Raw genomic sequence first — 143,584 nt, 5'->3', positions numbered from 1 at the left:
CCCGCCCCGAGCGCTCGTTAGCAACCACCCCCTCCCAGGTGCTAGCAACCGTTACATCTGCCTGGGAAAGTATCCTTGAACAGAGTTGCAAACCCAAACATACGTTCCAAAGTAGCAAAATAAGGAGCAGAGCAATAATGGAAAATACCAGCGAATGTTCAAGCATGTAAGACACGGAAGAACGGTTTGACATGTGAAACGTTACGATGTGAACAACACATTGAAATGGTGAATATGACATGTGGTGACTTGACTTACAACCACAATGACTTATGATGGAAATTCCAGTCCCAATTGTGGTCATAAGTCGAGGACTACCTGTATCAGGTTGAAGGCCTTCTCGGTGGTGGTCCCCTGCCTGTGGAGTGCTCTTGCATAAGATCATCTAGCAGTGATAAACAAGTGTTCCACCACCCATTTAATCAAAATCAACTCTTTCTGTTTCTGTTGCATTTTGCATATACCTTAACACAGCAAGCATGCCTGCAGGCATTCATCCTTTCCCCATCCTGAATTTGCAAAGAGTAACTTCTTGAAAAAGCATGCTATGAAAAGTTGTAGTGTACGTAAAGGGCAGGCACAGTTCCATTTCAAAAAAGGAAAAGAGCTCCCGTTGGATAAATCTGCATTTTAAGGCCTCCATCAGAAAAATGTTTGCATCCAGGAATGAAAGCATGGTAGCTTCCATTACAATATTTCTTTTTTTGTAATGGAGTTTTTTTTTTTTTAATGAAGCTTGGAGCCTAGGAAGGGCACCTCTGGTGAACTGATAAAAGAGCAGGACGTTGGCAGCTCTGCAGTTTGGGGGGAATACCTGTTCTGTTGGAGAACTCCAGTCCTTGGCATCCCCCACCGGGTCGCAAAACTTTCAGCCTGAAATATTGGAGACCTGCTGTTCATCCCGCCCCGACCATATTTGGCTGAATGGACCAATGATCCATGAACTTATAGGACGAAGGAAAAGAAAACGCTCAGTTATAGCATCTTCCCGGGTTCCTCTAATTCCTAGTGCACCAGTTTCAGTTAAACAAAACGAGAAAGCAGAGACTGCTCAGATCCAGCAGGAGACATTGAAAATGGCCTTTCTCTCTGCAGTAAATGGCTAATAGCTATTTCTCCCAAGGACGGCGCCTTTTCTTTCCCTTCCTGCGTTGGCAACTTTCAAAATCGGGTGGCTGTTGTTTTGGTTGTATCGCTCTCCACAGACCCCGTTTAATAGTACGGTAATTAAAGATTGATTTTTGCTTGTGTGTCTGTAGTTGCTCGTTGTCCGTGTTGGTCTGACCCTCATGGAAACAGCGTTCCCACAGCCAACAGGACAGTGGTGAACAGGAAGAAAAATGGCAATGTAACACAACGGGGTAAGCGCCTGCAAAGCATAAATCAAAAATAAAATTGAAAACGGATGGCTTTTTCCCCCTCATTGTTCATATTCAATCATCTGGCAACTTCCTTAGACAGCTCAGATAAATTAAAATTTCCCGTTATTGTATTGAAACACGGGCTTTTTTTTTTTTTGGCATCTTTTCGACAGACTGGCAGCTTCTTGCTTTGCAATATCTTTTCTTTGATATTTTGTTTTACTTGTATTCTTTTCTTGCTTTTAAAGTGGAATAACTTCATGATTTACCCAGACATCTTAGGGTTTGGGAGGCAGACTGAAAAAAAATACAAATAATATTAATAGGAAAAATATCCAAGAAGATCAGACTCTGTATATCACTGTTTCCAGTTTAAGACAAGCCTCCTGTAGATTTTGAGCTCCAGGATCTCCAAACCATGGAGAAAGCATTTTCTCTTTATTTTTGGAAATAAAGAATGACTTTTCTTCAATCCTATCCAAATCAACTCCTATGAAGAAAAATGTATTTAGTTTAGCGTAGAGTAAGATGGATTCCAGCTGATGTTTGTAGATTGGTCTGTTCTGAAGGACATGAATTCTTTCCTGGTTCAGTTAAAATCCAAATCAAAGGAGAATGGTGGCAAGTGATGGTCTCTTTGTTTTGGGCTCCCAAGTTTTATATTTCTAAGCCAGGGTGTCAGCCTCACCAGGCAGACCAGACAGGCAACATGACCACTTAAGCCAATTCTACTGTATTGCAAAACTACATTGACAGCACCTTGCAATAGATAGAATAGATAGAAAATCTATCTGTGTGGTTGCTAAGAACTGACACTGGTTTGATGCTCCATATCAATCATTAAATTTGCATGCTGCCAAACCCTTTACTTTGAGCAGCTTAGAACAAATAAAATACAATGAAACATCCACAGGAAATAATAACCCTGATCCAAAAATACCAGTCCTAAACAAAAGCAGAACAACAGTTGTTACATATAGAAATACTAATCTCTTGTGTGAATCCATCCAATGACTCTCCTGTATATCTTATTCTCAGCCACTCAGATTTAGCAGTACACTGCCACTGGGCTTGGAGGTTCCATTTCACTTTTCTAAAGACAACGCTGGTTGTTCGAACCGAACCTCCTCCTACTCCAGCATCCTTTTTCCAACTGTGGCCTAGTGCAGTGTTTCTTACACTTGGCTGCTTTAAGACATGTGGACTTCAACTTGCAAGTCTGAAAGTACACTTCTCCTGCCATCTCCTTTACAGCCCGAGAAACGAGGGAGGGTCCCTTCTGAGCCTCGTCCCACCCACTGTCCACTTGCAGGCTATGCCGTCTCTTATCTGACCGTTCCCTTGGCAGCGTCTCTGGGCCCGTCTCCCAAGGCCTTTCCCACATACCCTCACACAGGGTTCATCCAGGTAATACCTCTGCTTCATGAGCTGCGCTGGGTGCCAATTGGCATCAAAGGGCAATTCAAGGTGCTGGTTGTCATCTATAAAGCCTTTCATGGAGCAGGGCCAGGTTATTGCAGGACCACCTCTTTCCAATTATTTCTGCATGTTCCGCAAGACCTAATAGGGTGAGCACGCTCTGGGTCCTTCCTATTTATTTATTTACTTATTATTCAAATTTTGTTACCACCCGTCTCCCCCAAAAGAGGGACTCTGGGCGGTTTACAATAAAATTAATACAATAGCAAAAACCTTAAAACCCTGTAAACATAAAAACAAGTTACAAATATAAATACAATATAAATAAATATAAAATCCAAGTGGCTCTAAGATTCCAGTCCGGTGGGAGGGGCTCTAAGGCGCGAGCCACCCCCAAGAATGGCTACCCATCTTCCCGCCCCAAGCGAGACGGCAGAACCAAGTCTTCGGGGCCTTCCGGAAGGTCAGGAGAGAAGGGGCCTGCCTCACCTCCGGGGGCAGGATATTCCTATTAAACTATGACATCCAAATGGGATCCAGGAATTGTGCCTCCTCTGTCGTGGTGACAGCCTACATCTGGGAGTAGGATGGTCCCAACCCTGGTGGCCTTCGGCAAGGACTTGAAAGGCTGGCTCTTCCCTGGGCACTGATGAATCCATTTTGTATTGGATGTTAATATGATAGCTTAATTTCTGTTGTTTTCATTCTTGTAGGTTATTTTGCTTGTTTGTCTTTCTATTTTAAGCCACCCAGAGTTGCTTTTTACAAGTTGGGCAGCCATATAAATCGAAGGCAGGCAGGCAGGCAGGCGTACAGGGGTTTGGTTATTGTTCACTACTATTTTCTACTTGTTTTATTCTTTTACATAAGCTATACATCACCTAGACTTGTTTGGACAAATGAGGCAGCTGATCCATTGGAACCAACCAACCAACCAACCAACCAACCAATAAATAAATAAAATTAAAAATGGAAACTTTTTGTCCCCCTTCAGTAATCTAATCTTTTCCTTTAGCCACCTGCCCTGGGTTCTTTTTCCTTTCCTTTAATTTTCCTATCAATGGGTTTTTCAATTTTCCTCTCCCAAGTTACAGGCCTCTCTGTTCACTTTGAATGCCAGCTTTCCCCCAGGGCCCCCAGATGGCAAACGGTCCGATCCCTCTGTTCTGCCAGCCCTGCGAACCATTACTGGCCTTCTGTGCCATCGCATCGGCTCACAAGGACGATAGAACGCAGGCCATACAATGAAACGGCTGACTGCGCAACCGCTCTTCAGCAAACCCCAACCTTGCTTGGGAATCTCTTTGAAACGTTGGTCCATTCGTTTCTTCTTCTCTTCCTTGCAGTGCTTTCAGCCAAATCTGCCTCTGGCCAAGCTGCCAAGGCTTTGGTGGTGATGGTGGTGCTGGGGGAGAGGCTGACAAGAACAACAGATGTTTAGATTGCGCCTGCAGGGACTGCAGATCCGAGGCAGCTGAAAGCCCACGAGGAGGAGGAGGAGGAGGTGAGGAAGAGGAAGAGGAAGAGGAGGAAGAAGAAGAAGAAGAAAGAAAGAAAATGGCCTGAAATTGTACCTTTGTTTGTTTGTTCGTTCATTCATTCATTCATTCGATTTCTATAGCCGCCCATCTCAGCAAGTGACTCTGGGCGGCTTTGCTGAGAATGCAGGGGTAACTCTTCCCCTGTGAGAGATTCGATCTTAAGATCTAAGCCCAGTAACTCACAGCACAAGCCACTAGGGATACGTGGAGTTGTTAGATCTGTATCTTACTCCGTTAAAGCCACGACTGGGTCCTACTTCCCCCTGCCTCCCTCTTTAAGCTTCCCGCCTTTTCCACGGCCGCCCCTTCCTCTCGGCGTTCTTGGTGGCCTCCCGCTGTGCCGACAGTTCGCTTGACGATGGTTTCCTGCATCTTCTGTTGCGGGTGGGACCGTTGCTGGTTGTTCCCTCCTCGCCCCTTGTTCCTTCACCGTCTCTCATCCTTCCCTCATTCTCAACGAAGTGCAAGGGTGGAGCTTTGCTGTTTATTCGTTCAGTCGCTTCCGACTCACCCAGTCGCAATTAGCCATTGCTTCTGGGTTTTCCATCCTTCCGTCCCCCGTGCTCCTTCAGTTGCTCAGAAATTTATAACCTCATTCTAAGGAGACAGGAAGCGGTTGAGCATCACCCCACTTTCAAATAGGGAATGCCGTCCTCGACCAGAAGAGATTACCCTACTTTACAGGGTCGTCGTGAGCACTAATACTAAAAGGCAGATTCGATAAACTCTAAAACCCTGCTTTAAAAATCTTACACGAGGTTTAGTCTGAAACATCACGATTCCTGAGTGGCTGGTCTTTTATTATGACTATATAGTTGGCCGTTGTGGGTCCAGTCCTTGAGACGGTGGTCTTTTTTCCGACCAGGTGTGACAGTTGTCTGACTCCAAGTGCTGAAGTGAAGAACGCGGGGTGGTGGGGGGGGGGGAGCCCAGATCCTGGCATTTCCACCCCAACGGCAAGGGAACTGAATGGCCTGCTGCAGGACAAGCCCACCTCTGTCTTAAGCCCAGTGTTACTCAGCCCCACTGCCCGGATATGGGAAATCAATTGACATCGCTAATTAACTCCGAGGAAGCACCAAGCTTTGTTCCTTGTACAGCAGCATCTTGGCACAGCAGCCAGTGCAATGGGTGCATTCAGAAGACATAAAGCGACCCAGTGTTCTTGTTGCCAGAGGAATAAATTGGCCCATCAACTCATGCCTATTCAAGGGGCCTTCGGAGCTCTCCTTTCCCTCTCCATAATGACCAGCTTGCGGGTGGGGGAAGATAAGGGAAACTGGGATGTGTCCATAGGAAGGGGAAGATGGGTGTGTGATTCTTAAAAATGGGAATCTTGGGGGAGTGCAGTATCTTGGAAACATTGAGTTCATTAAGGCAGAGTCTTTTTGAATGTTTTGAAATGCTTCTTCCCAGGTTTTTTGCCACCTGGCCCGAGTTGCTGTTTACGAGATAAATTACCAGCAGATAAATCTCCCATCTCTTGGTTGTTTATATCTAATCAGCCTTCCTTTCTCAGCCTCCTCACCATCTCTTACGTCTCTGTGGATCCACTAACAACAGAATATCCACATTTATTCCTAAGAGGATTTCTGGTGAAATTCTTCTTTTTATCCATTCAATCATGACTGATTCTTGGAGACTGCATGGATTAGTCCCTGCCGTTTTCTTGGCAGGGTTTTTCAGAAGCGGTTTGCCATTTCTTCCTTCCTAGGGCTGAGAGACAGTGACTGGCCCAAGGTCACCCAGCTGGCTTTGTGCCCAAGGCAAGACTAGAACTCACAGTCTCCTGGTTTCCAGCCTGGTGCCTTAAACACCACACCAAAACTGGCTCTGTGAAATTCTTTTTTACCCTGATGTAAAATCAGGGAATGTTAGAGTTGAAGATTATCTCATTCAACCCTGAGCTCACTGCAGAGGGCATCTTTGACAGGAAGCCCAAGCACTTGCTGCTTAAATATTACCAACTCATCTTAAATAAAGCAGGTTGGGATTTTGCACCAAGCGGATGGTGATAATTCATGCATATTAATTTTCATCCCAATCTGTCAAATATCCCATTTTGTATTTTTGTTTTAACTGGCTTGGGCGGTAAATGGGGCAGAGTGGAGAAAGAAATTGACCTGTCTTTTAAAACTCAAAAAACTGCACTGTACAGGTAGTCCTTGCCTAATGACCACACTTGGGACCAGAATTTTGGTCGCTAAGAGAAGTGGTCATTAAGCGAATTCAACCTGATTTTACAACCTTTTTTGCGGTGGTCATTAAGGGAATCGATGTGGGTGTTAAGCGAACCACATGGTTGTTAAGTGAACCATGTGGTTCTCCATTGATTTTGCTTGAGAAGGTCGAAAATGGCAATCATGTGACCACGGGACGTGCAATGGTCATAAATGCAAACCGGTTGCCAAACACCCAAATTGTGATCATGTGACCATGGGGATGCTGCGACGGTCATGTGAGGAACAGTTGTAAGTTGGTTTTTCCAGCACCGTCGTAAGTCCAAACCATCACTAAATGAATGGTTGTTAAGCGAGAACTACCTGTAGAAGCATATGCTGCCTTTCATTCTGAAGATCTTGGAAGCTTCTCAAAAGGATTCTGTTTTTTTTCCTGGTCTTTGCATTTGTTAAAACATTATCTCCCATTTATTTATTAATTTTAAAAAATTATTTATTTAATTTTTTATCCCACCTTTATTATTTTTAGAAATAACTCAAGGCAACGAACATATCTACAGTACTACTCCTTCTCCCTCCTCTTTTCCCCACAACAACAACCCTGTGAGGCGAGTTGGGCTGAGAGAGCGGGACTGGCTGAAGGTCACCCAGCCGGCTTTCATGCCAAAGGTGGGACTAGAACTCATAGCCTCCTGGTTTCTAGCCCGTAGCCTTAACCACTGGACCAAACTGGCTGTCTTATAAGATACCCTTCAGACCATGCGTACCCAGGATGGCTTGCAACCTACTAATTCCACAAAATAAAAATGCAGAATAAGAATTAAAATGTCCAATAAAACATGTAATTAATATAAACAATAAATCTTTCAGCCCTTTAAGGTAGTCCAGACAAGAAGCACACCCAGGAGGACTAGCTCTCTTTATTGTAAGGTTACAGTAACAGAGTCCTGCAAGTCTGAAAGTACATCTCTCCCTCCCTCGCCTTTGCAGTCCAAGAAAATAGGGAGGATCCCTTCTGAGACATTTGACATGCCCGCATCCCTTCTGCGGGCTCAGCTGCCTCCTATCTGATTATTGCCCAGTCTGCAGCTCTTCCTCCTTCTCCCAAGGTCATTCCCACATCCCATTTCATTGGCTGAGCTGCCAGTTTGTGGAAAACCAGGTTCAGGGAGGGGATAATTTACTTCATTAGTACCTTTTTCCTTCTCATTTATGGGCAAGGACACCCAGATCCTTTTCAACTAGACTAGGGTTTTTCAAACTGTGGTCAGTGGACCTCTAGGGTTCTGCAAGAAATTGATGGGGTTCTGTGAAAGACTAAGAAAAAAAGTTCACTCAAATGCAGCCAATTTTTTAGCACCAGAGTTTTGCCTCTTGATCAGGGGGTCTGGTAATTTTTAAAAAAACTAATAGGTTCTCTGGCTGTAAAGTTTGAGAACTTTGGAGAACTTGATCTAGAAGACTTCTACATACCACACTCTGGATCACTTTGGGCCTTTGCATTCATAAGCACATATTCATTGCAGTACATAGCCTGCCACTGTGTGTGTTGTGTAGGGAGATTTGTGTGGTTTGGCATCTTTCCCTCCAACTGGATGATCTAGGCTTTGTGGATTCGATCCTGGGCTGAATACCTGGCAGGCTTTGCTGAACTGAAATCTTTGACTATTAGACAGGCCAAAGGGTCTTTGGGAAATAACAATAAATGAATGATTTATTATTTTGGAAAATCTCTCTTTTTTTTAAGCATATGATCCAATCAGAGGAATTATGTAAATTATTTACAACAGTTGTCTCTTTTGTGCAAATGTGCTTTCATGGGGAAAGCACTGATTAAAATCCAATTAAATGATTCCCTTTTAAACCTGCAATTTAATTTAATTATCTTATTAAGCAATTAATAAATGCCTCTAGACCTACTTCTGTACAAAATTCCCTATCCTCCCTCTACTGTTCTTAATATTAATGATACACACTTATTAATACCAACTCATTGGAAGTCTTACCATGCAGTCTTTCAGTCTGTGAAGGATAGATTTATCCACCGCTCTTAAACTGTGACTTAAAAAGAACCTGGATAGTTAGGTGCAGTCTACCTCTAAATGCCACATGGCCAGGGGAAACAAACTACTGCATTCAAGAACTTCACCTAGGGCTGATGCTGGAGAAATAGCTGGAGAAAGCCAAATTTGGGGCTGAAGTGCCTTATAATTGTAGACCAGTGTTTCTCAGCCTCAACAACTTTAAGTTGTGTGAACTTCAACTCCCAGAATTCCGGAGACATGCTGGCTGGGGAATTCTGGAAATAGAAGTCCACATATCTTAAAGTGTAGATTTAAAGCTTGATCTTTTCTAGTACTACAGGTAGTCCCTGACTTACGACCATTCGTTTAACAATGGTCTGAAGTTATGATGGCCTCAGAATGGATGCTTCATGGCCTGTAAAGCACTTCTGAGTGTCACAAAACATTGCACCACCCCCCTGCAGTCACATGATTGCGTTTCAGGTGCTTGGCAACCGGCTCACATATATCACTGGTTGCAGCATCCCATGGCCACGTGATCATGTTTTGTGATGTTTTTTGCCATTTTCCGGCAAAAAACATCCATTGGAGAAGCTGACTCGCTTAATGGCCCATAATTTGCTTAACAACCACCATAAAAATGGTCATAAAATTGGGTCTGGTCATGTGGTGACTCGACTTACAACCACAACAACTTACGGCAGAAATTCCAGTCCCAACTGTGGTCATAAGTCAAGGACTACCTGTATGATTCTTCTTCCATTTAATTCTAATATTGGACAGTGCCCATTTTATTTCATCTTATTTTATTTATACCCTATCTTCTACACTGGCAAGCCATAAAAGTATCTAACAAAAAACAAACACCTGTTAAAATTTAATTTTAAATTAAAAATCAAATAAATACTAAAATCTTCTAACAATTAAGTCTGGTAAAATGAACTTGTCTTAAATGAAGCTGCCAGAGGGAGTAAGTTCGATGCAAGAAAAGACAGTCTCCTCTGATCCACAAAGATGGGCCTCTAACAGTGGAGTTACCTTCAAAAAATAAACACCTCCACTCTTAACAACTAACCAGGTTTGTAAGATGAGAGCAGTCCCGGTGATAGGCCCTGGAGGACCTTAACACTCCATATTTAGTCATTGTGGTAGACAAGGGTTTCTCTGCCCTCAGGGAGGTCATAAATGAAATGGATTATCTTAATCCTTTCCAAGCTAACCTGGACTTGGCCTAGAGATGGCTTGTTTGCCTTGGTACACGATCCATACTGTGAAAAAGACAGCAGGAATACAACCCTGTTGATTTCCCTGGATTTCTTGGCAGTTTACAGTACCACTGACCAAGGTTCCTGCTAAAGATCTTTTCTTGGAGAAGACGCTTGGCAGAGATTTCCTTTTTATCTCTCTAGGAACCACCAGGAAGTGGTATTGGAAGACTTCTGCCCATCCTTTTGAGAAGTGTCCTGGGGATCCTGCAAGCTTCTATCTTGCCTCCAGTGTTATTTTATCATGACAAAAACGGTGTCATGCTGCCATGCCATTGCACCTTCACACCACCAACTCCACCCCTTTGGGATGTGAATGCTACTCCATGATGCGTGCAGACAGGAGGCAGGGCTTGCTTCACAACAACACAATGCTGCTGTGGCCAGACTGTCCCATTTGATCCCACCCCTGCAGACGCCACAGCATAAAGCTGCAGGGAATGATTATTTGCAGGTCTGGAGCTGGTGACCACCAACATGTAGCTGAATGAATGAATACACACTATTCTTAGATATTCTATATCTAAGTCTTAGACAAACTTCTATAAGCACATCCATTAGTCTGATATATGTCCTCTTTCCCCTAATGTTACGGTGAATCCTAGATGCTGAAAAAGAGTATTTTGCAAGACTGCATGTGTCAACTTGGGGTTTTTGTTAGCTCCAAAATAATAAACATAGAAGTCAAGGGGCCTGGCATTTTCATTACAGGTAGTCCTCACTTAACGACCACAATTGGGACCAGAATTTTGGTTGCTAAGCAAGGCAGTCATTAAGTGAATCTGATTCAATTTTAGGACCTTTTTTGTGGTGGTTGTTAAATGAATCACTGTGGGCATTAAGCAAATCACATGGTTGTTAAGCGAATCACACAGTTCCCCATTGATTTTGCTTGCCAGAAGCTGTCTGGGAAGGTTGAAAATGGCGATCACGTGACCACGGGATGCTGTGATGGTCGTAAGTGTGAGGACAGGTCGCAAGTCACTTTTCCCAGGACCGTCGTAAGTCTGAACCGTAACAATACGAATGGTCGTTAAGTGAGGACCACCTGAACTGGGAACTGTCATCCTCAGCTGAGTATCAGCTTAGAACTTGCTTCATAGTTCATGGCAGAGACTGCCTGGTTAGAAGGTTGCTAAACCTACCCTTCAGGACTGCCAAGGGGTGATCATTAAAGTGGGCTTTGGAGAAGGCCCAACAGTATTTAAGGCAGGCAAGTGATTTTAAGGGCTTTTCTCCATGACAGCCTTAAGCTCTTTGATTCATGTACTGTACATAAACTGGCTGGAATGAAGACAGCGTAAGAAATCCATCTCTGGATTTCAACCCCCTTCTCGGTTTGCTGCTCAGTCTGGACTGTGCTTCCCGCAGACCCTGCTTGGTGGAATCCTCTGCTTTTGGTCCTTCCTGCCTGCTCTGGGTAAATGAGCACCAGTCACTTTCCTTTCCGTGGGCAGGGCTTTGAGGACATCTGATGGTCTTCACTGATGGACTTTTCGAATAAGCCTCTCTTTGCTAACACCCCTCATACCTGAGGCCCCTTCCTCTGGTGCCCCTACCTGGGCTAGAAGGGGAAACTGGCAGAACCCTGGTCAATTTCACTTGGTTAAAAATAGAAGGAAGGGAGGGAGGGAAGGCTTAGCCCAGCAAGCTAGTCCAGGCAAGAAGCACACCCAGGAATACCAGCTCTGTCTTCATTGTAAGGTTCCATTAACAGAATCTTGCAAAACTGAAAGTATTTCTCCCTTCCTTTCCTTTTACTCTCTGGAAAACTCAGGAGGGTCCCTTCTGAAATGCTTCCCACGTCCTCCCTCCTTCTGTGAGCTGGGATACCTTTTACACGCCAGTTGTCTAGTCTGCAGCTCTCCCTTCTGTCTCTCAAGGTCATTCCCACATACAAGTAGTCCTCAACTTAGGACTACAATTGGGACCAGAACTTCCATTGTTAAGCGAGGTCAGTAAGTGAGTCATGCCTGATTTTACAACCTTTTTTGCCACAGCCGTTAAGTGAATCAGGTGGCTGGTAAGTGAATCTGGCTTCTCCCACTGACTTTGCTTGTCAGAAGCTGGCTGGCAAATGGCAATCATGTGACCCCGCAACACTGCAACCGTCATAAATACATGCCAGTTGCCAAGCGCCTGAATTATGATCATGTGACTGGGGGGAATACTGCAACAGTCCTAAGTATAAGGACCAGTCACAAGTCACTTTTTTCAGCACTGTGATAACTTCAAACGGTTGCTAAATGAATGGTCGTAAATCAAGGACTACCTGTACCATTAAAGGAAGGAAGGAAAGAAAAAATGGAAGGAAAGAAGGAAGGAAGGAAGTTTTTACCATTTTTCTTGTAACTTTGCATATCAAAGGAAACCAGGTCCCTGCTGTCAACTTCACTTTAAAAAAAAAAAAGCTATGTAGATGAGTCCAAAGTAATTTGCAGAATAATATCATGGATGTTCTCTAACATCCCGGGGGTTTGGCTGCGTTTGCATTCTACATCCCCAATCTGTTGTTTGTTTATTTAGTTAGTCAATTTCTAGGGCTCCTCACTTGCCAACAACAAATTAGAATGGGTAAAAAAAACACTAACATTGTTTAATGACCTCCTTAGCTTTGTCTAAACTAGAACTTAGCAGGTATTCAGGAGACCGTCCATAAGTGTGCAGCTTATTTATAATATTTCCCCACCGTTGCAATTGATGCCTTCCAATGCTATTAGTGGGAGCAACCCTGTAGCTGCCAAATGGAGCCTTAGCCAAGCAAATCAGATTCCTTTGCAGACTTTGGCGTCCGTTCTGGGGAGACTGGCTTTTAATCTCAATGCCGCATATCAAAGTGTTGGAGAGAGGGCTCTTAAAGGCCTTTCTGTATTTTTCATAGGCAGCGAAGTTGGAAAAGGGACCGAATTGCACCCCATAAAGAGTTGAGCCACTGTTTGGGCAGCCAATAAATTAAGTGCAGCTGGAAAATGGCTCTCACCCCAATTCTGGGGCAATCTTTGAATTACTGTTGTGCTCCTTGGGGTGAGCTAAGGGAAAATACTGTGCCAATGATACTGAGGGCATGTCTCCTTTATCGCTAGCTAAAGGTTGGATGGTTCCAGACAGAATTATTATTGGTTTCTTGGGATGAGCTGAATTTGGGCAATATACTTGTTCTGGATGGCTGTATCCCCTCTTAAGGAGCAGGCTTATCATTGGGAGGCCTCCAGGATCCATCAGTGATGCTGGATGGGGAAGTAGCATTAGTAGCCAAGAGGAACTTTTAACAATATTGGCTACTAAAACAGAGGGAGACAGACCTGGTTTTGGTGACTCATGTGCTGGTAAGCTAACCTCTTGGCTGCACTACTGCAATGCATTCTTTGTGGAACAGCCCTCAAAGATAGCCTGGAAATTGCACCTGCTCCAAAACATGGCACCAGAGATGGTGAGTGAGACTTTCTTATGGTCCCATGTTGGAACATCTACACTAATGGCCACTTGCCTTCCAAGCCCAATTCAAAATGTCTCCTACGGCTTAATCCAACCTATTTACATGTCTGTTTACTCCGCTAGTCTTCCCACTCCCATGACTTCAATGGCTCATTTTTACGGACCCCGCCATGCAGGCATCTGACTTCGGCATATTTGGCTTTCTCCATATTGGGGCCCATATTATGAATGTGTGAAATTGTGGGGACGCCAAAAAAGGGAAAGTAGACATCAGCAGGCAAGAAATGGAAGAGGTGTCAGTAGCTTACCTCATGAACAGCCAATGAGCCCAGCGGGTAAGAAATCTGGGAAGACGCATTTCAAATTGTTTAAAGAGACTCTGCCTTACTGGACTTGCTATCGAGTAAATGGGGCTGGGAAATTGCTCTTCTGCCCTCCAAGGTTTTATATGTACATGAGGGAATGAAGCTGGTATTGCTGTCTGTGCTTGGGAAAAGCAACTGCAGCCAGGCAGAAACACTTCTCACCCCCCCCCCACCTACCCACCCACCCCCTTCCTTCCTTCCTTCCTTCCTTCCCAGCTTTTCTCCTTCCTTCCTTCCTTCCTTCCTTCCTTCCTTCCTTCCCAGCTTTTCTCCTTCCTTCCTTCCTTCCTTCCTTCCTTCCTTCCTTCCTTCCCAGCTTTTCTCCTTCCTTCCTTCCTTCCTTCCTTCCTTCCTTCCTTCCTTCCTTCCTTCCTTCCTTCCTTCCTTCCTTCCCTCCTTCCCTCCTTCCCTCCTTCCCTCCTTCCTTCTTTCCTTCCCTGACAAATTTACTCACGGGAATCCATGCTGGCCACACCCTGGCATTTTCAAGGACATGCCAACGTCCAGAGGCAGCCTCACCCCACCCCATCCAGGCCCTTAACTTACAAAAGTAAACGCTGAGACAGAGAGTGAGTAGGTGTGTAGGAGAAAATGGCAAGCAGACAGGGAAGCAGAGGCGACATCTGGAGATTGGCAGCTATTACAGGCAGGCAAGAGGACTATCAGTCACGTGCCAGGACCACAAGCTACAGGGAGCAGCATATCCTGGTGCGGGTCCTGCCTGGAGCTTGGCCTGGAGCTCGGCAGCAACTAGAAAAGGGCAACCACACTGAGGCAGCACCTCATCCCAACAAGTGTAAGAACTTTTGGAAGGAGGCAAAGGTTGCATGTCACTTTACAGACTTTGAGACTTTTGTTTGGACTAAGTATTAAAGGACTGAGTATTAAAGATATGAGAGCGAGCTTGGTGCAGTGGTTAAGGACCAGGCTAGAAACTGGGAGACTGAGACTTCTAGTCCTGCCTTGGGCCCAAAGCCGGCTGGGTGATCTTGGGCCAGTCACTCTCTCTCAGCCCTGGGAAGGAAGCAATGGCAAACCACTTCTGAAAAACCGTGCCAAGAAAACTGCAGGGACTCGTCCAGGCAGTCTCCGAGAATCGGACACGATTGAACGGACTAAAAAAAATTAAAGACATATTTACATGGCAACATCAATCTGCAAGTCCTAGAAGGCTGAAAAGCAATAGCCTGTTGTGGGGGAAGGTGTCTGCTGCAATAAAGCATTTTGTGCAGATCTGCTATGCTGTGGTGTGTCCAGTCTTTGGAATGCAAAGAACCCTCATAATGTATCCAACGAGCATTAAAGATCCCTTACCGAAATCTGGGTAGGTTTTGCTTCCTTCCTCTCGCTCAGTTGTTGCGGGGGGCTTGACAGTAGAATATTTAACCCCTGAAGTTGAAGCTAGATCCCTCTTTACTACAGTTCAGGAAAGGGATCATAGAATCATCATAGAATCATAGAATCATAGGGTTGGAAGGGACCTTGGAGGTCTTCTAGTCCAACCCCCTGCCCAAGGCAAGAATCCTCATACCATCTTGGACAAATGGTTGTCCGATCTTTTCTTAAAAACCTCCAGCGATGGAGCCCCCACCTTTCTGGGAGGCAAGCTGTTCCACTCCCAAAGCTATTGACTTTCACAGGCCTTTCATCCTACTATTTTCGTGTTTATGCTTGAGATCTGTTCTGTTTTCATGTTCTTTTGATTAAAGTTTTTACTTCTTTTGACAACTGTCCAGAACTGGGAAGGGAAGGGCACCGCTCTTTTTGAGGATGGCAAAGAGATTCTGCAGCACTTTTGATTCTCACCTGTGGTGGCTTTGATAGGGCAGCTGGCTGTGGGTGACTGTGAGGCTGGACAAAGGACAGCTGGTTCTCAGTCTGGACCCTACGCAGGATTTGCACACCAGAAGCCAGAATAATGTTTTCAGCTCCTGTTCAGATGGATCTTCAAGTAAAGTGGAAGACCTGGGGTTAGGGGCTGGAGGGACCAAAAAGTGGTGGCGGGGTGGGGGGATGAATTGGTTTTCCTTCCCCTCCCCATCACCATGGCAACTTGGGCTTTCTCTGGCAGAGGTTATTCTTGATCCAGCCAAGTCAGAGGCCTTTAGCTAAGGTTGGGCTCTACCCTTAAATCAGGATTAAGTGTTTCCTAATCTGGTGCTCTCTGGGATACCTTAGTGGTAACCTGTATTCAGTCAATGGCCAGCAAAATTTACAAAGTATACAACCCAAGAATCAAATCAAATGGGTAGGATACAATACCAACATAGCAGAGAGTCTCTATAATAAAAGTGTAACATAAGCTACCTTCAGCAAAGGATCGTTCCCTTGTCGTGGTGCTGGAGCTTGAGCACCTCAATGATGCCATGAGCTAAACCGTGAAGGGCCACCCAAGACGGGAAGGTCATGACAGAGAGGTCAGACTAAATGCGATCCCTGGGGAAGGTAATGGCAACCCACCTCAGTATTCTTGCCGTGAAAACTAAATGGATCAGTACAACCAGAGATATGTCGGTATACCATCGGAAGATGAGACCCCCAGGTCGGAAGATGGTCAAAATGCTACTGGGGAGGAACAGAGGATGAGCTCAACTAGCCCCAGACGTGATGACGCAGCTAGCTCAAAGCCGAAAGGACGGCTAGCGGCTGACGGTGCTGGTGGTGAACGGCGAATCCGATGTTCTAAGGATCAACACACCATTGGAACCTGGAATGTAAGATCTATGAGCCAGGGAAAATTGGATGTGGTTATTGGTGAGATGTCCAGATTAAAGATAGACATTTTGGGCATCAGTGAACTGAAATGGACTGGAATGGGCCACTTCACATCAAATGACCACCAGATCTACTACTGTGGACAAGAGGACCACAGAAGAAATGGAGTAGCCTTCATAATTAATAGTAAAGTGGCTAAAGCAGTGCTTGGATACAACCCAAAAAACGACAGAATGATCTCAATTCGAATTCAGGGCAAGCCATCTAACATCACAGTGATCCAAATATACGCCCCAACCACAAATGCTGAAGAAGCTGAAGTAGAGCAGTTCTATGAGGATATGCAGCACCTACTGGACAACACGACTAAAAGAGATGTTATTTTCATCACAGGAGACTGGAATGCTAAGGTGGGAAGTCAAATGACACCTCGAATTACAGGTAAGTATGGCCTGGGAGAACAAAATGAAGCAGGACATAGGCTGATAGAATTTTGCCAAGACAATTCACTCTGCATAACAAACACTCTCTTCCAACAACCTAAGAGACGGCTTTATACATGGACTTCACCAGATGGACAACACCGAAATCAGATTGATTACATCCTTTGCAGCCAAAGGTGGCGGACATCTGTACAGTCAGTAAAAACAAGACCTGGAGCTGACTGTAGTTCAGATCACGAACTTCTTCTTGCACAATTTAGGATCAGACTAAAGAGATTAGGGAAGACCCACAGATCAGCTAGATATGAGCTCCCTAATATTCCTAAGGAATATGCAGTGGAGGTGAAGAATAGATTTAAGGGACTGGACTTAGTAGATAGGGTCCCGGAAGAACTCTGGACAGAAGTCCGCAACATTGTTCAGGAGGCGGCAACAAAATACATCCCAAAGAAAGAGAAAACCAAGAAGGCAAAATGGCTGTCTGCGGAGACACTAGAAGTAGCCCAAGAAAGATGGAAAGCAAAAGGCAACAGTGATAGGGGGAGATATGCCCAATTAAATGCAAAATTCCAGAGGTTAGCCAGAAGAGATAAGGAATTATTTTTAAACAAGCAATGCGCGGAAGTGGAAGAAGACAATAGAATAGGAAGGACAAGAGACCTCTTCCAGAAAATTAGAAACATCGGAGGTAAATTCCAGGCCAAAATGGGTATGATCAAAAACAAAGATGGCAAGGACCTAACAGAAGCAGAAGAGATCAAGAAAAGGTGGCAAGAATATACAGAAGACCTGTATAGGAAAGATAACAATATCGGGGATAGCTTTGACAGTGTGGTCGGTGAGCTAGAGCCAGACATCCTGAAGAGTGAGGTTGAGTGGGCCTTAAGAAGCATTGCTAATAACAAGGCAACAGGAGACGACGGCATCCCAGCTGAACTGTTCAAAATCTTGCAAGATGATGCTGTCAAGGTAATGCATGCTATATGCCAGCAAATTTGGAAAACACAAGAATGGCCATCAGACTGGAAAAAATCAACTTATATCCCCATACCAAAAAAGGGAAACACTAAAGAATGTTCAAACTATCGAACAGTGGCACTCATTTCACATGCCAGTAAGGTAATGCTCAAGATCCTGCAAGGTAGACTTCAGCAGTTCATGGAGCGAGAATTGCCAGATGTACAAGCTGGGTTTAGAAAAGGCAGAGGAACTAGAGACCAAATTGCCAATATCCGCTGGATAATGGAAAAAGCCAGGGAGTTTCAGAAAAACATCTATTTCTGTTTTATTGACTATTCTAAAGCCTTTGACTGTGTGGACCATAACAAATTGTGGCAAGTTCTTAGTGGTATGGGGATACCAAGTCATCTTGTCTGCCTCCTAAAGAATCTGTATAACGACCAAGTAGCAACAGTAAGAACAGACCACGGAACAACAGACTGGTTTAAGATTGGGAAAGGAGTACGGCAGGGCTGTATACTCTCACCCTACCTATTCAACTTGTATGCAGAACACATCATGCGACAAGCTGGCCTTGAGGAATCCAAGGCTGGAGTTAAAATCGCTGGAAGAAACATTAACAATCTCAGATATGCAGATGATACCACTTTGATGGCTGAAAGTGAAGAGGAACTGAGGAGCCTTATGATGAAGGTGAAAGAAGAAAGTGCAAAAGCTGGTTTGCAGCTAAACCTCAAAAAAACCAAGATTATGGCAACCAGCTTGATTGATAACTGGCAAATAGAGGGAGAAAATGTAGAAGCAGTGAAAGACTTTGTATTCCTAGGTGCAAAGATTACTGCAGATGCTGACTGCAGTCAGGAAATCAGAAGACGCTTAATCCTTGGAAGAAGAGCAATGACAAATCTCGATAAAATAGTTAAGAGCAGAGACATCACACTGACAACAAAGGCCCGCATAGTTAAAGCAATGGTGTTCCCTGTAGTAACATATGGCTGCGAGAGCTGGACCATAAGGAAAGCTGAGCGAAGGAAGATCGATGCTTTTGAACTGTGGTGTTGGAGGAAAATTCTGAGAGTGCCTTGGACTGCAAGAAGATCAAACCAGTCCATCCTCCAGGAAATAAAGCCAGACTGCTCACTTGAGGGAATGATATTAAAGGCAAAACTGAAATACTTTGGCCACATCATGAGAAGACAGGACACCCTGGAGAAGATGCTGATGCTAGGGAGAGTGGAAGGCAAAAGGAAGAGGGGCCGACCAAGGGCAAGATGGATGGATGATATTCTAGAGGTGATGGACTCGTCCCTGGGGGAGCTGGGGGTGTTGACGACCGACAGGAAGCTCTGGCGTGGGCTGGTCCATGAAGTCACGAAGAGTCGGAAGCGACTAAACGAATAAACAACAACAACATAAGCTACAGTATTATGATAATGTATATTAATAAACTGTCCAAGAATAAGTCTAAAATACTACAGTCTGTGAAGCAAAAATGCACAGCACCTAAAACAGAGCAACAAACACAGTAGTAGCATTTGTATATTGAATCTGGAGAATAAGTCAGAAATGGTCATTCCTGGGATCAAGTACACCTTATTTTCATTGTAGTTACACAAGATTTGGCTACTGAGGAAATAATGAAGGGTTGCAAATCTTCTAGAAGGTAATTCATGTTGAAGTTGTTTGGCCTTCTAGATATCTTTGATCACAATTCTCATCACTGCCCAGCCACACCCTTTCTCAGCCTTTTGACCCTGGAGGAACCCTTGAAATATTTCTCAGGCCTCGGGGAACCCCTGCACATTCAGGCTCAAATATGGGCCAGAAGTTACAAAATTATTACATTCGTTTCATGGGTAGGCCTGTATATATATATGCATCAGCAGTGTTCTTGAACTAAAAATAAAGAATGAAACTTACCTCTTTAATGAGAAGTTACCCAAATTTGGAATAATATTTTTAAATAAATCATGATCTCCCAGGGAAACCCTAGTGACCTCTCGTGGAACCTGAGGGTGCCACCGGACCCTGGTTGAGAAACCCTGCCCAGCCAGCTTGGTTGTTTTTAGTGCTGGCTGAGACTGATGAAAATTATAATCCAACATTTACTGAAACGGCTGGATCAAGTTGGCCTGGCTGAAACTCCTATTCCATCATGAATAGTCTTGTAGGTGACCTCAATCAATCAATATCAATCAATCAATTATCTTGAGGTGGAATTGGAATTAGGGTCAAGGAAACAACAAAGAACTAAAGCCCTTTCATCAGGCAATTGTCTATTGCAAGTAAGCTATCTGTTGCAAGTGTGGTATGTGGGGAAGAGCCGAACGGGCAGATAAGAAACAAGAATGTATGTGTATTCTGTAGCAACTAGGTGAGAAAAGATAAGGAACGGGGAGGAAGCTCACCAGCTCCTCCAGGCTTGTTTCACACGGCTTGCTTTTGTAGTTATATCATATATCTCTAAGTTGACACTTAGTCTATGCTGTATAATCACCCAATGGGGAGGTATAAAAGAAGTAGGACCCTGTACCTTCGGGGTTCAGAATTTGAAGCATGAGCTTGTCTGAACCTATGCGCATATTAAACTCTTTTCCTGAATGAAGACCCGAGCGTCCTAGTCTTCATTTCTACAACAATCTGGCCACCCATATTGCAGACCCAGACTCTGGGTGGCTAACAACCCATTAAAACAATTAAGACCAAAGATTTAAAAAACCTTACAATAGTCACCAAATAAAACAGTTGACAGTTGACCTCTCAACAAGCCATCATAGCCACTGACCCTCCCTCAAACAAATCTATTTCCAAAGGTTGTTGTGAAGATCAGAAGCAGAACGATGCACTTTTGATCTTGGTGGAAAGATGGATTACGTGAGTAATGAGTTTGTTCATGAAGGAGAACGTATCACCTAAGCATCCTCCATTGTTCTCATTTTAAATTTCCAGATTTTGTACAGAATGCATGAAGCTTTTTCACAAGTTTCATTCCTTCTCATTATCTGTGTTTTTCCTTCTTCCCACTGTTGTATCAGTATGTATGTTGATAAATCACTGCCTAAAAGATAAAAATAACCCATAACAACTACAACTTGTCCCATCATGCAGTTGTAGAGTCACTTGTTTCTTCACCGGCACGGTGCGCACAAGTGTGTTTGCATTGCAGGAAAACATTTCAGAAGGATGTAGGTTGATGCAGTTGCATGGAGAATCAGTTCCATAATATTTTAGTGGTATTTATCTGCATGTGCATTTTATCTCTTCATTTGTTTACTTAGTCACATAATTTATACACCACCCCAAATCATAGACTCTGAGTGGCTTAAATGATCAAATAAAACTAAAAATAAAATAAATGCAGCCGCGCAGGCGATCTTGGGTTTCCCAAGATCAGCACACGTCACTCCTTTGCTCTGTGAGCTGCATTGGTTGCCAGTATGCTTCCGGGTCCAATTCAAGGCGTTGGTTATCAACTTTAAAGCCCTACATGCACGGGTCCAGGTTACCTAAGGGACCGTCTCCTCCCCATCACATCAGCCCGTCCCACCCGGTCGTGCAGAGAGGGCATGCTACGGACCCCATCTGCAAGAGAATTCCATCTGGCGGGGTCCAGGAGGCGGGCCTTCTCTGCAACAGCCCCTGCCCTTTGGATTATCCTTCCCCCGGAAGTGAGATTGGCTCCCTCCCTTCTGGACTTTAGGAAACAGCTAAAGACCTGGTTCTGTAATTATGCCTGGGGCGGGAGGGAGAGTAGTCATTCCTGGGGATGGTTAGTTCCTTAGAAGGACCCTGCTCTGCTTGCAAATCACGGAGAACTTCCAGCCATCGGAATTTTTATCATATTTATTTTATTGTGTATTATAGTGTTTTACAGTTTTATATTTTTATTTATGTTTTATTGTAAACCGCCCAGAGTCCCTTTTGGGAGATGGGCGGCGATAAATTTGATTAATAAATAAATAAATAACAACAATAAAAGCATAAAACTGAGCAAAGATGAAAAACAGCCATTCATTGGCGCCCAACTAAGTTCCATGTGTGTGGTGGAAAAGAATGTCATCTTCACCTCCCTTCTGAAGGATAACAAAGAGGGCACCGTTTGAGAGGTAAAGGCAAAGGTAAAGGTTTCCCTTGACATTAAGTCCAGTCGTGTCTGACTCTAGCGGGTGGTGCTCATCTCCATTTCAAAGCCGAAGAGCCGGCGTTTGTCCATAGACACTTCCGTGGTCATGTGGCCGGCATGACTAAACAGAACACCGTTACCTGCCCGCCGAAGCAGTACTGTCCTAACAGTCAGGAACCACGCTGAGATGAGGAATAGGTCTCTAGTGTTTTATTACTGCTACATTAGACAGAAAATCCTAACAAACTGAAGAAGTGTGGGAAAACCCAGACAGATAGACCCCAAAAGTCAAGGCGGGTCTGATCTGTGTCTCTTTGAATGGCTGCTTAATTCCTCAGTACTACGCATGCGTTTTCCCCCCTGGATAAGGGCCCCCTCCTGCTCACCATCAGTGCTCATGACAGGTGTCTATTAATTGACTCACATTTGCGTGTTTTCGAACTGCTAGGTTGGCAGGAGCTGGGACTAGCGACGGGAGCTCACCCCGTCACGCGGATTCGAACCGCCAACCTTCCGATCGGCAAGCTCAGCAGCTCAGCGGTTTAACCTGCAGCGCCACCGCGTCCCTTAGGGTTAGGGTGGTACCTCATGAGAGGTAGACTTCTATCATTTTGGTTGGCCATGGAGAAGGCTTCCTGCTATGAGTCTGACCCTCTCATCCTGCAGGGAGGTAGAATAAAAAGTATACCTTCTACAGCACAGGCTGTAGATTTTGCCCAATGGTGGTCTTGCAGATATCAAGGACCAGATCCAATGCAGCTTCCATAGAATGCGTACTATTCTAGTGAACCACCTGTGGCCCATCAACAAGTGGACTCCTGCCTTTTGAACCAACTGCAGTTTCCAAGTAGTCTTCAAAGGCAGCCCCATGAGATGATGAGGATATTGATGGAGTTTTTAAAGGTTAATAAAAGAACTCCAAGCAGCTAACAGCAATCTTGCAGAGTAGAAGTGTGAACCAAAAAGAGAACTTGCACATTAAGCTTAATTACGTTCAGAAATAAATTCAGTCTTCACACAGTGGTTAGATGAAGAAAAATAGAGATAGCTTACTTTTATTCAGTAGATCTGGATACGGGCAGGTTCATAGTTGTTGTTGTTGTTGTTTATTCGTTTAGTCGCTTCCGACTCTTCGTGACTTCATGGACCAGCCCACGCCAGAGCTTCCTGTCGGTCGTCAACACCCCCAGTTCCCCCAGGGACGAGTCCGTCACCTCTAGAATATCGTCCATCCATCTTGCCCTTGGTCGGCCCCTCTTCCTTTTGCCCTCCACTCTCCCTAGCATCAGCATCTTCTCCAGGGTGTCCTGTCTTCTCATTATGTGGCCAAAGTATTTCAGTTTGGCCCTTAATATCATTCCCTCAAGTGAGCAGTCTGGCTTTATTTCCTGGAGGATGGACTGGTTTGATCTTCTTGCAGTCCGAGGCACTCTCAGGATTTTCCTCCAACACCACAGTTCAAAAGCATCGATCTTCCTTCGCTCAGCCTTCCTTATGGTCCAGCTCTCGCAGCCATATGTTGCTACGGGGAACACCATTGCTTTAACTATGCGGGCCTTTGTTGTCAGTGTGATGTCTCTGCTCTTAACTATTTTATCGAGATTTGTCATTGCTCTTCTCCCAAGGATTAAGCGTCTTCTGATTTCCTGACTGCAGTCAGCATCGGCAGTAATCTTCGCACCTAGAAATACAAAGTCTTTCACTGCTTCTACATTTTCTCCCTCTATTTGCCAGTTATCAATCAAGCTGGTTGCCATAATCTTGGTTTTTTTGAGGTTTAGCTGCAAGCCAGCTTTTGCACTTCCTTCTTTCACCTTCATCATAAGGCTCCTCAGTTCCTCTTCACTTTCAGCCATCAAAGTGGTATCATCTGCATATCTGAGATTGTTAATGTTTCTTCCAGAGATTTTAACTCCAGCCTTGGATTCCTCAAGCCCAGCTTGTCGCATGATGTGTTCTGCGTACAAGTTGAATAGGTAGGGTGAGAGTATACAACCCTGCCGTACTCCTTTCCCAATCTTAAACCAGTCCGTTGTTCCGTGGTCTGTTCTTACTGTTGCTGCTTGGTCGTTATACAGATTCTTCAGGAGGCAGACAAGATGACTTGGTATCCCCATACCACTAAGAACTTGCCACAATTTGTTATGGTCCACACAGTCAAAGGCTTTAGAATAGTCAATAAAACAGAAATAGATGTTTTTCTGAAACTCCCTGGCTTTTTCCATTATCCAGCGGATATTGGCAATTTGGTCTCTAGTTCCTCTGCCTTTTCTAAACCCAGCTTGTACATCTGGCAATTCTCGCTCCATGAACTGCTGAAGTCTACCTTGCAGGATCTTGAGCATTACCTTACTGGCATGTGAAATGAGTGCCACTGTTCGATAGTTTGAACATTCTTTAGTGTTCCCCTTTTTTGGTATGGGGATATAAGTTGATTTTTTCCAATCTGATGGCCATTCTTGTGTTTTCCAAATTTGCTGGCATATAGCATGCATTACCTTGACAGCATCATCTTGCAAGATGCCGTCGTCTCCTGCTGCCATGTTATTAGCAATGCTTCTTAAGGCCCACTCAACCTCACTCTTTAGGATGTCTGGCTCTAGCTCACTGACCACACCATCAAATATTGTTATCCTTCCTATACAGGTCTTCTGTATATTCTTGCCACCTTTTCTTGATCTCTTCTTCTTCTGTTAGGTCCTTGCCATCTTTGTTTTTGATCATACCCATTTTTGCCTGGAATTTACCTCCGATGTTTCTAATTTTCTGGAAGAGGTCTCTTGTCCTTCCTATTCTATTGTCTTCTTCCACTTCCACGCATTGCTTGTTTAAAAATAATTCCTTATCTCTTCTGGCTAACCTCTGGAATTTTGCATTTAATTGGGCATATCTCCCCCTATCACTGTTGCCTTTTGCTTTCCTTCTTTCTTGGGCTACTTCTAGTGTCTCCGCAGACAGCCATTTTGCCTTCTTGGTTTTCTCTTTCTTTGGGATGTATTTTGTTGCCGCCTCCTGAACAATGTTGCGGACTTCTGTCCATAGTTCTTCCGGGACCCTACCTACTAAGTCCAATCCCTTAAACCTGTTCTTCACCTCCACTGCATATTCCTTAGGAATATTAGTGAGCTCATATCTAGCTGATCTGTGGCTCTTCCCTAATCTCTTTAGTCTGATCCTAAATTGTGCAAGAAGAAGTTCGTGATCGGAACTACAGTCAGCTCCAGGTCTTGTTTTTACCGACTGTATAGACGTCCGCCACCTTTGGCTGCAAAGAATGTAGTCAATCTGATTTCGGTGTTGTCCATCTGGTGAAGTCCATGTATAAAGCCGTCTCTTAGGTTGTTGGAAGAGAGTGTTTGTTATGCAGAGTGAATTGTCTTGGCAAAATTCTATCAGCCTATGTCCTGCTTCGTTTTGTTCTCCCAGGCCATACTTACCTGTAATTCCAGGTGTCATTTGACTGCCCACCTTAGCATTCCAGTCTCCTGTGATGAAAATAACATCTCTTTTAGGCATGTCGTCCAGTAGGTGCTGCAGATCCTCATAGAACTGCTGTACTTCAGCTTCTTCAGCATTTGTGGTTGGGGCGTATATTTGGATCACTGTGATGTTAGATGGCTTGCCCTGAATTCGAATTGAGATCATTCTGTCGTTTTTTGGATTGTATCCAAGCACTGCTTTCGCCACTTTACTATTAATTATGAAGGCTACTCCATTTCTTCTGTGGTCCTCTTGTCCACAGTAGTAGATCTGGTGGTCATTTGATGTGAAGTGGCCCATTCCAGTCCATTTCAGTTCACTGACGCCCAAAATGTCTATCTTTAATCTTGACATCTCACCAATAACCACATCCAATTTTCCCTGGCTCATAGATCTTACATTCCAGGTTCCAATGGTGTGTTGATCCTTAGAACATCGGATTCGCTGTTCACCACCAGCACCGTCGGCCGCTAGCCGTCCTTTCGGCTTTGAGCTAGCTGCGTCATCACGTCTGGGGCTAGTTGAACTCATCCTCTGTTCCTCCCCCGTAGCATTTTGACCATCTTCCGACCTGGGGGTCTCATCTTCCGATGGTATACCGACATATCTCTGGTTGTACTGATCCATTTAGTTTTCACGGCAAGAATACTGGGGTGGGTTGCCATTACCTTCCCCAGGGATCGCATTTAGTCTGACCTCTCTGTCATGACCTTCCCGTCTTGGGTGGCCCTTCACGGTTTAGCTCATGGCATCATTGAGGTGCTCAAGCTCCAGCACCACGACAAGGTAACGATCCTTTGCTGAAGAGGTTCATAGTAGAAAGCACTTAATCATCACTGGTTCTTGGTAGCAGAGGCTGGTTGTGGGAGGGCTGCATTCCTGCAGCACCTCCTGCTTGCATGTGTGCCAGAAGGGTAATGGAGATTGTTAATCCCCAGGCCCAAGAAGAAGGGGGAAGTGGAAATCAGGTGACCCATGTGACATCCCACAAGCACAATAGAGATTCGTTTCCTATAGAGACCCCCCTTATGCTTATGAGACAATGCTGAGTTGACCCCTGATAATTCCAACAGATATGTGTGACTGTGGCCAAAGGATCTCACTCCTGGAATGGTCACATCTGGCATACCAGCCCCAAGTGGCAAGGTTCTCTTGGTCATTAGCCTCTACCTGCTGCTCCAACAGGAGCTATGAGTCCAGGAGAACCCCAAGTGGCAGACCTGCTCCTTCCATGGAAACACAGTCCCACTGAGAGATAAAGTTGGAACCTGCTTGGCTCAAATGGCTTCTGAATAAACAGCCCTCCATCTTGCCCGGAATTAATTTGAGGCTATTTCTTCCCATCCGTTGTCCCACAGCCTCCATGCACCAGGTAAGAACTTCTACCACATCTCCTGCTCAGCTCAGGGTTGAGATACGTAGTTGGGTATCATCGGATGTTGGTGCTATTTCACCCCAAACTGATGGATGACCTCTCCTAGTAGTTTCTTGCAGGTGTTAAAGAGTAGTAATGTAGATTGCTTTTTATTTATATAGGTAATACAGATTACTTTTTTTTTTAAAATGTTTTCTCTGTGTGCAAGGATGCATCACTCATCTAAGGAGCAGGAAGGTGTCATTTTATAGAAAGGACTGAATCCTTTGCAGTATGTAATTCTGGAACTAATTGCTGAATTTTTCCTCCTGAAACGGGAATATGGGAGACTGGAATGCAGTGAAGATCAAAGCTGCAAAACAACAAAAGAAATGGACATGCAGTAGCCTTTTACAGTCTGCAGCCTGCAGAGAGTGTTTGGAGTACTACTCCCATCACCCTTATCTAAACCATACTGGGGAGTCCAATTTGGGAAAGGTGGAAAAGAGAGAACACAACTAAGTGGCTAGAGGAGATGTAGGTTTGGATTTGACCATAAATTTGACCATAATTTAATCCCTAAATTTGACCATTTGACCATGCGAGAGCCACTTTGGTGCAGTGGTTAAGGCACTGGGCTAGAAACTGGGAGATCATGAGTTCTAGTCCTGCCATGGGCAAGAAGCCAGCTGAGTGACCTTGGGACAGTCATTCTCTCTCAGCCCTGGGAAGGAAGCAATGGCAACCACCTCTGAAATCTTGCCAAGAAAATTGCAGGGACTTGTCCAGGCACTCTCCGAGAATCAGACATGATTGAACAGATTTCTTAAAAAATGACCCTAATTTAAACTATAATTTAATCCCTACTTTTAACCATAATTCAGTCCCTAATTGTAGCCATAAATTTAACCCATAATTTATGCCCTGTTCTAGCTTGACATTCTCCATTGCTTTTCTTTTGAACAGAGCTAGCTCTGTGAACATTATGGCACCAGAATTAAAGCAAATAGGTTTGCTGTTCTGTTTTTTTAATTCTTCTGGAAACCCACCATGCTATATTTCATTCCTTCTAATAGTAACCCCAGCTGGCACATGCTGACATGTCTGGGGTAATCAGAAGTCTGTCTGCTGAGAAACAAGAGGGAAGTATCGACATGCTTAAGGAAAGCCTAAGATTTGCCAACGTATTATAATAATAGCAATATAATAATAGTAGTAACAATAACAACCTTCTCCCAACAAGTGTAAGGGTAGAGCATACTCATTAGTGACAGAATGCTGAATGTCAGCCAGGAAAGAAAAAGAAAACAAAAAATAGAGGAGTGTCTGGCTGTTAGCTGGGAGCAGTGATACTGCTGAGGCTACAGTGCAGCATATTGGTGCAGGTCCCACTTGTGCCTCAATATTAATTTTGGAATTAGAGCAGATGCAATTTGTCACCATTTAAAATTCTCTCCATGCACTAGACTTTTCTTCCACCCAGATGAATAGGGCACATCAATGCAAAACTGAAGGGAAAAAAAAGAAAAACTTCACATAACCTCTTTGGGGGGAGATGGGCGGTAACAGAAATTTGAATAATAAATAAATAAATAAATAAATAAATAAATAAAATAATGCTGTTTTGGAAAAAACAGAGCAGTGTTTCTCAACCTTGGCATCTTGAAGATGGGTGGACTTCAACTCCCAGAATTCCCCAGCCAGCTATGCTGGGTTGTTGAAGTCCATCCATCTTCAAGTTGCCAAGGTTGAGAAACACTGGAATACAGGCTGCCTCTCCCTGTTGTGACCGGCTGCTCAGAGATACCTGATAGTTTTCCACTGTCACTGAAATAGGTGGACTTCCAGCAAAACTTTTGAGATGTTCTTAAATCACAGAGTGTGGTGCGTCCTTGTTCAGAGGCAGCCCAGTTCTGAATTCTGGCCACTCAGAATAATGGGAAACAGCGGCAGCCTTCACAATCTCCTGTTGGACTTTGTGACTGCAACTGTTTGGCCACAGATAGAGAGAGGAGGCTGACGTGGACGGTGTGATCTTGTATGGATCATCTGATGTTGTTCGAAACAGTAAGATTGAAAAGGTGAGATCTTCCACACCATTTGGGAGTACAAAGGTAGGAGGCTGGGGAACTCCTTCCAGATGGCTGAGAAGTGATGGTTGATTTGCAAAGGCCAAAGGGCACGCTGTTGCGACTGTTCTCATCTGTCAACTTCTATAATAGTACGTTCTTTTGCATCCAGAAGGGACAGTGAGCCTGGCTGATATGACAGCTCCAGATTCAGAAATTAGCTCCAGGAGAGAAAAGGTGAAGGGCTGAGGGAGAAGACAGTCCAATTAAAAGTCTTCACACTCTTCTGGAGGGTGGCTGGCAAAGCAGGAGTCAAAATTTGGAAGCAGTCAATAGAAAAAGGAGCTCTGTGTGCAACAGGGACTGTACATTTGCAGCTAATCACAGTTCATAATCTGGTGTGAATTTTTTTTTTTTTGCTATAGCTGAGAACAACATAGGCTTTAATGCTCTACTAAAAATCCCATAGACAAAAAGAGTCTTTCCCAAGGGAGTCTGCAGAAGAGGGTGTCAAAAAACTCAAGATGGCAGTTGCAACTCTGGGATTGAAGCCCCGCCCCTTTTTATGCATATGAAAAAGGGGGTGGGCCTTCAAACACATGGTCATGGCCACCATCTTGAATCTGTTGACCCCTCTCCTGTGTTCACCTTTATTCTCTTCTGCATTTCACCTACCAATCAACCATATTTCATTTTATGCCTCACCACTAAAAATTTATCCATTTTGTTGACTAATAAGGATAAAACTCCCTAAGGTTCCTCTTGCTATATGCCTTTTGGGACATGGGTTTTAAAGGTTCCTTTGGCAGGAGGCAGAACTTTGAGTGGCCATGAACAGCCAGCATTCGATGCTGGATTCAATATTGCCCATATTCTTTTCATAAATCACAGGCTATCAGAAACAATTATCATATGGCTCACTTGGACTCAAATGTTCGAAGCATGTTGGGCATAAACAGCCGTTTTGAAATTCTGTGCCAAATTTAGGGCAGAGAGACTAGACAATGATCTTGCCCAATCTCTCTAAGGAAAAGAAAAATCCTGCAAAAAGTCTTCACAGGTTTCCTGGCCAAAGCAATGAGAATATTCTGAGAGCCAGGCTGGTTTAGTGGGGAAAGGGCTGGACTAGGAGCGAGAGACCCAGGTTCTAGTTCCTCCTCAACCACAGAAGCTCATTGGCTGACTTGGGCCAGCCCCTCCCTCTCAGCCCAAAAGCCAATCAGGTGTAGCAGGGACGGTGCCAGACTAGGAGTGGGGAGACCCGGGTTCAAGTCCGTCTCAGCCCTGGAAGCTCCCTGGGGGGTTTGGGGCAAGTCCCTCTCTCTCAGCCCAACCTACTGTACCTCACAAGGTTGTTGAAGAAAAAATCAGTGCTACGTACACCATCTTTTGCTCCTGGATGGAAGGTGGTTTATAAAGCTAACACATGAACAAATAAATAAGAGCTTGACTCCTTGCAGTGGCAGTGGTACCGATCCCCCCCGCCCCCCCGCCAAGCCCTGATATCTCGCCTTGGGATTGAATGAAAGTATGGGAAGCCAGGGAGGCTGGAAACCACCGTAAAGCAGGACACCCACTGACAGAGTCTGGCCACAGCATCGCTAAAGGAGCACAAGAATGCCTGTGGACCACCTGTTAGATTCCGCCAAGTTCCCTTTTCTTTTGATAGCCATTTGGAAAACCAAATCTCTTTCATCAGCTTGAAGGAGAATGGAGAAGGAAAGAAGGAGGAGAAGGAGAAGGAGAAAGAGGAGGAGGAGGAGAAGAAGAAAGAGGAGGAGGAGGAGGAGGAGAAGGAAATTCTCTGTGTGTCATTAGTTCCAACAATTCCTTGGTGGCCTTTAAAATCTGAAGCTACCCCAGGAGATGCTCCAGGCAAAAAATTCAGATCCAGAGGCTTGTCTTTCAAAGAATTTAACAAAAAACACTGATAGCATAAGACACGTCATAACACAGGATGTTATTACCCATTTCCTAGTCAGGATGCTTGTTTGCCTGCTTTCGACTCTCCATCACACTTCAGTTGTCACTGCTTGTATTTTATGATGACCCCCCCAACTCCGCCTGCTACCTCCCCCCCCCTCTCGGGATATAAATCTGTCGCTTTTGTCTCTGCGGCTGAAATCACTTGATATGAACAATAAGGCGGAAACAGGAACTCCGTCTTGTAAAGATTTACAGCCTGATTGGTTCTGATGTCTTCTGGGGAAAGCCAGCTCACCGCTGCTCTGCCCCCAGAAACTGGAATGGGCTTGCCTTGCTGCAACACCTGCCCTCTGGAATGACACCCCCTGAGATTTATATGGCTCCCGCCCTTAGGAGGTTTTGGAAACTGTTAAAAACCTGGTTGTTCTCCAAGGCCTTGGGTGGGATGGTTGTGCAGCCCAGCCAGGACCTCTTTTTATTCCTATTTACAGGTAGTCCTCACTTAACAACCATTTGTTCTGTGATGGTTTGGACTTACAACAGTGCTGAAAAAAAGACTTGTGACCAGTCCTCCACTTATGACCGCCACAGCGTCCACACACTCACGTAATCACCATGGGCATTAAGCGAACCATGTGGTTGACCATCATAAAGTGAATCACAGTCCCCCATTGATTTTGCTTGCCAGAAGCTGGCCAGGAAGGTCGAAAATGGCGATCAAGTGACCACATGACACTGTGACGGTCATCAATGAGAACCAGTTGCCAAGTGCCCAAATCATGATCATGTGACTGCGGGGACGCCACAATGGTCGTAAGTGTGAGGATCGGTCATAAGTCGTCTCTTTCCAGCACCATCACTAAATGAATGGTTGTTAAGCGAGGACTACCTGTATAGTGTTAATCAAGCAATTGTCATCATTACCTACAAGGGAAATAAAGGCAGCGTTTTTGTGGTGGTGGTGGTTCTATTCTTCATTTTCCCCTTGCTTCCTTAGGCAATGGATTTTTGCCTGTAAATTCCTCAGAGCGAGGACCTGTCGCTTTGCACTTTAAAAGTGCCCTGCTTGCCCCAGTGATGAGATAGGACATAAACAAAGGAGAGAATGGCAATGTTTCCTTGATCAGAATCTGATTTTATTGTGAAGTTGGGAGGGAGGGAGCTTACCCACCATTAATTATAATTAAAAGCAGACACTTCTCTGGGATGGAAAGAATGGACCCCCCCGCCCATCTTCCACTTCCCTAAAGATGCGTTGTCCATCTATGACTGTCAAGCTTCTGAACAGGGGGTGTGTATATCATACAAAGGCAAGATCTTCCCCCAAGCAACTGGGCAACTCTCTCCCCCCACCTCTCTCTGTGCATGCATGCTTCCTCTGGCCTCCCCCTTGTTCCCCCCTTTCTTTCCCTCCTGCCAAGATTAATTGCTATTCCCGGCAAGCCCCGGTTGCTAATGAACCCAGTTGCTGAAGAAGGGTTCGCATTCATGCCTTAATGATTCCCTTGCAGCTGGGGCTTGGGGCATGGGCCTTCCAACGCAGACACCTCTTTCTTCTCCCCACCCCATCCCCTTTCCTACCTCCAACAGGGGAAAAGGCCCACCTGGTCCAGAAACCGGAATGGGAAGGCTGAAACAGCAGCACCTTTGTAAGCACAACATTCCCCTCCCTGGCCTAGAATTGTGTAGGAAATTCCAGATGAAAGAGTCCTTGCAAATATTTGCTTACAGACTTTTTAAAAGGTTGAGTAGGTAAGGAACTCTGGCCTCCTGGAAAGGTTTGCATTTTCCTAAAGCTAGAAGTACAGGGTGAGTTCCATACAGGTAGTCCTCACTTAACAACCATTCGTTTAGTGATGGTTTGGACTTACAACAGTGCTGGAAAAACCCACTTACAACCGTTCCTCACACTTATGACTGTTGCAGCATCCCCGTGGTCACATGATCACAATTTGGGCACGTGGCAACCAGTTCACATTTATGACCATTGCACTGTCCTGTGGTCACATGATCGCCAATTTCAACCTTCCCAGTGGGCGTCTGGCAAGCAAAATCAATGGGGAACTGTGTGATTTGCTTAACAACCATGTGGTTCCCTTAACGCCATGGTGATTTGCTTAATGACTGCTGCAAAAAAGGTTGTAAAATCGGATTTGCTTAATGACCACTTTGCTTAGCAACCAAAATTCCTGTCCCAATTGTTAAGCGAAGACTACCTGTAACTCAGAAGACCAGACTTTCTCAACCTTGACAACTTTAAGAGGTGTGGACTTCAACTCCCAGAATTCCCCAGCCAGCCATGTCCACACCTCTTAAAATCATCAAGGTTGTGAAAGTCTGCAGAAGAGTCTTAAAGTGCCTTTCAACCACCTGAAAGGATGCCAGGCAGAAGACAAGGCCTCTTTGCTGTTGTCCCAGACTGCAGTGTATGGAAGACTGATATGAGAGCAGATTCTGTTTCAGTTTTTTTCCTAATTTAAGAAAAGTTTAACAAGAGAACCCCATTATTTCAGGAGGTAGTGACTACTGGAGGCAGGAGCGCCATCCACCAGGGGTCCTTTAAGTTGGATGCCTGCAATGTGCAGATTGGATTCGATAGCCTGGGTGGTTCCTCCCAACTCTTGGATTTTATGACGTCCTGTGAAAGGGAAGCCATTACCTCTTGGGGGTCCAGGGTTAAACTGTTCTTTCCATAAGGAGTATATTTCTAACATTCAACTGGGATCTGCCTTCCCAAAATATATTGTCATTATCCAGCTTCCTGGGATGATGGAAAAATTGGTCCTGGACTTCTTGGTTGGCTCCTTCTCAGCTGCTGAAGAGTGCCATCAGATCTCCTCTGGACTAGGAGTATAAAGACCCAGGTTCTGGTCCCACCTCAGCACAGAAGCTCCCTCTCAGCCCAACCTACCTCACAGGTTACTTGTGGAAAAAAAAAGAGGAGGAGGGAGCATCCATCCATCCATCCATCCATCAATCAGAAGAGGACCACGTGTGGTGGTGGTGGTGGTTGGGGAAGTCCAAGAGAAAATTTATGTTGAAAGTGGGCCGGTTCTGGCCAAGGACTGCAAGAAAAAATATTCCCAAAAAAATTCGCCAATGGGACAGGCAGAGGAGCAGTGACATGGAATGTTGCTGCCTCCTCCATTCTATAAGCCCCCCTCCCTCCCAGTCACATGACCCAAAGCAGCCATGTTCTGCCTGGTTTCCCTGCCATTCTTAAATGGGTGGCTTGGTGGGTCAAAGATGGCTAGCCAAAATCCTCCATTCTCAGTTGAGGCAGATCAAAAAGAGGCCAGGGAAGCAACAGGATACTTACAATATTCTCAGGAGTCAGAATCAGTGCATGTCCCAAGAAAAGCCCATTCACTGGGATGAGTTTGATCACTCAAGACTGAGCCACCAGCAAATCCAATTTTGCGAATTCAATTGACATTTTGTATAATTCCACTCCACCAAATTATTCTAACAAAATGCCAGCTGAATCATAAACGGCTTGGATTCCCAGAACGGAAAGTTCACATGGGGGGTGCAAATATTGCTCTCTTCGCACTGTTTGCAATCAGGTCTCTATGGTGGCTGGGAGGGGATCAGTGGCACAATGCCCCTGATCCGTAGCCAAACGTGTGGGGCGAAGGCATCATCCCCAGTGCAGATGTTTCAGTGCTGACATTTTGTTAGTGGCAAAGGGTTGTGGGAACATTCGAGCCGGGAATCCAAATGTCAAACGGAGGAGATTCTTCATACTTCCAAAGGTGGAATATTTCAAGTGAGGGGACTTTCAAGCTGTTTCTTCTAAAGCTATAAGGCATTTATTAGTTATTTGCGGCATGCATTAACATCCTGCCTTTTCTCTGGAGAACCTGCTTTAGGCTCTAGCCATCCGAACCTTGGGATCTGGCGTTCCTCTGTCTGCCTGTCAGCCCTGCGAGGTAGTCCAGACAAGACACACCAACCCTGAGTACTAACTCTACCTTTATGGTAAAGTTACGTTAACCAAATCTTGCAAATCTGAAAGTACCTCTCCCCTCCTTTACTTTTACTTTCCAGAAAACTCAGGAGGGTCCCTTCTGAGATGCTTCCTAAGTCCCCTTTTCTTTCTGTGGGCTGATGGTTGCATGATGGTTCTTTAGTCTGCAGCTCTCCCTCCTGTCTCCCAAGGCCATTCCCACAGTCTATTACGTTGCCACTGTTGCTGATGTTGTTACTCCTCCTACTTCACCTAGTAGGAGGTGAAGGAGCAGTACAAAACAAGAGAACCAGTAGGAACGTATGTGTGGATGACTTTGCATTTGGGAGATAGATAGGAGAGAATGTGTGTGCTGTGTTGCCTATGAGCGTACTCTGGGGGTATCCATACTTTGCTGGATGTTGAGCAAGAAGGCATAGTTCAAGCCCCCCACATCTCCACCACAGAGTTCATTTTGTGACTTTGGACCAGCGCTTATCTTCTAGTTTTTTTCCCACTGGGATAAAATGATGGAAGATGCCCCTCTGAAGTCACTTGGAGCTCTCGAAATATATAGAAATATAAATAAATAACCATGTGATTTCATGCTGCCCACTTGAGGCAATCGACTTGCCAGCGCCTCTTTGAAGACAGTTCAAATATGGCAACCCTTGGGCTGGGGGAAGAATGCATTTATCTCCTCCTGCTTTCCCCCTTCTCTTGCAAACCCTGCACCAGCAGAAAACACAAGATCGTTAAACACACCCAGACACAACCACGCGCACCTCCGCTAAAAAACTAATCTCCTCGTAGCCATTTGTCTTCATGAGTGAAAGGGCTAGACTGAGTTATTGTCTCTTTCTCCTCTCAAACGGTGAGAAATGTCACAGCACCCACCAGACATCATTGCTTATAGATGGGGATATAATGGGTGCCCCCTGCATGTGCGCGCGTGCACACACACATCTTCCTGGTTTGATGAAGGAAACCACTACAAAGGGGAGGGATGGATGAACAGCTAAGATTAGGATGCTGAAATTTTGCAGAATGAGGATGCAGGATGCAGAAAAAAATCATTTTCTGCTCATCTACTCACATACCTGGGTGGTAAATTTATCCAGTTTGGAGGTGTCCTCCTTGCTAGCTTGCATTGGCATTCACACATGCAGGGAATTCAGGGCTGAAATTAGGAAGTGAAGCTCAGGAATGCAATGGACTGAGCAACAACCCTACAATGTAACAACAGTAAAAGCCAGCTTTCCCTAACCTGGGAAACAGGAATGGAGCCCGCTGCTCGCAGCATGCCTCAATCGGGAGGTTAACAATGAATGCTGGGAATTGTAGTCCTAAGGGAGTCTGTGGTCTGGAAGGAGGCCAGATGGAGATATGGGCTTTGTTGTTTCATGGCATCTAGTGGATGGAAGAGTGTATACGTGGACTGCGGTTTGGTCATCAAGCATGTATGCTGCCTTGAGCTGACCAAAAATAAAGGCTGAATAAAAATCTAATACTTAATAAATAAATAAACTATGTCTTAGCTGCCATATAGTTCAAGATTGGGCAGAGTTATCCGTGGTGTGTCTGTGTGTGTGTAAAGTCAAGATGTAATTGAAATCCCATCCTTTTTTAGGTGCACTGTGATGCCCATAAACAGGGTGGGGCTTCAGTCATGTGGCATCACAATGCAAAGCAAAAAGCCACCTTCTAGAAGCCGCAACAATGCGTCGCATGTCATGGCATCATGATCCCAGTGACATAAATTAAGTAAATAATCAAATGAACGAATGAATGAAAAATAAAGTCTTTGCTATCATCATCATCATCATCATCATCATCATCATCAGGTGAACCCAGTTATTGGGGCTTAGGCCACAAGCCATGGCTTTATACAATGTGTAAAACCAGGTATTATTCATTAAGATAAGGGCTCTGCTCTTTCTCAACTTTCAGCTTCGTTAGAGGATGGATCACTGTGAGGCTATCACAGACCCAACTCTGTGACCGTGACTCTTTTTTAAAAGAACAACGATCTACCTTCACACAACTTTGGTGATCTAGATCAGAACTGGAGCAGAACTCTTCAAATGAAAATGTTGATGAAAATGAAAATGACACTGATTTCATTTTCTAGACGCCAATTCTTTTTGATTCCATGTTTCTGCACCTTTAATAAATTGCTTGCAGTATTTTAACAGCTAATGATCAGTATTAAATAACGGGATATGGTTTTAGCTGGATGATTGCATTTATTGTGTTTTTAATGTGGGTATTTTGAATTTTTGCTGTTGTTGTTTTCCTAAATTTTGTATACTCCCTTGAAGGAAACCAGAACATACATCAATAAATACTGTATATCCAAAATGGCATCTTTGGAATCATCCACGTTGTTCTGAGTGCACATGGAAGTCGAAATTTATAGGTTGGTGATTGGTGCATGTGGCTCTCCAGTGAATGTAATACTGACAGAACCAAATATAAATTTTGGGGAAAACTGTGCAACATTCTGAATGAAATGTGATCCAGGGGAAACATTATTCTGCTAGGTAGCCTCAAGAATGATGTTTGGGAAGTAGATGAGAGAGAACAGAAAAAATGACTGGGCCATTTGAAGACCCAAGGTAACAGTTATAAAGCTAGCCTCTGTGTGTGTGTGTGTGTGTGTGTGTGTGTGTGTGTGTGTTGCAAAGATGAGGTTGAAGCATAATGTTTTTCATACGTATGTATGGAAAAGGAATGAATATAAATTTGATACCATGATAGTTTAGGACAGTGTTTCTCAACCTTGGCAACTTTAAGATGCATGGACTTCAGCTCCCAGAATTCCCCAGCTAGCCATGCTGGGGAATGGCTGGCTGGGGAATTCTGGAAGTTGAAATCCACACACCTTAAAGTTGATAAGTTGTTAAGTTTGAGAAACACTGGTTTAGGATGAAAGATTGAGAGAATTAGCGAAGGATTCAAAGCAGAGGTTCAAAATGTGGGGCACACCAGTTTTTGATAGTGTCAAGAATAAATTTGGGGGGAAATAAACCTAGAGGAAAAGAGAAAAAGTGAAAGAAAACCAGGAGAAAGTAGAAAAAGTGCAGGAAGACAAAGTAGTAGACTTGAATGAAAAATATTACAAGAAGGCTAATCAAAGAGAGCAACGTACTCTTCAGATTAAAAGAGACAGAGAAAGTAAAGATATATTTTGATGGAAATAGAAGGATGTTTTGGAAGTGGCTGAAGGGGACTAAACAAGGGGCAGGATGAATGGAAATATGCCATGTTTGTTCCTTGATACAATGGAATATATACCAGTGAATGTAAACACAGGGGGGGGGTAGTGTTAATAGGCACATCCATGGGGAAGGAGCTTAAAAGAAATTAAGATGGTGGCTGCAATCATGTGATCAAACTCTGCCCATTTTTACACCCATTGCGCAGACAGCACATGTATCCAAGGGATAGGACTTTAAATATAGGTTCATGGCTGCCATCTTGGCTTTTTTGACCCCTCCTGTAGACAATCCTAGTTGTGAAGTGTGCTTGGGACTGACAGAAAGGGTGCAGGAGGGGGCAATGAACCAAACTGAAAGACTTAATGCAAGTCGGAGGATATACAGTTCAGCTTTTGTACTTCAGCAACTTATTTAGAAATGCTGGAATGTGGAAAAGAAAGTTCATTGTATGTTTGTTGATTTTGAGAAAACATGATAGAGCAGTGTTTCTCAACCCTGGCAACTTGAAGATCTGTGGATTTCAACTGCCAGGGTTCCCCAGCCAGCCATCAAGCTGCCAAGGTTGAGAAACACTGTGATAGAGTGAATAGGCTTGAAAAAGGGGGATGTTTTGGGTGAGTATGGAACTAAATGTTGGTTGCAGAATCTGATAAAAGCAGTATATGATGAAAGTAACCGTGGGGAATTCTGGGAGTTGAAATCCACACATCTAAAAGTTGCTGAGGTTGAGAAACACTGCATTAGTGAATCGTTCAACATTCAGCAGGGAGGAAGACAAGGATGTGTGCTGTGCTTTTGGTTGTGTAATGTATTTAAGGAATGCTTGTGGTAAAATTAGAGGCATATTACTTGGGGCACAAACTTTTATATGCAGATGAGGCTATGCAATTGGCTGAGAACCAGAATGATTTGCAGCAAATGTTAGATAAATTCTATAATGCAATGAGATGTGCAGATTGGAAAAGTAATATATCAAAGGCTGAGATAGTTGTGTTTGACAGGGAAATGGAGTGAACAATTGATAGTTTGGTTTAAAAAAGCAACAACTGGAGGAAGTAGATTAATTTGTGTAGCTTGGCATGTTTACTAAAGATAGAAAATGGAGAATTTTCTGGAGAGTAAAAAGGAGAGGGGGGGGAGGAATATTTTCAGTCTTGCAAGATTCTGTTAGTGTAACCTTACAATGAAGACAGAGCTGGTACTCCTGGTGGTACTTCTTGTCTGGACTGCCTTGAAGAGCTAACAGTGAGTAACCAGTGTGAAAGAATTAAGTTGAGATGGTTTGGTCCCATCAAGAGAATGAATGATCAAATTGTGGAACCAATATATGAAAGAAGGAGGGGGGAAATGAGCAGGTTGTGATTCTGAAGAAGAAAGTGAATTGAAGTTTAAAGATTGTGAAGCAGAATATAGACTTGAAGGAAACAAGGATGGTTTGCAAGGACAGACAGAGGTGGAGTTGTATAAGAATGGTGTAAATGAGATTTAATTAGATTACCTTTCCTTTGTGGATGATGTCATATTGTATCTGATTTCTTTGGCTTACTATATCTTACTTCTTGTAGGGGGAAGGCCATGTTAGTCTATGGTGGCAAAAAAATCAGGTATCTGGTAGCTTTTCCGACTAACACATTTTATGAAAAGGCATCAACTTTTGTGAGTTGCACGAAATAGCTTCCTCCTTTTCTGCGCTCAGTGTACCATTGCTTACCCCAAAGGAATAGCATAATGCAGTGTTTTCTCAACCACATCAAGTTTAAGATGTGTGGACTTCAACTCGCAGAATTCCTCAGCCATGGGTGCCAGCTGGGGAATTCTGGGAGTTGAAGTCCACACATCTTAAAGGTGCTGAGGTTGAGAAACACTGGCATATTGGGTAAGAATTTATTTATTCATTTATTTATTTATTCAATTTGTCCCTGCCCATATTGGGTAAGAATTTATTTATTCATTTATTTATTTATTCAATTTGTCCCTGCCCATCTCCTCCCATCGGGGGACTCTGGGTGGTTTACAACAATCAATTAAAACAATAACCACACAATAAAATATACAAATATAAATTATTCTAATGTTGTTGTTTATTCGTTTAGTCGCTTCCGACTCTTCGTGACTTCATGGACCAGCCCACGCCAGAGCTTCCTGTCGGTCGTCAACACCCCCAGCTCCCCCAGGGACAAATCCGTCACCTCTAGAATATCATCCATCCATCTTGCCCTTGGTCGGCCCCTCTTCCTTTTGCCTTCCACTCTCCCTAGCATCAGCATCTTCTCCAGGGTGTCCTGTCTTCTCATTATGTGGCCAAAGTATTTCAGTTTTGCCTTTAATATCATTCCCTCAAGTGAGCAGTCTGGCTTTATTTCCTGGAGGATGGACTGGTTTGATCTTCTTGCAGTCCAAGGCACTCTCAGAATTTTCCTCCAACACCACAGTTCAAAAGCATCGATCTTCCTTCGCTCAGCCTTCCTTATGGTCCAGCTCTCGCAGCCATATGTTACTACAGGGAACACCATTGCTTTAACTATGCGGGCCTTTGTTGTCAGTGTGATGTCTCTGCTCTTAACTATTTTATCGAGATTTGTCATTGCTCTTCTCCCAAGGATTAAGCGTCTTCTGATTTCCTGACTGCAGTCAGCATCTGCAGTAATCTTTGCACCTAGGAATACAAAGTCTTTCACTGCTTCTACATTTTCTCCCTCTATTTGCCAGTTCTTCAGCAAAGGATCGTTACCTTGTCGTGGTGCTGGAGCTTGAGCACCTCAATGATGCCATGAGCTAAACCGTGAAGGGCCACCCAAGACGGGAAGGTCATGACAGAGAGGTCAGACTAAATGCGATCCCTGGGGAAGGTAATGGCAACCCACCTCAGTATTCTTGCCGTGAAAACTAAATGGATCAGTACAACCAGAGATATGTCGGTATACCATCGGAAGATGAGACCCCCAGGTCGGAAGATGGTCAAAATGCTACTGGGGAGGAACAGAGGATGAGCTCAACTAGCCCCAGACGTGATGACGCAGCTAGCTCAAAGCCGAAAGGACGGCTAGCGGCCGACGGTGCTGGTGGTGAACGGCGAATCCGATGTTCTAAGGATCAACACACCATTGGAACCTGGAATGTAAGATCTATGAGCCAGGGCAAATTGGATGTGGTTATTGGTGAGATGTCAAGATTAAAGATAGACATTCTGGGCGTCAGTGAACTGAAATGGACTGGAATGGGCCACTTCACATCAAATGACCACCAGATCTACTACTGCGGACAAGAGGACCACAGAAGAAATGGAGTAGCCTTCATAATTAATAGTAAAGTGGCGAAAGCAGTGCTTGGATACAACCCAAAAAACGACAGAATGATCTCAATTCGAATTCAGGGCAAGCCATCTAACATCACAGTGATCCAAATATACGCCCCAACCACAAATGCTGAAGAAGCTGAAGTAGAGCAGTTCTATGAGGATCTGCAGCACCTACTGGACAACACGCCTAAAAGAGATGTTATTTTCATCACAGGAGACTGGAATGCTAAGGTGGGCAGTCAAATGACACCTCGAATTACAGGTAAGTATGGCCTGGGAGAACAAAACGAAGCAGGACACAGGCTGATAGAATTTTGCCAAGACAATTCACTCTGCATAACAAACACTCTCTTCCAACAACCTAAGAGACGGCTTTATACATGGACTTCACCAGATGGACAACACCGAAATCAGATTGACTACATCCTTTGCAGCCAAAGGTGGCGGACATCTGTACAGTCGGTAAAAACAAGGCCTGGAGCTGACTGTAGTTCAGATCACGAACTTCTTCTTGCACAATTTAGGATCAGACTAAAGAGATTAGGGAAGACCCACAGATCAGCTAGATATGAGCTCACTAATATTCCTAAGGAATATGCAGTGGAGGTGAAGAATCGATTTAAGGGACTGGACTTAGTAGATAGGGTCCCGGAAGAACTCTGGACAGAAGTTGGCAGCATTGTTCAGGAGGCGGCAACAAAATACATCCCAAAGAAAGAGAAAACCAAGAAGGCAAAATGGCTGTCTGCTGAGACACTAGAAGTAGCCCAAGAAAGAAGGAAAGCAAAAGGCAACAGTGATAGGGGGAGATATGCCCAATTAAATGCAAAATTCCAGAGGTTAGCCAGAAGAGATAAGGAATTATTTTTAAACAAGCAATGCGCGGAAGTGGAAGAAGACAATAGAATAGGAAGGACAAGAGACCTCTTCCAGAAAAATTAGAAACATTGGAGGTAAATTCCAGGCAAAAATGGGTATGATCAAAAACAAAGATGGCAAGGGACCTAACAGAAGAAGAAGAGATCAAGAAAAGGTGGCAAGAATATACAGAAAACCTGTATAGGAAGGATAACAATATCGGGGATAGCTTTGACGGTGTGGTCGGTGAGCTAGAGCCAGACATCCTGAAGAGTGAGGTTGAGTGGGCCTTAAGAAGCATTGCTAATAACAAGGCAACAGGAGACGACGGCATCCCAGCTGAACTGTTCAAAATCTTGCAAGATGATGCTGTCAAGGTAATGCATGCTATATGCCAGCAAATTTGGAAAACACAAGAATGGCCATCAGACTGGAAAAAATCAACTTATATCCCCATACCAAAAAAGGGGAACACTAAAGAATGTTCAAACTATCGAACAGTGGCACTCATTTCACATGCCAGTAAGGTAATGCTCAAGATCCTGCAAGGTAGACTTCAGCAGTTCATGGAGCGAGAATTGCCAGATGTACAAGCTGGGTTTAGAAAAGGCAGAGGAACTAGAGACCAAATTGCCAATATCCGCTGGATAATGGAAAAAGCCAGGGAGTTTCAGAAAAACATCTATTTCTGTTTTATTGACTATTCTAAAGCCTTTGACTGTGTGGACCATAACAAATTGTGGCAAGTTCTTAGTGGTATGGGGATACCAAGTCATCTTGTCTGCCTCCTGAAGAATCTGTATAACGACCAAGTAGCAACAGTAAGAACAGACCACGGAACAACGGACTGGTTTAAGATTGGGAAAGGAGTGCGGCAGGGCTGTATACTCTCACCCTACCTATTCAACTTGTACGCAGAACACATCATGCGACAAGCTGGGCTTGAGGAATCCAAGGCTGGAGTTAAAATCTCTGGAAGAAACATTAACAATCTCAGATATGCAGATGATACCACTTTGATGGCTGAAAGTGAAGAGGAACTGAGGAGCCTTATGATGAAGGTGAAAGAAGAAAGTGCAAAAGCTGGTTTGCAGCTAAACCTCAAAAAAACCAAGATTATGGCAACCAGCTTGATTGATAACTGGCAAATAGAGGGAGAAAATGTAGAAGCAGTGAAAGACTTTGTATTTCTAGGTGCAAAGATTACTGCAGATGCTGACTGCAGTCAGGAAATCAGAAGACGCTTAATCCTTGGGAGAAGAGCAATGACAAATCTCGATAAAATAGTTAAGAGCAGAGACATCACACTGACAACAAAGGCCCGCATAGTTAAAGCAATGGTGTTCCCTGTAGTAACATATGGCTGCGAGAGCTGGACCATAAGGAAGGCTGAGCGAAGGAAGATCGATGCTTTTGAACTGTGGTGTTGGAGGAAAATTCTGAGAGTGCCTTGGACTGCAAGAAGATCAAACCAGTCCATCCTCCAGGAAATAAAGCCAGACTGCTCACTTGAGGGAATGATATTAAAGGCAAAACTGAAATACTTTGGCCACATAATGAGAAGACAGGACACCCTGGAGAAGATGCTGATGCTAGGGAGAGTGGAAGGCAAAAGGAAGAGGGGTCGACCAAGGGCAAGATGGATGGATGATATTCTAGAGGTGACGGACTCGTCCCTGGGGGAGCTGGGGGTGTTGACGACCGACAGGAAGCTCTGGCGTGGGCTGGTCCATGAAGTCACGAAGAGTCGGAAGCGACTAAACGAATAAACAACAACAAACAACAACATTTGCCAGTTATCAATCAAGCTGGTTGCCATAATCTTGGTTTTTTTGAGGTTTAGCTGCAAACCAGCTTTTGCACTTTCTTCTTTCACCTTCATCATAAGGCTCCTCAGTTCCTCTTCACTTTCAGCCATCAAAGTGGTATCATCTGCATATCTGAGATTGTTAATGTTTCTTCCAGAGATTTTAACTCCAGCCTTGGATTCCTCAAGCCCAGCTTGTCGCATGATGTGTTCTGCATACAAGTTGAATAGGTAGGGTGAGAGTATACAGCCCTGCCGTACTCCTTTCCCAATCTTAAACCAGTCTGTTGTTCCGTGGTCTGTTCTTACTGTTGCTACTTGGTCGTTATACAGATTCTTCAGGAGGCATATAAGATGACTTGGTATCCCCATACCACTAAGAACTTGCCACAATTTGTTATGGTCCACACAGTCAAAGGCTTTAGAATAGTCAATAAAACAGAAATAGATGTTTTTCTGAAACTCCCTGGCTTTTTCCATTATCCAGCGGATATTGGCAATTTGGTCTCTAGTTCCTCTGCCTTTTCTAAACCCAGCTTGTACATCTGGCAATTCTCGCTCCATGAACTGCTGAAGTCTACCTTGCAGGATCTTGAGCATTACCTTACTGGCATGTGAATTATTATTCTAATAAATAAGTATAAATAAGAATAAAAAATAAGGAGTCCAAGTGGCAAAAAAAATGTCAACCAGTCCATATGTGGGAAGAGTAGTCTAAAGCCATCCCCATGTAGATCCATTCCCCTCTCCTTTAAGTATTTACTTAAAGAAAAAGAACGAAATGAGAATCTGCCTGCTGGTGAAAAACCTCTCCGTTCACAGAACCTCCTCCAATTATAAAGATTGCAGGTAACAGTTAGTGGGAAAGACCCTTTTCTGCCTTAGACTTTACACAGAGGAATAGGCAGTTCTGGATGAAAAAAAAATAGTCACAAAATTGGATGTGTTCAGACAAACATTAGGCTATCAGATCAGACGACCACTAGATGTCAGCTAAGAGATACAGAAAATCCTGACATCGTACTGCCATCTAGTGGTCAACTGTATTTTTGCAGCACAAATTTGTTGCCATACACAGTGCACTCAGTCTGGCTACTGAAGGTACCCATTCTGGGGGTTTACAACAGATATTAAACTGTAAGCAAATGAACCGAGTTCCCAAAGAGTAAACCACACAGACATAATTCTAAACAAGGGTAATACAGCTCAAACTTAACATGCTTTGCCAGGACCTCTGTTTGTCCCTTACCTGACCTGGTTAAGTGTGATATAAACAGCTAATTTAGCATGACGTTTGCATGCCAAAGATCTTGTGCTTCGTCCTGGGCATTTCTTATTGAAATGAATCCAGGTAGAAGTACTGGTAGTCCTCACTTAACAACCACAATTGGAACCGGAATTTCAGATGCTAAGAGAAGTGGTCATTAAGCAAATCTGACCTGATATTATGACCTTTTTTGTGGCGTTCGTTAAGCAAATCACCATGGATGTTAAGTGAACCACATGGTCCTTAAGTGAATCACACAGTTCCCCATTGATTTTGCTTGCCAGAAGCCAGCCAGGAAGGTCAAAAATGGTGATCACATGAACATGGGACACTGCAATGGTCATAAATGCGAACCAGTTGCCAAGCGCCTAAATCGTGATCACATGACCGCAGGGATGACGTGATGGTCATGAGTGTGAGGACCATCTCAAGTCAGTTTTTCCAGCACTGTCGTAAGTCCAAAGTGTCACTAAACAAATGGTTGTTAAGTGAGGACTACCTGTAGGACAAAGAGACTTTGGGATGGACAAAGAGTCTGACCTGATGCCAAGTACCAGTAGCCCCCTTGGCTCCAAAGGAAGATGCCGTAAGTAACATCACCAGGACATCAATTCCTTCTGACTGTTTCCAAGAAGGAAGAGGGATGAGTTATGGAGAAATTCCCCAAACAAGTTTCTTTCTCTGTTTTTGATATCAGAAAGAATAAACATTATTTTAAAAAAGAAAAGAAAAAATGTGTTATAAAACACACCCAGGCATTGCTACAGATCCAGGAAAATATATGCAGTTTCCAGAGGCTCTGATGGAATAGGCTGTGTGTACTAATGGTTTTGTGTATTTGTTTTGGAGGGAAGATTTTATACATTAACTGTTGCACCCCTCCTTTGTCTCCCCACCATGTACTTTAGTTCCTGATACAACTCGGAGATCAGATCTGTTTTTGTAGCCTCTGGCTTCTCATCGTCAGCTTAGAAAAATCAAGAGAGGAAAAAGAGGTTGGGAGAGTGCGGTGGCAGTTCGGGGGGGGGGGCGGCCTGGAGAACAAAGAGTTTTCAGGCACATCGTCTCTTCTTCCTTCAGGTCTGGGAATCAAGTCCATTTTGTCTCCTGTTCCTGGTGGGTTTTTCTCTCTTTTGGAAAAAAGGAAAAGCTGCATTGGAATTCAGCAATGTTCTGACAAGCATTGAAATGTTGCAGGGTGGGGGCAGGGTGGGGAGAGAGGGAGGGACGGACTGATGAACAAAGAGGCGGAAACAAGACCTTCCTAGTGTGCTCATATATTATCCTGAATGGAGATGGCTTTTAAAGAGGGAAAGGAGGGATGCAACCAGGAAAAGCAAGAGGGAGGGGAAGAAAGAGGGAGAGAGGGAAGGAAGGAAGGAAGGAAGGGCTAAAAAAGGAATGAAGGAATATAAGGAAGAGGAAAGAAAGGGAGGGAGGGAAGGAAGGAAGGAAGGAGGGGAAGAAAGGGAGAGACAGAAGGAAGGGCTAAAAAAGGAATGAAGGAATATAGGAAGAGGGAGGGAAGAAAGAAAAGAAAGAAAAGGGGAGAGGAGAGGAGGGGGAAGAAAAGGGTGTGAAGGAGGCCGAAAAAAGATAATTTATATGAAAAATGTCTCCAGTTGCTAGAAAAAGCAATTGCTGGGTGGGAATCCATCCACTGAATCTTCTCTGAAATGTGTTCTCGTGGGGTAGCTGCTTCCTAGTTTTCTTCCCTTCAGACCTCGCAGAAGCCCCCCTTCAAGGGCCTTCCACAAAGCTGAGGGTGGAGATGGGTGGCCTTCTCTGGCCTCTCTTTGGCCAGCTCCCCCCAAGGGCCTTGAGCTTCTGCCCAGCCAGCCCTGAGTTTCCCCAATTCCGGGCTGTCCCTTAAACAGGCCGCCTTGGAAGTCAGCCTGGGTGGAATCAGAGCATTGTTTTACTTGGTCTGGAACAAGCCACCATTCCTCAGAGTCTAACAAGGGGGGAGAGGGAGAAGTCTCTCTTTTTTTAGCATTCTTTTTTGGGGGGGGGATTTTTGATTACAATATAAGTTTAAAAAATTAAAGGAAAAATAAGAAAAAGAGAAGATAGAAAAGAAGAAAAAAAGAAGTGCAAGAAAAACAAAAGCAGGGTTGCTGCAGGGTCACTGTGAGGAATATGCTGCGCATCTGGCGGATAAAGTCGCTTGCATTCACTCTACTTTGGACTCCAGCTTTAAGGCAGGGCCAGTGGAGGATATGGGGGCAAAGTCTGGCATGGTTATCTGCGGGGAGTTTGATCCGGTTGCACCTGAGGAAGTGGACAGGGCCCTCGCAGCTACTAGTTCGGCCACTTCTGAATTAGATTCGTGCCCTTCCTGGTTGGTCAAGGCTGCCCGGGAGGAGGCACATGATTGGGTCTGGGCGGTGGTTAATTCCTCCTTGAGAGAGGGGGTGCTCCCGCCAGCTCTTAAGGAGACGGTGGTGCATCCTCTCCTCAAGGGGCCATCGCTCAACCCAACCAGCCTGGACAGTTTTCGTCCAGTCTCCAACCTCCCCTTTTTGGGGAAGGTTGTGGAGAGAGTGGTCGCGTGGCAGCTGCAGAGGACCCTGGATGAAGCGGATTATCTGGACCCTTTTCAGTCAGGGTTCAGGCCGGGTTATGGGACTGAGACTGCATTGATCGCACTCTTAGATGACCTCTGGCGGGAGCGGGATGGGGGCAGTGCGACCATCCTTGCTCTTCTTGACCTCTCAGTGGCCCTCGATACCATCGACCATGGTATCCTTCTTGACCAGCTTTGGGAGTTGGGGGTGGGTGGCACAGTGTTGTGCTGGTTCTCCTCCTTCCTCCAGGGTTGTTTCCAGTCGGTGTTGATAGGTGGGGAAAGGTCCAGCCTATGTCCCCTACTCTGTGGGGTGCCTCAGGGCTCGGTTCTCTCCCCTCTCCTATTTAACATTACATGAGACCGTTGGGGGAGGTGATCCGATGGTTTGGGGTAAGATACCATCAACATGCTGATGATACTCAGCTTTATATCTCTACCCCAGACTGCCTGAGTGATGCCGCGGATGTCCTGACCCAGTGCCTGGAGGCTGTGGGGGCCTGGATGGGGTGCAATGGGCTTCGACTCAACCCAAGCAAGACTGAGTGGCTTTCGGTTTGTGGGCCTCCTGGTGCTAAGGTTTTTCCACCTCTGGTCTTGGATGGGGTTGCACTGCCGCAGACAGACCCGATGAGCAATCTGGGGGTCCTCGTAGACTCACGGCTCCTGCTCGAAGAGCAGGTGGCAGCCGTGGCTAGGAGGGCCTTTGCACGCCTTCAGGTTGTGTGCCAGCTGCGACCATTCCTGACCAAGAGGCTTTGCTCACAGTCACTCATGCCCTCGTGACCTCCCATCTGGACTACTGTAATGCGCTCTACATGGGGCTGCTCTTGAAGAGCATTCGGAAGCTTCACCTGGTGCAAAATGCAGCTGCACGGGTAGTAAATGGTGTCAGATACTCGACACACGTAACACCACTGCTATGTGAGCTGCATTGGTTGCCGGTGTGCTTCCGGGTGCAATTCAAGGTGCTGGTTGTCACCTTTAAAGCCCTTCATGGCTTGGGGCCGGGTTACCTAAGGGACCGTCTTCTCCCAGTTGTTTCTACCCGTCCAATTCGATCTGGCAGGTTGGGTATGCTACAGGTCCCGTCAGCCAGGGAGTGTCGGTTGGCGGGAACTAGAAGGCGTGCCTTCTCCTCCGTAGCGCCTGCCCTCTGGAACATCCTCCCTCCAGAAATTAGGATGTCCCAGACCCTGCTGGCCTTCCGTAAGGCCATGAAGACCTGGCTATGTGCCTGGGCCTGGGGCCCCAAGTGTGTGGATGGTCCCGTCTCTTGGCTGTATTAACATTCATGCATTGCTCGCTTGGCAGCCCTGTATATTTATTCTGTATTTATTTTATATTTGAACTGTTTTAATTGTAATTGTTTTAATTGTTTAATTGTTGTAAGCCACCCAGAATCACTCGCTGAGATGGGCGGCTATAGAAATCAGAAAGACAGACAGACAGACAGACAGAAAGAAAGGATTATGACTTCTGCCCTTCTATCTACTAGTTGCCAATAGTATAGACTACTGCAATGAGCTCTACACGGGGCTACCCTTGAAGAGCATCCAGAAGCTACAGCTGGTTTAGAATGTGGCCGCGCGAGCAGTCTTGGGTGCCCCAAGGATGGCGCACATAACCGCCCAGAATCCCTCCTTGGGGGAGATGGACAGTGATAAAAATTTGATAAGTAAATAAATAAACAAACACCTTTGCTGCGGGAGCTGCATTGGGTGCCAGTTTGCTTCAAGGTCCAATCCAAGGTGTTGGCTGTCACCTTTAAAGCCCTACATGGCATGGGCCCAGGCTACCTGAGGGACAGTCTCATCCCCATGACATCGTCCTGTCCCACCGGTCAGGCAGAGAAGGCATGCTGCGGACCCTGTCCATGAGAGACTGTCGATCGGCGGGGCCCAGGAAGAGGGCCTTCGCTGCCGTGGCCCCTGCCCTGTGGAACACTCCCCCGCAGAGGTGAGGCGGGCCCCCACTCTCTCGGCCTTTGGGAAAGGGGTAAAGACCTGGGGGTGGTTAGCACCCTGAAGAGGCTCCCATAAATTAAGAACTTTTTAACACCTATGTCTTGGATTATATTTTTGTTTAAAATATTGTTTTATTGTATTTTAATGATTATTTATTGTTTTATTGTAAACTGCCCAGAGTCGCTCTTTGAGTCAGATGGGCGGTGACTACATTTCAAATATAAATAAATAAATAAATCTTACTCTTTCCCCTTCCTCTTTAACCCCTTTTAATCCTTGGGCCAGTCCCCCTCTCTCAGGCCAGCTCACCTCACAGGGTTGTTGCTGTGGGGAAAATAGGAGGAGGAAGGAGTATTAGATATGTTCACCGCCTTGAGTTATTTATAAAAATAATAAAGGCGGGATAGAAAATAAAATAGAATAAATATCCATAAATCATCGATTCAGTCTTTTCTTCTTTCAGCAAAAAGTCCATATAAGGTTTCCAATCTTTCAAAACAATCTTTATCGCTTTTTCCCTGACCAAGAGAGGGAGAAGTCTATCTTCTAGGCCATGAAGACCTGGCTTTGTGCCCAGGCCTGGGGCCTCCAGCGTGTGGATGGTCCCGCTTCTTGGTTATATTAACATCCATACATTGCTTACTTGGCAGCCATGTATATTTATCTTATTTTGTATTTTAAATGTTTTATTTGTAATTGTTTTAACTGTTTTGTGGTTGTATTGTTGTAAGCCTCCCAGAGTCACTTGTTGAGATGGGCGGCTATAGAAATTGAATAAATAAATAAAATAAATCTTGTCTAGGAGCAACCAGGGGAAGTGGGGGTGTCAAAAAAAATAAAGATGGCAGTCAACTGACAGTGTGGCATCGAAGGCCTGCCTTTTTATTCCATGCAATGCATGTAAAAAGATATTAGGGCTTCAATTGCATGATTCTGACCACCATTTTGACTTTTTGACCCTCCCCTGCAGATGACCTTTCTCCAACTACTACAAAATCTTTTAATCCATGCTCCTCCATGTATGGTGTGCAAACCGTACACGGAGGAGCAGCTCTTTGCTCATAGCTTCCTGTCTCAGTCAACCATGCAGGACAGAACTGTGCTCTGAGTTCCCATCAGACATGAAAGGTTCTCATACAGAAAGTTTCCATAGGATGTGAAAGCAGCCTGTTCCCAATGCCCTTTCTTTAGGCTGACCATACATCCTGCTTTGAATGGGACAGTCCCGTTTTTTTAACATTTCCAGACCATCCCGTCATTTTAATATAAATGTCCATTTTGTCCTGTTTTCTTAAAAGCCTTACTTAAAAATTTGAAAGTTCCCGCGAACCTGTCAGAATGCAGTCTGACTTTGAGTGGAAGGAGGGGGAGATCAGCAGAAATGGCGGGGAAAAAGCCGCAGAACCCGGCGGGAAACCTAAGAAGAAAAAAACAGGATCAGCTGATAGGTGGTGATCAAAGGGCCAGCCCATTGGCTCCTGCCTTAAAACGGTGGGAAGAAAAGAATGTAAAAGCACGGCCAGAGGAGGAATGGCTTGTTGGGGACAATCGTTCACTAGACTCTCCAGCCCAGCTTTGCCTCTCACGAACGAAGGAATCTGAAGATTCCCAGCGCAAGAAAACTGGAGAAGTTCCTGCCTGCCCATCCAGCCCGTCACCCAGCCCTGCCCTGTTTTGCCATCCCAACATCCTGTTTTTAACCCCGTCCCGTTTTGCCATCCCAATGTCCCGTTTTTGTCTCAAGGAAATATGGTCAGCCTCCCTTTCTTCCTTGCTGGAAATGACCTAGTTGGTTGCCCATTTAGGCTGTTTACAGTTGCTCGCCTTTTAAAAGGGAAAGGATCCATTTTTCTTAATGCTCTTTATCAGTAAATCCCAGGGCCAAGATGAGAAATAATAGGCAAACACAAATGGCTAACTTATGGTGAGGTACTAGAATTTTGTCAAGGGGAATGTAAAATAAAAGCAAGAGAAGTACTGGTGGCAGAGGGATATAGCTGTCAGTGGTCCTCTTAGTTGCAATTTTGAGAAAGATTTAAAGTTGACAAAAGAATGTCTGGTTTTTGAACACTGCAAGACTGAGTCTGAAATAGAATTGGGTACAGTGCTGAACATGTAATTGCTAAAATGTCTAAACTTTCACTGATATTTGAAACAGAAGAACAAGTGAAAGAATGTATAATAAAGCAGGCTAAAAAATTTGGTTATAATATACAGATAGAACAGTGGGAAAATATGTGGCTGAAAGGACCGAAATTTACACAAGAGAATTTTATGAAATGATGTTGGTATATGTCACCAGAGAAATTGTCTAGAATGTATAAAGGCACTTCAAATTTATGTTGGAGATCTGAACAAAAAGGGACATTTTATCATGCATGGTGGACATGTAAAAAAGCTAGAAAATTCTGGATTCAAATACATACACTGGTTCAGAGGATTTTAAAGATTTATAAACAATTGAGACCAGAGAGCTTTCATTTGGGACTGATGGACAAACATTTGGAAAAAAGTCCTGGAACTTTGGTTTTGTGCATGATAACTGCAGCGAGATTATTGCATGCACAAAGATGGAAAGATTGGGCACTACCCACAATGGAGGAATGGTTGGTGAAGGTGATGGAACTTGCTGAGATGGCTAAATTGACTTCCTTGATCAGAGAAAAGACAACGTCTACATTTATTGCTGACTGGAAACCCTTTATGGACTTTTTGTATGCAAGAAAAAAAAATGAACTTATGATGTATGGTTTTGATGATTAGACAGGATAGATTATAGAAAGAAGAGAGTCATGATGTAACCATAGAGTAAATTTATAATTGTCCTTATAACTGCTGTAAAGAAGATCTGAAGCTACTTCTTTGTATCTTTTTTCTGTCTTTTCTATTTTTTTCTTTTCTTGCACTTTTAGCTTTCTCTCTGATTTCTTTTTTTCTTTTCTTTTTCTTACTTTATATTAGTTTGTATTCATTTTTATCTTCCTTTTTAAAAATCTAATAACATTTTTATATCCATCCATCCATCCATCCACCCACCCCAGGGCCAGAGTCCCACTTCAGATTGTGCCAAATTGTGATTTTTAAGTGACAGAAATCAGTAAATCAAGGAGGAACCCATCATGTTAAGAGCATCTCCTTTCATATAATGTTGAATTTACTCTCGTTAAATCAAAAGCCATTTTTAGACTGGCTCCACCCCTTGGGGGGAGGACTGACCTCCCCCAAGTGTGCCATTCAAAGTCCCATTGCAGCTTAAGGACCCCCCAACTTTCACCCTCTTGACTTCATATTCCTCCATGATGACCGGCAGGGATGATGGGAGATGTGGACCAATGTTTCTTGGGGGAGCTGGGTTGGAAAAGGCAAAGAGAGGCCTTTTCTTGGGAGGTACAAGGCTTCACCTGCCCTCTTGCTGAATTTCCGTCCCCTTTTCTATACCATTCAGGGGATAATGTCTCCCCCGCACACAAACCCCCAGCTCATAAGCTTAGCTCCGGTTTCACGGAACCCAATGTGTGCCAAGGAAGCACAATGGGCAACCCGGGATTTTCAATGCCATAAAGGAGCAGGAAACAGGCCCCAGCTTGATATGCAAAGGAGTTATAGAATAGGATAGGAAGCAAAACCTTCCCTCTATAGGATACTGGACTCTTTCCCCCCACATCCTATGGAAATGAATAGGGGATTTCTCCCTTCCATCCCTTTGGGGTGCTGCCAAAGATAGGCAAAATGAATCCCTTTCTTTCTTCCCACCTACCCACCCCCATCTTTTTGTAGGATAAGACAAATGGAGATTTCTCTCTGCCCAGTACTCTGTGAATGAACCCATGTGTGCCCCTGGCAGGGGAAGGAAAAGGGTATCTCTCCCTCCCTGCGTTCCTGTATCATGTCCTCTTTTGCTCAGGGGGGGAGGGAGGTAGTTCCCCCCACCCCACCCCAGCTGAAATACAGCCTAGCACAGGACTGGCCAGAATCCACCCAGGACAGCTCAGGAATTGGGGCTAGTGCAGAAAGTAGTTGAATGGCCACCTTGAATGGCAGAGGAGGAAGAGTGCAGAAGTGAATAATGGTGAACAGCTGGATAATGGTGGGGTAGCTTCAACCTCTGAATTAAAGCTTTCCATCTGGGCACGGCTCATGCATGAAAGACATTCTACCAGTGTCTTTCCTCTAGTGCCTTTCATGTGGGGATCCTAATGACTCCCAATGCTTTCTTGCCTTGCCTCTGTCTTTGCCCTGCAGTAGAACTGAAAACTGGCCTAGCTTTTGACTTGTGCATTGACTTACTGTGATCTGGGTATCTCCCTAGCTGTGAAGAATTCAGGGGGGTGGGATTAAACTTCTGATTATACAATTATGCTTTTGCTACTTCTAATCCCTAACCCTGCCAAGGGCAAAGCGATCCTCCATTTGGGCTCTCCAGATGTGCAGGATTCCCCAAGCTGGGGCCCACCAAATGTGTTGGGCCAGCTCCCACATTTCCCAGCTGGCATGCTAAGTTAGAGGATCCGTTAGTCTGATCTGGTGTAAGGCAGCTTAGAATCATTGAATGTAGGGGTTGGAAGGAGCTTTAGAGATCATCTAGTCCAACCCCTTGTCCAGGGCAGGAATCAACTGCAAAAGCGTCCCCAGCAGATGGCTACCCATTCTCTGTTTAAATAAACACTCCCAGTGAAAGAAAGTGACTACTTTCCAAGGCAGTCTGTTCCATTATTAAACAGCTCTTACTTTTTGGAAAGTCTTCTTGAAGTCCCGCTAAAAGCTCCTCCTTTGTACAGATAGTACTCAACTTATGACCATTCATTTATTGACTGTTCAAAGTTACAATGGCACTGAAAAAAAGTGACTTGCGACTGGACCTCAATTCTGGGAGTTGAGGTCCACCCATCTTAAAGTTGCCAAGGGTGAGAAACCCTGATGTAGTGGAAAGAGTGCTGGGGAGACCCAGATTCAAATCCACTGTCAGCCATGAAAATCCACTGGGCTGCTTTGGGCTGCTGACCCTCTCTTAGCCCATCCCACTTTACAGGGATGTTGTTATAGAGATAAAATGAAGTGCCATCCATGTGCAAACTGTCTTGAGCTCTGAGAGAAAGGTGGCATATAAATCTAACCAATAAATAAATGCACCTGGGAAAATCCTCTGCCTGTCTTGAGCTGGATTGACCCAAGAGCTGAAGAGCATCGTAGAGGCTTCGTTACACAAAACAAGCCATGAGGTCAAAGGCATTTACATCTAAAGTGGGGAAAGATGCCCAACTGAAATGCTGGAGTCTCGGTTGTAAGGTAGCTTCTGTTTTAATTTATTCCAGTCATGAGGACTGGAATCTTAAGTTGCCTTTAAAGAAACAGTACAGCTGACGGCACAGCCCAAACTTCCAGATAATAAGAGTAGGCATGGTGTGCAATTCTCTCTCTACCTCTCCTCCACTTAAGAATAACTATCCCCTTCACCTTATCCAACACTATCACATCTGACCAAATAGTCAGTCATCTAACCATTCCTTGGATGCATCCATAAACTTTTTATTAAAGTCCCCATTTAAAAAAAAATTAAGGGGGGGGAGAAATCGGAGATCATTGTCTCTGCCAACCACCCCTCCCCCTAGTTTTACAGGATGGGGGTGAAACCACGAGCGCATGCGCCATCCCCCCCCCCCCCCGGTCTTGCCTAGCCGTTGCGCTCCGTCTTTCTGCCGAGGAGCGGGCGTGCAGGTGGGCAAGGCACCGCAAGCGGGGAGGGTTGGAGAGAGTCGGAGGAAGGGGTCGCATCCTGTCTGGCTCCCCCCATGGAGAAGCAGGGCTCAGGGAGGGGGGGGCTCCCAACCTCTCTGCAGCTCCCCCCCGGTTGAGCCGCGCTGGGTGCCCCCTTTGTTTCCCAAGCTGCTCGCTGGGATTGGCTGTAGCCCCCCACTCCTCCTTTGCAGGGGATGCAACTGATGGGGCTCAGCCCCCTGTGAGCGGGTCGATCGCCCCCACCCACCTTTGAAAAATCCCCCTCCGCCTGGGAGCCGGCGGTATTTTACCCCCTCGGCGGTCGCCTGAAGGAAGGACGCTCCGCTTCGCCGCGACGGACGCCATGCATTCCTGCAGATTCTGAACGACAGCCAGGTAGGGGGGTTCTTGATTTCTTAGTCTCCGTCCTTTAAAAAAAAAAGGGGGGGGGACTCTTCCAACTTGGGGAGAAATGGTGTTCCTCCACTGCTGCTTCTGCTACCCGCCTCCCGCGCTCCAGCTCCGGCTTCTTTCGGCGCCCAGCAGCGGCGCAGCTCTTGGCTCGCAAGAGTGAGCTTTGTTTAACCCGCCGCGCGCGCACGAAGCCGGTTTGACTCTCAGGATGCGCCTTTGCTCCCGTCTCGCCCGGAGAGATTTCCTGGACCCGGAAAAGGCTTTGGCTGGCAAACTGAGCTTGGAGCTCGGGGGCTGAAGAACAACTAAAGGGGGGGGAGGGGAAGGGGGTATATGATGGCAGCGAAAGAAAGGAAGGGGGGAACCCACTCTTCGGGGAGCTTTTGATAAAGGCTTTTTCGGGGGGCGTTTTTGTTTGGCTTGAACTGTGTTGGTTGATCCGTCTGGAAAGTGACCAACTGCAGGGCCAAACGCCACAGACCGGCAAGAATTTTTCCCACCGCCTTTTCCTCGACACTCCGACAAAAAAGTGTTTTATTTTGGGGGGGGAAGAAACGTAGGCTGCCTTTCATCTTTTTTTGCACATGGAAAAGACAAAAGGTTTTTTGGAGGTGAGGAAGAGAAGCGATCAGAGACAGGAGGAGAAAAAAAAAGAGTTTGAACGCGAGAGAAGGAAGGGGATCCATTGAAGTGCGTGGCAGCTACTGAAAATGAAAGATGGAAGGAAAGGCTTTTTTGCCGAGCCCTATTTTAGAGCGGCTGTAAGAAAGCCTGGAGCTTTCCACATGTGGCTGGGGCTGATGGGAACTGCAGTCTGGTGTATCGGGGGAGAGCTCAGATTGGGGAAGGAGGCAGGAGGCAGGAGGCAAACCAGCCCCTTTTGGGAAGTCAGAGGGGAGGAAAGGCTGAGGAGGGCAGGCAAAAGTGGGAAAGAAGGGGTCTGTCAAGAGATGTCAAACAGGTGAGCTACTGAGCCAGGGGCTTGGAAAGACACAGAAGGCAAAGAAAAGTCAGAAATAAGAGAGAGAGAATCCCATGGGAATTGGATGGGGTATGAGCAGCCAGGGATGCAGCATCACAGCAAGATAAGCAGAGGGCAGGGAAGATTCCTGTCAGAGGGAGCATCAGAGGAGAAGGGAAAAGAATTGATGGAGCAACTGGGTATTATGGGGAAGGCTGATAATTAGGCTAATGAATGAGTGGGTTAGGGTTTTGGTGGAACAGAGTGATATACTGAACCTCAGGGAGGAAAAAGGGGGCTATTGACAGGAAAGCTAAGGCTATCCAATGTTCAAGGGGCCAGAATAACACTTTGTCATTAGGATTACGGTCCTCATCATCCATGGGGTGAATGCCAACCACTTATCCTTAGGGGTGACAGAAAAAAATAAAAATAAAAAAATTGCATCACTTGAGGGATGAGTTAAATCCACTTTCTGCTGTGACAAACCTGCCCAGAAATAAGCTGGAGGGTTTTTGCAAGACTCCATATGAAGTTCCATTTCGTGGACAGCTTGCGATGTGACGGAATGTCGGCAGAGGGGATGGAATGCCAGGAACAATCAATTGTTTTCATGGTCAGTCGTTATTAAATGATCTATGTTGTGCTCTCAATGTAACGTGGCCCTTAACGGGGTGAGAAAGGGAGGCTCCTGTCCCAAGAATTTCCAGGCTTAATTTCAACAGTCTAGAGGTGATAAATGGAAAGGAGTGGGAGGGAGGAAGGGAGGAACAAAGGATGAATCTGCTCAAAAACAGGGTGTGCAGCAGGAGCCTCTGACTGAATTTGTACGGGATTAATTTGGTTAGAATTGGTTTGGTTCAGGGTGTATCGTCTGTAAACCAGGATGTAGGGCTCAGTGTGTTATGTGAAGCCAATTGTGGTTTATTCAATAAACCATGCTTAAGCAGATGTGCTTCGGCAGGCTAGGATCATATATCTTATTGTGTCATTTGGCTACAACAACACCCAGAACCATCAATCAGTCAACCACACTTTAGTGCATGGTCCAAACCTGACTAGTATTGTTGAGTTTATGGTTCAGCATATCATGTGAGCCCTGAAAACTGGGTTGAGCAAACCATGGTTCAATGAATCCTAGATATGTATATTGTGCAGAGCCAGCCCCTGTGTTCTGTGGGGTTTATGCCTCAAAGGAGGACTGCTGGGGATGTGATATGCCCACCAGGAGATGCCCAGGCTCTCTCTGGTGCCAATAAGTATTTCAAGAGCTGCCCAAACTGGAATATAAACATTAAAAAGGGGTGGTGGATTGCCTTTCTTAAACTAGCTTTCTGGCCAAGGGTGGGCAAAAGGTGAATCTGGATCTTCAGGGACTCTGGAGAAGGTCTCTGAAACTATTTGATTCTCAGTTGTCTAACAATAGCAACGCAACAAGAAGACAGAGGAGAAAGCTGGGTGATTCACAGCTCACTTTACTTCCGGAATGCAAAAGACATTCTGGACCGTAGATTCTTTCATTTGGATGGTCTTCTGCACCCATCTCTGTGGGATAGAACTTGGGGGGTACATTAAAAACATGCTCCCAACCTGTCCCCTCTTACTTTCTACAGCATTGCTGTGCTTGTGGTTATTCTGGTTTGAAAGCAAGCATCCAGTTCCTTCCAGTCCATCCCCAGCCTCTTAGGATATGTAGAACTTGAAGTCTAAAATGATGAGAATTAGGGTCAGATGCCCTGGAATTCAAGTTATCTGTCCCAAATATGTGCAAGGTGATATGGGGCAAACTAAAGTAGCAAGGATTGTAATCTGTATATGAGCAGAGGTAGTCTTTTCTGCATACGTACAGTACGTGTGTTGCATCCCTCAAGGCAAAGTTGAAAAGTGATTGCGGAGATGTTCAGATTTTTTTAAGCTTCAAGTGTTGTAAATTGCATGGGACTTAAATTTCTTGCAGCACCTTTGCAGACCAAACTTCTCCCACTGAAGTATGATGGGACTGTTATGAGGGAAGCGTCTCTCATTCTCTCAAAATTCTGTTCTGCTGCTGCTATTTTTTTTTTTTTAAAAAATCTGGTATGGGCACTTTAGGTATATAGGTATTGGATCCAAGCGTGTTTCATCTCATCTGCTGCACAGTTGTGGGGTTTGCATTTGGAAGTTTTTTTGTCTATGACACTAATTTCCACTAGGCATGAGAGGGTCCCCAATCTGAGACAGCGTGTGCTGATAGAGCAGGCAAGAAAGTGAGACAGGTTCATTTAGGTGTGAATGGATGAGCCATATTTTAGCCTAATCTACCTCACAAGAGTGTTGTGCGGAGAAAAATTTACCATCTTGAGCTTTATGGAGGAAAGACAGAATTGTTAAAAGATAATATAAGATAAATAGCCTTTTGATTAGAAACTGATAAATTGTTTGCCAACACAACTGCAAGATTCTATTATACACACCTTGGTTTAAAAAAAATACAAATTTTGCTATGCTAAAACAGTATTATTGCAACAACATTGTTCTGTTAATTAGCCCCTAATTGCTGCTTGTTTTCTATATGGCTGTTTGCAAAATTAATTAAAGGAAATAAAAAGCTAAACAAATTATCAATTGCTACTAGATATAATTGCTACATGAAACCTCTACATCAAATGCTCTGTATTTTAATATCAGTTTTCTGAAAAAGTTAGGGCTTAAATACACCTTAGATGAAAATAACAAGATTTCTGGGTTAACAAAACATAATTGCTATGCTCACAAAAGAGACTGTACCCAAACAAGGAAAGCATATGATAGTTAATATGATGCCCTGGTTCACACAACAGGCTGAAACATAAATGACCGCATCCATTCGAACCTCGCCATGTATGTGTATGCATCTAGCCATAACATGCTTGACAGCGAAAATCTTAAATTGATGGAGCCTCTATTAACGAGTTGATCTGGCTGTAAATAATTCAAAGAGGCAAATTGTGGTCAGGGATGCGCTGGGGATATCTGGATCCCTCCCAGAAGCATCTGGCTGTCCACTGTTGGAGGCAGAATGCTACATTAAGAGATTCTTGATGGGCTTTTCTTACAGTCTTAGAAATAGTTTAGCAACTGTTTTAAAATGAGTTCAGTATGTTCCTAGTGCTTTTTGCTAGTTAAAGAGATGGGGGTGCAGCAATCATGTGATGCAGCAACAATCTTACAATGTTATCTAGCAGAAAAGATTAGCAAACCCTTCCTCCCCCCATATACTCACAGAGGATTTGGGGAAGGGGGGGTTACTTTATTCTGGACCCACGATGCACAGCAGGATGTAGAGCTCTCCGGCCAAAAGAGTTTTTGAGAAATGCCCAACTATCTTTGGCTGCTGTCATATTGGCCATCAGGAAAGGATCACTACGGCTTGAGACAGAAGGTGTAAGATATTAAAAGGTGGCTTTTAAAAGTGTTGTTGAGCATTTCCTAGTACATGGAGGAAGAAAGTGGCATATTTTGAAGTATTTCAAAGATGGATCTGTTCCCAGCAAAAAACTTAAAACTGTGATATGAGTTTTTCTTGCCTTGCTGATCTCTCTCCTCTCTCCCCTGTAGTATCATTATATAGATTAGGAGTAGGCAATGTGGTTGATGTTTTGAATTGCACCCCCCCACACAAAAAAGGGCTGTTGAAGACCAGCTCTCCTCTGCTCATTTGCATCTAATCCTCCCTTGCCTCTGACTACAGGTCTCAGCTTAAAGAAGACCAGGGAATTTCAAAAGCAGATTGTTTCCCAACATTCAGACCCTTGTGCTAACCCAGGGCTTACCGAATAAACCACCAAGGGTTCTGTCTGTGTAAACCGACAATTCAAAAGCCCAATGGCTTAGTTTAGTTTGGTAAAGGAAGAAAACTCGGAGCAGCTATGCAATAAATGGAGTGGAGATGTGCAAGATAAACAGTTGCAGTGCTCATTGTGCAGGTCCAGTGAAAATGGTTTAGAAAACACACAGGGGTTGCATTAGCACAATACACAGAACCAGGTCAGCTGAAGACCAAGAGACTGCATTCGCACAAGCGTGCTAAGCTTGGCATCAACTTGGATTACAGGTTTTGTGTCTTGTGCTGGTATGCAAATCCATTGGGATATTGATCAATGTATTACGCAAAGAACTCAGGATGTAGTTTAATTCAGTAACCAGGGTAAGCCTGGTGCCTGAGTGCAGCTGTTGATTGGGAGATTTGGGGGAGGGAGGAGGCAGCTGCTTTGCTTTTGATTACATCATGTTTTAAATCTAGATTTCAAATTGCTCATATGCCACAATCCGGCATAACGCAAACCTGACATTGGTGTCCGTAAGATGGAAGAGAAAGAAAGTCTGTTCCTCCCAGATTGCAACATAAAACCACTCTAATTCTGGGTTGCCATTTCCTCACCTTTCCAACCAGAGCTTTTTTATTATCAGATCCACATTTGTGCTGTTCTGTTCCACTGCCTGCTGTGAGAACAATGCCCACCCTCTCAAGTTCATTCTCCCAGTAAGGGTCTTGTTAAAGGGCAAAGGCTCCCATTTTCATTTGCTGCCTCTGGTTTTTAAGTCCCATGTAATAAACTTCTGTTGGGACAGACAGAAGTCTTTGTATTCTCTTCAGTGTTGAGTATTGATTTCTTCTTTTAAATAAATTGCAAAGGGTTTGCATGCATTGCCTCTGGGGAGATTAAGGGGCATATCTTATTCCATCAGATAGCCCTCTCCCTTTTAAGCCACCTTTTCCAGGTAACATCAGAAAGAGCTACTGCCATGGACCAAATGCTGAGTAATATAATGTAAAATGCTTCCCACCCCCACTGGGGAAGCAGAGTGGCTGAATGTTGCTTCTGGCTGCTTTGTTCCAGCTAAGCTATTAGCTGGCAAGGTGTTCAGTCACAATTGGGAGCAATTGACTACTGTATCAACTGCAGCCACTCAAGGGCAGCTGTGGTGTCCTTTCTGGCTACAAATTCTGGTGAAGCTAAACAGTGTAGATGAACTGCAACTTTTGGCTCACATCTGTCACCCTCCAGATGCAGCTGAATTGCAGCATTTAGAAGCTCCAGTCAGCACAGTCAGTGGAGAGGAATGCTGGGGATTGTAGTCCAGCAGCATCCTAAGGACCACAGGCTACCCTCTCTTAATCTACCCAGTTTTTAAATGTTGAGAAATGCGCTGGATTCCCAGGCATTCCATTGTCCACCACCCTTAGCTTTATGAACACAGTTCAGTCAAGATTCTTTTCCACTGAGCAGAAGTATATAAATACCTTGGTAACACAGTGCACAAAAAGAATATTGCACAATGACAGCAACACTGCCTTGTTCTTCTCTCTCCTGCCCCTCCCTGCATGAACTCACAGTGACACTGAATGGAAGTAACTCAGTGGCAAAAGAATTCATGCTCAGTATTGGAACTGATTTGAGAAATTCTCCAACAGAGGAGGGATACAGAGAAGCAATGCATTTACTGGTTTGTTAAATTTATATTCCACCATTCATATAGGAGCTCACATTGGCACACACAGAGCCCCTTCTTCCTCCTACTTTGCCCCACAACTATCCTTTGGGGTAGGTTGGCTAAGCAAAAGAGACTGGCCCAAAGTCAACTAGTGAGTTTCCATGGTTGAATGGAGGCTAGAATTTGGGTCTCCCCTCTCTTAGACCAGTGCTTTCACCTCTGCACCACATTGGGTCTTGGGCTGAGAGGGAGGGACTGGCCCGAAGTCCCCAGGAAGTTTCTGTGGCTGAGGGGTGGGGGGCTTGAACCTGGGTTTCCCTGTCCATAGTCCAGCCTTTCACCACTACTCCACACCATCTCGAGGGCTGAGACAGACAGGCCCAAAGTCCCCCAGGGATATTCTGTGGCTGAGGAGGGCTAGAACCCAGGTATCCCCATTCCTAACACAGCACCTTCACCGCTATACCACACAAATGGTAAAGGAACTAACCTGAGGTAAAAGGTGACAGTTACTTATTCCTTCTTTAAAAAGGCCTTTCTAGCCCTTTCAAAGAGGCTAAACTTTAGAGAGAAAAGTCCCATAGAGTCTTTCCAGTCAGGACCTGGGACAGCTCCCGAAAGCAGGCGGGGATTTAGCCAATAGAAATCTCTGTTCCATAAGGGCTGGACCGTTACTCCCAATCAGGCTGCAGATTGCAAGCATTTTAGAATCTGAAGGGTGGTGCTGAAGGGTTGAATTAAGACATTTTTCGAATTCCATCGATCAATCAATCAATCAATCAATCAATCCAGGGTCATAGATAGAGTGCTGAACATGCATCGTTTCATCCATATTTCATCCCTACCTATTGGGATGATGTCCTCTAAAAAAATAAAAATAAAAAGCAGTTTTGTTGGGATGTTTTTGTGAAGAGGGTGTAGAGACCTAAAACTGGGGGTACAGCTGAAGTGGCCCACCCAATGTGGATTGCCTGCCTCTGTGTTGTGCTTCCTCAATACTGATATGTCCACATGTGATGGCTGAGCAGGCTTCCATTGCACCAAAACCAGTATTGATATAATTATACATGAAAACATGATATGATTCTTTTTGTACAGTGTTTCAGTGATATTGAGCCACTGTGGTGTAGGGGTGAAAGTGTTGCAGTAGAAATGGGGAGATCAAGATTCTGGTCCCCTCTCAGCCATGGAAGCTGAGTGGGTGATCCCTCTCTCTCACCCCACCTACCTCAAAGGGTAGGGAAAATGGTTTTGTACTATATTTATATATAAACACACACCCAATAAAATGTGCAAAAGTTCACTACAGACTTTTCTATAGTGGAAAATCATCTTGATATAATTATATTAATGATTTTTTTTGTAGTGTTTTATCAGTATGTCTCTTTTATCTATCTGGGTGGAGAAAGGAAAGCTGCAAGATTTTCTGCATGCTCATATTATGGAACTTCTTAAAAAATCCATTTAAACTGGAATTAAGTTGATGTGATCAGATCCCCTGCTGGCTGGGGAATTCTGGGAATTGAAGTCCACACATCTTAAAGTTGCCAAGTTTGAAAAACACTGGAATAGATTAAACTTCCAGAACAATTTAATTTTAGAATGGGAATCTTTTCATCTCTAGTCAGAGGAGAAATTGATTTGGGAATGGTGGAATAGCCTAATTCAGATATAGAGAATTGAGGGATTTTCCAGCAGGGAGGAATTCCATGTCTGAATCCTGGGAAATTGGGAGTCTGGAAAAATCTCCCGGACATCAGCAAGCCAAGGAGTATGAGGCTATGTTGGGTGACTGTTGTGTCAATTTTGTGATCAAAGTCAATGCAAGTGAAAAGTGGCCAGTGACTCACCATGATTCAATTTGGAATGTTAGTTGATTTGCAAGCCAGATTTTCATGATATATAATCAGAAGGACCCATCAGGAGAGGGATCAAAAAAGTTGAGATGATGGCCACGACCAAATGATCAAAGCCCCTCCCTTTTTTTTTACAGTCATGGCCATGCACCTAAAAAGGATGGGGCTCCAATCCCATGACTGTGGCTGCCAACTTGAGTTTTTTGACCCCTTGTAGACTCTCTGGGACTGTGCTATTGATGCAGAAAAGAGACAGAAGATCCCTTCCAACTGATTCGATGCCTTTCAAGGTCCCTTTACCCATGGTCTCTTGAATTTGTAGCCGTCCCTAATATCCACCCCAGATCTCAAAATTTTATTGGATCTGCTGCTTCATTTGATGATGTTTACTTTTCAGCACGGATGGTTACAATGTGTTACCTTTTTTCAGTTTGATTGGGGAATGCCAGTCTCATCCAAAAAATGCAGATGGTTCATGTTCACACCATATTGAGAGGAATCATGGTGAAAAGTGGGGGGGGGGAATAGCCACCCACCCCACAGATGCGAAATATTTTCGAAGACCAATGGGGAGGATCAGACATTGTAGGAGGACAGCCATGTTAGTCTGTGTGGCAAAAAATCAGGAGGAGTCTGGTCGCATCTCTTCTGGCTAACAATTTTATTAAAAGGCATAAAAGCTTATGCATTTTAATAAAATTTGTTAGTTGGAAGAGATGCTGCCAGCAAAATCCTTCTGATTTTGGGGGAGGATTAGAAAAATTAAAGAGAGACAAGAAAGAGGAAGGAGAATTTTTATTACGGTCACTGACTAGAGTTACAGATCAAAGCACATTACAATAAAAATAAATTAAAACAAAACAGGATAAGAACTATATTACATTGGTGGTGGGCTCATCAATGGGTAATCAAAGTCTGTCTGATTTTATAAGCAGTACAGTATAACAAAATCTGGCTACATTCAAGGAGACTGAATCATACTGATCTGATAACAACTGTACATTAAAAAACTCCTGAGCTAAGACTGTGGACAAGGGGCTGTTCAAACTACAGCTCATGTCCTGTTATGCCGTACCCTCTTTGCCAATGTTTCTCATCCTGAGCAACTTTAAGAGGTGTGGACTTCAACTCCCAGAATTCCTCGGCCAGCATTGTTGACAGGGGAATTCTGGGAGTTGAAGTCCACACCTCTTAAAGTTGCCAAGTTTGAAAAATACTGCTCTGTTAGGATCCTAGGACCCATCTTATAACTCCTTACTTAGTAATACACCTGGGAAATTCTGAGTTTTTTTGGGCTGAGATGTTTGTGTGAAACAAAAAAGTATCTGGGGGTTTTTGTGGAGATAATGATATTTGAGACTTGGAAAAGGAGTAATTGGGTTAAACAGTTTAAAAACCACTGTTTTAGAAGATGCTGATCAGGATGGGAAAGATCCTGGCCACAAGTCTAATGAGGAAGGCTGGCAGAGCAGGGCACATCCGGTTTATTTTCTGGGCGGGTTGTTTGATATGTGTGCATATTGGCCTGCATTCACACAATATTCTAGACTAGGCTGATATTAGAAGAAGGTTTATTGGCAAGCAACCACCAAGGGAGTCAGCAAGAATAGAGCACAACAGAATCCTAGTTTATATTTTGTACTTCAACATGTTATACAAAGCAAGCCATCATGTTAACAATACTGTGTGTGCTGTTTTTTTTCCCCTTTGGGAAAAGCTTGTTATGCGAACACTGCTATTGTCTAACGTTACCTCAGTTTAGTGTTTTACATATTGTGAGAATCAGCCTTTGTGTTAGGCGAATTGGGCGGGATTGGTCAGAACTATTTTCATCAACTGTTAAAAGGTCTTCTTTTAAAAATGTGAGTGCATGCAAAACAGAAAAGTGCCTGCCCATTCAGAGCGAGGGTCAGACCCCTCACTCAGAAGTGGCTTAACACCACTTTGTAATCTCCAGATGAAACACGTTTCTGCCTGGGAAGTCATCCCAGTGCAAGGATGTGGGAACTTGCTGATTAGGAAGCAATAACTTGAAACTGTTTCCCAAAATGTGGCCAATGATCAGGGAATCAAAAATATTTCAGGCTATATTTAGAGTAGCCTCTTAGTCCTTTTTGGATTTCTCCCTGAAAATGCCAACCCAACCCAAAACTGCTTCTTCATTTTGTGTTCTTTCCTAAACACAAACACACCCTTACGTTATATCTATCTCTATCTATCATCTATCTATCATCTGTCTGATGTGTATCTATCTATCATCCATCATCTGCCTTAAACATTTGAATTTGGAGATCAGTGCATGGCTTCTCTCGCAAAGGAACTGTTACCTCGACAAATCCTGCTACGACACTCACGGGATGTGGGATTCTTGGCCTGCACCACACGTGCTAAATGCTATTCACTGCCTTCCCCATGGCTGGAACTGGACAATGGAAGTGAGGCATGGTCTAGGTGCTGGCTGGAGAATTCTGGGAGTTGAAGTCCACACATCTTAAAGTTGCCAAGGTTGAGAAATGCTGCCTTATGCCCTGACTTGCTTCTTTTAGTTCTCCAACTCCTTCCAGTCACCTCCACTGAATGGCCCTGGATCTATGGGCCAGAGAGAGGGGAGGGAAACATCTCCCTGCACAGACTGGATGGTGGCTGTTACCCTTTGCATCATGGATTAAACTCCAGACCCAACGTGCTGATAGACTGGGTGGGGAGAGCCTTAATGACACCAATCTGGAGGGCCCAGACAGAAGAAGTCTGGACTAAGTTGTCATCTACCCTTTGGATCCAGGCACGGCTCTAGGGTGCAGACTGTTCCCACAGACCTCAAGAGGAAAGACGCACTGGGAGCTTGGTGTGGGAGGGAGATTCTAATACCCTGCCAAGATTTAAATTGCATTTTATGTGAAGCTAATCACCAATCGTTAGATTGACATATTCATGTGGATTATGAATTATTCAAAAGGTAACAGATGTGGGGGGGGGAGGAGAATGGAGAGGTGGGGGGGTGCATGTGAAATCTATCCCCTTGCAGCTTTTTGCTAAACACCCACAGGCTGGTTTAGGGTTTTATCTACAACAAAATGCATTCTTCTCTCTCCTTAAAGCAAATCCGGTTTCTGAGGCCTTGCTTGGAGATAGGCAAGGCCTTTCCTTTGAGGAGGGGCCTTATTGCACGCCCTCCAGAGAGGACTGTGTGGATGAGGAAAGGAAATATACTGACAGTATCTTTGCATTATTGGATTTGAAATGGTAAACCCCCAGTTCCTTCTCACTGTGAAAATCTGCAGGACTCTATCATACTTGGTGCCACACAAAGGGCTCAGGCAACTGAGCTTCAAAAATTTCTTTCTGATTTTCCACCTCTCTCTCCTTCCTTCCCTCACAAGTGACAGTTTCTGACAAGCTGCTGAAAAATTGCATCAAGGAAACAAGCATGCGTGGGGAATCTCTCTCTCTCTGTCTCATTTTATTGTTCTTTCAATATCTTTTCTTTAAATCGACAGCATAGAAGCCACTGAAATATTCATGTCACCTTGAACAACAGTTTTCAGGCTGTAGAGCAGCTTTATCTCAATTTGGGGCTCTCCAGATGTGGCAGGCTGTGGCAAAGGTCAGCAACTTGAGGCCCTGGGGTGAAAGCCTGCCCATGGGTCTCCTTTTTGCAGCCCTTTGGGTGGGATACACACAAACACCATAGTGGCTGGCTCCTTACAACAGACATACACCTGAGCTCTTCCCAGCTTCTGGCTCTATTGAATTTTTAATTTAAAAAGTGAAAAGAATGCTGGCAGGTTGCAAAGTACCAGCCTCAAGCATAATCTGTGTTTCCAACATTGCCTGCAGGCAGCACAGAGACACACAGGAGTTTTAAGGGAATGCATAGGGGAGGGGCTGCAGTCCAGGACTTGCTTTGGGAGTGCCCAGACAAGAGGCAAAGAGGAGCCATGAGGATAGAGACCATCCTGGGCAGCTGAAGAGGAAGCCTCCTTGGTTTGCCTGTGGTTGAAGGCAGCTTTTGTGATAAGCCACACCTATCCTGGATACCGGTTGAGTGGCCAAGTGCCTGTGACACAAACTCACAATTCCAAATGTAGGCAGGTCTCTCAGATGGCTTGAACCTTTGAACAGTAGCAGCCCTAAAACCAGGTTAGCATCCACCCCCTCCCTCTCCTCCTCCCTCTTCTCCTTCACCTTCCCCCTTCCTCCCTCTCTCCCCCTCCCTCCCTCCTTTCCCCTTCCTTCCCCCTTCCTTCCTTGCCCTTCTCCTTCCTTCCTTCCTTCCTTCCTTCCTTCCTTCCTTCCTTCCTTCCTTCCTCCCTCCCTCCCTCCCTCCCTCCCTCCCTCCCTCCCTCCCTCCCTTCCTTCTTCTTCCCCTCCCTCCCTCCCCTCCCTTCCTTCATCCCCCTTCCCCTCTTCCTCCCTTCCTTCGTCCCCCTTCCCCTTCCTCTCTCCTTCCCCTTCCCCTCTTCCTCTCTTCCCCCTTCCTCCCCCTTCCTTCCCCTTCCCCTCTTCCCCTCTTCCTCTCTCCCTCTCTTCCCCTCTCTCTCTTCTTCCCTCCTTCCCCTTCCCCCTTCCCCCTTCCCTTTCCTTCCCTTTCCTCCCACAACGAAGAAAGGCTGGCTGCCTCCAGAACGAGAACCAAATACAACAGCAAAGACCACCTCCAGGATCTCAACTGCCACCCCAGCCCTGGGCCCAAGAGAACAGCCAGGTTTGGAAAGGCTCTCAGAACATCATCAGGGGTGGGGGGAGCCCTACAGATATTCTTGGGGGGGGGTTGCTGTGACAGAGGAAAAAAGACAAAGAACCCCCCAAGATTTACGCCAGGGCTGGACAGTCCAGGGGGCAAAGAAGCTTGTGCCCTGCATCAAGCAATGGAGCGGCTCTCTGAGGGTCAGGCTGGAAGGGCAGCCTGTGGGGCTTAGACCCAGCTTACCCCCATCCTTGTCTGCCACCTGAAGCAACTGTTTTGCTTGGGGAACAGTCAAGCCAGCCTTAACGGGAGTTGAAAGAACGGCAGAAGCTTCAAAAATCATTAGCAACCCCCCCGCCAAAGCCGCACCTCTGAAATAATTCTCTCAGAGGCTTTGTATTTCCACTGTCCATGATGCGCTGTCAGATTATTAAGGGAAAATAACAGACGATGCGTGGGGGGAAGAAGAGAGTGTGGCCGCTCAAACTGAAAAGTGGGGTCCCTCACCACACCGTTTTGTTGCAGGGTCCACTTCCCTCCTCCTCCTCCTCCCCTGCTCCATCTTATGGTCCAAGATGGCTCTTTTTCTTTCTTCTTCTCTGCCCAGCTCATTCCTGACCCGTTCTGGGTTTTGTTGAACTTCCAGTCTAATGAAAACATTCTGGTGCCCTCCAAACCCGTGAAGCCAGGGCAGGGGATTTCAAATTTGGAGGTGCTGATAACAGGCTGGAGATGGGCAAAGAGTGGCATGCCTTTGCCAGAAGACACTGGCACAGCAGGAGCAAAGCACTGCGTGAAGCAGGGGAGAGAGGGCTGCCAATGTTCAGTGGCAAAGTCATTAATGTTCAGAGATAGCATCTTCTTTCCTTTTTCTTTTCCACATCTAAAGGTAGTAATGGGAACGCAAGCCCCTGCTTCCGTTCCCGACCTTTAACTTCCCCAGAAATCCTGAAAAATGTCTCCGCCTACCGTACCCTTGAAATTCTGTCATTTTGGAGCTGAGGATCAGCAGATGGAATGGGCTGTAATGAGAGTAACTCTGAGGGACAGGAGGAAGAGCCACAAGCAAGACAAGCGTCAGAGAAGAGGAATCTGAGTCCAGGGCAGGAATGTAATTTGAGAAAGTGTCTCAGGCTTGACCCTCCCTAGTTCTCTTGTATTTAAAGGCAGGGAGGGAAGAGGTGCTTTCAGAATTGCAAGATTTGGTTACTCTCTATAATAAAAGTGGTATTAGTATTCATAACTTTGGCTTCCTAGTCTGGTCTACCTCGAAGGGCTGATATCAGCCTGATTTGGGGAGAGGAGTTAAAGGTAGGAAGGGAAGCAGCCCCCTGGAGAACTCCATCTCTTAATCCCACCCATCACTCCTCCAAATGTGAAAAAATGGATTGAACATTTTGGGCTTCGCAGCTACCTCTGATGTCATTATAGCATGCTGAGTGAATTGAGCCATTGTCATTTGCAAACCACAGTTCAGAGCTTAGAGTAATCTTCTCCATCCCTGGTGACCTCCAGATGTCTCAGCTTCAATTCTTAGAATTCCCAGCAATGGTATTGCTGGTTAGAGAAATCTGGGAACTGAAGTCCGTACAGCTGGAAAGCACCCAGGCTAAGGAACACTGATTTAACATGTTGATAAGTGCACCTTCAGTCTTGTCTGTACCAAAGGTTTATGGCAGGACTGAGCAACTTTGTTTTGGTTGGAGAATGTCCTTTTTCAAAGAATTGGGGTGGGGGGACTGAGATTCATGGGCGTATAGCCAGTGATGTCAGCCAAGAGGGAGATGGATGGATGGATGGATGGATGGATGGATGGATGGGATGGATGGATGAATGGATGGATGGATGGATGGATGGATGGATGGATGGATGGATGGGATGGATGGATGGATGGATTGGATAGATGATGGATGGATGGATGGATGGATGGATGGATGGGATGGATGGATGGATGGATTGGATAGATGATGGATGGATGGATGGGATGGATGGATGGATGGATTGGATAGATGATGGATGGATGGATGGATGGATGGATGGATGGATTGGATAGATGATGGATGGATAGGATGGATAGATGACGGTTGGATGGATGGATGGATGGATGGATGGATAGGATGGATGGATAGGATGGATGGATGGATGGATGGATGGATGGATGGATGGATGGATTGGATTGGATGGATGGATGGATGGATGATGGATGGATTGGATAGATAGATAGATAGATAGATAGATAGATAGATGATAGAGATCTGCCTGCCTGTCTATCTCTATCTCTATCTCTATCTCTATCTCTATCTCTATCTCTATCGCTATCGCTATCGCTATCGCTATCGCTATCTCTATCTCTATCTCTATCTCTATATCTCTATCTCTATCTCTATCCATCCAGAGATAGAGATGGAGATGGAGATGGAGATGGAGGGAGGGAGGGAGATAGATAGAATCTGAAGCTGAATTATGTACAGATGATGGACAAGTAATTGCCAGAATGTATAAATTGTTGCTGAAATTTGAAAAGGGGGATGAACAAGTGAAAGAGTGTATGATAACTGCCCAGAGTCCCTCCTTTGGGGGGCAGATGGGTGTTGATAAAAATTAAATAAATAAATGAATGAAATGGGCTAAGAATTTGGGACACAACACATTTTTGGAACAGTGGGAAAATGTGGTTGAAAGGACTGAAATTCACACTATGTTATAACTTAAAAGATAATTTCTATAAAATTGTGTACCATTGGTATATGACTCCCAAAAAACCAGCCAGAACGTATAAGGGCACTTCAAATTTATGTTGGAAAAGTGGGCAACAGGAAGGGTCATTTTATCATGCCTGGTGGTCTTGTACAAAATAGCCAGCAAATTTTGGGTTCTAATACATATCCTGATACAAAGAATGTTAAAGACTAAGATTCACCTGAAACCAGAAATTTTCTTGTTGGGATCAATGGACAGACAACTAGAAAAGGGCCATGGAAGACTATCTTTATGTATGATTTCTATAAGCACAGAAATGGAAAGATTCTGAAATACCCACAATGGAGGAATGGTTGGTGAAGATGACAGAACTAGTGGAGGTGGCAAAGTTAACTTGTTTACTTACAGAAAGATCACTATTACATTTATTAGTAACGGGAAACCCCTTATGGGCTTTTTGCTGAAAAAACCTCTTATGGGCTTTTTGCTTGTGATTTATGGGTTTGATGATTAGAAAGGTTAGCTTATGGAAGAAGGAAATTATAATGTAACCTTAGAGAGAGGGGGTAAAATATACATGCATTTATAAAAGCTGTCACAAAAATCAGAAGCCACTTCTTTATAATCTTTTCTTTTCTTTTCTTTTCTTTCTTTCTTTCTTTCTTTCTTTCTTTTTTTCTTTCTTTCTTTCTTTCTTTTCTAATTCTGTTTCTTTTCTCTTTCCTACTTATTTGCTATTCTTCTTTGTTTTCTTTCTTTTCTAATATTTGTATTGCTTTTATCTTGCTAAAATTTCTTCAGTAAGAATTATATTTAAAAGAAGATGAGAGGGTAGATAGCTAGATATAGAGTAAAATAGATAGACAGATATAGGATAGATAGGATAGATAGATAAATAGGATGGATAGACAGAGATAGGATAGATAGATAGGATAGATGGATAGACAGATATAGATAGAGTAGATAGACGATAGAGAGATAATAGATAAAATGTATAAACTGCTTCAGTCTAAAAAGACTTCAAGTCACGTTTTGAGATTGGTCTGTTAGTAGAAAACTGAGGGAAAAAAAGGAAGGTTCTGAACTCAAATCCTTAAGGGAACAATTGAAAGAGCTGGAAATGTTTAACCTCAAGAACAGAAGAGAATGACACCGACTAAGAGTTTCCAAATATCTGAAGGGCAGATGATTGAGCAATGTTTACTGTTCCTATCAAAGGCAGGGCTAGAAATGAATAGAACTAGCAAGGCAGTTGATTTGGGCTAAAGATGACATGAAATATCGTAGCAGACAAAGCTGTTAGGCAGGAGAGTGGGAAATGGGGGACCCTCCATTGCTGGGTACCATTAAGCAAAAGTTAATTGGGCATCATTCAAGAACACTGAAGTGGCACCACTCGCTACAAGTCCCTTTTAAATTACTTTGGCATACAAAAAAAAATGGAGAGAAAGAAAGATGCAGGAAAAAAAAACCAAGACAAAGGAAGAGAAAAGGAAAGGAGAGCAGGGAATGGGTGGGGGGGTGTCCTCCATTGCTGAGTATCATTAAACAAAGTCTGATTGGGCATCATTCAGAGACGCTGAAGTGGCATCGTTCACTACAGGCCCCTTTCAAATCGCTTTGGGATACAGAAAAACGGGGAGGCGGGGGAGATGCAAAACAAAACAAGGCAACAGAAGGAAAAAGGAGAAAAAGAATATGGCATTCAACAAAGCATTTGGCCTTGGCCACTCTGAACAGCGTTGATCAGTCTTCTATGATGTTGATGCAGTGCAGATTCAAGATTGTGTGCAATCCTTTACTGAGTGGGCAGGTTAGATTCCACAACCTCCCAATTCCTCTTATGATTCTGTCATCATCATCATCACCATCCAGAAATAAGTTTGCATGAGGAGAGCCTTGAAAGTATCCCTGCGCAAGGATCCTTTAGAACAGTGTTTCTCAACCTTGGCCACTTGAAGATGTGTGGACTTCAACTCCCAGAATTCCCCAGCCAGCCATGTTGGGCAGAGAATTTCAGGAGTTGAAGTCCACACATCTTCAAGTGGCCAGGCTTGAGAAACGATGCTTTAGAAGGACTTTGCCTCATCTCAGGCCCAGGACATGTGTTGCGTTTTGTTTGGGTTTTTATAATTAAAATCCTACTGTCCCCAGCTGATGCAGAAAAAGAGAGACAGTTGTTCCTGCATGACAGTGTAGCTGAGCCAACATGTGTGAGCGTGGATGACCTCCAACACAGCCTTTTAAGTTTCCTCCTGCTACGCTTTCCCTGTATTCTACTTTTTCCTCCCACGACCCAGCTGGCCAGCCAAAGCATTGTTGATGATGGGGCATTTTATTTTATTTTAGTATTTTATTTTGTGAACTCTATGGGAGAAATCAGACAGGGCTCAGATGCCCTTCGGTTCAAGGCAGATTAAATCTCTTGTTCCCCCCACAGACTTTGCTCCTTGAGAGAACTGTGCAGCTTTTTCCGCACTCACAAAAAGAAGGAAAACACTAGGCTGCACCTTATTAATCACAGGTTTGGCTGTAGAGTCTTTAAACTGTGGAGTGGGCCAGAGGGAGGGAGGGAGAGAAAGACAGTCACTCATGCTGATAAATGCAGTGAAGGCTTCCTTATATTTTCCACCAGAGGGGTGGCAATATCAATGTTTTCCATTTGGCAGAGCTGAGAAAGTGCTTGCACATATATTCATACTTTCTATTGTTTATATTCATAGGAGCTTACATTCTAGTTTAAAACCCCATTAAAAGCACGGCCATCCTGAACAGCACAAATCATTAATCAAAATGACGCAGTTATGAGGCTGGAGCTGACTGCAATCCTGCACAGTGAGGGAAGCCCCACTGAGTTCAGGGGTGATGGCTTTAAAAGGCATCAATTGGCTAGGGCTTCTGCAGGAGGATGGGGGAGGGTGTCAAAAAAAGTCAAAATGGCAGTTGCAACCTTGCAAGCAAAGCCCATCTTTTGCATGTCATGTAAAAATGGGGCTCTGTTCACATGATTGCAATTGCCGTATTGACTTTTTTTGATTCCCCCTCCCTTGCAGATACGCCTGACATTGGTCCAACATAAAACAGGCTGAGTCTTAACAAAAGCACTTGGGTCAGTTTTTTAAAGCTAACAGCTACCTGGTAAAGAAGTGTTGCATGGAAATGGCTAGCATGAAGAAGGAGTCCAACTTAAAAAAAGGTCTGGGTTTGAGTTTGACCATTATCTGCATTTTCAGACTTCTTCGCTGCTGAACTGTACAGAGAAAAAGATAGGCAACTGCTATCTGTAAAGAGAAAAAGATAGCCTTGCTATCTCCTAATTTCATTAATGGGTCAAGAAGGGTCTGATGATAACACTAGCATTCTGACCGATGAGGTAATTGTTCCAGGCAACCAATGGCCGAGGTTGTTGTCTGAACAACAACTCCCAGCATCCTTCACAGTTGGCCTTGATTTCTAAGGATTCTGGGAGTTGTAGTTCAAGCAACATCTGGAGTAGCACAAATTGCTTACTCCTGCTCGTATCATTTGGTGCTCCTAAGGAGAGAATAGGGAGCTGCTTTACATCAAGGCAACATTATATTTGCCAATGCGGTCTCTAAAATCTCAGACGAAGATCTTTTTGCACCACTTGCCACTTGATCGTTGTGTAACTGGAAGTGCCCAATATTCAGTGCTGATTTTCTCACATATGGTGCCTAACTTCTGCTACTAAGCCACTGTTAATTGGATGCCTTTGCTCAAAGCACTTGGGCAACTACAAGTGTCAGGGGATACATCATATTCCCCAAATAAAATTACTGAAATCCCTTGCCCTCTGTTTCTCTCATCAATGCTGAAAGCATCAAAATCTCATCTGATTTGTTGGGCAATGGTAGGCTTCAGGGTTTAGTGTCCGTGATCCAGAGAACATATTTCCTGATGTTTCACTGGCAACCATGTCTGGCATCTTCAGAGGCAAAACTGTCTACTACGCAGACCACAGTCAACTGAGCAGGGACTGACTGGGCTCCTGTCTTTATAGCCAGGTGTCCTGACTTCTGATTGGCCCTTAGCCAAGCTGATTTCCAATTGGTGCAGGTTGGTGAGACCTAGTTTCTGATTGGTTCTTTGTTTGTGCCCAATCATGATTGGTCGTTTGGGTGGTGTTGGTTCCTGATTAGTCCTTTGTTCATGGTGGTGTCTGATTGTCATTTTTGGAGTGCTGTTTCCTGATCGATTCTTGGTTTGTGCTGGATTCTGGGTTAAAGAACCAATCTGGAATTGACATTCCAATCAGGCCAATCAGAAGTCAGGACACCTGGCTATAAAGACAGGACCCCAGTCAGTCCCTGCTCAGTTGACTGTGGTCTGCGTAGTAGACAGTTTTGCCTCTGAAGATGCCAGCCACCGTTGTCAGCAGAATGTCAGGAAATCTGTTCTCTAGACCCTGGTCACCAAACCCTGCCCAACAGAGACTGGCTGAGAAAGCCTACATCGGTATATGCATGTGACTTCTTGCAACATTGCTGGACTGTCCTGAGTTTTCTCATAGGAATGCTGAAACCTTGCAGGATTTCAGCCACCTTGCAATGTGCAGGTGATCCCTTGCGAGAGAGCTTATGAGATTCCAGTGATTTTGTATGAGATCTCACAAGATTTCAGGTTTGGGGGGAAAGCCCCAGAGCCATGACCGAAGGTCATATGATGGCACCAAAGGCGAAAGAGGTTGGCCACAGAGGCTCCAGCACTTCTATCAAAATGGCAAAAGTAAGGTTGCACAGTTGCAATGCAAGCTTCCTATGTGCATGTGACAATACACACACAGAAAAGGGGCAGAGCTTGTGTTGCACTGGGGTGATGCTGCTGTCAAAGTTTGCCACCCCTTGATCCCACCTGCAGATGCTTCTCATTGGCTAAATCGTGCAGCCCAAATGCAGCAGCTGAAGTACAAGTAAGGTACAGGGAGCAGCACTGTATCCTGCATATGCTGCCAGTTGCCTACTAAGCACCATTTAAGGTGTTGATACTGACCTCTAAAGCCTTAAAGGGCTTTGGACCATTTTTTGCACACTCTGGATCAATCCTCAAGCTCAAAAATCAGTTACAGGTAGTCCTCACTTAACGACCATTTGTTTAGTGATGGTTCAGACTTATGACCAGTTTTCACACTTAAGACTGTTGCAGTGTCCCCACGGTCATGTGATCATGATTTGGACACTTGGCAACTGGTTCACATTTATGATGGTCGCAGTGTTCCGTGGTCACGTGATTGCCATTTTCAACCTTCCTGGCCAGCTTCTGGAAAGCAAAACCAATGGGGAACCATGTGATTCACTTAACAACCAAGTGGCAAAAAAGGTCATAAAATTGGGTCAGATTCAATGACCGCTTCACTTAGCAACCAAAATTCTAGTCCCAATTGTGGTTGTTAAGCAAGAAGTACCTGTAGTTGAAGTCTAAACAACACTCAAGTTAAGTTATTTATTTATTTATTATTCACATTTCTATCACCGCCCATCTCCCCCTAAAAGGGGGACTCTGGGCGGTTAAAAGGTTAAAAGTTGACTTATGTCCCTTGCTGGACAGTTCCTGCTCTTCCTGAATGTCTCATTAGCTCAGCAGAAAAGGTATGGATTTTCCTTGCAAGATAAAATTAAGTTTTAAAAAAAATAAACAACATGCTTGAAGAAGTTCCTCTGATCATTCTTTTCCAGTTGTTCTGGCCCATTCTTGTCTGTGGCTGCCTTTGTTTCTCAATGCTTCTTTTTTACTTGCCATTTCTTATGAATAAAAAAATACAGAGATGCAGGCACACACACACACACAACACACCACTTCTTAGGCAAGCATATTGCAAAGTCTGGATAGGCTGTAGGATTAGTGACAAGGAGGGAGGAGTAGAGAGGAAGAATTAAATTAAACTCTCATTCCGTGACTGGCCTCAGGGAAGTTCCAGAAACAATATTGCAAGGGGGAAAAACTCAAATTTGTAAGCCTAGTGGATGGTTTAAATTGATTTTACTCCTAATCCACTCCACGGTCTCCATTTTAAGGATTGGAAAAGCAGACGCTAATGTTTGTCATTTAAATAAAATATGGGCTATTTACTCACCCGCATTGGCACCCCAGGCCTCATAGCTGAGCAAACAGAAGTCGGGCGCCAGCTGGCACATCTGCGCATGGGAAGCTTTTTCCTCTGGTTCTTTCAAAGCTGGGATGGAGTGAGTCCCGTGGTTTTGCGTTCTGTGTCGTGGCAGTGATGGCCAATCACCTAGAATGCCAGGACTGGAAGGGGTCTTGAAGGCCATCTTGTTGGAGTCTGTGTTTCACGGAGGAAATCTCCCCTTGTCAGGACACTATCTAACCTCGCCTTGAATGCAGCAGGCATGGATCCATTTAACAAACAAGATGGAACTGAATCTATTCAAGGCCCTTCAGCCCCTGCTTTTCAATATGTATGCATCCTTTCCACTTGTATCCAGCCTTTCCTCCCCGTCCTATTTTGTACTCACAACAATCCTGTGAGGTAGGTTAGGCCAAGCGATGTCTGGTGAATTTCAACCCAAGAAATCAGGATATTTGATTCGGGGCCCTTCTGCCAGTGAGACACCCTTGTGGGGTTATACGTCCTCTTCTACCATTTGTTGCCGATTGCTCGGTTATTGATTTGTTATTGAACCAGACGGTTCTCTTGACTGGGAAGGGAAGGACGAGTTGGATACAGAGATTTGCAAGGCATCGTTTTTTGGCCACCCCTCCCTTTCCTCCCCAAGGGAAAATCAGTGTGACATTATTGCACACTTGAATGCCTGGATCCATCCCATTGAAATGCAAATTCTGGCTTTCTCCCAGACAAGGAGACAGCTAGGCTTTGCCATCACAAATAATTAGCGTGATGGGAGGGAGGAAAAAGCATTGCTGTGAAGCCGTGGAAGGGGGATTTCTGTTTTCTTTTCCACTCCTTCCAGTTACAGTTATATAGTTCAATATTCTTCACCTGAAGGTCCTGGTGAAAGGTATACGTGAAGCGTGTGCCTCTATTGTGTAGGCACACAATAGCGTATTTTGTCTCTTTACTGATCATTCCAAAATCCCACCCTGGCGGCCCCAATGATTACTTTTAAGATTTCACCAAACCTTAAAATATGAGGTCCTTTTTGATATCTAGAGGGCTGATTGGACAGCATAATAATTCGAACTCCCTTCACGTGTGCATACCCACTTTCTTCCCCTCAATGCATTTTTTACCCACTTTTTTATCTATTGACATCAAAAGATAAATTTGAGCTCAACTCCTGAAGCAAAATCCAGTTAATGTGGTTAAAAGGTAAAAAAATGAAGTCTTGCTCATGTCCAGTTTGTCACTTTGTGGCTACAAGGATGTGTCCATCTTGTTTTCTTGCAAAAATATATAAATTGTTTGCCAGTGCCTTCCTCCAGAATGTTTTTTTTTTAATTTCCCACTCTAAACTAAAGCTCTGGAACTTCCTAGTGGTCTCCCATCCATGGACCAGTCACATTCAATGCTGCCAAATTTATTTATTTAGTACAAACTTTTAAACCACTCAATAGCCAAAACTCTCTAGGCAGTTTACAGAAAAGAAAATGAAAGGTACAATTTGAATAAAAAACATATACAATAAAATCAGGTGAAATGCAAACTGAAAACACCATACAAATTAGGCAGCAACCAGGCAGTCATTCAAAATCTAAAACAAGATGAATTAAAAGCCAACTAAAAGCCTGGGAAAAATGCCAATATGGGTATCAGTCAAGCATCTCTGGGATGCCACCGCAGAAAAAGGTCTCTCTCTTGGTTTAGCTTTTTTAGCTTCAATCATATGTCTATGGCCGACATCTTGACTTTTTTGATCCCATCCCTGCAGACATCCCTGCATGTGAGTGTGCATTGTATGTTTATGTATATTTATGTTTCTATATAGGAAATGCTGTTCAGATTCAATTCCAAAAAGGTGCTTCAGTATAAGCCATGAACGTAGCACCTCTTTCCAACTTTTTAAAGCAGCTGCACGATTCTGGGAAAGGACATAGCTGCCTTAAAGAGTTGCAGCCGAATGCTATGTTTGCTGTGCCATGTACTCTGAAGCATCTTTTAAAAATCAAATACAAAGTGCCGCACAGATGTAATACACACAAACACGCACACTTATGTACATACTTTGCAGGTATATACATACACACAGAGAGCCACAACATGGTACATAACAGAATACAGTTTAATAAGACCAGTCTGGCCACAATGTTGTGCAGGATTAGCTTTGAACTAACTGGGGCTTATTTTTTGATACTACAGGTTCAGCTTATAAAACCCACTGAGACTGTAAAACATACAGAGCTTGTAAATCATGTTAGCTGACATGCAATCTTTGCCACTTAATTAGAAATGCTCATGGTTTTGCAGAAAAGAACTCTTACTGAAATGATTAGAAGCCTCATAAAAGAAAAGGACAGAAACATCCAGCATCTGCTTGAATATTCTCTTCCTTCTCCAACTTCCTCTGTAGCTAGTCTACCACACAGAAACACTTGAAAGCCTTGTTATCAGCTCATTCACTCAAACCAATGGACTGATTTTGCACTACTTGGTGTATTGATGAGACATTGGTTTGGAAAATCTTATTTCCAGGACAGAATGATTGGACTTAAGCCTCTGAAGCTAAAAGCCTAAACTGGCTCAGATGATAGCTAGGAAGTCAATACAGCATCCCCAAAGAAGGAAGGAAGGAAGGAAGGAAGGAAGGAAGGAAGGAAGGAAGGAAGGAAGGAAGGAAGGAAGGAAGGAAGGAAGGAAGGAAGGAAGGAAGGAAGGAAGGAAGGAAATCTGCAAACGATTTCTGTCTTGTTGCCTCGAAAATTAGGTGGTGATGCCCATGAAGTCACCAGGAGCCGATCTTGACTCAAAGGACTTTGTTTGTTTATTTGTTTGCTGGGTTTATAAGGCTGCCCATCTCACCCTAGTGACTCTTGAGTGGCGAACAATACATAAAAACATAAAAGGGAGGAAAATAAAATAAACGCAATGCAACCCAATCCAAAGCAACCGAGACTTCAAACCTCACCCAGACCACGTCATAAAACATACATGCCAAACTCAATTACCATTCTGGCCCCCCGTTCGCTAGGGAAGAGTTAGGTCTTCAAGGCCCTCTGGAAGCCTAGCAGGGCCGGGGCCATCTGAATCTCGGGAGGGAGGCTGTTCCCTGGGCAAAAACAGTGCTGGCTAAGTAGACTTCTGTACACCTGAGCCTGGTAGGGAAGGATTCGGGAATCTGATGAATGAAGAGGAAAGAGAAATTCTCTCCCACTTTCAAATTCCAAAATGTAGGCATGTCTAATGAAGAAGGCAGCTCATTGAATATCTTCGAGAGCAAACATTTCTCTGTTGCACTCATAATTAATTTAGGAGAACTGGGATGCTGGGATAGTAACTCAAGAGTTACTATCTGTGCAACTTTTGGCACAGTCAGCCTCTGCTGTTTTCCGGTAGGAGAAGGACCTAGCAACTGTAATTCATGCGTTTGTCGCCATCTGGGAGGACTGCTGTAAAGCACTCTACTTGGGGCTGCCCTTAAAGACGACTAAAATTTCAATTGGTCCAAAATGCAGCAGTCGGCATGCTTTTTAGCATCCAATGTTGGGACCGTATAACACCAGTTTTGCCAACCCTGCCCTGGCTGCCAGTTGGTTTTTGGGTAGTTTATGGTGCTGGTTTCAACCTATAAAGCTCTCTATGGCTGGGTGCCCAGATTTATGAAAGACTGTTCCAACCACTACCAACCGAACTGATCAGATCAAACGCGGAGAAATTTATTGGTCAGATGTTTTTGTGACATTTGGAGGGCTAAAGCTGGTCCCCTCTTTGGTTGTTGGTGCTTTCATTGTTTATGTTGAAGTCTGTACCGTGGATGTTTGAATTTTTTATATTTTATGTAAGCTACCAAGAAGTGTTTTGACTGCAGCAGGATAGAGAAGTGTAAAATAGATAGATATTGTAAATCAGTGTTTTTCAACCTTGGCAGTTTGAAGATGTGTGGACTTCAATTCCCAGAATTCCCCAGCCAGCTGGCTGGGGAATTCTGGGAGTTGAAGTCCACACATCTTCAAGCTGCCAAGGTTGAAAAACACTGCTGTAGATGATGACGAAAATAGATAGATATTCAGTTACTGAGATACTAGGGAGTTGCTGCCAGCAGTATAGACAATCCAGAAATAAACATATAGCTTCCTATATTCCCATTTAAATAATCCTTTTATCTAGAATCCTGAGGACCAGAATCTTGCATTGTTTATAAGGAAAGGCCCTAGCTTGGGGCTGCAGTATCTCTTTGGCATGCAGAGGTTTCATGTTTCATTCCTGGCATCCCTGGGTGGGCCAGGATCTAGATCAGTGTTTTCCAACCGTGGCAACTTTCAGATGTGTGGATGTCAACTCCCAGGATTCTCAGCAATGGCCATGTTGGCTGGGGAATTCTGGGTACTGAAGACCACCCATCTGGAAGTTGCCAAGATTGGGAAACACCGATCTAGATAAACCCATCTAGTAGTGAAGAAGACACCCTGTGTCGAGGTCCGCTTCTCATGTTAGCTAAATGGAACTTTTTGGAAAGTATGCTGTGCAAACACAGATGTTATGTCTTTGTTTTAATCCTAAAAATGGAACCTCGCAAGTTCTGATACACTCTACCTCTGAATACCCATTAGCAGTGGACAGGCAGTCAAGGTAGGCTGCTGACTTCATCTTGATCTTTTGAGGTCCCTTAATGCATTTTATTATTATCAGGGATGTTGGATTTCAGGACTTTTGGCAACTCAAATGTCATGGCTGTTCTTCTGCCAAGAAAGATGATTCCTAGAGCAGCCCAAGGAGACTTTGGGCAGCTCACCAAAGGGAGACAGAGCCCTTCAGCCCAAATGAGGGGCCTATAGGGAGGCCAGGCTGATGCTCACAGGGTACAGGTAGTCCTCGCTTAACGACTATTCATTTAGTGACTGTTGGACTTATGCCACAGCTGGAAAAACCGATTTAAGACCAGTCCTCACACTTACAACTGTCACAGCATCCACATGGTCACGTGATCGCAATTTGAGCACTTGGCAACTGGTTCGCATTTATGACCATCACAGCATCACATGGTCACTGATAGTCATGTTTGACTCCTGGCTGGCTTCTGGCAAGCAAAATCAATGGGGAACCACGTGATTCGCTTAATGACCACATGGTTCGCTTAACCCCTGTGGTAATTCACTTAACGGCCTCCGCAAAAAAGGTTGTAAAATTGGGTCAGATTCACTTAATGACCACTTTGCTTAGCAACCAAAACTCTGGTCCCAATAGTGGTCACTAAGTGAGGACTTCCTGTACCACCCAAGCCTGTGCAGCAGATGAATTCCTGCCAGGTGCAACACTGAACCGCTAAGACTTGTTGAAATGTCTCAGAGGTTAAAGGGAGGGAAATACTTGCCCTGCTGTGAAAAGTGACAGAGGGGTTTTTAAAATTATTACTCCTGTTCATATTTTCTCTCCAGAGTAGAAGAAATGCTGCTGAAAGCTGGAGGCAAGAATTATGCCCAGGCCCTTCAGTCCTTTAGGACAGTTTGGGGTTGGCTTGTTTTAAGAACTCTATTTGCATTGGTGCTTCATTTTGCAGGGAGAGGAGGAATTCTGGCTGGGGAATTCTGGGAGTTGAGGTCCACACCTTTTAAAGGTGCCAGGGTTGAGAAACACTGAAGTAGGGAAGCCATCTGCCCCCTGGAGTCATGGGGGCTCCATCACTGGAGGTTTTCCAGCAGAAGTTAGGCAATCATTTGTCTGGGAAGGTCTGAGGATTCCTGCCCTGGTCGAGGGGTTGGACTAGAAGACCTCCAAGGGTCCATTCCAGCCCCAGGATTCTATGAACTGAACTTGCAAAACTCCTCTGATGGGAAGATCCAATGGGAAACCTTTTTCCACCACCAACCCCACGCCTACTTGTAAAGGGAACAGCAGTTTGGAGAGGTTGCAGCTGAAGAAGTCAAAGATCAATCAGTCTCTCCACTAAGCATTTACTCTCTCTTTCAAACAAGCATCTCCAGCCACACAGAATCCAGATCTCCTAGAATGTATTCAGGGTTATCCCACTGCCTGGCATGAAATTCATTCATTCATTCATTCATTCATTCATTCATTCATTCAATTTATATAGCCGCCCATCTCAAACCAGTGACAAATCCAGACCGGCAGCCCAAACTGCAGGGGGCAAAGAGAACGATTTGGGCTTCTGGCGATTGATATTTTCCCCCCTCCTTACTCTTCCAGATTAAGGATGGTCCATCTAGTGGAAGATGTTAGCCGTTGGATCCTGCTTGGATATCTCCTCCCTCTCTCAGTTCTGGGTAAGTGATAAGGAATTTGTGAGTAACTTGATTTACCTGGACAGAGCTTATTTCTCGGCCTGTAATGCTGAGCGCCGATGACGAAATATTGTTGAGGGAGTTGGTTGACTTCCTGGTCTTCCCCTGTGCTTCTGGGTTCCTAGAAAAATCTGTGTGGATGTTTTGAGACCTTGATGCTGGGCTCTCTGCTTTTCATTTATTTTTCTCTTTTGACGGATCTTTCCTTTGGTCTGCTGGGATTTTTTTTATAATACTCCCTGAACAGACTGGCTTTATTTTATTTGTTTGTTTGCTTGTTTGCTTGTTTAAACATTTATATAGCCACCCATCTTATATCAAACTCTGGGCGGTTCCCAATGAACAGTTAAATCATTTTATACTATGAATACATTCATATATCTATTAAAACCACAAATATTTATTTATTTAAAACATTTATATTAATCAGTCTAGTCAATAGAACTTCCAAATGCGGCAGACGTCTACTTGTGGAGACCAGACCAGCGTAGAAAAACCTCACTGGAAGTTTACAAATATCAGTTTTGAAATCCAGAGCATTTTGAAATATCTCAGGAGGGTATCTTTTTAAAAAATATATATGACTTTGTCAGGGATTATTTTGACTAGGAAAAAGTAGAAGGTAGCAGAGTTTGACTGAAGCAAGCATTTTACCTGTTGTGAAGTCCAGAGGGAGGGGAACGCCCAGATTTGCTTCCAAGGGAATTTGTGGAAGATTTAAAAAAATAATAATTACACCCTGCTACCCACCTTTACTGCTAATGTAAGGAGCTGGCAAGGCAGGTGAGAGCCACAACAAAGGAGGTGGAGAATTGTGTGAATGTCCCTTTATCACCCAAATCCTTCAAAACTCAAGTGGGACTATGGTTGCAACAAGGAAACTTTTTGGCTAGCATGCATAAAAATATGCACAAATCTCAGAGTGATCAACCATATCAAAACTGCTCTAGAGTGCGTGCGCGCGCATGTGCATGAGGTGTCTTATCAAGGTATGTAAAGAAGAAGAGGTTCCGATAAATGGAAAGAATTAAGCATTGCTTAATTTTTGATTATGTGCCATCAAGTGAGTGCCGTTAGGAACCACGCAGAGAGCTTTCCTCCAAGTGTAATGTTATGTGGGAAAGGCCTTAGGAGACTGGGCCAGAGATGCTGCCTAGGGACAGTCAGATAAAGACAGCATAGCCCGCAGCTGGATAGTGGGTGGAGCAAAAGGCTCAGAAGGGACCCTCCCTCGTTTCTCAGGCTGTAAAGGAGATGGGGGAGAATTGTACTTTCAGACTTGCAAGATCTGTTAATGTAGCCTTACAATAAAGTAGAATTAGCTTATCGAGTCATGTTTCCTGTCTGATCCACCTGGGAAGGCTGACATCAATCTTGCAAATCTCAAAGTACAATTCTCCCGCTGTCTCCTTTACACCCCAAGAAATTAGGGAGGGTCTCTTTTGAGCCTCTTGACCCCCCTCCACACTGTCCAGCTGCAGGCTATGCTTCCCTTATATGACCATTCCCTTGGCAGCATCTCTGGGCCCAGGCTCCCAAGGTCATTCTCACATGCCATTACACCAGGGCGATCTGTCTCAAAACTGCTCCTTCCATCACTGTTGAGTCCACCCACTTTCCTGCTGGTGGTCCTCTTCTTCTCTTCCCTTCTACCTTTCTCAGCATTATGGACTTCTCCAGAACGCTTGGTCTTTGCATAATGTGTCCAAAGCATGATAATTTGAGCCTGGTCATTTGTATCCTGAGTGAGAACTCTGGGTTGATTTGTTCTATGTTCCATTTGTTTGTTTTCTTGGCTGTCCATAGTATTCTCAGGAGTCTTCTCCAACACCAAAGTTCAAGAGCATCAATACTTTTTCTCTCCTACTTCATCAAAGTCCAATTGCTTAAATGCTCATCTAGATTTGCATTTAAGAAGAATATTCTCTTCTCTTTGCAGAGATCACCCCCAACCCTGTCCCTGTGGGAAGTTCTACAGGTTATTCTTACTCTTTCAGCAACCAGCATCTCCTTTTCATCCCCTGGGCTAAGAGGCTTCTCCTACATATGAACAAAGCTCTCTCCTTCTTCTAAAGCCTCTGAGAGCAAACAAGCCATAAATGAACACTAAGCTCCAGGCTGCAAATAATATACAGGCAATTAACTATTAATGGTAACTGGAAGAAAGCATAAATAAAGAATGAAGGTAAGAGAAAGGAAGCACAGCTTCAAAAATACTCACCACTAATGTCAGCTGGACTTCCTTTCCTTGCTATCATTCAATTCCTGACAAACACAATCTCTGGCTCAAAGTATTAGGTTCCTAACTGCCTAACTTTGCGCTCACTACACACACACACACACCATCAACTGTCTTTATCTTAGAAACAGGATTACTATGTTAATGCAGTGTTTCTCAACCTTGGCGACTTTAAGACGTGTGGACTTCACCTCCCACTGGCTGGGGAATTCTGGGAGGTGAAGTCCACACGTTTTAAAATTGCCACGGTTGAGAAACACTGGTTCAGATGGTTGGATTTTTTTTCCTTGGAGTTTTTCTCATTGGCTGAAGTGTTCTCCCTCTCTCTCTCTCTCTCTCTCTCTCACACACACACACACACACACACACCATCTTTGAGTTGACAAAAAACTAGATTGGTCCTCACTGCCATCCATCCTCTGCCTCAATTGCCTCTGTTCTTGGTCATTACCAGTTTCCTCACTTGTATTTGTGTGTTTGTTACATATGTGTTTCTTGTTGTGGCCTTATGAGTCAATCTTGATTCCTGGTGATTATGTCAACAGGTCCATACAGTTGTCTTGGCAACATTTTAATTTAATTTAATTTAATTGATTTAGGCGCTCCCCAAAGTCAGCGCCTATATTGAATCGATTAATTTAGATTAAATTTTCAGGAGTGGTTTACCCATGTCTTCTTCTGGGATGGCTTTTGATTTCCCAGTCTAAGGCTGAGAAGGATAGATTGGCCCAAAGCTCCCCAGGGAGTTTCTATGGCCAAGCTGGGGACTAGAAGCCAGGTCTCCCCACTCCTGGTCCAGCCCCTTCCCCACTACACCTGATTGGCTCTTGGGCTGAAAGGGAGGGGCTGGCTCAAATTCAGCCAATGATCTTGTGAGGCTGAAGGGGGATTAGAACTTGGGTCTCCCCGCTCCTAGTCCAGCACCTTCATCACAACACCTGTTTGGTTCTTGGGCTGAGAAAGAGAGAAATAACTCAAGGTAGTATACAGGAAAAGTTAAACAACAGAACAATGAAAGAACAGAAATAACAAACCACCACTCAGCAAACAGAAATAAAATTAAAACACCATAACCAACTGGCAAGTTCACAACCCTTCTTGGCCCAAGGCCTGCTGGATCAGCCAGGTCTTTATGGCCTTCCTGAATACCATCAGAGTTGGGGCAACAAAGACCTCAGGGCAGGAGGCTCTTTCAGAGTGACAGAAAGGCATATCTCCAGGATGCCATAAAGTGACATTTCTTCACTGAGGGGACCCAGAGCATGCTGACCCTACTGGACCATATGGGACAATTAGAGACAATTGGAGATAGTTAGAGAGGTGGTCCTGCAAATAACCAGGTCCTAAGCCATGGAGGGCTTTAGAGATGTCCCTCGACTGCACCCAGAAGCCAGCTAGCAACCAGCACAGCTCACAGAGTAGAAGCATCACATGGGTGTGTTGAAGTGCGCCCATAACTACTTGTGTCACCGCATTCCGGACCCGTGGTGTTTCAGGGCAACCCGTGACTTCCCTCCAGGGTAATGGATGACAAAGCCATACAGATTTTGCTCTCTTGAGGCTGTCATTAGAGCAGGGTTTCTCAAGGATAGGTTTCCATGGAACCCTAGGTTCCCTGGTAGATCACGACTTATTTAAAAAATTATTTCAAATTTGGGCAACTTCACATTAAAGAGGTAAATCTCATTCTTTAGTTTAAGAACACTGTTGATGCATATATACAGGCCTACCCATGAATCGAATATAATAATTTTGTAACTTGTGGCCTATATTTGAACCTGAATGTGCAGGGTTTCCCCCAGGCCTGAGAAATATTTCAAAGGTTTCAAATATTTCACTCCATCACAGTGTTTCTCAACCTCAGCACCTTTAAGATATGTGGACCAACTCCCAGAATTCCCCAGCCAGCACCCATGGCTGAGGAATTCTGGGAGTTGAAGTCCACACATCTTAGAGTCACCAAGGTTGAGAAACACTGATTTAGACAATTGAAGTAGTATCCCCACTTGGACCCAACCTTGGCCGAGATGTGTCCTGGCATCTTTTTCCTGCTGGGTTGTCATGACACTGTCTTCATCTTTCCCCAATGCATGAGTGAGAGAGAGAGGCTTAAGTCATCCCTGTACATATGCATCAACAGTGTTCTTAAACTAAAAATAAAGAATGAGATTTACCTCTTTAATGTGAAGTTGCCTGAATTTGAAATAATTTTTAAAATAAGTCGTGATCTACCAGGGAACCTAGGGTTCCATGGAAACCTATGCTTGAGAAACCCTGCTCTAAGCACTGCTCTGCACTGTCTTTCTGGATAGATTTTCTCTGTAAAAATAGGGCTTACTTACCATTCCTGATCAATTTACTTAGCTTGATTTCTAGCATCAGTGAGCCTGGATTTTGAAGGTAACTCCTTGGCTGGGATTATCATTACTCATTACACTTAAAAGAATAGCAGGATTGCAGAGATAGCAGGACCCATCAGTTAGGTCCCCAATAGCAAGCAGTTTGCCTTTCCTTCCTCTTTTCTTCCCATCAGCCTCCTCTTCTTATAATTGGGTCCAGTTGGCTACAGAGAAAACTCAATCAGAAGGATGAGCAAGGAACTTCGTCTCTGCGCGGTGATGATTAATTTCAATGTAGCCCAATCTGGAGAGAAGAAACAGGTTTTTTTGTCACTGTGAAAATGTGCACCCCTGCTCTGCTGCAGGAGAGGGAGCTAAGATATCTGATTTGTATATATTTCAAGTCTTTAACTAAATTTAGGGTGGAAAAAGGAGATATTGATGAATTAAACTGTGGGGGAGCAAGTCCATCTTAAATCTGCTACAAAGTACAGGTAGTCTTCACTTAACAACCATTTGTTTAGTGACGGTTTGAACTTACGATGGTGCTGGAAAACTGACTTGTGAGCGGTCCTCGCACTGACAACTGTTGCAGTGTCCCCATGGTCATGTGATCATGATTTGGGCATTTGGCAGCTGGTTCACATTTATGACAGTTGCAACATCCCGTGGTCATGTGATCGCCATTTTCAAACTTCCTGGCTGGCTTCTGGTAAGCAAAAACAATGGAGAAGCACATGATTCCCTTAACGACCACGTGGTTTGCTTAACACCTGCGGTGATTCACTTAACAACCACCACAAAAAAGGTCATAAAATCAGGTCGGATTCATGCAATGACCATTTTGCTTAGCAACCAAAATTCCAGTCCCAATTGTGGTCGTTAAGCAAGGACTACTGTCCTGACTCCCAGGAAACACTCTGAGACAGGGAACTGTTCTCTAATGTTTATTTGCTAATACATAACAGTAATCCTAACAAACTGAACAAGCGTGGGAAAAACCCAGCCATATAAACCCCGCAGGTTAAGGCGGTCCCAATCTGTGCCTCTTGGAATGGCTCACCAATTCCTCAGTGCTACGCATGCGCTTAACAGTCTGGAAGGGAGCCTCCTGCTCGCCATCCTTACTCATGACAACTACCATACATAAAGATCCTGTTCGAACTTCTGCCTGTTCCTGAGTTACACAAGGCAGGAAACTCTCCCCTGGGCCCCTAAGAACATGCTGGGCTAAGATAAAATGGGATTAGCTCCTTTGTCGTTTAACACATTGTCTTAGCATGTTGTGTGAACTGATAAAAGTGGTTGGTTTGTGTGTGGGGGGTGGGGGGGAACAAGTTTTATGAAACAGCCAGGGCGATGTGTTAACCAGGTTGAGAGGTTAGTCTTCCAAGAAGGAATCATCCCTGATCTGTGTGGCATCTCCCCTCCGCCATCTTTTGCCATAGGTTCCCAGGAGACTGGGAGAGTGATCCGTATCAACAAAGTCAGCCATCAGCCGGTGCGGGTGGGCCTGGCAGAACCGGTGTCCCTGCCGTGCCTGTTTCTCTTGCAAGCCCCCCTGGGCCCCAGTGAACTGTCTGACCCACCGCGCATCAAGTGGAGCAAAGTACAATCTGCCACTGGGCAGCCGGAAGACATATCTGTCCTGGTAGCCAAGGATAATGTGGTGAAGATCTCCAAGAACTACGAGGGGAGAATCTCACTGCCCGGATATCCCCACCATCGAGAAAACGCCACACTCTTCTTTCTGGCTGCCCGGGCCAGCGACGTGGGACTTTATCGTTGTGAAATTGTCACTGGGATTCACGATGAGCAAGACTTGGTCCCTCTGGAAGTCACAGGTATGAGAAGGGCTCAGTGCGTCTTCAAGCATTTTTTAAAGTGGGGAGCAGTTCCGGGCCCCTGCTTTACGGCTCTCAGAAGGAGTTGAGAAATATTGGGTGACTGGTAGAATGAGGGCAAAAGCGTTCTCAACACAGATCAAAACTGCAAAATAGCCACCCAAGATGACATGACAGATTCTGTTAATGCCTTTCATTGTCAGAGGAGAGCCGTGTTAGTCTATGGTAGCCCAAATCAGAGGGAATCTGGGAACACCTTTTCTGACAAAACATTTTTTCAAAAGGCAGAAGCTTTCATGAGCCACGGTTCATTTCTTCAGAAGCCCCCTGCCTCTTTTAAAAATATTTCTTAGCCTCAGAGGGCATTGCCAGACTCCTCCTGATTTAATGCCACCCATCGATCCCTCACACATTTGGGCACGTGTTTATGGAGTTGGCAGGCCCAATTGTATTCTCTTTTTTCCTGAATCTTATACAGGGCATTGTGAAGAACAATTCAGCCTTAGCGTTCATTTTCATTGGTTTAATCATATTCCTCCCCTGCCTTTATACCAAAGGTGTGTGGGGGTGTGCGTTAATGAAAGATTACAAAAAACCATCTAGTTGTGATTCCATGTACAGTTTCAGTTTCACTTGCATTTTAATTAAAGGATTTCATGGTGGTTTATGAAGTTCAATAATTTGACAATCCCTGTCATAAAGCTTTCTGTGTAAGAGACATGACACAAAAGGAAAAAGGAAGGAGGAGGGAGAAGGTTGTGCTGTGCTCAATCAACGTGCAAGAGCTGCTTCAGAAAGTATCTTGATGCAATCATCAAAGGTTGTATTTCACAATATTTTATTGAAAGGAGAGATGTCCTTGAGTTGTGTGACTGCCTCCATCACAATTATCTTAGCAATGTTACAGAAGAACGTTACAGACCTAGCCTTTTTCCAAGACTTTCATTTCCCTTTCAGCCAAGCGCTCCCCCATCCAAACACTAACCAGGGATGACCCTGCTTAGCTTCAGAGATCAGCCAAGATTAGTTAGATGCTGCCCTATCTGTTTTTTGTTGTTGTTCTTTGGAGTCAGTTTTTTGACTCCTGGCAACAGCCTGGACTAGTCCCTGCAGTTTTCTTGGCAAGATTTCAGAAGCAGTTTGCCATTGCCTCCTTCCTAGGGCTGAGAGAGAGGGATTGGCCCAAGGTCACCCAGCTGGCTTCATGCCCAACTCAGGACTAGAACTCAGGGTCTCCCAGTTTCTAGCCTGGTGCCTTTAACTGCTACACCAGACTGGTTAATGACATTATATACCCCTCTTACTCACATCTCCTTAACTTGTCACCTTCTAACCCTACCTAGGTGTGGTTTTTCACTACCGAGCGGCTAGCAACCGCTACGCTTTGACTTTCTCAGAGGCGCAGAAGGCCTGCGAAGAGAACTCAGCAGTCATTGCTTCTCCGGCACATCTTGAAGTGGCATTTGAGGATGGCTACGACAACTGTGATGCCGGATGGCTCTCCGACCACACTGTTAGGTATGTGGGAGAGTGTACATTCTAACCGGCTTGACTTACGGGGCGTGATCCAACTTTCTGCTGTAATGAGTGCCTGATAAAATATTGTTTTGTTGTGATTTTTTTTTCCTTGCAAGAAAAAGAGGAGATGCTTCCCTCTCCCTGTAGAGGTGTCAGCAAATTCTATGGGTCTCCAAATGTTACATCTCCAAAGGCATGGTCAGATGCATTTTGATTATTTTGGTGCAGTGGAACACAGCGGCAGGCTAGGCTAGTAGGACCTTGGGCTGCCTTAATATAAACCATAGGTTGCAACTCAGCCTAGTCCAGCCTCAAATCGGTACAGGATCAGAGAAGGACAATGAAGACGGCTATAGATGTGACAACTGAATCCCAGACTGAAGAATCAGGACATGTTTAGCCTCCAGAAGAAAAGCCTAGGTGGGGGTAAGAAGGTAGGGCTGTGCAGTGCTTCAGATTCTGTTTAGAAACAGATGCAACTACTTTAATGAGTCACAGACAGGGCTACGTTCACATGCCACCATTTTCCGAAACACCTCTCCCTTGTCAAATCCAAAGCCCTGCGTAGCCATCCATGATAGCTCTGTCGAAATTCTTGAAGGCCTGATATAGAAGAAGGAAAAGATTTCTAACTCTCTAGAAGGCAGGGCAAGATTTAACAGGTTCCAGTTACAGGAGTAGATCTGACTAAACAAAATCTTCCCTCCTGTAGGTCCAGTTCAGCAATGGAGTTAATCAGTTAGAGTGGTTATGGGATTTTTCATGCTGTGGCTCAGGATTTCGCATCAAGCAGAGATTAAACTAAATAGCTGGGTTCGCATAGCATCCTCGACTAGGCTAAAATGGGACTCAGCATGTTGTAAGGACCCAGTCATTGACTTAACATGTTGTATGAACCTCAGCTTTTGCATTTACAATTCCACATGCATGGACCCAAAGCAAGACAGTACTTTCAATCCTTATGTCCCAGTAGCAAGTAATCTGTGGCCCTCCAAATGTCAATGAACTTCAACTCCCAGCAATTCCTACCTGCATGGCCAAAGGGAAGGCATGCTGGGAATTGTAGTTCAGCAACATTTAGAGGACAACAGGTCGCTCATCCCTGTTCCACCCAGATTGTAAATGTTGGCATTGCAACTGCTGGTATTCTACTGTCTACATCCTTCAGATATATATGATCAGTTGGGTCATCAGTTCTGTTGATGTGGTGTTTTTCCATTGTACAGAGGCATTCACTGCACAAAAAACCCTTGTTGCAATTGTGTTTTTGCAATTGTGCAAAAAACCCTTGTTGCACAGGGACCTTGCTTCTTCCCTCTCTCCATTGTATCCTGTATTGTTTTATCAATGCACATGCGAGCATCGCTAATGGAGATAGGTAGGGGATGCCTGCAAGATGCTATTGAATGGAAGTAACTAAGTGGCAAAAAGAGCATACGCTCAATACTGGAATTAATTTTATAAATTCTCCTAGTTAAATTGGAATTAAGGAAGAGAAGAGAGTTGAGCAGAGCGACATGAAAGAGTAATAAAAGAACTGAACCAGGGGAATTCGCTCCTTGCTCACCGCAAGAGACTGATTTGGGGGTTGCCGTTTTGAAGACACAGATTTGTAGAAAGACACTTGCCAATTAATGACAAGGCACGTTAAAGGCGAGGGGGCCTTGGGCAGTTTGCCACTGCCGACCTTTTGAGGAGGATTCGGGTCTGGCCTTGAGAAAGAGATGGGAGAGGACAAATGATTATTCAGCCCTGGAAAAGGAGAACGCTGAGACTCGAACACCCCTGACTTGATTGTGTTGTCCTTGAATAGAGCAATTAAGGTTTGGACAAGCTTTCAAGGTTCTGCTAATAGACAACAAAGTAGCAGAATCCTGGCTGTGTCTGTTTCGTGACCTAGCCTACCTCGAAGGACTGACACCTTTGTTCCTTAACCCCATCCAAGCTTTTCCTGAAGTCTTTATGGCAGCCTTTCTCAACTTTTGCACCCTGGAGGAACCCGTGAAATATTTTTCAGGCCTGGGGGAACCCCTGCACATGCAGGCTCAAAGATGGGCCAGAAGTTACAAAACGATTAGATTCGTTTCCTGGGTAGGCCTGTATATATACATTCACCGTGTTCTTAAACTAAAAATGAAGAATGAAACTTACCTCTTTAATGTGAAGTTGCCTGAATTAGAAATAATTTTTAAAATAAATCATGATCCCCTAGTGACCTCTTGCAGAACCCTAGGGGTCCACAGAACCCTGCTTGAGAAACATTGCTCTATGGTCTGGCTTTCCTTTGTGGTTGAAAAAAGCCTCAGCGATGGAGTTGAAAGCAGCTGCATCCTTTTTCCTTCCCCCAATCCCGCCCCCCCCCCCATGGTCTTCATACAGGTATCCCATCACCCTGTCAAGACCTGGTTGCTATGGAGACCGCAACAGCCTCCCAGGGGTCCGCAGCTATGGCGAGAGAGATGCCAGCGAAGCATATGATGTCTACTGCTACTCCAAAGATCTCCAAGGCAGGTTATGAGCAGAATATACTGGATTTACTGAACCCTTTTCCAGGGACAAAGTGCATTGTTACTTTTGGGGAAAATGGGGAGAAGTTTGTGGTTCACGCACAAGTGGTTTTGGAATCTGTGTGGGGTTGTGTGATAGAGCCGAAAACATTTCCCACCTGAATTTGCACTTTCAGGTTCAAAACAGTGTTTCTGACCTGCCTAGAAATGTTCCATTATTCTTTTGAGAACAACCAGAAGTCCTTTAAACTCAAAACGCTCCATTTCAAGATTAGAACTTTTCTGGCATGGCTGGAACAGTATTGGAACACTTCCAGTGTGGCGGGAATCGCTATTTTAAAACCCCTAATAATTCTTTTGACTTTGAAATAGGCCATTTCAGGCTTGAAATATTTGGAATTTGGAATGTTTCTCATATCTCTAGCTTTGTATCCCTTGAATTCCAATTGATGGAATTTAGGCAGAACGCGCATAAAACGTTCAAAGCCGATACCCCGGGTGCACTGCTCCAAAGGTTAGCAGGCCACAGGCTGCCTGCTAAAAAGTAGGTAGAGCAGAGACAAAGAAGCCAGTGGAGCCAGGAAAAAAAAAACCCTCCAAATTGAATTAACTGAGTTTTAGTTCCATTAAATTCATTAAATATTGTTGATTTAATTACTAGGCTGTTGAGTGTTTTGGCATTCATCCAAAAGAAATGCTTTGCAGAGCGCAGGAGTGCAAACACAGCACCTGCCTGCAGCTTTTTAAAGCAGCTCCCTCTTTTGGTTTTACTCTTTAGCTATATTATTTGAATTTGCACTTTCTAGGCTAAAGCACCGAGCAGAATATACCTGGAAAGTTTTGCATGACAATGGCCCTGGTGCTGTTTTCCAAAACTGGAAGGGGATTTTTTACACATCTAGTCCCTATTTATTAACCTTTTAAATGCCACTTTCTAGCAGTTCTAGTAGGATAGGCTGTTGACCTCTTGCATCTTACTGGTCACTCTGTGTAATGGCATGTGTGAAAGACCTTGAAAGATGGGGCGAAGAAATGCTGCCACGGGAATGGTCAGATAAGAGCGGGCATAGCCCGCAGCTGCATAATGGCAGGAGAAAGAGGCTCAGAAGGGACCCTCCCTAGCTTCTCAGGCTGTAAAGGAGACAGCATGAGATTTGTACTTTCAGTCTTCCAAGATTCTCTTAATGTAGCCTTACAGTAAAGTAAAATTAGCTCATCTGGTCTGTGTTTCCTGTCTGGTCCACCTGGGAAGGCTGACCCTCTGGGAAGCAGTGGACTCCCAGGACCTATTCTGAGCAGATGGCTGGTGACTGAATGATATCTGCCAGGAGCAAATGGGATGCCACCCTCTTGGAGGGCTCCTTTGAAGCTCTTGTTGCTGATTGTTAGAAAAGAGCTGGGCTGGCTTGATCTTGAGTAATCCAGTTGGGCAGCACTTGTGTTCCAAAATGGAGTTCTAAGTCGCTGTTCTATCCATGTCCTGCCCAAACCCAAACTGTGTTGGCTTAAGCAAGTTGGCTTGATCCTATCTGTTAAAGCCATTCCTCATACATCTTGTGTACATCACTTGTTGGTGTTTACAGAGGAACATAAACAAATGAGAAATCCCTAGTCCTTGGGAAATTACAGTTAATTAAAAAAATAAGGAGGGGACATGGGATGAGGTTTTATTCCAAACTGGGATTGGTCTTGGTTCCAAGCAAGAGTTTGGCTTCCAGCATGCTAACCATCCTGGTTAGCTTAATACAAAGCTCAGTCTGGCAATTTTTACAGAGAGGTTCAAATGTAGCTTCAGCAACAGAAATTGGCAGAAACTGTAGCCTAAGATGGGCTAAAGTCCTGGCCAGGTGGCCGCCTCATTCTCTTCTAGGAGAACCAGCCATTAACTCTGATGGTGCAGAAGAAACACTGGCTTGGATGAGAAATAGTAGTGGTAGCCAAATGTCCTCAGGCCAAAGAGGTTTTAGCAAGAGCAAGGATAGGGAACAGGGGAGGGGGATTGGATGAAGGATAGGAGAGAGAAGCTGAACAGAAGGTGGGATATAGAGGAGGAAAGGAAAGAAGACCAGAGGAAGGGCAAAAAGAAAGAGAAGGGAAAGAGGAAGGAGGTAATAGAAAACAGAGAATGGAGGGGGAGAGAGGAAGAGAGGAGGACAGAGGAAGAAGAAATACAGGAAGATGGAGAGAGAGAAGACATAGAAAGGTGAGAGGGAAATACGAGTGAAAGGAGGAGAGAAAAGGAGAAAGGAGGAGAGAGGACAAGAAGGAGGGGAAAGGAGAAGGAGGAAGCGGAGAACGTACTTGGGATGAAATGGGAAGAAGATGATAGGGAAAGCAGAGAGATACAGCTTGAGGACCAAAACTGTGAGTTTCAAAACTAAAAAAAAAAATCATTGAAAGCAAAATGTTTTTTTTTTAAATGAGGTCTGGAAATTAATGAAGTTGAAGCTCCAGAATCATCAGCTGCTCTTTCTTTTATCCCCTGATTTACATTTTGAGTCTTTTTTTTTTTAAAAAAAAATCTGTTCAGTCATGTCTGATTTTTGGAGACTGCCTGGACAAGTCCCTGCAGTTTTCTTGGCAAGGGTTTTCAGAAGTGGTTTGCCATTGCCTCCTTCCTGGGTGTGATGACTGCCTATTCAAATCAACAACCAGACTCACATAGAAGTCTGTGGAAATCTAATTTAATGATGAATAGTATGCAGAAACACACTGAAAGCTGAGAATGCCAAAAGTGCGGGATTTCTCCCAATTAAACCACAAGCAATCCCAGACCCCTCCCCCCAGTGTCAGTGCAATTCCTTCCCTCTGCAGGTGTTCAAAAACGGTTGCTGGCAATCTTTGGGTAACAACCTTGGCCAGGCAAGATAGTCCAAACAAGAATTCCTTTGCGCTTCCATCATCAACCTTCCTGCCTGGTACAAACTAACAGCAGCAGCTCCCTCCTGTCCAGCAACACGTGTCAGCACCAGCATGGGAACTAGTTACGATGTTTTAGGAACATTGGAACAGGAACCATGACACTGGGGCTCAGAGAGAGGGACAGGCCCAAGGTCACCCGGCTGGCTTCGTGCCTAAGGCGGGACCAGGTCTCCTGGTTTCTAGCCTGATGCCTTAACCACGACACCAGACTGGCTCTCTTGATTCTCGTACATGCTACCAAAAATCAACTCCTGTAAACCATGCTCCAGGAGAATGAAATCAGCCAGCAAAAGCTACCCCAGACGCTGTTCATGAAAAATAATGATAATACAGGAACACATTTGAAATGCAACGCTGTTTAAAAAAAGAAAATCCCCCTCCCCAAACTCAGAGCAGGGTGTCCTTAATTCACTTCCCTGGCAATTATCATTTGTTCTCCCTAATTAAATGCAACATTAGTTGATTGATTTGCCATTGAAACCCATGAAAGCTTGCCAAGAGCCTTTCCTATTTACCACTGATCAATCACATTTTCAAACCTGAAATTGGATCTTTCCACTATTCAGGCTCCCAAGATGCCAGCCAGCAAATTTACAATCTAAAAATGTCTGAGAAGGGCTGATAAATGTGGTTCTAGCTTTGTCTGGAAACAAGTGACACCGGCATACAAACAAACACTCACACACACACACACTAACTGAAAGTGAATACTGAAGGATGGCTGCCTTCTTCCCACTGTTTCTTCCATAAAAAGGGACAGAAATGGCCATTTTCACCAGCTTCAGAAAAATGTTCCTAATGAAATGAAAGAGGCCGTCAAAAGTGTTGTTCCGTCTGCCGAGAGCCTGGAGGAAAACTTCGCATAGACCTGTGGCTTTGATAAATTGGCCTGGTGCTTAGCTACTTTTCTCTTGTCTCTGTCTGGAGAGAGGAAGGCTGAGGAACTTATCTTGACTGTGCTTTGTTCCTTAACTAATGGGGGGGAAAAATTTCCCAACCCCCAGATACCTCTTTGAAGCTAAACAGAGTAAGGGTAAAGACAGATGTAAGCTAAGCAGCCTGAGTTGGAAGGACCCTCTTTGAAAACAGCCCCACCCTTTCCAAAAAAAAGTATTTTTTTTCTGTCCGACAGCGAGTTGAACTTGCTTATTGAATTAATCCATCAATACACTGAACCATAAGAAACCCTAAGCAAGCCAAAGTTTGTAGGATGCACAAATGTAGCCACTACATAACTCACACTGTGAAGTATGTTGTTGAACCAAACCAGAGCGCTTTTGGCATGGTCCGGGGCAGGGGGGGATCCTGGGATCCTAGGGCTGCGTAGATACATTTGCTAGCAATTGTGGGAAACAGCCAGACAAGCTAGGAGAGAGGAACTTTTCTGCCTCTGGAGGCTGGTCTACTGTATATTTTCCAGTTTCTGAGCAGGTTGCAGGGCATATGGCAGTGAAGTGGTTTAGGTGGAAAAGGATCAAATGTTTTGTCCATTTAGGCTTTTGGGGGGGGGTGTCTTTTGAGGGTATTTCCAAAAGCAAACTAGGTGCTTTAAACCCCTGCCCCTATTTATTTTATTTCTTATTTCTGCCAAGGGAAAAAGGCATGAAAAGCCAGGTTATCCCATGTGGCATTTGCAACTAAATGTCTATGTTTTGCTACTACATTTTGGCAGCACCTTCCAGAAGGTGCATGGGGGGCTTTATTTAGTCTGTGGGGTTTCCATTGCTGAGTTAGGCCCTTGACGTGATGCAGCTGGTCTCAACCCACAAAGATTGTATAGCTGTTTTGTGCTTAAGGAGCATCCTGGACAAGTGTTCTCAAACCAGGATACCTTTGGGCACAACTGCTGATATGCCTGCAGATCCACCCACGTGCGCAGACCACGTCTTCACAGAGACCCTCTTCTCCTCCACTCTTAAAGAGGAAGGTTGGAGGCAAGCTTCAAGTCCCCCCAACTCCAGAGGCCTTTCTAAGGGTGGAGGTTTTTGTTGACATGATGAAAGCAGCATTGAACCAATGCAGTGCAAGTTCCATCTATTTGGTGCATGCATGCACCATCACAATTGTCACGGACAGGAAACAGGACCAGATGAGCTAATTCTATTTTATTATAAGGCTACATCAACAGAATCTTGCAAGTCTGAAAATACAAATCTCCCGCCATCTCTTTTACAGCCTGAGAAGTTAAGGAGGTTCCTTTCTGAGTTTATTTCTCTGCCCATTATACAGCTGGGGTCTATGCCCTCTCTTATCTGATTGTTCCCAAGGCAGCATCTCTTCCCCCTGTCTCCCAAGGTCATTCCCACCTGCCATTACATCATGTGTGTACAAAAAGGGTAGAGTTGTATCCTAGCAGCAACCAGAGCTGCTTTCATCATTTGATGACATGCCACACCACACCAGGGATGCTTCTGTTCCTCCTGGCAAGCTGATGTCACTCACATAGCCAGACAGAACAGAGGGTGCATAGTAGAGGCTTGTGGTTAAGGCATTGGACTTGGATTGAGAAGACCCAAGTTCAGGTCCCATCTGAACCACAGAGCGCCTGGGTGACTTGGGACCAGTCTCTCTGTCTCAGCTGAATCAGTTAAGAGTAAAGGTAGTGATTCCCAGGGTTGAGAGAACCATTCTGTCAACACACCTCTGCTGCAGGTGCCTTAAAGGTGCCTGGCTTGGCAAGACAGGGAAAAGAACCTGGGATTCAGTCCTAGAATGGAAGCAAACATATCAAAGAACTGAGTTTTGTGCCTTGCACTGGGCTGATCTTCTTTGTAAGTGGGCTTCATTCTAACTTGCAATCAGGTAATTCATTTAGCCTGGTGATGCAGTGAAATCACTAATTTTAAATGTTCTAGATTTTCTTAAGGGGGAGGGTTGCAAAAATTAAAGGGCCCCTCTGCTGAGTAAATATTCCCAACTTCTCCTTCTTTGAGAAGATAACTAGAACTTTGCCCTCCTGGGTGGCGTTATTGCATCGTCATCTACTTCCCCGGCAAAAAATTAGAAGCATTTTTTTTCCAATTAAAAAAGGGATTAAAGTGTGGCCTGGATCCAAGAGAAATACCCCATCACTGTTTTAGATATATAATGGGGGGAAAGCTAGATGTTTCTAAAACCATGTGCAAATGTATACAAGTAGAAAACCAGAGGTAATGTCCTTGTGTAGGTCCAACCTAAACATGTTTTTCCCATGCTTTCAGGAAGAGTGTTTTATGCTACCAGCCCAGGTCGGCTGACATTTCAAATGGCCCAAAAGTATTGCCTGAGTCAAGGTGCTCAGCTAGCCACCACTGGGCAGTTATACCTTGCCTGGCAGGAAGGGCTGGACCAGTGTGACCCAGGGTGGCTTGCCGACGGAAGCGTCCGCTATCCAATCCGAATCCCACGGAAGAAATGTGGAGGAGATAAACCCGGTGTGAGGACGGCCTACCAGTTCCCGAACCGGACTGGCTTCCCAGATCCAGCATCCAAATTCGATGCTTACTGCTACAAAGGTTTGTAGGATTTTTAAAAAAAAATCATATCACAATTTGGTTTCATCTCCTTGATTTGGATCCTTCTTGCTTGAAATGTCCTGGACACTATGCAATCTTCTGGTCGCAACACTTTTAAAAAGTGTTTAAAGGCACAGAGGGACTGTCCTGATTTTATAGATGCTTCCAGAATATTATACCAAGTCAGATATCCACACTGAAAATGTTTATTTCCAGAACCATACTCCATTCCTCTATTAAGAAATTAAGAAAATTTCTTAGAAATTAAAAAGAAATTAAGAGCTTTTTAATATCTGTGTCTTAGAATATATTTTTATTTAAAAATATGGTTTTTATTGTATTTTAACAACTATTTATTTCTTCTTGTTTTATTGTAAACCACCCAGAGTCACTCTTTAAGTGAGATGGGCAGTGACTAAATTTGAAATATAAACAAACGAACAAACAACTCTGCCCAGAGTCCCTCCTGTAGGGGGCAGGGGGAGATGGGCGGTGATAAAATTCGATAAATAAATTAAATAAATAAATAAATAAATAAAAATAAATGTGGATGGTAATTCACAAAAGTGATAGTAAAATAAAATTAGAGCTACCAGATTTGGGCTGCAGAAATCTAGGTGACCACTCGATGTCAGCACAGAGTTAGTTTTCTGCATCTTGTTGCTGCCATCCAGTGGCCGTCCTGTGCTTTGCAGTCAAGAGCTGATATTTATTTATTCTCCAGATGACTCTGGGTGCTGTGCATAATAACTGAAAAGAAACAAATAATATGCATTCAGAACAGTCGTATAAAACAAAGCCAAAACATGCCAAACAAAATTGTGTAGGGATGCACCCACCACCCTGTCCCAAGGCCTGGGAAAATAGGCAAGTTCCTTAGGGATCATCATCATCAAGATGGGAGCCATACAGATTTCTCAGGGAATACTATTCGAGAGGGCAGATACTGCAGCAGAAAAGGCACAGTCCTAATATATTTGATTAGTTTGATCATCACAATATCCTTCTTTATATATACCATTGGGAGCTCTTTCTTCCGTCCTTGAATAAGCTGGATTCCTTGCAGCTTCATGGACACATTCACATAGTCTTCTGGGCATTATCTGAGAGATGGTTCACCACTGCCTTCTCCCTGAATGCTTTCTCAATTTTCCATTGTAACCTCTATCTCTGGTGTTCCCAGGTGTCTCCCATCCAAGTACCCTGCTCTACTCTATAACTGATTCTTTCAACTGGAGGTGACATGGTTTTGGAGTTTTTTAGATTTTTTTTATCCCGCCTTTATTATTTTTATAAATAACTCAAGGTGGGGAACATACCTAATATTCCATCCTCGTCCTATTTTCCCCCAACAACAACCCTGTGAGGTGGGTTGGGCTGAGAGAGAGGAATTGGCCGAAAGTCACCCAGCCGGCTTTCAAACCTAGGGCAGGACTAGAACTCCCAGTCTCCTGGTTTCTAGCCCGTTGCCTTAACCACTGGACCAAACTGGACTAGGGAAGTTCTGCAGGCAGAGAAGGTGCTCTTCCACTGAACCACAGGCAAAGATTCTAGTCCATAAGCTTCTGAAGGAAGGGCTAATAAAATCAAAACCCTTAAGGTCAGCCTACTCTAAGAGATTACTCCAGTGTGACTGCAGAAATTGTTTTGGCTGTCCCCTATTATTCACAACCGTGAACTGGGAACCTTTTATGTAAGCAGCTGGTGCTCACCCTGAGTAATGGTTGCAATTATTTTCCCAGAAAAAGCCAGCCTAAATGGCCTCTCTCTGGTCCATAAGTCTGCATTGCAAAAAAGCACAGGTGCCCTATCCATGCCTTGGCTTTCAATGATCCTGCCAAGGGAGCAGAGTTAATATGAGCAACTCTCAGCAACTCCCCAAAGCATCCCTATTATTGATGGGTTGATTTAATTTATATCCTGCTTTCCAACCTGGCCAAACCATCAAAGACACACGCACAGTGCACAAATAGAAAAGAATGGTCTAATGCCAGTCACTGTTTCTCAGTCCAACCTACCTCTGAAGTTTGTTTTTAAGGTTATATAATTGGGGGACAGAATCCTACATAGCTACATCAAGCTGCTGGAGGAAAGGGTGATGTAAATCCAGTCAATCAAGCAACCAACCAATAAAAGTGGAATACAAAGTTCAAAACCTTCTTTAAGAATAAGATCTGGTCCAAAAGGTGTCCCAGTGATGAGGACTTGGCTTGTCTGAATGCAATGAAAATAGGCACCAGACTCTCAAGTTTAGGACGCAGCTCAAGGTGAAGCTCTCTCCTGCCTGCTGACAAACAAGACTTGGAAAAGGATTTCTTCTTCCAGTTTTAGTGGAGAGGTTTCCCTCAACTGGCCTTAAAGCAGTTAGTGCTTTAAAGAGGGAAGCCAACGCACTGAATTGCATTTGGAAAATGACTGTCAACCAATCTAGGGATTTCAGCAGGAGCAGGACTAAATTGATAGTCTGTATCAGTCAGTAGCCTAACTGCTTCCCTTCTGGCCATTGCAACTGCAGCAAACTTTTCTAGCATGGTCTCACACAGAGGATATTTCAGTAGCCCGGTGTTAGGGAACTGTTGTTTATAAAGAGTGCTGTCACACTACCTGTGGACCCCAAATGCAACTGGACGGTGCTCTAGAAGAATGGAGGATCCACACTTTCTCCACAAAAGCTTTCTAGCAGAAGCTAGACAACTGTCTCTGGGGGGGTGATGCATGGCCTCTGGCTTTTAAATCTCCAGCAGAGGCTGGATCTGGGTGGCTCGCAAGGTCCCTGTGGGGAAGGGCCTCCTTGTAAGTAAGCCACAGCGCCTGACTGTAAGTGCCTGCAGGCTCAGGACTGGCTAAGTGTAAAAGCTCCTCTGCCAAAAGGGCAGATGTGGGGGTTGGAGAAGAAGGTGGAGGAAGATGGTGGTGTCCTCCAAATTTATTCTTCTATTATTGTCCCCCCAAAGCAGAACCAGGGACAGTGTCCCATCCTGGTCAACTGCAAACTATGTCTGCAGCAGAGGCATGCATGGTGGGGGAGGTCAGTGATGACACATGTGTAACAATGTCATCTTGCAAATGCCCTGACTTCTGTAGTTGGATCAGATGTCAAGATGCACGTATGTAATGGTGGCATTTGCATGATGATGCCATTGTGCACACATGGTCCTCACAGCTTCCAGCAGCGAATGCCACTTGCCTACGGTCTTCAGAACAGCCAGGGATGGGATCTGCTTACATCAGGATTTCTTCTTTGTTGGTCAGCATAACTGTTTTTATTTAGGCTTGGGTCCTCCTGCTGCTCACAGGTCTGCCTTAATTAGCTGGGGCTTCTGGGCCACTCTCACAATGACTTTCTAGTGAACGGAAGACTTCCCTTAAGTTGTGAATTGTTTGTTCTCGGCTGCCCTGCATCCACTCCTAGATAATTTGTTGGGATAACAACCGGGGAGAGAAAAGGGAAACGTCTGGATTTATAACCCACCCCAAGAGACCAGGAGTAAGCAAAGGGAGGCACTTTGTTTTATTAAAAGGGAGAGCATTTGAAAGGCGGCATGTGCCTCTGCTTCCTCCTTCCAACAGCCCCCTCATAAATCAGCCCACGTGGCCAGAGAGTGTTCCAGCTGCTTGGGCTGACAAAAGGAAGATTGAGTCCCTGGGCCCGGACCAGCTTGCATCTCAGAGTGTTTGGAATGATTGCCCCTTAAATCGTGCCTTCTCAATCAGGGAGACAGGGAAGGAACGGAAGCTGGCTCAGAAAAGCAGAATGTGGGTTTTACCCAGGGAAAGGGCCATTTCTGGAGTACCCCCCACCCTCCTTTAAAAAGACCACCTTCTGTTTTAGGAATGGTTAAAGAACAGCCCTTCAGTTGCAGATACATAAAAAGGAATCAGAGCCAAGTTGGTCTGTGAAAACTAAAAAGCCCAAAGCCTTAGAGGTTATATTCCAATAGAAAAGCAATACAGGTAGTCCTCGCTTAATGGCCACAACTGGGACTGGAATTTTGGTTGCTAAGAGAAGTGGTCATTAATCAAAACCGACCCAATTTTATTACCTTTTTGTGATGGTCATTAAGTGAATCATTGTGGGCATTAAGCGAACCATGTGGTCGTTAAGTGAATCACATGGTTCCCCATTGATTTTGCTTGCCGGAAGCTGGCTGGGAAGGTCAAAAATGGCAATCATGGGACCACGGGATGCTGTGATGGACATAAATGTGAACCGGTTGCCAAGCACCCAAATCGTGATCATGAGACTGCAGGGATGCAGGACCAGTCGCAAGTTGTTTTTTTCAGCACCATTGTAAGTCCAAACCATCACTAAACGAATGGTCATTAAACAAGGACGACCTGTAAAGGCAGTTTCATGGAGCCATTTTAAGACATTGTCTCAGTCTCAAAAGAGGGTAAGGTTAGTTAATACACACACCCACAACAGTATGACGTACTTACTGGGGTGGGGGTGGCGGGATATTATTTTAGCATCAAACAAGACCATGATCTGTTTGAAGCTAAATCAAACCTCTATGGAACCCCAATATGTTAATCCTCCCCATAAAGACCCAGTCAAGTGTGACTTCCGGGGAAGAAATGGCAAACTGATGACCGTGGCAGAATGAAGAGCTGGCAAGGAGACCGGCTCTTCGTAATTCCTCTCCAGGCAAGGAGAGGACTTGAGATCACCCACAAGTGCTCCAGACAGTTGCTCCTCGTGAGGAGACTGAAAGACAGCAATCTCCAGCCAGTTTAGACCTCTGGGAGATGCAGGAATAGCCATCTTGCTGAAACGGCAGTCAGCACCTTGGGTTTGCATACTTGCTTTTCCAATCACTTTCGGAAATTACTTGTTAACTATTACTGAAATAACTTTTCAGCTATTAGGAAGCTTTGGATCAAAAAGTTTTATAGCGCTGGGTGAATTTCCTTCAATCCTTAAGTGAAAGAAATTTTAAATATTTTTTTATTTTAAGGACTTATTTTTTTTTCTTTTGGAATAAACAGCAGAAGGGTGATTAGAACTTTGATTTTGGAGTTATAAATGGACTAAGGGTCCAGATGGATTTGAAATAAGGTTTTGGAATTAATTGTAAGAATCTTTCTTGTGGGAAAATGCTTTTGTTTTGAATTCTCTTTAAAAAAACTTGATAGGATGAGATTTTGAAGGTTGGATGCTAGAGGGAACCAGAAGGAATTAAGGATTACAATTAAAGGATGAGAACATTTAAATTTGACTTACTAATACAGAATGAAGCAAAATATTTTAACGTTGGACATATTGAAGGATATTTTTGAACAATGGACTCAGAAGTTAATTTTAAGAGTGTCTGCCAGTATGGATAGACTGTGTTTAAAAGATGTTATTAAAGAGGAACCAGTTTTACCTGACAAGACTGAGACTGATCTGAAAGTGGATTTAAAAATGACAGGCTACAAGAATGATATGCAAAAAGATGTTACACTGGACATACAAAAGAAGGCAGCTGATGTCTTAATAATTAAAAGGTATATATAAATAAACCAAAAGAGTGACCTGGATAATTTTCCTATACTGGATTTACAAAAGAGGCTTGTTAAAGCTTTCAAGAATTTTGTGGCAAGGGACAAAGAAAAAATGAAAAAGAGTTAAATTCTAAGACATTATTTGAAGGGACTAAAGATCAAGATCGTTAAAAGTAAAAGGAAGGAATATAAAGTTGGTTTATTTGATCAAGGTTAAAATAGAGATGTTGTTATCTGTGATAACTCTTAATGGACTTTTGCTGATCAGGACTGAAATGAGGCTTTAAGGATTTGTTTATAGATAAGATATGAGATATGGAAAGAAGAGATCATTCGTTGTATTTTAAGAGAACGTGACAAGTTACTAAAATCGTTTATACTTGTGATGAAAGGGGAAGTTATTTCTTTATATATATTTTTTCTTTTTTATTATATTCTTATTCTTTCTTCTCTATTTTTCTTTCTATGTTTTCTTTTCTGCACTTTCTATTTTTCTTTTTATTCTTTTAGTTTGTATTAGTTTTTATCTTTTTAACTGTAATGTTTAATAAAATTACTATATAAAAAAAGAAGACCCATTCAAGCATGCCATCTACTCTGGGCCGTTTTCTGTCCCCAGCTGCTCTCACCAAATACGTTTAAGTTAGTCACAGCGTTCTTGTTTTCTGGGCTCACATATACATGGGAACATGAACTCACTAGCAGGCTGGGTTAAAACTAATCGAGCTTAGCGTGTGGTCCAGACGAAGTCGTTTAACAGGCCTGATTAGGCATGCCATACAAACCCGGGCACCCCTGAGTTCACATTATTGGACTAAGCCATGATTTATCTGATTAAGGGATGTTACCACTCCCTTTCCCCTCTCTCTGAGCTCAAAAATAAGTTGAAATAATTGTAGGAGGGGAGTACGGCCTCCCCAGACCTGTCTGTGGTAACACTGAGCCTGGTCCATTATTGTTGCTGTTGTTTCGCAATTTATGGAAAAAACAAGCAAAGTGGGCTATCTAAGAGGACTTGAAAAATGGCAGGTGCACGGAGATGCCAGTATGATAACTCTGTGGGTGTGTTTATATAGTACACATACACACACAGAGACATACACACTCACACATCGCTCTTTCTCCAATAACGCAAAGTGGGATACATAGCACGCTTGCTTCCAATTATATTTATTATTTATTAAAGACATTTAGATGGCTGCCCAACTCACAGTGACTCCGGGCGGCCTACAGACATAAAACCCCAAATACAAAACCCACCACACCCCGACACCCCTGGCGGCAACAGAACATTCAAACAAACCGCTTGATGGGCTCGGCATCAGCCTGGGATCCACAGGCCCGCTGGCAACACCATGTCTTCAGGGCCTTTCGGAAGAGTATGAAGGTGGGGGCCAGTCTTATCTCTGCAGGGATGATGTTCCACAGGGAAGGAGCCACCACGGAGAAGGCCCTTCTCCTTGGTCCCACTAGATGGACCTCCTTAATGGGGGGGGACCCGCAACACACCTCGCCTCCCCGATCTGGTGGGTCGGGTAGATGTAACTGGAAAAAGGCGGACCTTCAAATATTCCACACAACAACCTTGTAAGGGCTGAAAGAAGATGACTGATGTTAGGTCAACCAGTGATTTTCTGTGGCTAAGTCCAAACTTGCTCCTAGTCCAAAATCATAACCACTATGGCTATAACTGGCTCCCCAGAGAAAAAAGAACTCCAGTGCTAGGTTGAAACCAATCCCCAGCAGTGAGCAAGGGGCTGAACTCAGTGGTCTAAGGAGCTGCTTCTGGTTGTAGGATTTAATGATTTTCTATGCTACAAAAGACAGCCTCTGCCAAGATTGTGGATATCAGTACTGATTTATACCACAAATACCATACAGTTGGGATCAAGGGCCTGAACTGACTATTAGACTGGCTACTGGCCCTCACTCAGTATCGTCTATGCTGGCTATTGGCCATTGCTCAGTACTGTCCATTGCTCTTCAAAATTTCTCAGCAGGGATCTTTTGCAATCATTTCTGAGATATCAAGGACTGAATCTGAGATTTTAATAAACAAATCAGATGCTACTTTGATGAGTGACAGGCCATTTCCCCAACACATAACCTGAGCGTGAGGTTCCCATGAAATGACTGATTAATAATGATCGCAAACCAGATAAAGTGCTAGATGAGCCTTTGGTCTGGCCCAGCCTGAACCCCCCAGGCAGTGGGAAACTTGATCTGAGCAGCTACACCATTTTGGGGCAGGAATAGCTTGAGTACTGAGATTTATCCATGGGTATCCTCTGGTTTAGACAACCGTGATGGACCTTAAGTGGTGGAGCTGCAGCTGAAGGCCAGGCTGCTCAGTGGAGATTGTACACCATGCATATGTTATGCCAGCGTTAAAGCAATTGTATAAGCTGCCTGTTAGCTACCGATTCAAGTTGAAAGTTTTGCTTTCAGCATATAGGGGCCAAGATTTCTGGGACAGCTTGCCCAACATAGACTGGAATAATGATGAAGATCCTTGCTAAGTTCCTTATACTTGCCAGCCAGCCTTCTCTGCACCCACTCTTAATGCTCACACACCCACACCCACTTTCTGTGCTTCAGGCGATGCCTATTAGTATGCCTGAGGCATTGGCTGGACGCATCTGTCTGAGCCTGCCATGAGTGAATATGCTTCCCTCACTTACCATTTCCTATTCTGAATATAAATGCTTTATATCCAGTCTTTGTATGCATCTTTAACTGATTTGCTTTTTAATCTATCTTTTCTGTTTTTTAAAATTTTCTAGAACAGCCCTTCCCAATCTGCTGCCTCCAGGTGTGCTGGACTCCAACTCCCAGAATACCCCAGTCAGGACAGCCATGGCTAAGGGTTCTGGGAGTTGAAGTCCAGCACATTTGGAAAACACCTGTTTGGAGAAGGCTTTTCTCCAGGGGTTGAGTTTTCCCTGGATCTGCTGTACCCTGAGCAAATTTAAGAACTCTCTTTTTATCGCTTTGCAGGGCAACAGTTGGCCAAAATACCAGACAGGGCATCACTTGGAGAAGGACCTGCCCATCAGCCCACGGATCAGTACTCTGAGGGAAGCCAAGCAGGATTTGAGAACATCTTGGTGGAACACAATCCTGATCTGTCATTTCTGAGCCAGAATGAGCTATTCCGCAGGGAAAATGAGGAAGCTATCACATCAGGAGACTCCAAAGAATCAGCTAAGGATCTCTACGGCCCCTTACACAAAGTTGCAGTGCCCTTACTGGAAGAGGATGAGCAGCTCCAGATGGTAACAACTTTTCCGGTTGGAAGGGAAAGTGTGGAAGAGAGGTCCATGGTACCCAATACCCCTTTTCCAAATGGGGAAGTTAGAGGGGCTTCCCCAGAACCATCTGTAGATGCTCTCCAGAATGCATCAAATGACAAACTGTTCACCATAGCTGATGATGCTGGCAGGATGAACATCACTGAAGAATCCCTGAGCATGGTCTCAGTGTTGGGCAAGATGTCTTGGGGAGGGGACCCCGAAGACAGCACCCCATCAGAAGTGACCCCTCGTCCAATCACCCCAACCTGGCTGCAGGGAAATACAGAGAGGTTAATCCCACAGGATACTGCTTCTCCTGGCCTCCCTCAGCCATCCCAAGCTCACATCCTAACGGGGCATCCCACGATTCCCTTCATAATCCCTTCCCCCACTTCTCTGAAAGATCACCCCACGGCCACTGGGGCAACACCAGCTTTGGCTGGCATCCCTGAATCGAATGGGAAGAGTGTTTACACTGGATTGAATGGGCGTTATTTCCAGGAACAGTGGAAGGAAGAGCCGGGCTTTGATGGGAACCCAGAAGGAAGCACCATGCTACCCACTACGTTGCCAATCTTGGCCTTGGCAGGGCATGAAATGGTAGACAATGCCATCGAGACTTCGGCTGGCATGCACCCAAGCCCTGCCTCTGCTCTTGGGGGAGGTATAAGCTACTCGCTGTCCAACGAAGTTGATGGAAACAGTAAGTTGATTTGAAATTTAGCTTCCTTTCACTAAGCATAGGGAGCCTGGAGGCTGTTGGAGCAGCTGAAGACAGAGGGGTCCTTCCTAACAGCAAGTGTCTGGGCTTAGCTCCCATTTTCATATCCCACAGGGCTGTGCAAATACCAAATCAGAGTCATTGTGTGAAAGTATTACAGTAGCTAGACCCAGTACATTATTCTGGTTGTAGCCATAGAAGGGTTATTGTATAAGCATGACATCAGCTTTGATCAAGTGCTATATTTGAAGTTTTATGTCCTAGCTGATCTCCAGATTGTGGGGGGGGGCAGCGTGTTTACTTCCTTGGTGCCTGGCCCGTGGCCACCAAATTTAATTCAAAAAGCGAGGAAAAAAACCCCTAGCAGGGTTTTCTTTTCTTCATAACACTTTTCATGTACATTAATCACTAAAGTTAAGAGAACACTTGAGGGGTGCCAGGGCAGGCAAGAAGGAATTGACTCACTCTCCATATGCTAATGACTTGCTTATATTAACCCCTGCTGCAGAAAATTTTATACAATCTGGGACGGTGTTGTTCAGATTATTAACCCAGAGCCCTCTCCTGAAATAGTCACTGCTTCCCTGATTTGGCTGTGTTCAAATCCCCATTCGTCCCTAAAGCTCTATGCTCCTTTATCTCTTACCTGCTCTACTTCACAGGGTTGTTGGGAAGATATTAAGGCGGTTTCCTCTATCACTCTCTGCAGTCTCAACATAGGAAATGGGACACAAATGTAATTAACAGCATCTATAATGTACATTGTGGCATATGTTCTTAGGAAGATCCCTGTGTTTGTGTTTGGGGGAATAGGATGGAATTCTTTTCACCTTTCCATTTCGGCCCCCCTCTGTCCCCGAGCTGCTGAGAAAGCTTCCAGTGTGGATTTTACTCTCTCCCCCTCTGCTCCAAAATGGTCTTCCTGCATGGCTTTAAAACTCTGCCTCCTGAAAGAGCTAAGTAGCCATTGGTGTCAATTAGCACGTTTGCAACCTGATGTAATGCACTCAGGCATAATTTCTGCCGAAAAGTGTTAGCGCCAATTAAGAGAGGGAGGAGAGAGTGCAGTCTCTGAAGACAGAGTTATTTTGCAAATATGCATAATTTTGACACTTACGGCTGCACAGAGGGCTGGGCAAATCATTGTCAGCAGGCGATGCTCAAATTAAGAAAAAGCATCTGGTGCAACGTTGAGCTATTGGGGGACAGCTGCCAGAGCTGGCGGAGGGCGGGGTGGGGGGGAGAGAAGAGGATGGGAGAATTTATCCAGAATCAGGGTACAAAGAACTGAATTCTGCAAAGTTAGCCTGCATGGGATGCTTCTCTCCGGCTTTCTTGCTGTCAGCTCCATTCAAGACCTGGAGCAGAGGGCACTGATAACTTGAATAAAACACCAGCAAGAATTTTGGGTTCATCACATCCACATCAAGATGGATGGCTTTAAGTCAGATTCTTGGAGAAGGATCCAAGGAACCTCCCATTCAGCAAAAGCTCTCCTCTTGCCCTGCTTGTGGGATTCTGGGTGGCCCCTGTAAGATGCAAGATGCTGAATTAGAAAGACCCTTGGCCTGTCACAGTGCTGTTCCTCTTAGGCTTTTAAAGGTTTTATCTATAGCAATTGCCACAAAATCTTGCAGTGCAAAGTGCTTTTCTTCAGCATTGCAACTTCTCCACTCTACAGGCAGTCCTCGACTTATGACCGTTTGTTTAATGACAGTCTGAAGTTACCTCAAAATGGGTGCTTTACAGCCTGTAAAGCACTTCTGAGCATTGGAAAACACCACCCCACCATGGTGACATGATCGCATTTCGGGCGCTTGGCAACTAGCTCACATATACGACTGATTGCGGTGTCCTATTATCATGTGATTGCGTTTTGCAATGTTTTTTGCTGTTTTCTGGCAAAAAACACCCATTGGGGAAGCTGGATTCGCTTAATGACCACCACAAAATGGTTGTAAAATTGGGTCCCGTAACACGGTGATTTGACTTACGACCGCAACAACTTACGATGGAAATTCCGGTCCCAATTGTGGTTGTAAGTTGAGGACTACCTGTATATCCTATCTAGTCCCCTCACATTCAGGCATTCTCAGCAGCCCAGTCCAGTTTGGGGGGCTCTTCCTCTACAAACATAGTGGGGGGTTGTCCCAAGATTTTTGTATGTCTGCATATCTTGGAGTTCCCCCATCCTATTAATAGTTTCCTGGGGGGGGGATTTCTTTTTAGTTTTTTCAATAACCACTGGTGGTGTGAATGTCCAAATATTTTGGGCCACCATGTTCAGGAACAGTCCACGTGAGCTTGGGCAGACAACCATGCCCTATTCTGGGCATCTTGGAAGCAGGACTAGGTGGATTCGTTACTATTTTTTATTACCCTGGCTCTTGCATTCTTATGGCTCCTGGAAAAAGGGCTGTGTTTATGATTGTTTGTGCTTCATCCATCATTCCAGTGGGTGCTCAGAACAGTATACAGAGATCAGGTACCATGAACAATATGAGATAATAAAGTGTAGGTCCCCAAATGAAAGGAATGAAGGCAAATTTTAGTTTGCTGAAACTGAGGCACAAAGTGAAAAGCCAATGATAATGCACATAGATGCTTTTCATGCGGGTGTATAAAAGAAGACTAGTTTGATATCTGGCACATCTGGCTCCAGAAAGCATTTCAGAGCCAGGGTCCCACTGTAGAAAAAGCCCTCCTTCTTGTGCTTTGAAATGGGCTTCTCGTCACAAAAGGGCCCTCCAGTGATCCTACCAAGGAAAGCCAGGCTAACTTTGCTTTCTGCAGAGGACGGAGGGGTCTTTACCAGACAGACCTCTTGGGCTTTTAAGCAAAGGTGTGTGCTGAAATTGACTAAGTATTTGGGGCTAATGGGAATTAATTGTTCATGGAACTGAGAGAAAGGGAGGAAAAGGGAGATGATGGATGGGTGGATGGGTGGATGATGGAGGGAGGGAGGGAGGAGAGAAGTAGGTAGACAAGCCATAGAAAGGTAGAGAAATAGATAGACAGACAGACAGACATAGATAAAACATAGACAGGTAGAGAGAAGGAATTAGATTAGTAGATAGGTAGGTAGATAGTTAGATGATAGCTATTGAAAACCAATACTTTAGTTGCTGTAGAAACTGCCCCCTTTTGTGCTGTACATACTGTTTCTCTCTCTTTCTCTCTCTCTCTTGCGCACACACACACACACACTCAGTCTTCCCTACAAACTCCATGACATTCAAGTGTGTTCCTTCCTTCTTTAGCATTCTGTTCATCTTGCTCTGCCTATCCTATCCCTGCTTCTGTTTCCCACCCCCTAAGCCTCCCAGGGAGATTAGGAACTTTAGAAACTTAGGAATCTCCCCCACACACACTGAACCCCATTAGCTCAAAGGCCCGTAGCTGCAAGGCGATGTGGCTAATAAGCAGGCAGTTGCCACAGAAACCACTCCAAAATGCTGCTTGGCATCGTAACCCATTACCAAATGCCTATGATGCAGCCCTTCCACATGGCACTTACTAGGGCCGAGATGGAAAGGAGCCATTTTCCCATACTTATTAACACCCAGACAGATGGGCTGGCAATGGGAGAGTGAGCGAGAGGGGAAGGCAAGAAACTTTAATAGAAGGTGGCGTAGAGACCGAAATCTTGATTTAGCAGGCCTTAAGGCAATGAACTTTGCATGCCATGGACTAAATTTCCGCTTGGTGTACTTTATTCACGTGATGACAGGATCATTATTGATGAAAATACCATGGTGCCCTTCCCTTTAATTCCATGGACCTTCCTAAGTAAGAGATACCCTCTCACAATTACTGTACAGGTAATCCTCATTTAGCGACTGCCTCGTTTGCAGTTATGTGCTGATGAAAAAGTAACTTTACAATCAATCCTCGCATTTACGTCCTTCATAGGTCTGTAAAGTGAAGGAAAGCTGAAGTAAGATCATAAGCACAGTCGTGGTGTCACTTAGTGGCCCCTTTGCTTAACGACCAAGTTGCCAGTCCCAATTGTGGTCGCTAAGTGAGGATTACCTGTAGTTCATTAAAATGAGGTTTCACTCTGTCTATATATATTGGGTGTCTGCAGACATGTGTGTTTCATGGGTGTGCAGTCCTTTGGATTCAGTTTCAAAATGTGCTCCAGAGTACATGGGGACATGAACCTAGCACCTGTCTGCAACTCTTTAAAGCAGCTGCATCTCTCCCTGGGATGTTGAAGCTGTCCTGCTGTGTGATCCCAGCAAGAGACGTGATTACTTTAAGAAGTTTCAGACAGGCACTGCATTCACACCCTTGCATGTTCTGAATTTTGTTTTAAAATCTTAATTTTGGGGAATTAAATTGGAAGCACTATATAGTCCTAATATATGCACATGTCTTAGTATTTATTTAGGTTTAATCTTTTTTTTATTAGCTTCTAAACAAGCCTGTGATAATGATTAAGCTGAGAGACTATGGCATTGGCTCAACGTCATATGCTTAACCAGGTGAATGGATTAATCCAATTTCTGAGTTTACACATTATGTTGAGCTATTAACTAACCAAATCTGCTGCATATGCAAAAAAAAAAAAAAGTTAAACCACCAAAAACCCAAACTCCCTCAAAGTTAGTACTATCCAAGCTCAGTATGTTGTGAGAATGTACTGTATGTGCTAGGGTTATGCTTGATTTGGTTAAGACCCTTGTGTGAGCACAGCCCTAATGAATTTCATGATTGAGTGGGGATTTGAACCCTCTCTAGTTTGATATCCTGACATTGTCTTGCTTATAAATCAAGATTGAGTGGTCCCAAGGCAAACTATAGTCACAATATCCCAAGATAGCTAATTCAATAATGTCAAGATGCATTCTTCTCATTCTCTTGTACTCTGCCAATCCCATGCATATCTTCCCAGGGTTACTCATGCTTGAGAATCAAGGCCACAAGGAAATCACCTTTCCCCCTGCATCAGCATCCCATTCGTTGGAAGACACGAGGGCTGAAAGAACCAACCAAGGATACTGGACCATCTCTGGGCCAAGAAGCCAGGAGAAGCCAGCCCACAATGAGCATGCCCCCATATCATTGCCGGTGCCAGCTAATGTACTCCTTGAGCTGCAGAAGGTTGCTGTGACTACAGGATATGATCCTGAAGATGCTTCCAGGGGGACCAGCATTCGAGGTGACTATCCTCAAGGGATGACCCAAGCTGGAGACCATGAAGATGATTTTTCTGGCAATGGAAACGTTGTTACCCCAGCAGAACCCCTTTTATCCTCTGAGCACCAGAGGAGCAAGACACACATTGATGAGGCAAGTGGGGAGTTTGATTACAGCTCCCGAGAAAGTCAGATCAAGACAATGAGCTTTGTAGAAGAGCTTCCGGGACCTGTTTTTGAGGGCCACCAAAACTTGCCAGGGGATGCTGAAGGAGAAACACAGCCAGAAGCTCTACAGTTTGTTAAGCATGAGAGGACAATGAGCCTCCTCAATATGGCAGGAAAGGATGCCATCTTGAAACAAAGCAGCCCACATTCAGAAGAAGTAGCTGAGCTGCGGGGACAAGAAGCTGTTACTCTCCCACCCAAAGATATCCTCCCCCCAACCCCAGGAAACGTGTATTTGCAGGCAACTCGATTCCTTCCTGAGAAATCCGAGGTGTGGTTGATGGTTGACAGCAGCCAAGGTAGCGTGGAGACCACTGGAGCAAACAAAGCAATCCTGGGGTCTCCAGATGGTTCCACTTCCACTGAAGTCCTAGATCTTTCTGAGGCACAAGGCAGCTGGGAAGCGGTTACTCAAAGCATGGATAGCCACCTTGAATCTGGCAGGATAGCGCAAAGTCACCACAAAAGCTCAGTGGAAGGCAGTCATGGCTACCATTGGCCAGGTGGCACCACGACAGGGTCTCCTGCTCACAGCCCCCCCAGCCTCTTTTCTTCTTCTCAGCCCTTTCCAGATGAGGCCAAGAAAGAAGCAGAGACCACAGCCCTGAGCTTGCCTGAGACAAGGACTCCCTTCATTCTCCACAGCACCTCGGAGCTTATACGCCTTCAACAGCCAGCCGCCTCTGACGACCCGCTTTCAGTTCCAAGCTCACGACCTTCTATATATCCTGCTGAGAGAGGGGTGGAAGCCCAGGTAGACCGGGAAGGGTACATCCCCTTTGCTCCTGGAGGGTTTCTCCCAATGGAGGCTGACAGTGGGAGTGGAGAGGAGAAAGAAGATGCACCAGCACTCAGCACAATCACCCGTCTGGTGTGGACTCAGGAGGGGAATGACAGCTTGCTTGGTAAGAATCCACCCCCCCCCATGTCTTTGTGGGGAGGGGGAAAGATGGTGATGTGAAGACAGGTAGGCCACCAAACATACATCAATTCCACTCCTTCTTGTACCCATCTCAGGGGTACCCACCCCTTCTCAGGAGGTCTCCATCCTTATGTAACCCCAGGAGGGCTTTTTTGCAGGCATCACTGTAGGTCATAAATACACACCCACAGGGGACCCCCAAATTGGGGTGAGGCCTCCAGAGTCTCTCCAAAAGGTGCCCCTCAATTGTAATTTCTCATGTAACAAAAGGGGAAACTGATGAAATACATGATGGCCCTATAAACTGTTTCCTAAACGAGTAGAGTTGCCTTGCACTGCATTGGTCCAATTTTAATCTCTTGCTTTCATGGAGAAAATCTATCTATGTGGTCGCTAGGAGTGGAAAATGACCTGATGGCACCTAATCAATCAATCAATCAATCAATCAATCAGTGAATTGTCTTGCTTGGCAGCGATGTTCCAAGATCTATCAGCTGGAAGAGCCTTCTCCATCCTGGCGTTCTTCAAATGGGTAGACAAAAGCCATGCTAGCTAGGGAGATAAGGCCCAAGATCAGGAGGGTGCCCAGATTCAGGGAAACAGAGACAATCTTCCAAGTGTGGTCTTGGATTGTTTTTGTTATTTTAAATTGGTGAGGTTCAGGACTGAACCTGACCAGCATGCAAAGCATGTGTTCTGCCCCTAAGCTGTTGAGATACCTGGTGATCGTATTAGCTGAATCACTGATACCACTAACATGCTCTTTTCCCACTCAGGTTGATAACAGATCCCTAGTTCTTAGGCAAGGAAAGGTCTTTTCTGATCCCTGTTATATGATCCTTTTTAGCAAGAATTCCAAGGACTGAATGCAGGATGCTTTGCATTAAAAACAGGTGGACTCTGTCATTTTTTACTTTGCCCCACCCCTGTTGCCTTGTGCCCCAATCTGCAGAACCCCAACTCCAGCTCCCTTTTCAATTTCCACCAGAGGAGTCCCAGGACCAAGGAGTTCAACTAGAGGAGTTGCTTTCAATGTCTCTATTTTTCCTCCAAAGTTCTCTGCATTGTTTGGGGGAGCTTGTGCAGGTTCTATTGCTACCTTGATTTTCTGATGGCCAGGCTGAATGCCTGGGCAAAGGTTCAGTTTTGTCCTGCGTGCTTTTGAGGTGCTTGGGGAAGGAAGAGACAAGGAGTGAGATTTGGGGAAGGGGAAAAAGTGCAGAGAGGGAAGAGAACCAGCACGGTTAATATTCACCTGCAGAGTGTCCTGGGAGGGTCACTTAAATAATGTCTTCTCCATGCCAAGACAGCCAGCTGCAGAAAAGGAGAGCAGACCTCCCTTCCTTCCCATAGCCGGAGATGGGGGGAAAATTTGGCAGTTGGCATAATTTATCCTCTGCTGGAAGGGCTGCGTTGTTCAAGATTCCCCATTGTGTCAAGTGACACTTACAGCTAGCTGAATTCTGTCCCCCAAAGCATATTTGGATGTCACATTTTTCCTAGCTACAGAGGCTTCGAACAGCTAAACCCTTGGGACTGTCATTTGTTACGATTTGAAATGGGTCTTCCGACACAGCTATTCTAAAGTCCTTGCTTGAATTTTGCAAAGCTCATGTAATGCATCTTTGTGGAAAGTAAATTCTGAGTATTGATTAACTGGATTTATTATCCTGTTCCCAATGTGGTTACAAAGCACAGCAAGTCCTCCTTGTGCAGCCCAGCAGCCTAAGATACCTCCGTATACAAAATCCTTATGCCCGGAGGCCCAAACTTGCCCCTTTATTGCTTCCTCCCCTTTGGCCATTTTGACCACAGAGCTGTGGGTATCGTTCACCTATGCTTGCCATTAGAGGAATGACTGCACACTTGATTTATGTAGAGACACGTTAGAGTACAAAAGAAATAATTTCTGGTTTACTCGCCAAATTGTTAGGATGGAATGGCCTGGATCATGGAAATATTAAAGCTCCCTTGAATCTGCATAAAAGTCGCTCCCCCACCCTAAATAACTGGTGTCTTCCTGTTGCATCAGGAATTACTACGCAGCTTCTGCCTGGAAGTTGTAGAATGCTGCAGGGATTCAGATTGGAAGGGCAAAATGTGAATTGGTGCGTACCTAGGCCCATCTAGCCCCTGTCTGGAACACCTTAACGAGGATGACTCTTTTCCTGGACTTGTACACCTGTGCGTGGTGCTGGAAGAAGATGCTGCACAGCCCAAGAAGGCTGGCTTTGAGGCTAGGAGTCACCATTTCTGAGTAGACTGGGCAGAAGTACAAGTGGTCGAAGCTGAATCCTCCTCCTGGTCTTATATTTCAACAGTGCAGACAAGGCAGCACTGTATCCGCTGACTTGCTGAATGATTCCCTTTCCAAAGCGATTCTTGCAAATGCAGAAATTCAGATGGTGAGCAGTGAGGGAGGTGCAACATTCTGATGGATCCCCATCTTCCTCTGATAGATCCTAGTGAGTCAACTGCCAGCTCAGATATGAGTCTAATAAGGCTCAGAAGTTATGGGAGGGCCTGCTTGGGACATGACTTCTATTTGACTCATAGTGGGGAAGGGATATGGCCTTGGTTTATGCTGAATTGTTCTCTCTACCCCCTGAGAAACAGCAAAGGTAAATTTCTAGGATGGAGTCGGAGCTCAGCTAGAGACAGCAGAATATTTTCAAACTCCAGCAGCTGGTTTCCATCTGACATTTTCCAGTCAGAAACTTGTAGGTTGAAGCTCAGCCATCGTTACAATTAAGCAGTGTCAAGTGCCAGTGCCAGGAAAAGCATTAAGGTAACTTACCACGATCACCTTGACCAACATTACTGTACACATCTAGAGCTCTCCAGAAGTATTCAGTGTCAAGTCCAATAAACTTCAGCTTAGAGAGATCTCCTGAATCGGTAATCCGACTCCTATGTTCCCTGAAAGCATCCAGAGCTCTGGAATGCAAACTTTACAAACAGAAGTGCCCGAATTTTGTTGCCATTTCAAACAGTTTCACAAGGATGATGTTGGGGCTATCAGATTTGGGCTGCAAAAATTTGGTAGCCTTAAGACAGGTTATTCTAGGCTGGAGTTGTTCCCAAGATCTTGTACAGGGAAGCAAGCGTATTGCAATGGGGGTTTAAGAAGTAGCAAGAGGTAGTTGAGATCAAAAGACAACCAGTGAGGATATAGGAGCTGGTTCACACAAGACAATAAAGGATTCTGCACTGGCAGAGGATTGAACTAATTGATCTTCAACATCCCTTCCAACGTTTACATTCTGTGATTCACCCGGGCAGGTGGCCATATCTGTAGAATATGCAAAGCTTGGAGATTTGGAGGCAGGGCTTGGTGGCTTTGTGAGTTGTGCAAATCCAGCCTGCTTGGTTAGCTTCGGGTCCAGTGTATTGTCCAAACCCTCAGAATTGATTAATTGGGTAATCAGGTTAAGCATATTGGTTAAGTGCAGTCCTTAAAACTTAACCTTTTAGTTGAGTGTGTTGTGCGAACCCAACCCGTGTGATTTGCTTGTGGTTCTGTGTGCCATGTGAACCCATTAATTGTCCAAGCCATGTGTTTGGTTAACCATGGCTGACTGCATTGTGCTAACAAAGCCAGGGGGAAGAGAAGTCTTAAGGACAGTGACATGGCTACAATCAGTAGCCAAGGATCATGTACAAGAGAGTTCAGGAGCAGGTTTCAAAGCGCCTCCATAACCAAGACTTAGTCACAAATTGCCCAACCTCATTTTAGCCTAGTCTAGCGTGTCACGTAAAACCAGCTCTATTGTTTCAGCATTGGTCTGTTCACCAATGAAGATTCTCTGCTTCAGCTTCCAAGTCTCCACCCAAACTTAATTGTGACCACAGAGCAACCCACTGGGATGCACCAAATGGACTGGCTCCTTGACACAGGAAAGTTATTCTCTGGAATTGTCTGCCACCAATTGTGTGATGGCCACCAATCTGGATGGCTTTTGAAGGGGGCTGGACAAATTCATGGACTGGGCTATCAAAGGTTGCTTGGCTTGATGGAGCTTTCTACCTTCTGAATGCTCTGAATCCCACAGATGTGGAGTGCAGGTTACCATCTCCCATCTATCCTTTTGAGATTCCAGAATGCATCTGATGGCCGTTGCGTGACACCAAAGGCCAAAGCGGGTGGATCCTTGGCCTGATCCAATTCCAGGGCTCTTCTTAGGTTCTGATGACCTGCTACTTGAGGGAGGAAGAAGATCTGTCCTAGCTTCCATGAGATTCCTCCTGTCTACCCTTTCCCTGGCAAAAATAGTGCCATGACTCACTCTCTGGCCACACAAGCAGCATTACTCTAAGGGAGTCATCACAGCAATGAATTCTGAGGTGACCACCACAGCTGGCTCTCCAGGCAGATGCCATGGCCATTTCACAATGCATTGCTATGGGAGCCAGGCTTGCAAAAGGCCACTCGACCGTGGGGAAGCAATGCTGGCCTTTTCATCAAGGCAAAGAGGAGACACAGTTGGTGCAACAGAGCACTTGAATTCACTTTGCTTGCCCAACCAGCATTTGCAGAAGTCAGAAAAGGCATGTGGGCAGGTGAGGGCCAATTGAGGCAGGCAAAGCAATGCAATGCAGCCAAAAGTCTGCCCAGACATAGCAGGAATCAAGTACAGTAGGATGGCAGAGAGGGGTTAGCCTGTGTCAGGGGACTGCAATGGTTGCTCTGCGAGGCAGTCAGGAGGGGAACAAACAACTGAGTGCAATTCAATGCCGGTCCAGCACCTGAAACATCTCCCTCATCTAGCCTACCAGCATGGCTGGCCCTGACAATTCACTAGTCAAATTAATAAATACAAATAAGTAAACATGAGGAAGGTGGAGATTGCCAAAGTAAAGCAGGGCTTCTGCTTCACGCATATCTGCACAGTTGCTTTGCAAACAACACCTGCTGGAATTCAGAATTCTATGCAAGTGTGTGTGTGTGTGATTCATACACATATAAAACAGTTTCCAGTTCTTATTAGCGTTTCCACAGCTCAGTGGTAGGAAGTTGTGTGTGCAGAAAGTTCCTGTCTCAGTTCCCAGGAGTCTCTGCTAGGAGGGAGGTAGCAGGATCTCACCTAGAAGAAACAGGCCAGAGATCTTAGAGGACCGTCTAATGGGGTGGGCTGGCTGCATAGCGAGTAGCTTCATAATTTGGAGAGGGGAATCTAGCAATGATAACGGAATGGTTGTTGCCTCTGCTGAAGTGAGCAGACAATTGTGTTCTCTGTCAGTTAAGCACGCCTCTGAAAACAAAGGGGCTTTAAACACGCAGCCTCCACTTGATCATTATGCCTCCATTTCTTTCAAAGAACGTCAGGTACTTCTTTGCTTTTATCGCCAGATGGAGGGTGGCAAAAAAACTCTGAATCTGCAGTTCCCTTCCCCAGTGACCATTTTAAAGACTGCTGTCACTAATTACAAAAAAGAAGGGAATCCTTCTTTGGCCCCAAACCAGCCTCAGTGGCATGCCAGCCAGCAGGAAAAAAGGACAGGAAAATATCAACTGGTCTCCAAGCCCATAATTATTGACTTACTTAATTTCCATCCTTTTTTTCATCCCCCTGCGAGGCAGCTGATGTCAAATAATCAAGTGCCCTTAAAGGTTCTGGCTATTTAATTAAAGTGGGCAGTTATAAAAAGGTAATTTAAGACAGCACTATAGTTAAAACTACAGACAATTGCTCACTTGGGGGAGGGGACGGTGTGGGGGGGATGCTGCTCCAAACCAGTAAGAACCAAGAAATAATATTGATCCCAGAATGCAGAATCTCAACAAAATCTCGGCTTTTGTTGTGATTTATTTCAAAGGAATAAATTCCTAGTCCTCATGGACCCACAGGTTGCCTTGAAAATATGCAGGTGGTTTTGGATGAAAACTCAGCCCGAGGGGTTGAACGGTACAGAAACGTGGGAGCTTTTGACCTCTGAAACCTGAACAAATTATGCAGAAAGAGATAATGGGTGTTTCCTAATATTTATTTATTTAAAGAACTTGTATCGCCACCTAGCTTGCATAGTGCTCCTATGCCACTCCCAATAACCACTAAAAACAAGAATAAAAATGGAACACCCCTTCCCACCACAGTGCAAACAACTCTGCATACACTGGCTCATCCTCATCCTCATCCTCAGCCCAGCCCAATGCTTGGAGGAAGGGCCAGGTCTTCATGGTACAAAAAAGGTACGTGCCTTCTGGATCTCAGGTAGGAGGCTGTTCCTAAAGGCTGGGGAAGCTGCAGAGAAGGTGCGCCTCCCAAGTCCCATCAGAGGATAGCATTTAAGGGAAGGGACCTGGAGTGTGCCCACCCTACCTGACCTCGTGGGATGGGCAGATACCTTTGAGGAGAGGCGGTTCCACAGATAACCTGGCCCTGTGCCCTGTCAGGCTTTAAAGCTGTAGCCAGCACCTTGAATTGCACCCGGAAAGCAAGTAAGAGCCAGGGCGCCTCACACAACAGGGGAATTGCAGGGCACCCAGAACTGGGTGCGCTGCTGCATTCTGGACCAGTTGCAACTTCCAGATGGTCTTCAAGGGGAGCCCCCTGTAGAACTCATGGCAGTAGTCCAATCAGAAGATGTCTAAGCCCGGGTGACCATGAGCAATTTCTCTGCAATCGGGGTTGCCTGAGCAGAAAAAGTCTCTCTCCTCATCTTCTGCTTGTTTCTTTCTTGCAGCCGAAACTGACCCTTGCGATAACGACCCATGTTTGCACGGGGGCACTTGCCAGTCGAGTGGAAACCTCTCCAGCTGCAGCTGTCCTCCAGGATTCACGGGCGAGAACTGTGAAATAGGTGAGGGGACGGGGGGTAGGGCAGGAGCCTCCCTCCAAAAGGCTTACAGGAATCAGTTCCCTCCTAGACATCTCTCCTTCCTTCCAGGGTATCTTCTCCCTCTTTTTGCATCCATTGCTTCAGTCCAGCGTTTCTCAAACCTTAGCAACTTTATGCTGGGTGGGGGATCCTGGGAGCTGAAGTCCACAGAGCTTAAAGTTGCCAAGGCTGAGAAACTCTGCTTTAGTCTGTCCTAAGATGTCAGCAGATGTTGGCCTCCTGGGGTAAGCCAGGTAGGAATCACCACCAATGAGCTAATTCTACTTTATTGTAAGGCTACATTGACAGAATCTCGCAAGTCTGAAAGTACAATCCCCCCCTTCCTTTTCAGCCTAAGAAACGAGGGAGGGTCCCTTCTGAGCCTCTTGCCCCGCCCACTATCCAGCTGCAGGCTCTGCTGTCTCTTCTCTGCCGTTCCCTTGGAAGCGTCTCTTGGCTCTGCCTCCCAAGGCCTTTCCCACATACCATCATATCAGACCAAACTCAAACTTGGGAGGGCATTTCCTCCCAAAATCTGCTTTGTAACAAAGCCCAGCCAGCCCGGCTTTTGAGCTTCTCACTCAGTGCCAACGGAAGCAGCTGTGTGAGCAGATTAAGAGGAGACATGAGAAGCATCTTCAAATACTGCAATATCTGCGGGGCCAAGAAGGGGCCAGCTTGTTCTTTTTAGCTCCCAATAGCAGGGTTTTGTGAAGACAATGAAGAAATAGATGTTAAACTTTAGCGCAGCCTGAGCAATCTTGTATAAAAGGAAGCGGCTTTGGAGAGCTACAAGGGGTTGACAGCGATGCAGCGACATCACACAGCCAATCGAGGCCACCCGCAAGTTGTGTTCTCATAGCATGCTTACACCAGATCAGTTAAAGGCCTAGTGGCCACATCCACACCATATGCTGTGCTGATTAATTTTAACTTTGCTTAGATTTGTTATGACTGAACACAGAGTTTCTTAAAGTGTGGTTCGAGGACCCCTGGGGGTCCCCCAAGACCGTCTTGGGGGTCCATGAAATCAAAATTATTTGCCAGCCTACGCTGAAAAACAATACAATATTAAAATCCCATCAAACAATCTTGAGAAGCAGTAGCGGCAGCGGATGTGTCAACTTTTATTTTTATTAGGGCAAATACCAATAAATAATCAGGGATGCGGTGGCGCTGCGGGTTAAACCGCTGAGCTGATGAGCTTGCCGATTGGAAGGTCGGTGGTTCGAATCCGCGTGACGGGGTGAGCTCCCATTGCTAGTCCCAGCTCCTGCCAACATAGCAGTTCGAAAACATGCCAATGTGAGTAGATTAATAGGTACCGCTTTGGCGGGCAGGTAACGGCGTTCCGTGTAGTCATGCCAGCCACACGACCACTTCTTTTGGAAGTGCCAAAAGAAAAAGAAAAGTTACGTGAACAGGAAAATTTGTTTGACTTAGTAAAATGACTGAGCTGATTTGCTTTGGAGGAATTAGGTTTTGCCTCAAGCAGACCTGGTCAGAGGCCCCTCCATGATGAATAGAACATCCTAGAGTGACAGGTTCTCTCTAGGCCAGCATTTCTCAACCTTGGCAGCTTTCAGATGCATGGACTAACTCCCAGAATTCCCTAGCCAGCCTTGCTGGCTGGGGAATTCTGGGAGTTGAAGTCCACGCATCTGAAAGCTGCCAAGGTTGAGAAACACTGCTCTAGGCACTCTGGCACTGCCACCATTCTAGTTTTATAACCAACTCTTTGTGGCCATCCACAATCCTGCCTGCTGCGGCATTGACCCAGGGCTCCTCTGCAAAGGCTGGGAGGACTGTCAAGATGGGCTGTGTGTACTTTGAAAATGAATCAGAAATGCATGGAAGCTCCTGTGAGCCCCTCTGTACTCTTCATGAAACAGTCCAACTTTTTTGAGGCTTCTGTGTCATCCTAAGGAAATAATAATGTTGGTGCTTTAAGAAATTTAAAATTCTTATTTTACCGTATTTCAGCTTCATGCAGAAGCCCGAGAAAGCTTGTGGGTCTTTAATCAACAGCACCAAGGTGCTGCTCTTATACTCAGACTGACTCCACAAGGCCCCAAGGACTCTTTTCCAAATCGTGATCCAAAGCTGCACAGCCATAGTTAATGGATGCCTAATCAGGATTGCTGATTTACGGGCTGCGTCATCCTTGTCGCGCAAACACAGCCATTGACTGGCACTAGGTATCGCCTTCCAGCCAGCCAGAGAAGTTTCTCATCTGCTTTAAAAAGAACTCCTTCACTTTGGGAGTTTTATTTGTTGGTGTGAGGAGCTGCAAGCCGTGCTGTGACCATTTGCCCATGCAGAGTGAGGGCAAGGTGCATTGCCCTCACTCAAAACTGACTTTGCTTTGCAAATCACATAGCCAAAATCGGTAACCGCTGGTGATTTTTCTCTCTTTGTACAGGCAGGGCAAGCATCTAAAGTGGCCTATTTAACCTAATCTTTGGGGGAAGGCTTCACCATGAAAATATTTGCAGGCAAAGGCTTTTGATGTGCCTTTACTGGAGATATTCTTGACACCATCCCCCCCACCCCCATTTGACAGTGCTTTACCACCCCTTGCTCTGGGTTCCTAGGAAAGAACCAGAGGCCCCCCAGCCATCCAAAGAAGCAAGGCTTGATGTTTCACACCAGTTTTATGCACATGCTCGGCCGTCATGCTCCCACATCTGTGTCGGTGCATCCATCTGCTGGATTGCTGTGTGGTTAATCTCTGCTCTGGATGCAGCTGGCTACTGCTCCTGAAACGTAGATAAGCTCTGAGGATTCATCTCCAGCCCTGAGCTGCCCACGTTTCAGGCCAACTCGTCTGCACAGGCTACATTTCCGAAGATATCTCTGCACATTCATCGGTATTATTTCTCTAGGACCTCAATTTCAGAGCCGCTGCCAGGACATACACAGAGAGTATCCAGAAGTGTGGCCAAAAAAGGAGTCAAGACGGTGGCCGCGATGATGCAATTGAAGCTCTGCACTTTGTTTATGTACAGCATGTTGCGTGTGCATCATTGCACCCTGCAGATACCCCTGCGCACAGGTCTTATAGAAAGGGGCACCCACACAGGAAGTGCGGCCTTGCACGTGCAACAGGGGCAGGGTTTCGGCTGCAAGGCTGAGCCCAGCACCTTGCAGTTTTTGACACACAGGAACTGCAGGTGTAGTGAGAACGACTGCATCCTTTCATTAGGGGGTTCCACGCCGTCTAGATATTTCCAACTTCCCACCCCGTCCTCAGATAGTAAAGCTGCCCCCAGCATCGGATTCGCTTTCTCTCCTAGAAAAATAAATTGTGGGCGAAAAAGCGGAGGGGCTTTGGTCTCATGGTTTTGACCGCCATCTTGGCTGTTTTTGACACCCCTGAACACCTGTCTGTAAGTGTTCAAAACAGCTGCATTTTTTCATTTCACAGCTGCCGCATGATTCTGGGAACAGGGAATTGCCGGTGTCTCTATATCTGTGACTCCTGGTGCCCCAATGCAAACCGAAGGGCTGTATGGCGTTTTCAAATAAATAGTAACAAATAATTGTCGATGGGAATTCAAGCACCCTTTCCTCCCTTTTGGATCCTCAAACTGGATTTGCCCAGGATACTTTCAGAACCCAGACTATTTATTTATTTATTTATTTATTTATTTATTTATTTATTTGCACGCGCGCGCGTGCGCACACACACACAGACATACTATATATATATAATTTTTATTAAAGATTTTTAAAAAGGAGATTAAAAACTAACAAGAACTAATATAAGTAAAGGAAAGAAAGAAAAGAAAACAAAGAAACCAAAAGTGCAAAAAGAAAGAACGAAAAAAATAGAAAGAAGTAGCTTCCTATTTTCTTTACAGCAATTTTAAGTACAGGTAGTCCTCACTTAATGACCATTCATTTAGTGACGGTTTAAAAACCGACTCACTTATGACCATTGCAGTATCCCTGCGGTCACATGATCATGATTTGGGCACTTGGCAACCAATTCACATTTATGATCACCACAGCATCCCACGGTTACGTGATTGCCATTTTCGACCTTCCCGGCCAGCTTCTGGCAAGCAAAAGCAATGGGGAACCGCGTTATTCACTTAACAACCATGTGGATTGCTTAATGACCACGGTGATTTGCTTAATGACTGCCACAAAAAAGGGGGTCAGATTCGCTTAATGACTGCTTCACTTAGCAACCAAAATTCCGGTCTCAACTGTGCTTGTACAAATACAAAGTTACCTCTTTCTCTATGGTTACAAAAAAAAAACCTCTCTTTTTTCTATAATCTATTCTATTTTTTCTAATTATCAAAAAGCATAAATCGTAAGTTCACTTTTCTTCTGTTACATGAAAAAAGTCTGTAAGGGGTTTCCAGTCGGCAGTAAACAGAACCCAGACAAGCTGAACAGGGATTTGTGAATTACATGCAGCAGGAATGTCAAGGAGGCAACACCTTCAGACGGTGCCCTCTCCTTCTCTCCACAGACGTCGACGACTGCTTATCCAATCCTTGTCAGAATGGCGGGACCTGCATCGACGAGATCAATGCCTTTGTCTGCCTGTGTCTGCCCAGCTATGGAGGGAGCTTGTGCAACCGAGGTGAGAGGGGGGCTCTGGCCGTCCGTGGTTTTTGCTCAAGTCATTCAGGCAAGGGACAGGCAAAGGGCTCCAGAGCATGTTCGTCTTCCCTGGGGATCTGGTAGAGACCACAGCGATGTCAAAACGATGGCATGCAGGTCATGATCACGCAGTTATGCAATGAGTCAGTTGCAGCGCGAGGTGAAATTGCAGAGGGGCAGAACTTGAGCTGTTTGTGCAAGGTCAGCATGACATGCATGTTGCCACAGGCCCCACCCCCATCGATACCCATGGCTGTTAAAATAAAACGGAATTCAACTCCTGATGCCTCCATGGAGATGTAATACCACCTACCTCAACGTTTTTTTTTCGAATTCCCAGTCTAGTCCATAGCTAAGAGGATCTCTTGGTGGTCTCCCATCCAATTGCTAAATAGATGGGGCCCTGCTTTGCTTTTCAAGCTCAGACAAGGTTGGCAAGGAAACTACATTGTTTGTGTGTGTGTGTATACACACACACATACATACATACAGTATGTGTGTATGTATGTGTGTACTACATATATATGTGTATAAATGTATGTATGTCAATGTACATACATATGTATGCATATCCCAGATCTGGGTATGCTGAACCATTTTCCGCTTAAGGAAAAATAGATAGTTTAAAAGATCACAGAGGAGTATTCATTTAAAAAACTACAGTAAATTCAGGCATGACCTTGGGAAGAGAGTTAAAAAAGTTAAGATGGCAGCTACAGCTACATAGCTGGGGTCCCATCCCTTTTTTATACACATCGTGCATGCAACACAACATAAAAAGGAGTGGGGCTTTGATGGCACTGTCACAATTACCTCCTCAAGTTTTTTGATACACCCCCTGCCCTCCTCCCGCAAATGCCCTGAGTAAGTTCAAAACACATATCAGACAAATTAAAATTATGCACTAAACTATGGATCAAGGGACTTGTATTTACAATTAAAATTCAAGGCCACAAAATCCAGTGAAAATTATGTTTGTACTTGGGAGAGACTACGATCAGAAAACTAAATCTTCAACAGTGCTAGACAGGTGCATGTCTAGCTACTTTTGGAACTGAGGGAATTATAAAACGAAGAATAGAAATGCCAAAAATTCTCTGACTTTTAAGAAGCAGTCGGGAAGATGGAAGTCAGGAGTGGCTTAAAAACAGAACTGGGAGTTCTGTTAGGAGCAAAGTTGGATGCAAAACATTGGATGCAAACTTCTGAGGGTTCTGTAATTATTGGATTTGTGTTGGAAAATTAGGAAGAAGCTGCAGAGAGATTAATTGGTTTGTGGATAAATGAGAAGAAATAGCATTACAAAACATACCTCTGTCCTAGCCAAATTTGACTGACGCAAAGTAAGTGATGTGGAGGTAGACATTTGACTCCTTTGGAAGTCACCACTATACAACTATGGAAAACGAACCTCAGACCATTCAAATTAGGGATCCCTTTAATCAAGCAGTAAGTGCCAGAAGCTGTACAACGCCCAGCATCTGAAACAGTTTTAAACAGGGGTGAGAACGAGGGGAAAGAGAAAGATCATTATGTGAGATTATAGCAGAGTGCAGATTTGAAACTCTCATCTTCCCCATCCTGGTGTGACCTTCTGCCCAGTCTGGAGCAATGTCAGAGATAGTGCTGAGGCCGAGAAAGAAAGGGAAGTACCCCTACATACCAGCGATCAGCAGATAGGAGACCCCGTTACCACCTTATCAAAGTCCATCATGCAGAGTAAAAAAGATTCAAAAACTCTGGCGGCTCCACCTTAACGAACTCGCTGTTAAAGGACTGGAGAGGTTCCTGTCACAGGTCTCTGGATTCTGTACTATAACCCCTAATTCTTAGCATTAAAACTCATTAAAGAAGGTCTGGGTGAATCTTGTCTCTTTAACTGTGCTCTGCTTGGCAAGGATGCTAAATGGCTGAGTTCACCCAACACTATTAACCTGGTCGTTGAATTAATCCACCTTCTGGGTCCACTGACCCTTAAACTAATCAAGTGGGTTGAGTCTGCACATCCCATTACCGCAAGCTGACTACTAAGCAAACTTGGCACTTTGCCCAAATACAGCCTCTCCGTCTCAAACTAATCTGGTTAAGTCAGCCGTATGAATCCAAACAACCACTGAGCATCGTTTGAAACTAGAACGCTGCCTCCGTTTCTCCTGGAAGAAGCTGGGCACTGAACCTGGAATCCTCTGTACAGAAAGCATGGCTTTGGGCTGAGAACACAAGCGTGCCCCCTTTTGCACACAAGCACGCACACTCCCTCCTGACTCAGAGGGAAGGTGAGAGTGAAGGACCAAAAGGCTCCATTTTTTTTCTGCTCCACTTGTCAGCCGGGGAAGTCCCAGAGAATTTTTGTGTGGGAAAATACCACCTCAGCAGCTGGAGAGAAGGAACCCCGTCAGCCCAGCCTGGGCCTTGAACGCCTGTCTCCTTCTGGCTCAAGCTGCCTTCAGAGGCAGCTCATCCCGGGATGAGAAGGGGAAGGTGCCTCGTCTGCCTCCTGCTAAGTGGACCACAGCAGCAGGAGGCAGGGCTGCTGATCTACCCACGCTGAATGATGAACAAGGCAAGGATCATAGGCCGCTCCACTTCTCTGGAGGCTCCACCCCAAACCTCCATCGCAGACGCCATCTGGGTCAAAATAGTTAAAATGGCAGCCAAGACTGTGATCAAAGCCCTGCCCCTTTTGTGCATGTGTTGTGCATGAGCCACACCTAAAAAGGGGGAGGACTTCATTTGCAGGACCACGGCTGCCGTGATATTTTATACACACACCCAATCACCCATGGATGTACCACCTGTGCCACCAGGTCTTTTTTCCTTTGATCTCCAGAGTGGGATTTCTGACTGGATCTTAGAATCCAGTGATCTTCTAGGGCAGCCATCTCCAACCTGGTGCCCTCTCATCATCATCATTATTATTACTATTACTATTATTATTTGCTATCAAGTCATTTTTGGCTCCCAGCAATCACATAATTCCTGGGAAACCCAGCATACTGGCTGGGAAATCTTGAAATTGATTTACAGGTAGTCCTTGTTTAGCAACTTCAGCATTTAATGACCGTTTGCAGTTACAACGGTGATGAAAAAGTAACTTTGTGACCAATCCTCATATTTACAACCTTTGCAGGTCTGTAAAGCAAAGGAAAACTGAAGTCAGATCGTAAACACAATTGCAGTTTCACTTAGCGACCGGTTTGCTTAATGACCAAATTGCTGGTTCCAATTGTGGTCGCTAAAAAAGGACTACCTGTATTAAAACAATTTATAGGGCATTCGCTCACTAGAGTAACTCTGGGTGGCTAATAAGACATAAAAAACAATAAAAAGCAATAAAAAACAGACATACAATCCAGCTGTCAAACCCATCCTACCATCTCCTAAAATGGGCATGTCTAATATCCTGGCCTGAATGCCCAGGAGAAAATCAGATTTTTAATGCCTTCTGAAAGACTAGCAAAGTTGGGGCCAGGGGTGTTTTCAGGGAGAGGGTAAAAAAAGTCAAAATGGCAGCCACAATCTTGCAGTCAAAACCCTGCCCATTTTATGTACATTGTGATATAAAAGGGTTTGATCACGTGTTGGTGGCCACCATCTTGGCTGCTTTAAACCCCACTTTCCTTGTGGACACCCCTGGTCGGGGCACATCGGAGGGGAGACTGTTCCTGAGGCGGGCACCATCACAGAAAGGCAGGCTTCCTAGGTCTGGTCGGATGACACTGATGCAGAGAAGGGAGCTGTCACATGCTTGGCCTGGAAGGGCATACAGGATGACCAGAGACAGGCAGTCCCACAAATCAAGCCCCAGATATGAGTGGAGGGACTGGAGTGGAAGAAAAAAAATCTGCCCTAAGGGGTTTGTCTGTGTGCCTTCAAATCAGCGTTGACTCCTGGTGACTGCCTGGACTCCTCCCTGCAGTTTTCTTGGCAGGATTTTCAGCAGCGGTTTGCCATTGCCTCCTTCCTGGGGCTGAGAGAGAGGGACTGGCCCAAGGTCACCCAGCTGGCTTCGTGCTAAGGCAGGACTAGAACTCACGGCCGCCCTGTTCCTAGCCTGGTGCCTTTAACCACTGCACCAAACCGATTCTTTTCCTAAGATGTAACCGTAAGAGGGAGGCTCTCGCACCACTGGGGGGAGATTTCATCCCGTTCAGGGTTTCCCCTGCCAGAGAATGCCATCGTGACCACACCGCTTCCCAGCGTGATCGTACCTTCCAAGAGCTCTTAGGTTCATCCGTTGCAAACTGGTGCACTTTTTAAAAAGGAAAAAAAAGCTGGCCTTTATTAGTTGTGCCCCATTTTATGCTTTTTCCTCCCTTCAGACACAGAGGGCTGTGACCACACTTGGCGCAAGTTCCAAGGTCACTGCTATCGCTACTTCGCCCATCGGCGCTCTTGGGAGGAGGCAGAGAGGGACTGCCGACGGCGGTCAGGACATCTGACCAGCATTCACTCCTGGGAAGAACATAATTTCATTAGCAGTAAGTTGGAAGTCTGGGAGAGGAAGGGAGGGAGCAAGAGATAGAAACCAAGGTGCAGCACAAGGCTAGGTTCACTTATCACAGAATGTGGTTACTGCATACAGGTAGTCCTCGCTTAACGACCACAATTGGGACCAGAATTTCAGTTGTTAAGCGAAGCAGTCATTAAGTGAATTCAACCCAATTTTACAACCTTTTTCAGGTGGTCGTTAAGCAAATCACCACAGTCATTAAGCAAATCACGCAGTTCCCCACTGATTTTGCTTGCCAGAAGCTGGCCGGGAAGGTCGACAAGGCAATTACATAACTGTGGGATGCTGCAATGATCATAAATGTGTACCGGTTGTCAATTGCCCAAATCATGATCATGTGACCCCGGGGACGCTGCAACAGTTATAAGTGTGAAGATTGGTCTTAAGTCGTTTTTTTCAGCGCCATCATAAGTCCAAACGGTCACTAAACAAACGGTTGTTAAGTGAGGACTACCTGTAACCCATTCTCAGGGTTCACACAAGACATGAAATCCTAAACCCACCAAACAGGCTGAACGGGCAGAACAGGCCAATTTAATTTACCAGCCTAACTAACCAAGCTTAGCACATCACATAAGTGCAGCCCCTAATTCTTTAATGGAGCTGGTTGCAGCTTCATGTGGATTTGATACTGGGAAGCAGCCTGTTGATTGATAACCACATTTTGCCAACAAGCAGAAAGAAAGGGACCCTCGTTTTATAGGAAGAGGAAGAATTGTATAAAAATAAAAAAAAGTCACAGCAGCCAGAGAATCATTGGAAAGGTATAGCTTAAGCCGAAAATATTGCCAGTTTATGTGGACCCTTGACCCCAGCAAGATCCTCCCAATTTCTGAGCAGATTGCTGTGCTCACAATGCAGTGAGGAACCAGAAATAGCAGTCTTAGGAATCTGGACTGGATAGCACCTAAGGGCTTTAAGTGATTATATGCCCATTCCTGAGAGCTGTATCGAAATAGGCATTAATGGACCTCCTTCAAAATTTCATCAGCGGTGTCCTGCTGTATTTAGCAGATTCTCTGCTCACCAGAAAAGGTACCCGGAAATCTAACCCAGAAATGGCACTACTGAATTATGAGCATTGTAAAACAAGTCCTTGCTGGATGGAAGGGGGGAAAAAGTGGGGTGGGTCAGACCACAGCTGCAAAATAACTGAAAAAAGCTTGAAACCATCTGAGTCTGGCCCAAGAGATCACCTGGTGCTGCCATCCGAGTGGCCAATGGGGCCAAACCATGTTGTTATTGTTATTATTATCCGTACAGGTCCATGCCATTTTCTTGGCAATATTTTTAGAATCGCTTTGCCAGTCAGTGTCTTTTTCTAGGGTTGAAAGGGTGTGACCGGCTCAAAGCCACCCAGCTGGCTTTCGGCTATTGTGCCTAAGGCGCAACTAGAACTCACGCTCCCCTGCCTTCTAATCAAGTGCCTTTAACCACCAGACCAAACCGGCTCTCAGTTTTTTTGTATAATCAAGAGGAGGGATGCTCTGTTTAAAACATTAGCACGAATATAAAAAGAGCCATTCTGCAGACTTCGGCTTCTTGAAGCTTCTGGGTTTAAGTCCAGCATGGGGAGCTGAGGGCGTCTGTCAGCCCTATAAAGTAGACCAGACTAAGAAACTACAGTGCCATGTAGGTCAGTATTACTTTTATTGGAAGACCTACAGTATAATACCAGAATCTTGCAAGTCTGAATGTGCTTCCCCTCCCTCCCTTTAGCTCCATGTGAACCAGGGAGGGGCGTGCCTGAGATGTTTTCTCACATTACTTTCTTGGCCCAGACTCAGGTCCCTCTTCTCTAACCATTGCTTTGGGGGTGGCTCTTCCTCCTGTCCTTCAAGGCCATTCTTTCTGCCCTCTACAGCATCAGGACAGTGTGCAATGCACATTCATGTGTGAAAACCCCAAACCATTGCACTACAGATTAATTCTACATGTTATATTGATTTGCCTGCCTGCTCCCTAGTTTCTCAGGCTGTAAAGGAGATGGGGGGAGAACTGTATTTTCAGACTTGCAAAATTCTGTCAATGTACCCTTACAATAAAGTGGAATTAGCTCATCTGGTTGTGATTCCTATCTGGCTAACCCAGCAAGGCCGACATCGATCTTGCAAATCTGAAAATACAGTCCATCCCCCCCCCCCATCTCCTTTACAGCCTGAGAAACTAGGGAGGGTCCCTTCTGAGCCTCTTGCCACGCCCACTATCCAGCTGTGGGCTATGCTGTCTCTTATCTGACCATTCCCTTGGCAGCGCCTCTTGGCCCAGTCTCCCAAGGCCTTTCCCACATGCCATTACACCTCCTTAGAGGGAGGGAGGGTAGTTTTTGCAGAGCAGTAGCCAGGACAATCACATCCAGATGGCAGCAACAAGTTAGGAGATTCTGTATCTCTTTGCTGCCATCTAGTGGTTGTCCTGTCTTTGCAGCCCCGATATGCATCCCTGGCAATTGTGCGGGTTCTTCACCTCCCCATCCCACAAGGCCCTCTTTCAGCAAAATCCCACCATACCCCATTTGGATTGGAATCGCCTATAAACAGCTGCTGATCCGTAAGCAAATCAATAATCCAGGAGGAACTCATGCCCCTGAGAAATGCATTTCTGTTACTCTAAGTTCTTCTCCCCTTCAGGCCTTGGCCACGAGAACACATGGATCGGCCTCAATGATCGCATCGTGGAACAGGATTTCCAGTGGACAGACAACACTGGATTGGTGAGTCTGTGGAAAAGGAATTTGCCCTCCAGCCCCGGTCGATGCACCCGTTTCGCATGCTGAAAGTCCCTGGGTCGAGTCCTACCAATTCAAGCCGCCAAGGAGTGGAGCTGGGAAATTCTCCCAGGGACTCCCACAGGTTGGAACTGGCCCCACCAGGCTCGGTGGAAGAACCCAGTGCTGTAACCCAGCCTGCCATAGTGCAAAAGCCCGTCTTGCAGATAACAGTTCCTGGATTTGAGTTGGTGGCCCCCCCTTGAAAAGGACTCACTGATGGGAAAAGCCCTCTCCGCCTGAATCATAGGAAGCCACAGCCAGTGCAGAGAATATTGGACTGCACGGGCAAATTGATATTCCACTCTCAATGGCTCTGGGCAGCTCACAACAATCAAGGCTACTCCAATAAGATCAATAAAAATAAAAGATGGCAAGTGCAAATGAAGCAAGGGGTCACTAGGTGGGGTAAAACAGTCCAGGTGGCGCTGCGGTGACACGATCAAAGCTCCACCTGTTTCTTATGTGCATTGCATGTGCAGCACACATAAAAAACAGGCGGACCTTCAATCCTACCGTGGTGGCCACCACCTCGACTTTTTGGCCCATACTCCATAGACGCCACTATTTGATGGAAATAACCAAGACGTTTTCCCACTAGCATAGAGGTCTCAGGGAGGGACACAACCCAAGCAGCAAATTATAGACGCGGCATGGCACTGACGCAATGCGAGGGCCACCGCTTTTGTGTGTGCGTGACCAAGGAGCTGATTAGAAGGAAGGGGCAATGAAGGGACCTTGGAAACTGTCTCTAACTCCTGTGCCACCCTTTGCTGTTCGCTAGCAATACGAGAACTGGCGCGAAAACCAGCCAGACAATTTCTTTGCGGGCGGTGAAGATTGCGTGGTGTTGGTGTCTCACGAGACTGGCAGGTGGAACGACGTTCCTTGCAACTACAAACTTCCGTATGTCTGCAAAAAAGATACAGGTAATATACTTACGTGCGCATTATTTTTTTAAGTCCGTCCTTGAGCAGGGGCTTGGGAGAAACCCCACTACCCATTGCTCAGCAGGATTAAATTCCTGTTCCCTGTCAGCCCTTCGAGGGGGGCCAGGTCAGGAAACAGACATCACAAGAAATACTAGAACTCTACTTCGTCGATATCGGCTCTAATAACAGAATCTCAAAAGCCTGACTACATTTCTCCTTCCCTCCTCCTATCAAAAATAGTCAAGGGGTGTGTGTGTGGGTGGGTGGGGGTAATCTTGAGTTTCTTTCTCACACCTTCCTGCTTTCCTGGGCTAAGCTCATGTTTTCACGTGTTACCACCTATTTTCTTCAAAGCCATCTCCATATTCTTCAACTCCTTCCTACACTCCAATCAGCTAATGGGAGAAAGAGAAGCTTGGAGCCAAGTCTTAGAAGCAAATATTGCCAATCTGCAAGCTTGTGCTTTTTGCCTTTTAATCTCTGTTCAGCCTGGGCTTGTGGAAAGATGTGTGTGTTCAAGAGACCACTTTTTCAGACTATTTCCTGAAAAGAGTCTCTAGAAAGGGGGAAGTATAAAACAATAACCCCAAGGACTACAGGTAGTCCTCACTTAACAACCACAACTGGGACCAGAATTTCGGTTGCTAAGTGAAGCAGTCATTAACTGAATCCTACCTGATTTTACGACCTATTTTGTGGCAGTCATCAAGTGAATCACCACAGGCGTTAAGTGAACCACATGGTCATTAAGCAAACCATGCAGTTCCCCATTGATTTTGCTTGCCAGAAGCTGGCTGGGAAGGTTAAAAATGGTGATCATGTGACCATGGGACATTGCAACAGTCATAAATGCAAACTGGTTGCCAAGCACCCAAACCGTGGTCATGTGATCGTGGAGATGCTGCAACAGTCATAAGTGTGAGGACCAGCCATCAGTCATCTTTTTTTTCTAGCACATTGTAAGTCCAAACTATCACTGAATGAATGGTTGTTAAGCGAGGACTATCTGTAGTTGCAATATGTGAGATTATTTTTTTATACCATGGCAACCCATATTTACAGCTTCTTCAAAAAGAAAGAGGTTGATTAAAGCTGTGGTTTTTTTCTGCATCAGGGATTTTTTTCAAAAACCACTGGGTGTTCTTACTCAGGGATCCTAATTTCTCTGCTTTCCAGCTGGTGGAGGCACAAATGAAATAATCCCTGTTGGGCTTGTTTTCTCCGTCTTTGCCTTCTGTTCCCACTATGTTAATTTCCCTTTGAAATTCTCCCATTAAAACTATTAAGCCCCTCAGTTGCTTATTGGAAAAGTCACATTAACCTCCAGCTGTTTGTGACAGGCCTGAGAAATGGGTCTTCCAGTTCCATGGCTAATGATATATTAGCTCTGATAAAAGTTGTTAATCAAATATAGTAATCCCTCTTCCCCAGCTAGTCCAAGTACTGGAGTATAGCTTCATCCCCAAATGAACCATTTGGCATCAGTTAAAGGTCCTAGAACATCTGAAGATATAAACAAATTGCGTAAGCAGAAAGAAAACCCCATGAGTGTGTCGTCAGAATTCAGATTATTTCTTTCTTTAAACCCAGATTTGTAAAGGATATGGTTCCCCTCACAGCACCCGCATCTCTTACAGTGATAAAATACAGATTGTAAACCTTCTGAGCCAGAGATTCATCTTGTTTGCTTATCACATTTTGTAAAGCGGAGCAATCTCAGGTTTGAATCAGCATCACTGAATGCAGAAATATCCACAGGGAGTCTGAGTCTGATTAAATTCAGGAGGAAAACAGTGAGCTCAGTGTCAAGTCCAGCTCATTTCTTGGTGACTTACATGGACACTTCCATGTCATTTTCTGGGCAACAGGATGAACATGTTTTACTTTTTAAAGGATTTTTATTCCCTTAAACATTCCTGGAGATTTCCCATCCAAGTACTAACCAAGCCTTACTGGTTAGATTTTTGATATTAGCCAAGGTCAGCCAGATATTGTTATCTAGCTGGGCTGAGAAGAGAGCTACAGTGGTCCTTCAGTTCAGTGAAGGCTAAATGAAGCCTCCATATTCATGAACAGTGTATCTCAGGTGATCAGTTTTATCCCTGTGTTCAGGAGTGATAAGAGTGATGAAGCTTGCTCAATTCTTCACTCTTAGTGGATCTGTAGATGTGTATCCAGCAACTCAAGGTTACTAATTCTTTTCAGAGGAAGGAACAAGTGGGTAGATTCTTCTGCAGACTCCTGTGACATGTCTGAAATGTCCATGCCAGGCCAGAACACTTACATTTGCTGAAAGTTGGGTAACTCTTGGGCAGCATCTTGTGAGATCATCTGGATTCTTTGGAGCTTCTGGAGGCTGGAGATGTGGATGGGGCCCTCCACGCAATGAGATCCACCACCTTCTGGCTGCATTCCCATCCCGCTTGGCTGGTCGGGCAGCTGCACAGGATGAAGCTGTTCAGAAGGGATGAATGCTTCTTTGGGGGAATTATTATATTCACTTTATATAATTGAAAATTATTTTAATTTTCAAATTTATTATTACTCAGGTAATCAATGTGTTATTACAGTATTAGAGGTGTCCATGTAATAGTACTATGTGATTTGTCTTTTAATATACCACTGCATTAATTCGTTATTGCTTTTTTAAAATTTGCTGGTCATTGACCGAATACATACATACTACTTGTGGGGGGGGGCAGGGTGCTCCCATCTGCCTCAAAATAGAGGGTAGTGCACCTAGGGCCAGTTTGAAAAAATTTCCAAAATACACAATATGAGTATCAAATCTGATCATCTTTGCTTGTTGCTTTAGAACTTTTCTTTCTATGCTTTTCAAAAACACGTACCACAAAATCGGTTAAGTGGTACAGGTAGTCCTCGCTTAACAACCAGAATTGGGACCAGATTTTCGGTTGCTAAGCGAAGTGGTCATTAAGCGAATCTGACCCAATTTTACAACCTTTTTTGTGGCAGTTGTTAAGCAAATCACTGCAGGCGCTAAGTGAACCACATGTTGTTAAGCGAATCACATGGTTCCCCATTGATTTTGCTTGCCAGAAGCTGGCCAGGAAGGTTGAAAATAGCGATCACGTGACCACAGGATGCTGCGACTGTCATAAATGCGAACCAGTTGCCAAATGCCCAAACCGTGATCATGTGACCTCAGGGACACTGCAATGGTCATAAATGTGAGAACCGGTCATAAGTAGCTTTTTTCAACAATATAATAATTCCCCCAAAGAAGCATTCATCCCTTCTGAACAGCTTCACCCTGCCCAGCTGCCCGATCAGCCAAGCGGGATGGGATTGTAAGTCCAAACCATCACTAAACAAAGGGTGGTTAAGTGAGGACTACTTGTAGTGAACAGCACACTAACCAGACATTGCAAGTCCCAAAATAGAAATTCTTGTTACAGCTATGGACCTCAGGAATCTGATAATATTACCGAAGCAAGCAAAGGAAGGTACTGAGTGAGCGAGTGGTGTGACTATCAGCTTATTGAAATTCTAAGTGGTAATAGTGTACTCCTTGCTCCAGCTCACCCACTCAAGGGTTAAATTTAATTTCGCAGAATTGTTGCCTTATGACAACAATGGGTGCTGATGTATTTTAAATTGGGATTCATAGTATATAGGGTGAAAACGTCTGAGAAAAGGAAAAAATGTCTGGGGCTAAAAATCGTAAGCATAAAGCTCAAAAATTCAAAGGAAAAAAGAAACAGAGGGCACCTATTTGAAATTCCAAACAAAATTGGAAGATGTGCCAAACCCTAAGGGGCTCCTGAATACGACTTTGCCTCGGGCACCAAAATGTTGAGAGACAGTCCTGGGTGCACCTTTGCCGGAAGAGGCCATTGCCTGACCCAGCCACTTGGGAAGAGTCAAGAGGGTGGCTGGGACCATGCCTTAAGGGGCGGGGCTTAAATTGCATGGTTGCAGCTGCCATCTTGACTTTTTTGACCCAGCCCTGGCAGATGCCCTGCTGTAGACAGTTATGAGACGGATTGCGGCTAAGTTTTATGAACCGTTCTTCTTATAAACTGCTTTCGGCTTGTTGCAATAGGCAGTTGATAAATTGATATGATAAATACGCCTCTGAATATTGAGTATTGGGTGAGGCCGTTGCCTTCGCCATCTGCTGGTGGCAGGGGTGTCCACAAGGGTGGGGGTCAAAAAAGTCAAGATGGCAGCCACAACGATGCTACTGAAGCCCCACCCCCTTTCTCTGTGCATTTAACACACACACACACACACACACAGGGACCCTGCAGCTACCCTGGCTGGTGGGATGCCATGTGTTGTGACTTCAGGATCACAAGAAACACAGAAGAATTCAAAAGACTAGCCAGAAGGAATTCACACTAGTTGTACTAGACTGAATTTCAGGGGACCCACAGCTGCCACCATCCTGTCTCTACTCAGGACTATAATTTCCTCACTCGAGTCGTTCAGTCTCAACAAGACGAGCTTTTGGCCTCCCCAGAATTGCTCTGCAATGAAAGAGTGTTTTGTCCTGGGTTTTTTTTTTTAATGCTAGCACAGTGGAACTTCCAATGCAGAGGTAGTCTACCTCAAATTACCAAATGGAAGACAGGAATTCTATCAATCCCTGGCTGTTGGGAGGGAGCTTTTCTATGTCTTCCCCTCTACAATGTGCATTGTCTTGGCAGTGCTGTGTGGGCCGCCCCCCCTGGTGGAAAACGCTTCCCCGGTTGGAAAGAAGAAGCAGAAGTACAGCGTCCACTCGACCATCCGATACCAGTGCGCAGAAGGGTTCCTCCAGAGACATTTGCCCACCATCAAATGTCACATCAACGGCCTGTGGGAGAACCCCAAAGTCCTCTGCACAAAACGTGAGTGCTTGGAGTTTGCTCCAAGCCCCCTTTGGGGGCTGCGCTGAGGCAGACACTCGCCATCGCTTTCCGGGACAAGGGTGGGAGTCGCTGGTTGGGGCGCTGAGAAATCTCCACAAGCAAATCCCTTTCTCTTCCTTCCTGTTTGCCCCCTTCCTTCCTTGGGCAGGACTTCAGTTGCCCTGGAGAAGACAAGCTGGGAAAGTGCTCTCAATGCCTTTAGCACCGCACTGAGAACCAGCTCTTTGGCTCCTTGGGGTCAAAACAGTTGGGAGGAGGCAACAGAGGTGGCAGGGAGGCAAGGAAGAGAGGTACCAGAATATGTGGATCCGGGAAGAAAAGTTCTTGAAAAGTAAACCCTCCAGGTCATCTAGTTCAGTTCCTGATGAAAATAGGGACATGTTGACCTGCCTGCCTGCCTGCCTGCCTTTTCTCCACTTCCTGCTCCAATAGCTATGGGATTTCCTACTGGTCTCCCATCCAAGGTGTGACCAGGTCTGACCCGCTTTCTTTTTGAGATCAGCCAAGGTCAGCTGGGTGCTCCCACCTAGGTCAGGAAGCAAAATATTTGGGGGCTGGCACTGGGAGAAAATAGGTAGATAAATGTATGCACAGTATGGACCAATGAGTTTCTTATTTATTTATTTATTTATTTATTTATTTATTCAATTTATATCCCACTTATTTTTTGTACAACTCCAAGTGGCATTCATAATGTTTCTGCCTCTTCTTCTCACTACAACAACAGTCCTGTGGGTTGGGATGGGCTAGGAGAGGGGGAGTGGCCCAGAGTCACTGAGGCAGCTTTCCTGCCTAAGGGGAGACTAGAACACACAGTCTCCTGGTTTCTAGTCCAGCACTTTTTCCATTATGCCCAACTGGCTGACAATCTATATTGTTTGCACAGACAATGTCTTTTAGAAGAGTTGAGTACAGATAGTCCTCGTTTAGTGACCACAATTGGGACCAGCTACTTGGTCATTAAGCAAAGAGATCACTAAGTGAAACAGTGACTGTGCTTCTGTCCTCTGCTTTACAGACCTGTGAAGGTCATAAATGTGAGGATTGGTCACAAAGTTACTTTTTCATCACCGTTGTAACTGTGAATGGTCGCTCAACGAGGCAGTTGCTGAACAAGGACTACCTGTATGTAGAACTGTGAGAGTAGCTAGTCCTAGTTGCACTTACCACTTAGCCTGGGCTGAGGAACTAATGCCTCCATCTCTCCTTGCCGTTGATTCCATGCAGCCAGACGGTCCCACAGAACTCGGCGGCACCACCGTCACCACCGCCAGCGCCGTCAGCATCACCATCACAAATCCCGCAAGGACCGGAGGAAACACCAGAAGCAGCATCCAAAGCTGGACTGGGTGGAGGACGGCAGCAACTACTTTTAACCACTGACCCCAACGGAAGCACAAGCTTAGATCCCTTCCCCATTTCTCCAGCCCCCACCCCCGATCTTCCTCCTGAACACCCAGGATGTGACGGGTTTCCATGTGCGATGGGAGCTGTTGATAGCCTCCTCTTCCCCTCCTGTATCTCTTCCCCAGGGCCCACCGTGGGAATGGCACAGTTGCGTGCAATGCATACCCACTATGCATTCATGCAGCTATGCTGAAAACCTGGCACTTTTACAACATGGTCAGCCCCATTCCAGTCAGGTCAGCATGCTTCTCACGGCCCCCGGCAGAGTTGGGGTGCAAAGCCCAGCTTTCTGAGAATTAGCTCTCATTTTCAAAAGAGAAGTTGCAAGGCCTCATCTTGGGTGGCAAAGATCTCCTGGAAAATGGGGGCTGAAAATTTGGAGGGGCAATCCAGTTGCCCAGCAATTAGGGAGCTGGTCTCAGCCTCTCGCCCGGAGCCTCTCCTTCCCACGGCCAACAAGATTAAAACACCTTCTACAAATTAGCAAAACAAGAAGGGGTGCAATGCATTGCGTAGGTATGCATAATTTTAGAGAAGGTGCAGGAAGACCCTTTTCTCAGCACAAGATTCAGAGAGCCTGTCTTGACCCTTCCAAAGGTTGTGGTGACTGGATCCCATCAGCGTGGCATGATCAGGGGATGGGAATTGTAGTCCAAACTACCTGGAGGCCACTGGATTAGGGACAGCTGGCTTAAGGCATCCTCCCTGCTGCCAATTCTCTCCTGCTGCCACTTAGTCAGTTTCTGAAAGCCCCTACCCAAGAGAAGGTGAGGCTGATTCTGTTCGCTCGCTGTCTGCTCCAGGGCTGGGTGACATCTGTCATTCCCACTTTTTAAAGAAGTAGGTGCCCTGAGACCTGGCTTCCTGTAATGGTCTGTGTGAATGGCCTTGGGAGACAGGAGGGAGAGCCACAGACTGGAAAACCGGCATGTAAAAGATGCCTCAGCCCACAGGAGGAGGGAGGGCGTGGGAAACGTACTGGTTGTCTGGTCTGCGGCTCCCCTCCTCCCCGCTTTCTCCGAGGTCATTCCCACATATGATTACACCTCCAGACCAGGCCCATTGCATAAACCAGCTAGGAGGCTCAAGTTCCTTAGGCTGCAAATCTTTCAAGGGAAACACAGCTCTTCTTCCAACAGGCTCTGGGTTTCTCCACGAATTGGGCCTCCTCCCCAGAGACTTCAAGCTCCACCTTTTCTGACCTCATTTTTATTCCCTTGCTTC

At 44.9% G+C, this 143,584-nt stretch overlaps 1 protein-coding gene across 1 annotated transcript; it reads left to right on the top strand.

The window, feature by feature from the left end:
* Nucleotides 1-83,682: 83,682 nt before the first annotated feature.
* NCAN (neurocan) lies at nucleotides 83,683-142,716 on the top strand. The gene is made up of 12 exons (XM_063294190.1): nucleotides 83,683-83,752; nucleotides 89,797-90,192; nucleotides 91,536-91,710; nucleotides 94,090-94,221; nucleotides 100,344-100,633; nucleotides 123,110-123,226; nucleotides 127,731-127,844; nucleotides 132,187-132,345; nucleotides 135,008-135,090; nucleotides 135,929-136,073; nucleotides 140,750-140,932; nucleotides 142,181-142,716. Exons 1-12 carry the CDS (start codon nucleotides 83,683-83,685, stop codon nucleotides 142,327-142,329), a joined length of 2,013 nt encoding a protein of 670 aa, XP_063150260.1. The 3' UTR covers nucleotides 142,330-142,716.
* The last annotated feature ends 868 nt before the right edge of the window (nucleotides 142,717-143,584 follow it).

This window comes from Candoia aspera, chromosome 1, assembly GCF_035149785.1.
Source record: "Candoia aspera isolate rCanAsp1 chromosome 1, rCanAsp1.hap2, whole genome shotgun sequence".
In the NCBI taxonomy this organism is placed as follows: domain Eukaryota; kingdom Metazoa; phylum Chordata; class Lepidosauria; order Squamata; family Boidae; genus Candoia; species Candoia aspera.
This window is presented reverse-complemented; position numbering and strand designations above follow the sequence as displayed.

Bases quoted from the DNA above. Each gene is read 5' to 3' on its own strand.
- NCAN (XM_063294190.1), top strand. From the start codon at position 83,683: ATGGTCCATCTAGTGGAAGATGTTAGCCGTTGGATCCTGCTTGGATAT. The intron at 127,845-132,186 runs GTGAGAGGGGGG...TCCTCCCTTCAG, and splicing joins AGGGAGCTTGTGCAACCGAG to ACACAGAGGGCTGTGACCAC. The intron at 135,091-135,928 runs GTGAGTCTGTGG...GCTGTTCGCTAG, and splicing joins GGACAGACAACACTGGATTG to CAATACGAGAACTGGCGCGA.